At 39.4% G+C, this 104,252-nt stretch overlaps 1 protein-coding gene across 1 annotated transcript; it reads left to right on the forward strand.

Annotated features, from left to right (window-relative positions):
* Positions 1-35,481: 35,481 nt before the first annotated feature.
* Positions 35,482-103,249, forward strand: LOC127447528 (DNA repair protein REV1-like). The gene is made up of 22 exons (XM_051709469.1): positions 35,482-35,739; positions 47,598-47,664; positions 69,171-69,303; positions 70,098-70,266; positions 71,555-71,827; positions 76,289-76,980; positions 77,094-77,198; positions 77,710-77,826; positions 77,915-78,041; positions 78,171-78,299; positions 81,896-82,050; positions 84,574-84,693; positions 84,789-85,009; positions 85,138-85,310; positions 91,640-91,881; positions 92,032-92,225; positions 97,334-97,567; positions 101,243-101,342; positions 101,439-101,614; positions 101,725-101,875; positions 101,989-102,091; positions 102,228-103,249. The coding sequence occupies exons 2-22, from the start codon at positions 47,608-47,610 to the stop codon at positions 102,337-102,339; spliced, it is 3,783 nt and encodes a 1,260-aa protein (XP_051565429.1). The 5' UTR covers positions 35,482-35,739; positions 47,598-47,607; the 3' UTR covers positions 102,340-103,249.
* The last annotated feature ends 1,003 nt before the right edge of the window (positions 103,250-104,252 follow it).

A 104,252-nucleotide genomic window follows, 5' to 3' on the forward strand; every position in this document is an offset into this window, starting at 1 on the left:
TCATGACGTGGAGCTGTCGAGGACGGCCCCGGCTCCGCCTCCCCTGCCAGAGCATCGCACATCACACATCTCCCTATTTTCACACAGGACCCATCCGCGCAAATTCCCTTTAATAAAACTCTAAAATCAGGCCAATCAGTCCCCAAAATCAGTGGATGGGTGAGGCGGGAACTAACCGCAGCCTCCACTCTGTGCTTTTTCCCCCGGAATTTAATTGTCAGGGTCACCACCAGATACTTGTGAATATCCCCGTGTACACACTTAACCTTCACCGTTTTGGATGTGACCAATGCCTCAGGTTGAACCAGGCGTTGGTGGATAGTGGTTTGATTACACCCGGTATCCACCAACGCTTGGTGAGTACCCCCCTTGACACTTACCGGTATCCGGTACGCTCCGGCCCGGTCGGGGGCAGCCTGTGGGAGGTCAGAGACCCGCACCACCATCCCCAGCTCCATCAGAGGGCACTGATCTCGGAAGTGGCTCGGGTCTCCGCACCTCCAGCAGGCCGGCCCAGGCGCTACGCCCGCACTTGCGTTGGCGGGCGCCCCCCCCCCTGAGGGGGAGAGCGGCGGGGCATTGGAGTAGGGGAAGGTGTCGCCTCCCACACCCGGGGAACTGGTCTCAGGGGCTGAGTTCCTCCTCGTCTGCGTGGGGCAGGAACGGGACCTGGAGAGAGAGCAGATGAGAGAGAGAGAGGGGAGGGGGAAGAAACAGAGGGAGGAGAGAAAATGTAGGAGGGATCTTCCGCCCTCGGGATCGCCGCCATGTGGTCCTCCGTAAGTCGGATAGCTTCCTCCAACGACGCCGGGCAGTGGCACTGGACCCACTCCACCGTCCCTTTTGGCAGTCGAACTATGAACTGTTACAGTACCACCTGTTCGATAATTCCCTGGACGTCGCGATCCCCCGCTAGCAGCCATCTTCGGCAGGCGTCACGGAGCCGCTGGGCAAAGGCAAACGGGCGGTCAGAGCTTTCCAACTTCAAGCTCCGGAAGAGTTGACGACTTTCCTCCGGAGTGTGACCAACCCGTTGCAAGATGGCTTTTTTTAGATCTCCGTAGGCCAGGAGGCTCGACGCTGGCAGTTGTTGAGCCGCGAGCTGGGCTTCCCTGGACAATAGTGGGATCAGTCGGGCTGCCCATTGGCTGAGCGGCCAGCCCCAGATCTCGGCGGTCTGCTCAAACAAATCCAGGTAAGCCTCGGGGTCGTCTGCCGCCCCCATTTTCTGTAATGCTGGCGGGGGTAACGGCGTGGGTGTGTCCGGGGTCGCGGCTGAGGATGCCCCCTGGCTGAGGAGGCTCCGGATCACCTGCCGGTCCTCGGCTTGAGCATGCATGAGCTCGACAAACCAGCGGTCTTGATCTTGTCGGAGCTCAAGCAGCGTTTGTTGGTGGTTCCGATGTAGGCTGGCGAGGGCTTGGAGGATCTCCGCCAACTGGGAGGACTCTACGGGACGACCTCCATCCATCTTCGACCCAAACTTCAATCCCGGGTTTCGGCACCAGTGTAAAAGAGGACGCAAGAAGCAGTTTTCCTTCTTCAGGTGACGCTTTATTTCCCCTCTTCCTCGACACCACTTTACAGTTACCTTTATACACTCTCTAAACCCTAACACACACACTGTTTCTACAAATAAACTTTCACTACTCGGGAATCGTTGCTCTGGCTCGGCTCTGTCATATCCAGTCTCTCTCCACTGAGCGTTGTGTCGCTCCCTTTATGCCGCTCTCCCCGTGCTCACTGAAATTAGAGACAGGTGTTAGACAATTTAGCTCAGGTGTAAGCGCCCTTACCGCTTTCTCTCTCCGGAGAGATGCTTGACCACACCCCCGTTGCAGGTATGTACACACACACACACACAAGCAAAAACAGTAGAAGAATTAAAAAACAATTTATTTAAATTATGTATGGATCGTTTTTTCAAATGAGGACTTCCAAATATTTTCCCAAAAGGGAGGTTTTGTCTGAATTAACCCACGTTTGGGTGCAAATTTGTCCCCAGACTATAACTAAGCAAGCACACACACACACGCATCTAGAGGTGCACAACACATGCTAACACACATGAACTGTATGTCACAAGCTTTTCCTGTCCAGGTATTCCGACGGTGCAACTACTCTGTGAGCGGGCCAACCCTGTCATTCAGTAGCAAGTTTATTCAGTTGTGGGATAGAGAAACTATGGGGATAAAGGCAGCAGACCTATCCCATGACTAGGCTGGCGGAGGGGGGTGGAAAGCCTATTCCACAGCTGGGACAGGCCAGGTAAAGATCACTTACAAGCTGCAGGGTTAGGAGCATCATTGTGACACCAAACTGCCCACAGTATTTACAGCCCCCCATATGCACTTCAGCAGTCTCAGGTTCAGCTTGCTGTGATGGAGCAGATAATATGCCTCCAGAGGAACCATCTGGAAAACCGAGCCACCACTCTCCTGTTGCTACCTCAACATAAATTCTCATCCACCTGTCTGCGCGCCAGACGACGCCTCTCTTTCTCCCTCTCAGTGTTTTAATTTTTCAGTGTATTTTATTGGCATAGAAAAATAGTGACATTTGTATTGACAAAGCAGTAGTAGGATTAGATGGTAGTTAATAAATAGTGCAAAATAATCTGTCTCTCTGTCTGTCTTTACCACACACATGTCCACACAGGTGAAAATGCACAGACACTACAGGTGATGCACACACATAAAAATTTTTTAAAAAAAGCATGTGTGGTATTAGAATTTTCTGATTATACTTCAGAAGCACCGCTTTTTGGTCTGTGTAGAAATGTCAACCTCTTATCATCATGCACTATGGACACAGCAGGTCTCAGTGATGATAGATTCACTGTGACAGCTCTGTCTAAAGTGTCCAGAGCTTAGACATCATAATTATAGGTATGGGGACACACACAGAGTCGGCCTATACCTTTCAGACTAATGCCCCAATACAGACATTGCCTAATTATCTTGTTCTTGTATTGATGTGTGATTGTATTAATGAGTCAGATATATAGTCAAATATGCAGAGATAATAGAGCGCAACAGTGATGCCTACTCTTTCAATGGCCTTGGTTCTGGAATTATTTTTCTCAAGTATTTTCTCCTTTAGCATTTGAGAACATTACAACATTCCATTTGAAGCAAAAAAAAAAAAAAGAAAAAAAAAGGTAAACGTACATGAACGTGTATTAATGTCTGTTATGATGAAATGATCTAGTCTACATGAAGCAATGGGAATGCCGTAGTTTAATCAGCAGTGACAGTACACAATAAACCTTCGGACTATAAGTAATTTATGGTAAAGTATAAAATATCATTTATCGAAAAAAAGTAATACATTAAAACGTTTTTTGAGAGTGTAAGGATGTTTGATTATGTCACTGGCAAGGCTTTATTGGAGTGGGCGGACACTGTTTCTGAAGAATTTGCTCTTTTGTGACAATTCCCATCTTCAAAGTATCAGAGACTTCTCTTATTGGTGGATCCATCGTCACAATTATGGGGAGTGTAGATATTCACACAGAATTTAGCAATTAAATATGATTAAAAATACAAAAGTTTATATCCGACTGATTAAATCCTATATGGCAGCTACATTGATAACATAAAACTCTTTGGTTCTTGCATGTTTTGTGACCAAACATCATGCTGCTAGAAATTAGGCTGTGACCTGATGTTGTCATGTGTATTTTGTTGGTTCATGTTTTTCATGTCTTTTATTTTGAAATTTCTAGTTCCTGTTTCATGTCATGTGGTTCCCTTGTCATGTGAATTCATGTTTCCCTCCATGTTCATGTATCTTGTTTTCATTGGTTGATTGTCTTGTTATCTTGTTTAGAGTTCTTAGTGTTTATTGGTTATCTTTGTCATGTGTTCTCTCATGTCATGTATTTAACCCTTTAAAGCCTGAGCCCAAAATTCCGAAAATTCCATTCTGTGCCAGAATATGATATTCATATCCATATTGATATTACATACGTATTCATATAACATATCACACCTGAACTGTATATACCATATTGAAGATAAGTAGGGCTTTCAAATGATATAAAAATATTTATGATTATTTAAGGCTAATCATCCTTTATCAATAAGATTTCACACAGTGATTTTTACAAAAATCTTCTCCGGCCACCATACTTCATCAGACAACTGCATTTTCAACCATTTTATTTACAAGCTAGAGGGAAACTTAGAGAGTATGGAATATACGTAATTTTGTGGGCAATGTAGAATAGCAGACAGATTAGAAATATAATATATTGTTTAAAAGTTATGACCATTCTAGTGATTAGTGGGAAAACGGAATAAAAGAAACATTTAGAATGTTAAGATACATTTCACATGACCACTCCTCAAATACTCCTTTTGAGCACCTGTAATAATAAATTGAGATTGCATCTGAAATTTAAGGACACAAAAACTGAAATATACATTTTACATGTTCAATAAAACACACTTTATTTAATTTGAACATTAGAATTACACAAATTACACAGCAAAACATTCAAAATCAAACTATCGAAATGTCTACAGTAAATACATTTTTAATAAAGAGTGCAGGAACAGAATATATATAAATTCATAAATACTCAACAACTGCAATACCTGTTGAGATCAGAGAGGAAGAAAAGACGGAAGGGGGAGGACAACAACACCAGTAAACACAGCCCAACCTAGGACTCTTCACGAAACTGGTCACACTCAGCTGAGTGCCAAGACTGAAAACAGTTCCTATCGCGAACCAAGCAAAGTCTTTTGCCATTACATTCCGGCGCGCAACAAGCTACTTTAATTTTATTTTCAGTCCTACTTTTCTTATAGCATAACCAACATCTCTTAGAGGACTCTTCAAATTTAGGGACATGGGCTGTGTGGAGTGATGACGAGGGAGGGACTACAGGCTTTAGTGTATGCAAAGGGAAACTTGCGTGAATATCGATACCTCCCAGCTGACGAGCCAGGTTTTCTCTGAAATCTATCTGGGTTAAGTTCACCGGTCTACACTCATCCCCTGGTGCCACATGAATGTGTTGCCATTCCTTAAACAATATGAAACTATTGACGACGGCAATGTCTATGAAGTGGAAAAAAGTGTCTTCCACCACTTCTGAGTCATAATATTTTATCATTTGGTCTGACCTATCAACACCGCCCATGTTTTTGTTATAATCGCTGATGACAGTGGGCTGGAGGGCTACTTCTTCTGTCCAGTTGCCATCATTTTTTACAAACCTAGTAATTTCGGTTGAGCCATTCGCATTGTGGAAATTGGAGAGGCATGTAACTGCAAGCGTGTCCTTCCACTGAATTACAAGTATATTCCCCTCACTCCTACACCACCTCATATCCCCACAAGCTGTCTTGCTTTCCCATCTTTTGATGTCTTTAAATTCTGCAGGAAACATTTTACGATCCACCTTGCATGTCCCACAGGCATTAGTTCTCATTTCTGACAGCTTAACCATAAGAGCTGGGGACGTGTAAAAGTTGTCAAACCAAACATTGTGGCCCTGGTCTTTGAATGGCTGCAGTAACGATTCAACTACTTTGGTGGCCAAGTCAGTGACACACCCATCATGACTACCTGTGTAAACATTAAAGTCGAGAGTATACCCCGAGTCTGATGTTGCAATTACCCACTGTAAAAAAAACCCCACTGAGTAGGCTTGCCCTTCATGTATTGTTTAAATCCTAACCGAGCTTTAGACTTGACCATCCATTGCAAGATTTTGGTTAGGCTGAAAGAGCTGCTGGCATTTTTGTTTGAGGTGGTCCATAAGATAACGCAACTTCCTAAGGTGATCCTGATTATCCTCTGTGGTAGGGTCTACAAACATGTAGAGCTGCTAAAAGAGCCTTGTAGCGGTCACGCGGCATAAATCCCCTTACCCACGAGCCCTGAAATTACTTGGTTCCCCAGTGACGATGGGAATCAGGGAGAACTGAAAACCCCATGTAAATGAGCAACCCAAGAAATTTGTAAAATTAATCGGGGGCCACCTCCATCCAAGCTCCTTGGTAGCTGGAATATGACGGACAGTTTAGGACGAGCTCCCACCCCTGATGGTTTGTAAAGCTGCATATCTCAGCAACTACAGCCTGAGTAAAAAACAGCATGAAAATGTCAATTTCTTGCAACATCATATTGGAGGTTGACCGCACAGCCTGACACATGCTACCTAAGTCAATAATGAATGGACGGCTAGGCTTAAATGGGAGAGGTTTTGGTGCCTGTGAATCGATGTCAAGTACAAGGGATAAGAAACAGTGTCAGGGAAGCGTTTACGCTTTCTAGCTGACTTGGGACCTGTGCGAGAATGGCTAGCCATACCCAAAATAATAAGAGTAACAGTTTTAGTGTTACTGTGAGTATCAGTCATATGAGAAATAGAAACAAACAATACATACACATTCATACATACCCAGTTGATGGTCTTGGCTGGGGATCAGGTTCCATCTCATCCTCCATCTCCTCATGGTCTGGGTCTTCCTGCAGTAGTTCCTGGTCCAGCAGATCTTCCTCTTGTGTGCTCATGCCCTCATGAGCCATGTCCTCCTCTGCTATGAACCTAAGCTCATCAGCAGTCAGCTGCCTCCTCCTCTTGAAGGTGCTGAGCAGGGAGCCATAGTCTCTATCCATCTCTACAACAGAAAAAAAAGTACAATAATTGGTAGCCAGCAGTGTGTTCTTCACAAATCCATACACTGAATAGTCACCAAAGGCTTGCAGACTAAGCAGAATGTCCAACTGCAGACAGCCCTCTCACACTTTCCTTGTGAACAGGAAGCTACACACAATCTAAAATTATGTCTGTGTGATGGATGGGTAAGGCTATCTGCTAAATTATAGAAAGATATCTACCATTTTTTTTATTACATGGGAAAATCAACAAGCTAGATAACTTATCTAACTAGCAGGCTAGTTTACAGGCAGGTGTGAACAGCATAAAAAAAAAAAAAACAGTGTCTGCTCTCTACCTCACATTATTCAGGCGGATTTTTCACAAGTGACAAAATTGACAAAAAATGTTATTGATATTTAGTTAAAAATGTACATAGTATTGCTAGCTAATGTTTATTTAGCAAGTTTCATAGAAACTGCCAAACAAAGGTTGATATAAAAAGAGGCTCGCCAATGACGGTCATGTCAATTTTTCCAGAAAAAAACTAGCTAGCGCTACTCCTACAAATAAATGCTTCGTAACTAAAAAGGTTTGACTATCTTCCACAAGCAACAAAACTGGCCAAAAAAGTTCTTGATATTTAGCTAAAAATGTACATAGTATTGCTAGCTAATGTTTATTTAGCAAGTTTCACAGAAATGTGCTTAAAAATAGAGGCTAGCTGCCTGTCCGATGAACACCGACGGCCATGTAATTTTTTCCAGAAATAACTAGCATTACTCCTACAAATAAATGCTTCGTAACTAAAATGTTTGACTTTCAATAGACAATATTGACAACACATGTTAAATAACTTGTCTTACCTCGAAAGGTCACCTCAGTTTTCAATTTGAAGCAGTAAGTCCAACACTAGAGGTAATCTCCCGGCGTATCCTCTCTGGCTCCGCTCAGGCAAATGGAGGATGACGCTGATGACGATACATTTATTATTCACACCCAGTAACCCTTTAACCAATCATACGTGCTTTTAGCTTATATTGTCATGAGTATCTGGCAGTTTTCAGAAATAAAATCGGTGATTGGATGGCGAAGTTACTGAGACAGGAACCATGGGAATAATTGTTCCCAAATTTGAACGCTCCGGCTGGTAATGGTTAACCCTCATGTTTTCCATGGTCCAATGTCAGGTATTGTTGTTGTAACTTTGATTGTTAGTTCAAGTTTATGTCAAGTCAAGTTTATGTCAAGTCAAGTTTATGTCAAGCCAAGTTCATGTTTATGTTTTATTTACGTTTGTAGTTAGGGTTTATGGATTACGCTTTTGTTAATAAATTTGCACTTGGATTCTTTACTTCCTGGTCATCGTCTTTGTCATTGCCAGTGCCAGCAACATCGTTACAGATGTCATGATCATTGACTTTTAATGTTATCGACGTAGCCGTCATTTTGGATTTCAATGCTGTTTATGAACTTTATTACAGATTTGATTTTAAAAGAGAGTGAACAACGGCTTAAATCACGGTCTATTCGTCATTGGGTATCTTGGACCCTATGCCGTCAGAAGATTTGGAATATGACACATGAGTCATATGGACTACTTCTATGACACCTTTGAGGGCTTTATTCAGCATTAAAGTCCCTATGTACTACCATTATATTGAATTCAGCCAATAGGACATTTATTAAATTATTTCCTTTTGTGTATCAAAGATGAAAGAAAGCCATGCAGGCTTGGAATGACTTGAGGATAAGTAAATGATGACAATATTTTAATTTTTGGGTGAACTACCTTTAACAACTTCTGAACTCATGATAGGTCTGTCTTGTATTATGTTTTTTGGGTTCTTTTTTTAGGTTTATACATTATCTCTAAAATCTATTACTTTATGGAGAAAAGGACTCTATTTTTGATTCTTGTGGAATCAAAGTATCCATGGTATTTAATCTCTGTGTACTTAACTCCATGTGTGCATGTTTGTGTCCATCAGCATGTGTGAGACAGGGAGGGTATGTTTCTGAAAGTACACCATTGGAATGAGTGTGCGTGTGTCTTCCCTGCAATACCTTTGTGGGTGTAGGCCAGGCTGTTTGTAACTTAACCTCTTGCTCCTCCTAATCGCTAGCTGTCATTCACACCGGCCTGGAAGTGCTTCCCTTACTCGTGCTCATCAGAGACCTGGAACACACTTTCATCCCAGATCAGGTGTCCACAGAGGTTTATAGGGAGTGGAGCCAGCAGGATGGATGTGGATATCCAGGTATGGGACATGAATGTCCTAGTGACATCGACACACGTCTCACCTCTCCCCCCATGGTGATGACTGTCCTTCCTGCTACAGCCACAAGTAGATCATGACCCAAGCTTCCTCTTGTCCTGGTCTGAACCCATTCATTCACCATTTGTTCAGGGGCTACTTAACAGCACTTGTCGCCTCTGGGAAGCACAATGTTGTGCCAGTGTGTGAACGACAGTGAAAGAGAACATCAGTTACACGGTCTCTTACAGCGTCACCTGCTATGCACTAGAGATTTCCAATATCAACACACACACATGCTTAAAATGTAAAGTTTGCTCTGTGTTCAATAGCAATATACATCTGCTTTGAGATAGTAAAAGACTAACAATAGAGTGCAGCAGTGCCCACCCACTTTTTCAGCTGTCTTGGTTTCGGAACAATAGGAAAATATAAAACAGTTAATTTAAAGGTGAGAACAGACAAAAAAAAATCCTTTTTCACTACATCTGTGGTGGGATGCAATGAGGCACAGACATAGAATGCAGGTAAACGTCACCTCAAAGGGGCCAAAGGTCACCTGAAGAGTGCGTAGTAGTGAGGTGCTTGTGGTCATCGCTGTGGCTGGTCGTTTGAGGTGTGTTCCAATGCCAGAGTGGCTGTGAAGTTGTGAATGTTGCAGTTTTATAGCAGGCTGTCAGGCTACACATTAATCACTGGAGAAAACACAGAGAAAAAAACATTATCTCCTCCAATTATCCAATAAAGACATTTCTAAGGGCAATGTTGGTTTGTGATCGGGACACTCACCACATCCCAAGCGTCGTCCTGGGCCTGCGTAAGGATAGAGAAGAGGGAGGGGGAAGGAAAGGTAACAGACCTGACCATCAGCTGAACATGCGGGAGAGGCTATCTGCATTCCTGTTGGCTGCTCCGGCCTGATGTTCAACTGTAAAATGGTAGTCCTGGAGCTTAAGGAACCACCAGGTCACCCGAGCATTAGAGTCTTTTGCTCTGGACATCCACTGTAATGGAGCATGATCTACAGTATGACAAGAGTGAATTTTCTGCCAGTTAATTAATACCTTAACTCCAGGACTGCCCACTTTATGGCAAGAACCTCCTTCTCTACTGCCGCATATCGAGTTTCGGCCGGAGATAGCTTACGGTTGATATGTGTAATTGGATCCTCTTCTCCCTGGTGGAACTGGTACAGGACGACACCAACTCCCGTGTCTGAGGCATCTGTTTGAAGAATGAAGGGGCAGCTAAAATCTGGTGTGTGGAGGACGGGTGAGGATGTTAATGCCATCTTCAGCACCTGGAATGCCCTCTCAGCTTCTTTGGTCCAAAGTAACTTCTCCAGCTGCCCCTTCTTGGTAAGTTCTGTTAAGGAACAGGCTATAGAAGAGAAGTTATGGATAAAGCATCGATAGTAACTAACCGACCCCAAAAAAGGCATAAACCTGGGTCTTAGTTGTCGGTCTTGGAAAGTTTTTCATGGCTTCTACCTTCTTGGCTTGAGGCATGACCAGTCCATGCCCAATTTAATACCCCAGGTACCATTAAAATGAATTGTATTCCAAAATTCAACTACTTGCTACAATCTCTCCCTATAGATGTCCCCCTCTCTTATTTCAAGCAATTTGATAGCATAGCGAAGTCCTTCATTTGGAATGGTAAATGTCCCAGATTACATTTCATTAAGTTACATAGGCCGACTGACAAAGGTGGGTTAGGCCTACCCAAGATTTTGTTTTATTATTATGCATTCGGTCTCAGACATTTGGCTCATTGGTCGCTTCCACCTGAGAGAGCCCCTCCCTGGTTTTGTATCGAACAGAAAATTCTTGCCTCTATTTTGCCATTGCAAAGCCTATCTATTAAAATAACCAGAGAAGTTAAGTCACACCCCGTTATCTCGCATTTACACGCAGTATGGACAAAAGTGTCCAAAGTGTTTAATTCGGACATTTATTTAAATGTTGCCTTGAGCATATGGCGGAACCCAAAATTACATATTAATAAGTTCCCTTTCTGCTGGTCAGAGTGGATTGTGAGGGAGGTTAATACACTCGGTGACCTATATGAGAGTGGAGTGCTGAGATCTTTTGAAAACATGGTTCAACATTTTAGGATTCCCAGATATCAGTTCTTTAGGTATTTACAGCTGCACCACCTGCTCGGTACTATTTTTGGGAGTAGTATACAGCCCCCTAAAGCGGCAGATACTCTGGAAGTGGTGATTAATGCTTTTGGAAAAGGTCATGAGGCATCAGTGTATTACTCCCTGTTAATTCAGAGTCTGGATGATGGAGCTTTAACCTCTCTCAAGAGAGTATGGGAGAAAGATTTAAACTTGGTATTGGAGGAGGGAGTGTGGGCTAGGATTCTAAAAAACATCAAGTCTGCATCAAGAGATTTAAGGGTGCACCTTATGCAATTTAAGATTTTGCATCGATTCTATTGGACCCCCTCTAGATTATATAGGCTTGGTCCTAAAGACACAGCCACCTGCTGGCGATGCCAATCAGAAGACAGGGACACATCCCATGTTTTTTGGGGATGTGTTAAGATCCAAGAGTTGTGGTTGAGGGTTCAGAGCTTCGTATGTGAAGTGGTTGGCACTCAGTTTTGGTTTTGCCCCAGACTGTGTGTTTTGGGGGATGGGGAGGTCCTGAATGTGGGTGATAAATATATGGAGAGCTGGGTCCTGACCGGCATAATGATTGGCAGGTGGTTAATCCTCAGGGGATGGAGGTCATCTGGTGCGCCCTCATTTCTGGTGAGTCGAGTTGGGCGGGGTGGCGGCGTTTGAGGAGATGGTGTATAGAAGGCTGGGCAACGTGGATATTTACATCAGGAAGTGGGGCGGCTACCTGGCCTTTTTGGAGGGCTCTCAGGGAGGAGCAGTGGAGAGTTTTTGGAGGGCTCTCGGGGAGGAGCAGCGGAGAGGGACTAGTGGTTTTTTATTATTATTTATTTAATCTTTATTTTTATTTTATTTTTATGTCTCTAAATATTTTCTGTTTTATTGTCTATTTGTGTGTCTTTGTCAGTTGACTTTTGACCACTGGAGTGCTTGTTTGTGTCAGGTGGGGCTGGGGGGGTTAATGTTCGGGGAGGAAATGTTATGATTTCATGTGTTTTGATGTTACATTTTCTGTTATGTCTATGTGATTTGCTGCATGGAATCAATAAAAATTGTTAATAACAAAATATCTCAGGTACCGTGCCTCGGTTAATCCTAGGTGGCACTTCTTTGGGTCGGCTGTCAGTCCAGCCCTTCAGAGTTCCAACAGCACCCTCTGCTGATGGTCGAGGTGGTCTTCCCAATGCTCTGAGTGAATAACCACATTGTCCAGGTAGGCAGCTGCATATACCTGGTGTGGTCGCAGAAGGATGTCCATCAGGTTGCATCCAGCGGCTGGTGAGGTCGAGAGTGGAGATATACTGGGCCCTCCCTAGGCATGCGATGAGTTCATCTACTCTGGGCATTGGGTATCCGTCAAAGGCAGAAACTTTATTTAACTTTCTGAAGTCATTGCAGAAGCGAAAGGTGCCATCGGACTTTGTGACCATCAAGATGGGGCTGGACTAAGGGCTCTGTGACTCCACGATGATCCCCAACTGGAGCATGTGTTGCACTTCTTCTTCTATAGCAGGGATCGACAACCTATGGCACGCGTACCAGCATTGGCACGCAGAGGGGTAATCACTGGCACGCCAGCAATGGTGAGGGAGAAGTAGACTATTTTATTTATATGAAATTCCGCACCTGCATTTCAGTTTGCATCTTGATGTAATCCTTCCTCGTAACCATGCAGTGTGTTTTCATCAGCTGAATGGGAGGCTAAACAAAAAGTTAAAATGTGACGAGGCTGGGGGGTCACGTGACGCCATGCAAGGAGCAGATGTGTGAGTGACGAGCTCTGCGCACTTTGCTGAATTTTCGATTATTCTCATGTTATAATCTGGTGAAATTTGATACACCCAGTTACACATTTGCTCTTTGTGGCAAAACATGGCAAAGAAGTCAAAATCCTCGGGCTCTGGAGACATTAAAAGACACTTACGTGTTCAGGATGAAAGCCCCGACAGGCCTACAGTCCGGGGACTCGATTTGGATGGCGCGGCGGGAGAAGGAATCCAGTGTCAGTTGTCCAACATGTCGTTGATGTTGACGAAGATTCTTGCTGACTTGGAGGATCTCACTGTAATACGTCGATCGATTATGGCGATGGAAATAAAATTCTCTGAGTTAGGTACAAGAGTGACTGATGTTGAAAAACAAATTGATTTTTTGGAATCTTCAGAGAGGGAATTAACCGCTAATCCACCCACGACAAAAGTGGATTTGGAACATCTCCTTGAAAAACTTGAAGATCTTGAGAATAGAAGCCACAGGCCACAGGAATAACATTTGAATTGTTGGAATTCCTGAGCATGAGGAGGGCAGAGATATGGTGAAATTCCAAGATGAGTTTTTCCCGAGTCTGCTCGACATAACAGGCCATAAGATGGAAATCGAGCGAGCTCACAGAGTTCCAGCTCACAGATTTGCTGAGGGAGAAAGGCCCCGATTGATTCTGGCCAGATTTTTGAGATCATCCAATAAAGATCTTGTGTTGTGCCCAGTGAGGAGCAAAGTGAAGCTTTCTTGGAAGAACCATAATATTTTCTTGTTCCCGGACTTTGTGAGTTCGACAGAGAGAAACACGATCGGTTCAAGGAATGTAAGAAACTCTTACATCAGAAAAAGATCTCGTTTGCTCTGATGTTCCCGGCCAAACTGAGAATAGAAACAAAGGTCGGTCGCAAAGTATTTACCTGTCCAAATCTGGCAATGTCTTTTATAGAATCAATGTCTGAGTAAACCATTGGGTGTTTCTCATGTGAGTGGATCTGACTCGCTGTACTTACTCTTGAGGAAGCTGGGCGACATTTTAGGTTTTTTGCGTTGACTCCGCCGAACGGCCGGAGCTTGTTTTGTGAATAACACTTTTCCTTAAAGAAACTTTTGCATTGATGAAAGATTACTTTTGCATTGAAGTTCCCAGACAGATTGAGAGTGGACACTATGGATGACCGCAAAATATCTGCATGCTCACACAAATTATGTCTTTTATAAAGCTGACAGATTGTGTAAGTCATGGTATATACTTTTATGCGGCCTCCGAGTGAATCGACTCGATCATCCGGGGAACCGGGATGCCGGTTTTGTTTCTTTTTGTATTGGTTCCGCCTAGCAGCTGGAGCTTGTTCTATTGAATAACACTCCTTTGGAACAGCTGTGGATTAATCTGTTCGTTCTTCGTGCTTATTCCTCCTGCTGGCTGTGGTTTGTTTTGTTGAGTTTTTTTTACGAGACATTGGAATGATTACATCATCCGCTGAACTCATAACAGCTGGCTCACTGAACATTCGTTTGTCTGTCCGAGGAATCTGATCAGTTTTATATCAGCTGGAATTTGTTTTGTGGAGGAACATACCTTTGAGACAGTTCTGTGAATGAATCTACACATTCTTTGTGTTCATTCTTCCTATTGACTGGGTTTATTTTACAAAGTATTTTCTGTTATGTAATTTTGTGGCAAAATTGAGTAATCCGATGGCAAAGTTGTCGTGGGGGCTCATGGGTGTTCATGGACCTTTTGAGTTTAGAGGGATTGTCACCGGTTGGCACTTTCGTGCGTGGGGTTAATGAGCACGTTTTTCTTTTTTCTGTTTGTTTTGTTCGGGGGGATGTTCGGGGGTTGATTGTTTCACTAATGGGGAATGTGGTCTGTATAATTTTGCTTTTGACACACAGTTTATTTTTTTTAATTATATCAATATGTCAGTTGTTAATATGAGTGTACTATCTCTCTCCACATGGAATATAAATGGGTTGGGGCACCCCATAAAAAGAAGGAAGGTTATTACTTTTCTTAAACGTAAGAAATATGATATAGTGTTTCTTCTAGAAACACATCTCTCCCCACAGGAAGCTGAAAAGTTTGGGAAGATATGTGGTGGACATGTTTTTTTTAGTGCTGGCTCAAGTAAGAGCAAGGGAGTCATTATATTGGTAAATAAACATCTACAATTCAAATGTCTCAAACAGATTAAAGATAAATTAGGAAGAGTAATTATTGTGTTAGTTGAAATTCAAGGGCAAAGGTTGATTTTGGCTAATATTTACGCACATAACGTTGATGATCAAGGCTTTTTTATAGATCTTGAAGGGATGTTGCAAGCCGCTGGCACTCCTCGTGATATAATATTGGGAGGAGACTTTAATCTTTTGATGGACTCAGTCCTTGATCATAGTGAAACAAAAGTGTGTAAGCCCCCTAGAGCAACACTGACGCTTCACAGGATGTGTAAAAATCTTGGTCTTACAGATATTTGGAGACTTTTGGACCCATCTGGTAGGGACTATACATTTTTTTCATCAGTCCATAAGATTTATTCTAGAATAGATTTTTTTTATATCCAAATCCCTCATTTCATCTGTTGTTGATTGCTCAATTGGAAATATCTCAGTCTCAGATCATGCTCTGGTGAGTTTAAAGGTGTTGCCATATACAGAGAAAAAGAAATCATATAGTTGGCGCCTTAATGTGTCCCTTTTGCAAAATCCTGATTTCCAACAAATGCTAAAGACTGAAATCAGTGTTTATATGGAGACCAACTGGTCCTCAGTATCCTCTGTGGGCATGGCTTGGGAGGCACTTAAGGCGGTTCTAAGGGGTCGGCTCATACAGTATGCCTCATTCATTAAAAAATCCAAAGCACAAGAACTTGTGGAGTTGGAAGGAAATATTAAAAGTGCAGAGGCAGAGCTGAAGCACCATATGTTATCTGATGGCCTCAGAGAATTGTCCCGATTGAAATATAGATATAATACTATTTTGTCGCGGAAAGTGGAGTTTTGGTTATTCAGGGCAAGACAGTCATACTTTGAGTCGGGTGACAAAGCGGGAAAACTTTTGGCTAGATATATAAAGCAGAGAGAGTCTTTTTCTATCATTCCCTCAGTGAAATCTACTTGTGGTGAAATATTTACCTTGGCTATTGATATTAATAATGCCTTTAAAGAGTTCTATCTTGATCTCTATGGTTCCACGTCTTCATCCACTGATGAAGATATTAGGAACTTTGTGAAACCATTAGATCTCCCTAAACTGACGACTGTGCAAAAAGATTCTCTTGATTCTGAGATAACCTTGGAGGAGCTTTTCAAATCTAATGTTACAGAACTGGCTCCACTTTTGTTAGAAGTTTATACGGAATCATTAAAGAACGGAAAGCTTCCGCCAACCATGACACAATTCATTTATAATAATTATAAATATATTTATTTATCACACATTATATATTTGCACATATACAGTGAAATTCTTTTTTCACATCTTCCAAGCGAGTGTAAAAGTTACCGCCCAATTTCCCTAATCCAGTTAGATGTAAAAATTTTGTCCAAAATTCTGGCTAATTGATTAAGTAAAGTTATGACATCATTTATACATATAGATCAGGTGGGGTTTATTCGAGGCCGTAGCTCTTCTGATAATATTAGGCGTCTCATCAATATCATGTGGTCAGTAGCGAATGATCAATCTCCGGTTGCTGCCATCTCTCTTGACGTCGAAAAGGCGTTTGATATGGTAGAATGGGATAATCTTTTTAAGATTTTGGAAAGGTATGGGTTCGGGAGTACATTTATTGGTTGGAATAAGTTACTTCATAGACACCCTGTAGCAGTGGTGCAAACAAATGGGTTAATTTCAGATTATTTTACTCTGGATAGGGGCACCCGGCAGGGTTGCCCTCTTTCCCCATTATTGTTCTGTCTTGCCCTGGAACCATTAGCAGCCGCGATAAGAAAGGATGATGATTTTCCAGGGGTGATGGCGGGAGGTGTGGCGCATAAGCTTCTGCTTTACGCAGATGATATTTTATTATTCGTCTCCGACCCTACTATATCTATGCCTTGCCTCCACAGAATTATTAACTCCTTTTCCAAATTCTCAGGATACAAAGTCAGTTGGTCTAAATCCAAAGCTTTGGCTTTGACAGCATACTGTCCAGTAACGGTCTTCCAGCCGGGTGTCTTCCAGTGGCCCAAACAGGGAATTAAGTATTTGGGAATTTTATTCCCAGCAAATTTGTCTGATTTAGTCAGAGTTAATTCTGATCCCTTAATAAAAAGGTTTTCGAATGATGTGGACAGATGGGCTTCATTACACTTATCGATGATTGGGAAGGTTAATGTTATTAAAATGAATTGTATTCCAAAATTTAACTACCTGCTACAATCTCTCCCTCTAGATGTCCCCCTCTCTTATTTCAAGCAATTTGATAGCATAGCGAAGTCCTTCATTTGGAATGGTAAATGTCCTAGGTTAAATTTCAGTAAGTTACATAGGCCGATTGACAAAGGTGGGTTAGGCCTACCCAAGATTTTATTTTATTATTATGCATTCAGTATTAGACATTTGGTTCATTGGTCGCTTCCACCTGAGAGAGCTCCTCCCTGGTTTTGTATATAGAAAAGGAAGTTCTTGCCCCTATCTCGCCACTGCAAAGCCTTTCGATTAAACTAGCTGGAGAGGTTAAGTCACACCCCGTTATTTTGAATTTGCACTCGATATGGACAAAAGTGTCCAGAGTGTTTAATTCTGATATTTATTTAAATGTAGCCTCGAGCATATTAATAAGTTCCCTTTCTGTTGGTCAGATTGGATTGTGAGGGGGGTTAATACACTTGGTGACCTGTATGAGGGTGGAGTATTGAGATCTTTTGAAAATGTGATTCAACATTTTGGGATTCCCAGATATCAATTTTTTTTGGGAGTAGCATACACCCCCCTAGAATGGCAGATACTCTGGAAGTGGTGATTGCTGCTTTTGGGAAGGGTCATGAGGCATCAGTGTATTACTCCCTGTTAATTCAGAGTCTGGGGGACGGAGCTTTAAATTCTCTCAAAAGATTATGGGAGAAAGATTTAAACTTGGTATTGGAGGAGGGAGTGTGGGCAAGGATTCTAAAAAACATAAAGTCTGCATCTAGAGATGCAAGGGTTCGCCCTATGCAATTTAAGATTTTACATAGATTTTATTGGACCCCCTCTAGATTGTATAGGCTTGGTCTTAAGGACACACCCATCTGCTGGCGATGCCATACTGAAGATGGAGACAACATCCATGTTTTTTGGGGTCCCTTAAGATCCAAGAATTTTGGCTGAAGGTGCAAAGTTTTGTGTGTGATGTGTTGGGCACTCAGGTCTCGTTCTGCCCCAGACTCTGTATTTTGGGAGATAGGGAGGATTTGGTAGATAAGTACATGAAGGACTGGGTTTTGACCAGTGTGATGATTGGTAGGCAGGTTATTTTGATTATATGAAGTTGGATGGAGCACCCTCGTTCCTGGAGTGGTGCGTGGAGATGGGGAGGGTGGCTGCCTTCGAGGAGGGGTCGAGCATTAGGATGGGGATTAGGGAATCTTACAATAAGAAATGGGGCAATTATTTAGCATTTTTGAGGGGATCTCGAGGTGGGGCAGTGGAGGAAGTAATTTAGAGTTTTTTTTTTTTTTATACTTTATTATTGTATGTTATTTTATGTTGTTGTTTTAGTTCTTTGTGTGTGTGTCTATATTCTATTGACCACAGGGGTGTTCGTGGGGGGGTCAGGGTGGGTTGAGAGTTTGGAAGAGGGGGGATATAGTGGGGGTTTAAAGTGTTTGATTCATTATATAAATGTTTTTGTATTTTTTGTGTTAATTTATGAATCAATAAAAATGTTAATAACAAAAAATAAATAAATAAATAAAAAATGTGACGAGACTGCAGTATACCCAACAGACTCGTGCAGCACCTGCAAGCCATTTGCGCATCACAAGCCGGCAGTGCTTCACTTTCGGTTAATCGTGCAAGTTAAAACGCGCCCGCTTTCCTTCGGTCAGGCTGGGCAGATGACAGCCTACATTCCGTGTTTCATTTGTTTCCTTTTGCTTTCAGAACAACAAGTGATGTAATAAGGAAAACACCACTATTAATCCTTGAAATTTCCAACCCAGCATACAGATACACCCTCCTTAAAACATGGTCACACTCAAAATTACATTAAATGATTAAAAGAGAAAACATAAACATCTGAGTCAATTCAAAATATAAATTAAACCTGGAAATCCGATTCACCCAAAAGGGCTAATAAGTTGATCGGCTTGTGATGCGCGAATGGCTTGCTCACGCAGCGAGAGTCTCGTTACACTTTAATAGTGTTTAGGCTCCCATTCAGCTGATGAAAACACGATGCGTGAACATGAGGAAGGATTACATCAAGATGTAGATTAGAATGCAGGTGCAAAAAACTTCATATAAATAAAAGAGCCTGCTCCTCTCTCGCTATTGCTTGCATACTAGTGATTACCCCTCTGTGTGATTTTGAAAAATGTATATTATAATTTAAGAAATATTTAAGATTCCACAAAATTTTGTGATCAGTAATCAAATAAGCAAATATGTGACATTAACATGCACATATAAATACAGGACGTCAGCACAGCCATTAACCAGGAAAATAAAAAATGGCACTCCATGTCAAAAAGGTTGCCGACCCCTGTTCTATAGCCTGTCGGCGAGGCTCTGTGACCCGGTAGGGCCACTGCCGTGCAACGGTTCCAGGTGGTGTGCAAATGTCATGAGTCATGATGTTTGTCTGCCCCAGGACCTCCGAGAACACATCTGAGGATTGCCGTACCAGAGCCTCCAGATCTTTCCTCTGGACGGAAGATAGATGTTCTCCCAGATCAAATACCGGTATTCGATCTGGGAGAACAATATTCTTCATCCCTGGAGAAAGCGGTGAAACGTCGTGCTGGATCCACTCATCGCTTAAACAGGTTAATGTGGTAGATCTGTTCCACCTGTCACCATTCCGATAGACAAACTCCTTAGGTCATGGATCACACCCTCTCGGTCTTTGTGAATGGGCCCTGCCAAGAAGTGAGAAATTTAGAGCTGGTACATGGTATTAACAACAGGACCTGGTCTCCCAGGTGGAACTCACGTGCCTGAGCTGGGTGATCATACACATGCTGCTGGGCGTGCTGGGCCTCTGACAGATGTTCCCAGACCAAGGGTATCACTCTTTCCATCCACTCCCTCATTTTCCGTACATGTTTTTTTACTGAATGATGTGGAATGGTTGACATTCCCAGGCTTCTTTTGCGATATCCAGTAGTTTCCGGGGATGTCTACCGAACAACAGCTCAAAGGAAGTAAATCCTGTGGAGGCTTGGGTTACCTCTCCTTTTCCGAAGAGCACGTATGGGAGCATTAGGTCCCAGTCGTGCCCATCCATGGCTACCACCCTCTGTAACATCCTCTTCAATATCTGATTGAAACGTTCTACCAGTCCATCTATTTGGGGGTGATAGACCGAGGTGCGGAATTATTTTACCTGCAGCAGCTTACACAGGTCCCCCATCAACTGGGAAACAAAGGGAGTGCCCTGGTTGGTTAAAATCTCCCTTGGAATGCCCACCTGGCTGAACAGCAGAAACAGTTCTTTGGTGATATTACGAGATGTAGCCTTATGTAATGGTACTGCTTCCGAATACCGGGTGGCATAATCTACAATGATCAATATGTGCTCATGGCCCCGGGTAGATCTCGGCAGCCTCCCGATATGTTTGAAGTGTTGTGCTGTGTCCTCAGTGGCCATATGTCCCGCCATTGGGTGAGAGTGTGCCAGCGTGATGATCATTTCTGTTTTTGTTCGTGGGACCACCAAAAGTCGTTTTTCCTCTCCCCGCCTGACTGCCACGCAGTAAAGCGGACCGTTTTCCACAATGAAGTGCAGAGAGGGATGTGGAGCAGGCAGACGCACTTCCCCATCTACCACTCTGACCTGTTTCCAGCAGTGCTGTATACGATCATCCTCCCTTTGTTCACGTCCAAATGACCCTCCAGCCGTCACCTGTTGGAACAGATCAGAAAAAATGTTGAGTGATTGTGTGTCTGACTCACCCTCTCTCTCGCTGTTGGTCGTCAGCAACACCGGTTGCCTCTGTGCCTTTCAGGTTGGAACTCCTGTGCGCATGTGTTTTTGGTTGTTGGGCAACACAGCCCCCGTCAGCAGCTGATTGAAACTCAGCCAGTCTCTTCCCAGTAGCAGTGGCACTGACAGATCCTTAATGAGCCTTACATCCACCCTCCAGGATCCTGGGCCCTCTGTGATGGTTACTGATCAAGACGGAACATATTGTGTGTCACCATGCACATAAGTGACTGTGATGAGTGACTTCCCTGGCTTCTCCTGGTCCACGAGCTGTGACTGGATTAAACTCACCGCACTTCCAGAATCCATCAGCATTCGGATTCAATGTCCATTTAGCTGGACTTCCCTTTTGGGTTCTCTGGATGGCATGGTGTTTTGTAGAATGCAGCCCACAAGCCATGCTTGCACCTCAGATGGGTTGGGTGCTGTTGGCATTGACACGTCACTAAGCACCAAGTGAACCGGTCTACTTTCTGCCTTTGAGGTAAGGTAAACGTCACTCCAAAGGGGCCTTTATTTACACAATGAAAGAATAATGAAGAGTGTGGAGTAGTGAGGTGCTTGTGGTTGTCACTGTGGCTTGCCGTTTGAGGCGTGTTCCAATCCCAGAATGGTGCTTGTGTCTGTGCAATTTTATAGCAGGCTGTCAGGCTCTACATTAATCGCTGGTTTTTGGAGAAAACACAGAGAAAAAACATTAGCAAGCCAGCAAGGAGACTCCCCTCTCACCCTCTCCTTTGGTGTTTATATCTGGTCGATGATTAGTTTAAGGTGTGCCCAATCAGCCTGCTCCATTCTCCTCCAAATATCCAATGAAGATGTTTCTAAGGGCGACGCTGGTTTGTGATCGGGACACTGGCCACAACATCTTAGCAGTTGTCTCCTTGGCGATCATGATTTAAAGCTCGATTACACTTCCTATAGTGCCATCTAGTGCTCTGCACATTTGTCAAGCACTAGGAAGTGTAATCAGGCTTGATATCATGATTGTGCCTAGAGACTACAATGGCAAGATGTACAGTGAAAAAGGAGTTATATTTTGGTCTGTTCTCACTCTAAACCAACTGTATCACTTAGAAGACATTGATAAAACCACTTGAGTCATATGGATTACTTTTATGCTAACTTTATCTCCTTTTTGGAGCTTTAAAGTGCTGGCCACTATTCACTTGCATTGTATGGACCTAGAGAGCTGAAATATTCTTCTAAAATTCTTCATTTGTGTTCTGCAGAAGAAAGTCATGCACATCTAGGATGGCATGAGGGTGAGTAAATTATGAGAGAATTTTCCTTTTTGAGTTAACTAACCCTTTAAAGTGGTTAATTATAAGTAAAGAAACAATATATTTTAAGTTTATTGCAATATATTAAGACATATACAAAAATAAATGTAGTTCGAGAGTGTAAGGAGACTGACTCAATTACGTCATCTGCAGTGCATCGTTATTCCTCTGCCGCGATTCTCTGATTGGTGAATTTTTTGGGTCATGCATAGTGGAGTTCTTCACCACAAACTTTTATGATTAAATTTTTTTATTTTTTTTTTTTTTTTTTTTATAAAATTGAAATAATGCAGACTGATGGCTTCGACAGAAGCATATACATACTTTTGATTAACAACCTCAGAGTTCAAAGTAGGTCTGTCTTTAAAGGTTTATACATTTTTGTTTAAAATCATTTCCCCTATGGAAAAAAGAATGGGATTTTTACTTTTGGAATGAGACTGTTGCTCTCTATTTCATGGCTTTAGAAATGTACATTTTAGATACAAGATAGGTTCTGTCACAAAATGCAAAAGGCCTCATGCAAACTCCTTTTAGAGGACGAAATCAATATAAAAAAATCTTTGTTTTTCTCATTAGAAGCTGATGGTGGAGTTAATTGATTTTGAAGCTCCAAAAAGATGCTGGTGCAACAGTCTTCCTCGTTGATCTTGATAACAGTGTGGTCAGAGACCTAAAGAGGTGCTGCATTAATTGTCACCCTCTGTTGACAGCGTTCATTTAGTGTTTAACTGGCAGATTGATGTATTGATTGAATGAGCATAGCAGCCTGGGAATGAAGCTGAGCTTGTGTTCTCAGTCTCGGCTCTGATGGACTTCAACTATGAGAGAGTCTCCAGTGCTGACACAGAGGCTGCTGGGACTGTCAGCTTGCACGAGGGAGGTCTGTTCCAAATCTGACTGCTAATAAAGCACTCTCATTCAAGAAGTCATCGGCTGTCGTTGGAGTTCTTGGCTGCTTTTCTTATGAGGAAGGCTGTGCTCCTCTTTTCTGCCAGGGCTGGGAGGGAGGCGTTGGACAAGGTGGGGGAGAGTTGTAAACCGTGAGCAATAGGGGGTCGATCTCCCCAATAGATGTCACGGATTTTAACGAGCAGTTTCAGCCTATCTCAAAAGACACGGAGCACAGCAGGGTGAACAAAGATGGTCTTTGTCTGGGTGTATGGATGGTTGGTTGGTTGGGTGGGTGAGATGTGTGTGTGTGTGTGTGTGTGTGTGTATGTGCACACTTAAGGGAAAGTGGAGGGGTGTGTGTTCCACTACATTTGCCTTCCAGGGTTTCTTAACAGTTGTTTGATATCTAAAAGTTATCTGCTATGAAACAGGTATCTTGGATTTTAGAAACAAAAAAGGTCACATCAACATAAAGTTTCAAGATTTGTGCTGAATTTGTCACTTACTATTACATTTACATTGTCATTTAGCAGACATTTTTTATAGATACATAGCAAGCAATTTTTCATACAAAAGTCCACAACATCTGCAGTATTGCAACACCAAGTTCCAAGAGTAGCTGGACGAGTTTAGAAGCCAGAGCAGAAGAAAGAGACAGACAAGAAAAGTTTTGAAAGTAGTAAGTGCCATTAGTGTGGACTGGTTGAGTGCTTGCAGAATATATGTGTTTTCAGATGTTTCTTGAATGTTGAGATGGTTTCAGCAGATCGGATGGAGGTTTGAAGCTTATTCGACCACAGAGGAACACAGAAAATGAATGATAGTGAAATTAACTTTGTGCCCCGTTGCAAAAGGAATGACCAGGCGCCGTTCGTTCAGTGACCGCAGTAAGCAAGTGGGGACACACACCTGGAGAAGTAAGTTAAAGTAACTGGGTGCGGTTCCATAGGCCAAAGTCAGGACAGGGTACTACTGTATGCACCCTGTCCTTTTATTTAGCCTTATCTGAATCCCTTCAACCAAATGCCTTTTTTAAAGAAGTGGAAGTTACTGTAGGTTGGCAGAGAGCATGTGTTCCACTTCATGCTGTGTCTGTTCCATGTGCATTACTTACCCACTACCTGGGTTTTACTAAAAAATTATGCAGTACTTAAAAGGTCAGAATGACTTAAATGAAGACAAGCAAGCAAACAAACAAATGAATGCATACAATATAAATAAATGTTGTTTTAATTGTTTGTGCACTGTCATGATGTTTGTATCCATGCTGAAAGAGTCCAATTAATGAATACAAGAACTTCATTCTGATAGCACTAAGGTTCTGGTCCTCACACCTTTAGCTTTTTAAAAGTAATATTTGATGTTCAAAATATCCCTTAAGTCATTTTTAACAGTAAAGTTATAAGGTTTGACTGTGCCCATGTCACCTGAGTTCAAGAATGAACAAGTTTTTCTTCTTGTAGCTGTCCTTGAATCCCACTATTTCAGCCTTTGGGTAATGTATGTTGGCAAGGCTTTTTCTTTTATAGCTATACTTTTTGTGCTTTAAAGTACAAAAAGAGCTCTATAGAAGCTGGAATAATGTGGACCTCTGTTCATACTGTAGATGAATTGGGTGGTTAATGCTGAGGCTGAACAGAAGCATATGGTTATTTCATTTATTCAAGAGCCCTATCAGACCAAAGACCTGAACCTCATGATCAATAAGAGGATACTGAACATACAGCCCAAGGTTTTGCCCATCAATGGCCCTGGTTTGTCTCCACTAGAGGCAGGAGGACAGTCAGAGAGTGAGGAAGGCTGACAAGTATGTGTGTGTCTTTGAGACTTACAGCCAAATAAATGCTTTACGGCCACAGGCTGACAGTGTGAATGTGTCCACTTTTGTTTTTGGATAATGCAGAGGCTGGATTCAGTGCCCTCTTTTATCTAATGGCCCAGGCTGGGATAAAATGGCCTTGACGTTAAACAAAGGGTCCCCTGATACAAGTCCACACATCTAAGGGAGACAAGCAAAGGACAAGCAAAAGGACTTAACACATGTTTGGTTAAAACTCAAAAGGGGGGGGGGCTGGGTAGCTCAGCAAGTAAAGACGCTGACTACCACCCCTGAAGTCACGAGTTCGAATCCAGGGCGTGCTGAGAGACTCCAGCCAGGTCTCCTAAGCAACCAAATTGGCCCGGTTGCTAGGGAGGGTAGAGTCACATGGGGTAACCTCCTCGTGGTCACTATAATGTGGATCTCGCTCTCGGTGGGGCGTGTGGTGAGTTGTGCGTGGATGCCGCGGAGAATAGCGTGAAGCCTTCACAAGCGCTATGTCTCCGCGGTAACGTGCTCAACGAGCCACATGATAAGATGCGCGGGTTGATGGTCTCAGATGTAGAGGCAACTGAGATTCATCCTCCACCACCCAGATTGACGCCCTCCTCCCTGTCACACTCCTCCGCTGCCCGATTCAGGCTGGGGAGACCTCTGGCATGACGTACTCCCCTCCCCTCCCTTCCTGGAGGGGAAATGTTGCCCTTCCGGTTTTCCTTCTGCCGACAGGTCTTCCCTGCCTCTCTGGAGCCCTGGGAGAGATGAGGGGAGAGGGAAGAAGGAAAGAGCGAGGGGAAAAGACAGAGAGAGAGAGAGAGGAGAGAGAGAAAAACTCGCTCGCCAGTCCCCAGGCACGCCGTCGCCTGGTCCTCCTACCCTGGCGGACAACAGCGGCGAGGACTCCATGACAGCGCATACCTCCTCCTTCCCAGGTTTCGGCACCAGTGTAATGGGTAGGGGATGGGCAAGGTGGAGGCGGGAACCGGCAGAACAGTCAACGTAAACTTTAATGACATAAACTCAACTTAAAACAACATAAAACACATAGACGCACACTCACAAAGCAGCCGCGTGTGTGTCTCTCTCTCTCGCTCTCGAACTGGCACTCCCGGCTCGTCTTTATCCCCCTCCCAGCTGATTACGACAATTCAGCGCCGGGCGCGCATCGTCACGGCCTGGCGACGCCCTCCTCCTCGTCACAGACCCTTTAAGCGAATTTAGAGGCAAGTACTCACTTGCCATTTTTATCGCAAGAAAATAATCATGATGGCCCCACTTTCCCAACAGTCATATGTTTTGGTTAGCAAATGCAGTATTCATTGCTCACGTTTGGGCACTGAGTCTAGTGTGTTTATGTTTGTGTATGTGGGTGTGTGTGCAGGGCCATAACAATAAACTTTAATTGTCAAGTTTCATCTCTTCTGTCAAAAGGCTTATCTTGCTGTAATATATTGTGGTGCATAGTACATACAGTATGTGGATGTGGCCTAATCTTATGTTGAATATTGCAATGGTCATATTGCCGTAGATATGCAGAAACTGTGAATGCAAATGAACCCCCCTGCACCTGTACCTTTCATTTACCTCCTGAGAATTGCATTAAGCCTCTGGATCCAAGGCTCACTGGAATAACAGAATAACAGATGAGATGGCAAAATTACTAACGTGCCCGGCAGGAAATTGGAAAATGGGAAATCTGTCTGGTGAAAGTATTCAATTACTGCGCTCCTTTTCCACACGTTCAGCCATGTTTCTAAAGCATGGTAATTTCCGCTTTTCTTACCACCTCTTGTGCTGAGAACAGAGCCTACACCAATCACAGATTATTATTACACAGATATGAATACAACGCACTCAAGTTCATGGCTGCACTCTTCAAGATTTGCCCTCATCTTTTTCCTGGCTCTGCTGTTATGCTTTAAAATGACGATGAGTTTAAAATAAAGAAGGAAAGAATTTGGCAGAGTAAAGGACAACATCAGGCTTGCCCATACCTTTAAAGTCATATAAGACATCTTTTATCCAATCACACACTAAGGCTCAGCACAGACGCACATAAACAGACACCCTCCATTTCTCTTTCCAAGGCAGCTTTGCTGTTCCTTATCCCCAGTTTCTCTCTTTTCGGCTGGGAGATTCTATGTGTCTAATTCTACGGTGTTATTGATGCTGGCTGCTCCCCTCGATAAGAGCAGGCGGAAAAATCAATCACTCCCATTAGACGCTGAGAGAGTGACAAGAGGGCAAACCCTGGCAAGGGCCCACACACCCCCTCATTGCATTTGTCTCTGTGTGCTTGTCTTTGCTCTTTTACTGTATGTTTCATTTAAGTTTTCTTTTCCATACCTGCATCTACCTCTTCCTGACTCGAAATATATTTCCTCTTTTCCTCTTTTGGAGACAATTTTGTACCTAAAAGTGAGCCAAATTGGATAAAACCTCCCTTTTGGGGACATTTTTTGGACACCCTCATTTGGAAAAACGATCTATACACAAATTAAATAATGATTTTTAAAATTCTGATAATGCAAAACATTTTCTGTTAGGGTTAGTTTATAGTAAATATAGTTAGCTTTATACAAAAACAACAGAAGTCTATGGTATGTCCCCATTTAGATAGCTGAGAAAACGTGTGTGTTTGTGTTCTCTTTAATTGTATATTTGTGTCCTGTTTCATAAAGTGTCAGAGTTCATGAAACCTATATATTTTCACTTCAATAAGAAACCCAGATGTAATTACACTTTACAATAAATCATGAATGACATGACAGACACCCCCAACTGATGGAATTTCTGCACAATTTGCTCATTCAAAATGAAGGTTAATAATGTTAAAGTTCTCCATTCACCCAAATCTCTGGCTTCTGTTGGTGAGACAGGGTTATGATCTGTCATAATGGGAAAGATCACGCCACAGCTGAAATGCGATGAAAATAAAGGGCAGTTCAATTGTTGCCGCCAGTGAGCAGTAGATTTAAAGTAGATGGCTACTCCCCAATAAATAAGACTTCGAATCTAAAATTTCATGATGATACATTTAAATAACATGAAACAATTTATTTTGAACAATTTAGTTTAAACATCTATCAGCTATTCCTTTGTTGCATGACAAACTAAAAAAGTTTACTGCTGGTTTACTACCTTAACTTTTTATTAATATAACCTAAAAATTTACTACCTGAAGTCCAAAGAGCAGAATTTCTCCACTGAGCAAGTAATGACATTTTAAAACCTCTAAGAAAATCGTGAACTGATCCGTAAAGACACACCTGAAGTCAATAATGAGCGAGGGAAATAGGACAAAAGAATAAAAGAATGAAACTGTGATTCATCAAAACAATTTTAGCAAATAAATAACGGAGCAATCTTCGAGCTAATGGAGCCCTTTCACAGAAGAATAACTCAGCACACACACTCCATTAACTAAACTCAATACCAAGATCTTTATTATCTGATAGACATACAAAAGAAGCACCCCATAGTCAGCCCTTTCAGTCCACATGGCGATTAATTACTTTAATTCAGCCTAATGGTAAATAACAATATATGTGAGTGTATGTCCTGGAGAGCCTGTCTCATAACAAAGCAGCATCTCTAAATTGTCTCCATGGTCATGCTCAGATTGATTATCTTATCTGCATTCGCTGGCTGTACAACTTAAATTATTTTTCTTTTAGTCACAGTCTGCTTTTAAATTCTGTGAAGGGTACCATCTACAGTAATGTGTTTTTTTTGTTTGTTTTTTTTTTTGAGAAACAAAGACACAAATGTGTGTCTGATTTGCTTGAAAGCCCTCTTAGGCCTATGGGTCCCCCTAAAGTAAGTAAGTAAGTGTGTGTGTGTGTGTGTGTAAGTGCATTTTGGGTCAGCATCAGTTCTTGTCCTCATAATTTCAGCACTAACCACGACTGAGAAACTCAGTTGAAGGAGTTTAACTTCTTGGCAACATTTTCTTTCTTTCTTTCTTTCTTTTTTTCTTATTCTCTTTCCATCTTCGATTTTAAGCTTGGGGGTAAATCATGCAGTGCCAGTCAGTGACTCCTCATGATCTTGTCTGTGCTTTTCTATCCAGCATATGAAATCCCTTTATTGGCTCTCCACTCTCTTAAGGGTGAATATATATATATATATATATATATATATATATATATATATATATATATATATATATATATATATATATAAAAAGCGCTTAGGTAGGCCTGGCCTATTGCTTGCCTCTCCCTTGACAGCACACGTACATCACCAAGACGTCTATATGATGTGTGTATTTTCATCTGGAAGATGTATTTATTAGAATGTTTGATCATCTGCAATACGTTTTTAAGACGTTTGCTCTTGGATGTCAAAATATACATTCAGCAAATGTGTTTGAGACATCTTTGATTTAGAATGTATCTAAATCTGCTGTTTTTAAGATGTTTATCTGATATTAATTCGAATGAGATGCTTTCCAGATTTAACGCTCTTAAACAGACATCTCGGAGATGTACATGTGCTATCTGGATCCTCTCATTTATATATATGTTGTCATTAAAACTCTAAAACCATGCCTTTATTTTAATCACAGGTGTACCTTTGAAATTCCAAAATAAATAAAAGTATTAAGATAAAATTATTAATATTTGTTTAAGGTGTTCAGATTGACCACAATTATTGGATGTCTTTATGATGAGTGTGTGTGTGTGTGTGTGTGTGTTTATATTTCAGTGTATTAGACATGCAAAATGCTACAATGTTTATTTATTCTTTATTTAATGTAGGCTTAAACTTTTATTTTCACGTATATAGCTGCTGTATATATAATTTCAAGAATAAAATGTAATAAAGAATCAAAACAATAAAAATAGAAGAACGTTTGATTGTTTCCCCCCAATCACATCAGTCAGTTGCGAAGCGTCCAGTATCTATGTAACGCTTATCAAGTAACAGAACAATACTGCCATCTATTGGGAAACACACTGAATAGTTTTACTAACGTAGCCACTTCAGTAGGTGCACATGTAATTTTATACTGACACATGTTGCTAAACGAATACATGCCTTACAGCTCTGGAAAAAAAAAAAAGATTAAGAGACCACTGCAAAAGTATAGTTTCCTCTGGATTTACTATTTATAGGTATGTGCTTGAGTAAAATGAACATTTTTGTTTTATTCTATAAAGTACTGACAACATTTCTCCCAAATTCCAAATAAAAACATTGTAATTTAGAGTATTTATTTGCAGAAAATGACAACTGGTCAAAATAAAACAGATGCTGTGTTTTCAGACCTCAAATAATGCAAAGAAAACAAGTTCATATTCATTTTTAAATAACACAATACTAATGTTTTAACTTGGGAAGAGTTCAGAAATCAATATTTGGTGGAATAACCCTGATTTTCAATCACAGCATTCATGCGTCTTGGCACGCTCTCTACCAGTTTTTCCACATTGCTGTTGGGTGACATTATGCCACATCAGTGATGATCTGGGGGTGCTTCAGCAAGGCTGGAATTGGGCAGATTCGTCTTTGTGAGGGACGCATGAATCAAGCCACATACAAGCTTATCCTGGAAGAAAACTCACTTCCTTCTGCTTTGACAATGTTACCCAACTCTAAGGATTGTTCTTTTTTTTCAGCAGGACAATGCTTCATGCCACACAGGCAGGTCAATCAAGGTGTGGATGGAGGACCACCAGATCAAGACCCTGTCAAGGCCAGCCCAATCTCCAGACCTGAACCTCACTGAAAACTTCTGGAATGTGATCAAGAGGAAGATGGATGGCCACAAGTCATCAAACAAAGTCGAGCTGCTAGAATTTTTGTGCCAGGAGTGGCATAAAGTCACCCAACAGCAATGTGAAAGACTGGTAGAGAGCGTGCCAAGACGCATGAATGCTGTGATTGAAAATCAGGGTTATTACACCAAATATTGATTTCTGAAGTCTTCCCAAGTTAAAACATTAGTATTGTGTTATTTAAAAATGAATATGAACTTGTTTTCTTTGCATTATTCGAGGTCTGAAAACACAGCATCTTTTTTTGTTATTTTGACCAGTTGTCATTTTCTGCAAATAAATACTCTAAATTACAATGTTTTTATTTGGAATTTGGGAGAAATGTTGTCAGTACTTTATAGAATAAAACAAAAATGTTCATTTTACTCAGACACATACCTATAAATAGTAAATCCAGAGAAACTGATAATTTTGCAGTGTTTTCTTAATTTTCTCCAGAGCTATATATATATAATTGGAGGTCTTTAAAAGCCTTTTACTGTGAAGCAATACATTTATGATCGAAATTTGATTCTTTCTGTCCCAATTAGGCCTACTCCTACATCAAGTCCGTATAGTTGTCCATGAAAGAATTATTGTTTCATTGAACTTGACTAACAACTCTCACATTTGCTCTAACTGTGACAAGCAAAAATTATGAAAAAATAATTCAAAAGTTTAAAAGTATAGCTCAAATATATATAACCTCAAACTTTTTGAAATTTACATGGTACACTGTATATTATTTTTAAGCTTCAAACTTTTTGAGTAGATATACAAGTAGTAGACAGTGCTAGAACAGCATGAGTTAAGAAAGAATGTTTAAATGTTAAAATAAAGTTCATGTTTGCTCGATCCTACTCCGTATATTTAAATTTGGACCATTGGAGGAAGACATGACAAGAAAACAAATAATAAATCTCTAATGAAGAGAAGGTAAATGATAACAAGTTAAAATGTATTTAAATGGCAAAAATTTAAGACATTTAACAGATTATTTTATTGTTGTTGCTTAAAGGTGCACTTAGTAACTTTTGTCTTTGTGTCATCTTGGACTTACACTGACACCTAGTGTCTTGGATGCAGCATAATTTAAAATCAATAGTTTTCAGTTTCAGATGCCATTGTAGAAATGTAGTATTCATAGTCAGCCATGATTACTTTAATCCATGAGGGAAAGTGTCAAATTACAGGACTGTTACTGAGATTAAGCGAGTAGTATTCGGCTGGTCATGTGATTCTAACATGGCAACCCCCATGTGCGGTCCCTCTCCATGTAGAATAAAACAGCTTTTATAAGGTTACTAATCTGACTGGAGTCTTCATTTTATTGTGAGTGGTCATGATTTCCTACATATATTGCAAATTACAATTCATGTCTTTAGGAGTTAAACTTTTTTAATGAGGAAAAAAATTACTGAGTGCACCTTTAAAACAATGGTTCTGTCACTTGCTGAAAAAGTGAAGGAAAAGCAAAATCTTAAAATTCATGAAGGGAAGAGGATAACAGTATGGGGGTTTGGAGACTGAGTTTAATGGGTATGTACAATGTACATTACATATGACACATCAATTTAATTTTTTGTCTTCATAAAACAAACATAGGACAAGTGTAGCCTGTAGGTTAGACCTAGTACAATGTAACGGTGTACAGTTGAAACACTGAATATTTCCCTTCTAGTGCAAGTTTAACCATTCATTTTCAGTATGCATATTCACATTAGCATCCTCTCTCTGTGAAGAACATAGTCCACATTGCTGAGAAATTATTAGAGAACATCTGTTTTGGGGGGTAATTTTGTAATTTTCATTGTGAAAAAAAAATCATAATTTCTGAATGACCATGAAAGGAAACTTTGCTTGTTGTAATTATTAATTTGTCTACCTTCAATTCATGTATTTTGGGACATCCTAGGATGTAAGGTGATGGAGAAAATCAGGCAAACATGCAGCGGGGGATAGATGAAGCACTAAGTTACAAATGTACCTGCTAAGAAGCATGGTTGCCAATGCTCCTAGAGTTTTGTTAGCTTTTATTCAGTCAGAAAACTTAGATAAGTAAGCAAAACATATTAATGAATTAAGATCATTAATAAAACTAAGAGAGTATTTCCAGCTGATGTGTTAGAAATGGTACATATGCAAGCATTAGAAATATTTGAAAATTATCATAGAGTATACAATGTGTCAGTATATTTCACTTAAGTTAGACATAATGCACATAACAAATGAGTGTTTCGGCTGTCCTGGGGTAGTGTTACAACTGTACCTTGTATGGGGATGGTTGTAACAAAAGCGCTCCTTGTCTTTAAACACTAATTGTAGAAAATAGGAACAATGTATGCAGGTTTTAGACATTTATTTTGTAAGTAGACAAATAAAGATTTCTAATGTGAAAAATGGCATGTTTATTCTGCTCTCTATTTGTGCAGTACAGCAAAAAGTATTACAACTGTACTCGGTCTAACCTAATAGTACATAAAACCAGCATTCTTTTTTTTTTTTTTTTTTTTTAATAAAAGCATATATTTGGAAAATGATTAAAAGATAAAGACCAAGTTTCTTTGTGCACTCTATGTATTCAGACAAACTGGATAGACCTCATATTCCGACATAAAACGCTAGAATTCCAGAGTTGAGACCATATACGTAAGTATACATGTAAACTCAGCAAAAAAAGAACGTCTTCTCACTTTCAACTCCTTTTATTTTCAGCAAACTTAACATGTGTAAATATTTGTATGACCATAAAAAGATTCAACAACTAAGACATAAACTGAACAAGTTTCACAGACATGTGACTAACAGAAATTGAATAATGTGTCCCTGAACAAAGGGGAGGTCAAAATCAAAAGTAACAGTCAGTATCTGGTGTGGCCACCAGCTGCATTAAGTACTGCAGTGCATCTCCTCCTCATGGACTGCACCAGATTTGCCAGTTCTTGCTGTGAGATTTGTATTTAGATTTGCACTACGTATGTGTATGTGTGTATGTGTGTATATATGTATGTGTGTGTCTGTGTGTGAATATGTGTATATAGTATGTATGTGTGTATGTATGTATATATGTATGTATGTGAAAGTGTATATGTATGTATGTATATATATATATATATATATATATATATATATATATATATATATATATATATATATATATATATATATATGTGTGTGTGTGTGTGTGTGTGTGTGTGTGTGTGTATTATAAATATAAATATAAATATATATATATATATATATATATATATATATATATATATATATATATATATATATATATATATAGTCTTATTGTGTATTCTATATATACTTTATTTTTATTAATTTTTTATTTATTTATTTTTTATTCAATTTTGTATTATTATCTCTGTCTTGTTGCTGTTTTTTATTGTTGTGAACTGGAAGCTCCTGCCACCAAGACAAATTCCTTGTATGTGTAAGCATACTTGGCAATAAAGCTGATTCTGATTCTGCTTCTGAGATGTTACCTCACTCTTTCACCAAGGCACTTGCAAGTTCCCGGACATTCCTGGGGGAAATGGCCCTAGCCCTCACCCTCTGATCCAACAGGTCCCAGACGTGCTCAATGGGATTGAGATCCGGGCTCTTCGCTGGCCATGGCAGAACACTGACATTCCTGTCTTGCAGGAAATCACGCACAGAACGAGCAGTATGGCTGATGGCATTGTCATGCTGGAGGGTCATGTCAGTATGAGCCTGCAGGAAGGGTACCACATGAGGGAGGAGGATGTCTTCCATGTAATGCACAGCATTGAGATTCCATGCAATGACAACAAGCTCAGTCCGATGATGCTGTGACACACCGCCCCAGACCATGACGGACCCTCCACCTCCAAATCGATCCCGCTCCAGAGTACAGGTCTCGGTGTAACGCTCATTCCTTTAACGATAAACGCGAGTCCGACCATCACCCCTGGTGAGACAAAACCGCAACTCGTCAGTGAAGAGCACTTTTAGCCAGTCCTGTCTGGTCCAGTGAAGGTGGGTTTGTGTCCATTTGCTGAGTTTATGTATGTCTATGGCTGAGACAGCCTCTGTGCGTCAGACTGTCTACTCACCACAGGTTAACTGGGGACACCCAGCACTACCTGACAGAGTATATAAAACAACTGCAGTTTTCAGTGTAGCATTAACAAAAATTGGTTATTAGGGCTGGAAAAAGGCGAGCTCATGTCCTCTCTGAAAACGTATCATTACGACTCCTCATATCAGAACAACTGATTTATTTTCAGCAGTACATTAGAGTTTACAAATCCTACTAAGGTGAAAGTATCTTAATATTCATGAGACAGGTCTTTTGCCATTGGAGAATGACCAACAACATTCCACACCTAATTAATATACACAAAACAAGGCCTTCGCCATTGGGAAATCACAACGCAACATCTGATTAATATGCTTAATATTCATAAGTTAAACTCTGCGAGCTGCGTTAAGTGTAAGGGGCCGTTCACCCCGCACATGTTTTCGCGTAGTTTTTCTACGTAAACATGCGCAAGACGGACGTTTGCCGTTGCGCCGCGACCTGCTGTTTTTTTTTTTTTTTTTTTTTTTTTTTTTTAGCATCTCGCGCAGGAGCGCCGCGTTTTTGAGGCGCCGTGTTATAGAAAAAAATATATATAACTTAAGCAGTTAAAAACGTGTTTCGACACACCTGTCTTTGTGGCGCTGCGCCGATTTTTTTTAAGCGCGAGTTCGGTGTAAACGGCCCCTAACGTGATTTTCCGCTAGATGCCGCTGTGAGATACAGGCGGAGGTAACGCTGTCACTGTGACCCCGGCCGAGAGGAGGAGGATCTTCCGCGGAAAACAAGCAGAAAATCTGGTAGAGACGAGACAGTGAGCATGCGGTTAGCTGTGGAGGTATATGGATGAAGGGTAAAAGGAGTAAATCGTGCATTCACTGGAGCATGTTGATATGGAAAGGGCCCAGTATGCACGAAGTCTCTGTTAGTAATCTTTCAAAATTGACGCAAAAGGGGAGAACGCAACCCAAGAGCGGAAACAAAGGCGCTTTAGATTGAACAAAATACATCTGTAAAGAAGGGGGATAATTGGTGAGTAACAATGTCAGTTTTCAAATGTTTCATTAAAAAATAAAGATACCACAGATCTCGCGCAGGTTGACACTACTATTTTGTTCTGTATTGAACTAATCAATCTGACTGGTGCTGCTGCACTTCTGCAACACTGTTGCAAAGGTTGATTAGAATTCAGTTTATTATGCCCGAAATGTCACTTTTCCTCCGTGTCTTATCACTTCTTCTATCGGTTGCACTTTTACTAATTATCTGATCTGGATTTCCATTTCCCAGTGTTTTTGCACATTATTATCTCGCGTGCTGTCTTAAGACAGTCCAGAGCGTGAACACTCATTCACATGGGACATGGTCAGACATGTCCCAGCTTATACACTCCTAGCGGCCGATGTGTTAAACTTATTTTGTTAAATAAACATGTATGACTTTAAGGTTGAGTATTATAGTTCGTGTTAAAAGGTCTATTCCGTGTGGTCTTGACTGAGCTGTAGTGATCGATCGATATGGGTTTTTTAATGGCCGATGCTGATATCCAGAGAGCAGGGAGGCCAATACAATGCCGATATATCACACAATTAAATATAGTATGTAACATAAACATAAAATTGCTAAAAAAAAAAACAACAACTAATAAACCCTTATTTAGCACTATATTTACTCAATTTCACATAAAACTTTAACTTTGTAAAAAAAGAATCTTAAAAAATAATTTTATATTTTAAATGGTAGATAGCAGTTTATTTAGATTTCTGTTTAGTCATCAAATTTTAGTAATTTATTTGCACATGAAGAAATTGTTAATATATTAGGAAGAAGGAAATAACAGGACACACCATGGATGGCATGTCCACGTTAGCAATCTCAGTTTCTCCAAAAATACAGAATCAAACCAATTGCACATACAGTGCATCATGAACATGGCATTTACTTCTAGCACACGTGAAGCGCTTTTACCTTGAAGTTGCACTCACATGCTCATGCGGATCCAGCGCCAGCAGCAATCTCCTGACAATTTAAATGGCCTGGATCGCCTGCTTGGATTGTCATGGAGTGACCGTCATAATTTGTGAAATAGATAGGGCTGGGCGTTATGGCCAAAAATATTGTAACGATATTCTTTTTCATATCATTCAATATTGATATTTATCACGATATACATTCACATTTGAACATTGCGCTTTTTATTTTATTTTTTATTTTTTATTTCCAAGTTGGCAGAAGAAAAGAAGGGGAAAAAAAACCCTAAACAGTCAAAATAGTCTACAAAACTGCATTGGGGACCCAGAGATTGCCAAAGCAGTGGCGTCTGAGTGGTGTCTCTTCTACCAAAATATTGAAATATTTTATAGAGATTATCAATCGAGTGCAGTTGGACATGAATGTTAAAAGATCATCTGTTCATTTTGAAGCATAATGACAGCATATCATTTTTACATTCAAATTATTTTTATATTTCATTACATTCAGATAGCAAGCATGGGGGCATAGAAGCCCTTGTGACTGAGGAATGATACTGTATGGGGGTTCAGGTGTATCCCATGAGAGAAAATTTAGACAATTTTAAAGTCTGAATGGACCATTTTTATATTTTCATTAAAGTGAGAAAGACTTGGCTACAAACTAGTAATTTCATTGTCTTTCCTTGTCATCCATGCCAGAGATGATGGCATCTGATTAATTTCACAAAATTAGAACAGAGATCTGTTTATTATTAAAGGCTCTTTACATGCTGATTATATAAAGCAAAATTTAGAAGGAAAAAACGTAATGGTCTAAAGGCGCTCTGGAACCGCGTTAACTTATGAGGCGCCTCATGTCTACTCGCATGCCTGGGAAAAGAGGCAATGCATGCAGAGTGGGATAGGGCATAAATGAAGCATGTTCTGTGCTAAAGAAAAATATTCAAGAATACAGTGCAGAAAGATCAGATCTGGTGTACACAGCACTGTTGTTTTGTCATGCTGCACAGTAGAGACGATGAGAGGGTGCAACCATCGTGATGATGTCTTGCAGTCCAGACCCGGACCGAGCTGACTGGGTAGCCTAATCATTAGCAAATCAGCTAACGTTAACAACTTCATACAGTCTGAGAAAGCCGAACTGCTTGCACTTTTAGAGAGACACGCATGATTGTCTAGATGTAGAACATAGGCTGAATATCGAAAATTACTCAAAAGCTTGTTTTGATTCTGGCTGATAGAATAATCGCTTCAGGGGAAGATATTAGATGAGCGCTCGATGGGAAAAAAACGCTGGATTTTCATGAGGTTCGTGAATCACATCTGTTTAAACAAGATATCTGCATATTTGCAAATGGTATATAATAGTTGTACTGATATTTGACTTTTATCATTAGAAACGAAAGTTTAAAGTGACAGGGAACTGTTGAGGAGAGACCGTTAGAATATGTGCTTAAGAGGAAGATAAATGAGTGTTCCACAGGATGCTGGATCTCCTGAAGTTGTGTGAGGTTGGTTTATAACATCTGTTTAAATGAGATAAGTGTATATTTGCAGATGGTATATGATATTAATTTTATTGATATTTGCCTTTTATCATTAGACAAGACAGTTAAAAGTTACAGGGAACTGTTGAGGAGAAAGAAGGAGAATGAAACAGGCAAGCACTTTAACATTATGAGCTCAAACACATCTGCCGCAGCTTTGATATACGGACCGTTTAAATGACACTGTGTTGCACACCGGTCTATTATTGTAGTAGTACAATGGCACGTAACAGCAAAACGAACCGTGACTGGTCGTTTACATGTCTCAGTCACTTCACATGCAAGCAGTCGATTTTCGTTGCCCTCAAGAAACAAATCGGCCAAACAGGAAAATTGATCAGCCGATAATTAAAAAAGTCAGAATATCGGATGATTTATCGGCCTCTGCGACATATTGGTTGACCACTATTCTGCACTACTCATGCCAACATTTATTTTTTCAGCTTTTAATGAGACTGATTTTTTTTTCTACTGTCTCCGAATGGTTACACCACATGACAGTTTTTTTTCTTTAAAGGAATAGTTCAACCAAAAATGAAAATTCTCTCATGATTGACTCACCTTTAAGCCATTACAGATGTGTCTTTCCTTCTTCAGCAGAACCGAAATGAAGATTTTTATAAGCACATTTCAGCTCTGTATGTCCATACAATGGAAGTGAATGGGTGCCAGCTATTTGATGGCCCAAAAGTCATAATTAGGCAGCATAAAAGTAATCCACACGACTCCAGTCGATCAATTAATGTCTTCTGAAACAAATCGATAGGTTTGTGTAAAAAATAAATCAATAATTAAAACTTCAGTAACTTTTAAAAAACACTTCCTTCTAGCAGTTGGCACACAATGGTGCTGTCGCGTGACTTAAGCGTGATGGCGCATTCACATGAGAAGTCGGAAGTGTGCACTTTGTTTACAACAAAGGAACGAAAGTCACGTGAGAGTTGAGTTATTCGAAACGGCATCCCAGCGCTGGCCAGAAGTATTGATTTAAAGTTAAAAACGTTTTAATTATCTGTTTGTTTCTTACATAAACCTATTGATTTGCTTTAGAAGACATTAATTGATCGACTGGAGTTGTGTGGAGTACTTTTATGCTGCCTAAATATGACTTTTGGTCCGTCAAACAGCTGGCACCCATTCATTTTCATTGTATGTATATACAGAGCTGAAATGTGCTTATAAAAATCTTCATTTCGGTTTTGCTGAAGAAGGAAAGACATACACATCTGTGATGGCTTAAAGGTGAGTCAATCATGAGAGAATTTTCATTTTTGGGTGGACTATTCCTTTAAATCAAAATTACTGTGAACACAGTAATTGAAAACATGTTCATCAATTCATTGTTTTGTGTGAATTGCATTTGTAATGTATTTTTAAATAATTTAATAGATCTGGACTAGGTTTGCAGAATTTAAGAAGTTTTCGTAATCGACTATCGTTAACATTGATGAATGAAAATTGATTAATCATTAACAATAACAATAACAATAATAAACTGTAAGTGGTGAACAACTTGAAACTAAAAAAAACACAAGACGCATATTTTTCTTCAAGCAAAGCTTTATTTATACAAAGTTTGATTTTTGAGTGACCAACGCTCTAATGCAATCTTCAAACGTCAATATCGGAAAATAATTTCTTACTGTAGATGGAACAGTGTGACGAGGAGGTGGGCGCGGCTGGGCTGTGATGGTGCACTGCCGGCGCTGAATCAGCTGATCAGTGGGAGAGTGAGATAATGGGGAGCCAGAGTCACCAGTTCGAGAAAGAGAGAGAGACGCACGCGGCCGCGTTGTGTGTGTCTCTGTTTTATGTTGTTTTAAGTTCATTTATGTCATTGAAGTTTATGTTGACTGTTCAGCCGTTACAAACGTGAAAACATGAAACAGCCACCAAAGTATGTGCATGCAGCCAACTGTTTTAATATTTTTATAGAAAAACGTTAGAAATGCAAATATTTGTATTTTCCTCTAAATATATTTTCAGTTCTGTGTATCTTTAATTAGAGCCCGACCGATATGGGATTTTTGAGACCGATACTGATTTTAGAGGGGGAAATTCACCGATTACCGATATGGTGGCCGATATAGCTAATTTTTGAAATGGAATGAAAACAGACCTTTTCTATGTGGATTGTGCACCGATTTTGCGCTGATATGACTATGCAAAGGTACTTAAATATTTTTATCAAAGAATATTTGACATTATTATTATACATTGTCAACCAATTCTAGAAAAGAACACTGAGAAAATAAAGAATAAATAAAAAATACAATAAATAGCTAAATAAACATCAGTACTGTATGTTCAGTCAAATGCTGACCATTAAAATAAAGAATAAATAAAATAAACAGCTAAATAAACATCAGTAGTACTGTTTGGTATCAGTCAGTTGCTGACCATTAAAATTAAGGCTAAATAAACATCAGTATTACTGTTTAATATCAGTCAAATGCTGACTATTTTAATACTACCAGTCAATTAGGGGCAGGTTGTAAAACAAGAAGCATTTACACAGAGTCAAGAGATAAACAGTGGCAGCGGTGTTACACCATGTTCTGCTATACAAGTTCAGGGGGAACTTTTAAATAGTATATTTTGTAAATGCAATGACTGGAATTGTTCGGTTGAAGGGGGTACCAAACTGCGAAAACAGTTTGGTGAATACATGTTTACACATTGGCTTCCACTCAGCTGACAAGCAATGAAAGTAGCTACTTGTTTAGCTAGTTAGCTATAAGCTCGTTGTCACGGAGAGTAAAAGATGGATCTTGTTTATTTACTTTCCAGCATTGCATCTCACCAACTAGGTAACAACATAGCGTGAAATCAACACTCAACAGACACAATTCACCACCGCACCGTTGTCTGCTGAGCTGCAAAAAGATGCTCTGATGTTTACCTTTCAATCTGCTACATTACTGACTGCACTGACAAACTACAGCTGGCTAACACAGCAAACAGATGTGATAAACATGAGTGACATGGTTGTCAGGGACAGGGTTAACGTTATATTAGTTATATTGAAAAGGGAAAATTATGGAAATATTGTTTCTTAACTTTCCAGTATGTATTTCACAAACTAGTTAACAACTTACCGAGAAGACTCCGCTTAACTCCGCCCTGTCTGCAGAGCCACCGTCAGCTCATCTCTGTAAACAATGGAGTCGGAGCGTGCTCTGCTGGACAAACTATGTTATGACACCAATTCAAGCATTGTTTTCTGCATTATATGTTCTGAAAAAAGTTTTCATATCTGCGTATATTGGTAAACATATACGCTGATACCAATATATCAGTGAAAGGCTAATATCGGCCAATAATATCAGCCGACCGATAAATCGGTAAATTGATACCGATAAATCGGTCAGCCACTAGTGGTTACCTTCGCATGTGGTTTTCCTTTAGCATGGGTTGCTCTGTCATAAATCATTGGTATACACTGTAAACCCTTAAGTTGTCATTACTGGAAATATCAAGTTATTTTAAATGTCAGGTTTTGGGTTCATAACTCATATATTTAAGTTAATTTAACTTATCTTAAAAATCTGTAGACTTTTTTATTTTTATTTTTTTCCCCTTTTTCTCCCAATTTGGAATGCCCAATTCCCAATGTGCTTTTAAGTCCTCATGGTCGTGTAGTGATTTGCCTCAATCCGGGTGGCGGAGGACGAATCCCAGCTGCCTCCGCGTCTGAGACCATCAACCCACGCATCTTATCACGTGGCTTGTTGAGCGCGTCGCCATGGAGACATAGCGCATGTGGAGGCTTCACCCCATCCACCGCGGCATCCACGCTCAACTCACCATGCGCCCCACCGAGAACTAACCACATTATAGCGACCACGAGGAGGTTACCCCATGTGACTCTACCCTCCCTAGCAACTGGGCCCTCAGCACACCCTGAGATTCGAACTAGCGAACTCCAGGGGTGGTAGCCAGCGTCTTTTACCACTGAGATACCCAGCCCCCAAGGTTTAAGTTTTTAACTCAAACGTTTGAGTACAAAATTGAGGCTATGGGAAATACCCTTAATGCTTTGCACTTGAATTATTTAATTATGTATCCTTGGCCAAAGGGAAGTTATGTGGGCATTTAAAGCTACACTGTATAACTTTTTTTTTTTTTTTTTGTTAAAAAATAACAAAATGTTATTAATGAGAGAGTGCAACAAAAATCCATCTTCCAAACAATGTCTTTACCCAAATACACTTTGATAAAATTCTAATAATGATTTATATTTTAGAGCTGTCAGGACGGATTTCGCTGGAAATTGCATACGTACATCATTCGCCCATGCATGTTCATGCCATATCCATATACAGAGAAAATAAGCTCCGGCTACTGTAGCGCGTGTATGATGTGGAAGTAGCATGAAGCTGAAATTTTGTCGTGACAATGAACGAGAAAAATTTACCATGGATCATTCAAAACCAGTGGCAATTTCTCAGGGCCAGCAAAGCCTTCTCTGCTGGGGTAACATGCCTAATAAATAAATATTTTTTTCATCCTTTCATTCTCATTGACCTTTTTGCCTTTGTATTTTAAATCGCTTTCCACTCCTAATTAATCTACAAACGAATAGCAAAAAACAATCAGATCCAATCAGAATTTATTCCTGGATGCTTACAAGCAAAGTGTGACAACTATTTCACAAATCGCATGCCCGAAGCCATGCTCCTTAGCCAAAACAGCACGTGAGTCTGAGCTCCACCCCGTCAGGCCTTCAGAATTTCTGCAGAATCCCTCATCAGTGTAAGCGAATAGGCATCTAAAGGCAGATTGTCAGATTCATCAGCCAGTCAGATTGATTTATTTATTCTTGTGGGTGTGGTCATGCTTTAAGTGATGTACGTAATTTGAAAGCGAAGAGCGCGAGATCTTGCTGACGTGTCGGCTGTCATCACTGCTGTTATTGCTGTTGAGAAAGAGATCCTTATGGATTTTCACTTTAAGCAAATTGGTAAGTGCTTTTTGCATTGTTATAGCAACATCAAGAGTTTTCTAAGTATAAATTAGGCTGCTTGAGCATTCAGTGTCAGATCAAGTTTTGAATAGTAACCGTGTACCCTGACGAAACAAAATTTATTGCAAGCAAAATTAAAATCGCAAATATTATTAGAGCGCTTTTTCTTGGTATTAGACCACCTTGCTTCTGGCTTTCGTGCGTGGACTTTTTTTATTTTTTTATTTCAATTGGTATTATATATTAGTTAACTGCCACGTAATGTATGATGCATACAGCATCTTATTCATTGTGAAACTGTGTTTTCTTAATGGCATGAATCACACTGAAGTCCTAGACTTAAAATGCACGGGCCGCAGCTGTTCAAAACGGCAAACCTCTGGGGAATAAAACAAAGAAACCCTGAACAGAGCAGAGTCTACAAGCAAAAAGGGACAGCGACAGAGTCCGTAATAAAACCCAAACCAACATCGGCATGGCTTTTTAGAGGTGGCAACATCTCTGAGATCTGAAAGGATTTAAAGAGCACCTATTATGCTTTTTCAAATATTACCTTTCATATAGTGTGTTATATAGCTGTTTATGAATGTAAAAAAGTCTGCAAAGTTTCAAAAATCAAAGAGCACGACAAATGGAGTTATTGACTCCCAAGAGAAAGAACTGATTCTGAACATCAGAAACGATTCGATAGTAATTCCGGACTTACTTCCTGTACTAACCTACGTAATTGCTGCAATTTAAATTATGAGCAAATTAAAGTGTTTTTTTGACCTTGGATGCATGTAAATCTATTGACCTTTAAAACAAAATTAGGCACGTTTAAAAACCATAATAGGTGCTCTTTAAAAGCGACCCAGTAATGGCTTTTTTCTTACTCAACAGGTAAGGTATTTTATTGATATGGTTTATGTATAATGTAACGTGTAAGCATGTCTGTGTGTAGTGAAATACTATAATTATACTGTAATTGGTGCAGAACTTTTCACTTGCTAGCACACGTGTGTATTTTTCTTTATAACGGCAATAATTTAAATAAATAAATCATTTAATCCCAGGCTTGCCAAGGACATGCAAGTCTTGAAATGACGTTGACCACTGATTGGTAACAATGACAATCTATAAATTAGTTACTACCGTGGTCTATTTGGCAAGAATATCCTGCAGTTATAAAAATTTACAACGTTTGACCTTATCAGACTAAATGGTTTTGTCTAATGTTAACGAACGTTGCCTAACTTTTGTAACGTCATTTATTTCAAAACATCAATGTTTCCAATAAGTCAAAACAACAGCATAAGATATGGCACTTATTTGCTCAGATATTATGTTTTCAGATAGCCATCTTTTCCTTTCTTTTGTTATTTATTTGTCCATTCGTTCTGATAAAATGTCCAGTATCCATGTGTACACTGGTGCCTCGAACCACATTCATCCGCGCAGAGGAGTAGAGCCGAACCACAACTTGTGTCATTACCAAAACAATGTTCTTCTGCAAGGCACATGCAGTTTTATTTTTTAACTGCTAGAGGGCCAAAAGTTACATAGTGTAGCTTTAAATAGTTGTAATTAAGAATTTATAGAAGTTTTAGCTCTTTTTTGGTATTATTTATGTTGTTTTGTTGCTGATAGTTGTTTTGTGTGATGTCACCATTAGGGTGATCAGTGTCCCATTTGGTCAAGTTGGACCCTGTTGACTCTCTTTATGCATGTGCAGTGAAACTGCAGGTATAATGCATTTCTTGGTGAATTAAGTTTTCTTAATTACTAACCTAAAATCAGTTATGATCTTTATTTGAGCTGTGCTATTGTTTTACTTAAAATTGAATCAGTTCAATTAAACTGATTAACAACAGTAGAAACAACAATATTTAAATAGCAAATCTGACTTAAGTCTACTTCCATCTGGTTAACTTAGCCTAAATAGTTAAGTTCATTCTATATGAACACCAGGTTAATTGAACTTAATTACATAAGTTTTGGAGATGCCATTACTCGATTCAGTTCCCTCAATTGAATTGAGTAATGGCGTCTCCAAACATATGTAATTAAAGGAATGTTCCGGGTTCAATACAAGCTAAGCTAAATTGACAGCATTTGTGGCATAATGTTGATTACCTCAAAAATAAATTTTTGACTCGTTCCTCTTTTCTTTAAAAATAAAATAAAAATCTGGGTTACATTGAGGCACTTACAATGGAAGCGAATGAGGCCAATTTTTGGAGGGTTAAACACAGACATCTGAAGCCTATAATTTTATAAAAGCACTTGCATTAATTCTTCTGTTAAAACTCATTTATTATTTGAGCTGTAAAGTTGTTTAAATCGTCATTTTTACAGTTGTTTTAGGGTTTATTGAAATTACATCATCATGGTAATGAAGTTGTAAAATTTGCTATAACTTTACACAGAAAAGGTTTGTATGTGATTTTATCACACTAAAATCATGTGTATACTGTAAAAAAAATAAAAGGGTGAGTAAACTTAAGTAAAGCAACCAGCTGCAGAGCATGTTTAAGTTTACTCAACTTCATGCAAATTAGTTAGTACCAACTTAACAATTCAGGATGACGTAAGTTCCATGAACTCGATACAATACATTCAGCAACCTTAAAAATATTAATATTAAGTTCGGTAAACTTGTACTTTTAAGTACACCTGACCATCATTTTCAGTATTCTTGGTATAAAAATATATTATTAAGTAGATCTACATTTCTACATAAGATCATATATCAGCCTCACCAAAGTACCAAGTAGTTGGTCCAAATTAAAAAGTTTAATTCAACTTAATAACTGACCTTATTCTTAATATAGTATAAGAATTTGACCTCCTGACTGGGCATCAGTGATCAAACTGAGCATGCTCAAAATCCTGTAAGTTTTACCTACTCCACAGAACTTGACATTGTATATGCTCACTGTTTAAAAAAGTAATTTGCTCTGACTTGAATGGCATAAAAGTTGACTTTATTGATTGTTTTAAGTAATCTGACTTCTGAATGTAACTTATTGTACATTAGATATTTCAATAAACTTTTAAAATTTAGTTCATCTGACAAAACTGAAGTTGAATGTTTTACAATGCACTAGGGATGCACCGATCTTGATTTTTCATGGCCGATTCCGATTGCCGATTATTTTTATTTTTATTTTTTTTTATTTTTTTTTTAACAAGCAAATGGGCCGATTCTGATACCGATTGCCAATTTTTTTGTTTTTTTGTTTAAGCAACAGACAAGAAAGAATGAAAGAGTAATAATTACATTAATTGTGAATTGCTAAGTAGTGGACTAAAGCACTGAACTGGTAAGCAAAAGGTTGTTGGTTCGATCCCCACAGCCACCACCATTGTGTCCTTGAGCAAGGCACTTAACACCAGGTTGCTCCAGGGGGATTGTCCCTGTAATAAGGGCACTGTAAGTTGCTTTGGATAAAAGCATCTGCCAAATGCATAAATGTAAATCTCAATATCAAAAGGTCATTGTGACATACTGGCAACCAGTAAAAACCATGAGAGCATCACACACAGCAGAGATACTTCTAAAAATAAGAAAAATATATCCATTACAAGCTCTAAAACTGCTCCAGTGAGAAATCATTAATATCTATGATTTGTTTACTGTCTTTGGCGTCTTGTAACACAAATCACTAATTATTAAGCAAATGCGTGAAGACGTGGTGCCGTTATTGAAGGTTAAACAGTTACATCTGTTATGAGTGGTATTGTGACTAATATTAATCTGATTTAAATTGGGATCCTCGCAGAATAGCGCTGAGATGAGAGACTGATGAGATATTGAGAGCAGCTGGAGAGCCGCATGTTTGATTGACACCAAGAGAACTCATGTTAAAGAGAGTTAAGCTAAAAGTGCTCATGATCGCTCAAACAGTCTCTGTCGCTTCACACAGCGTCTGATTGTCACGATTCACGTCATGTATTTGCATGTTTACTTATTTAATTCGTTTTATACCCGTTAGCAGCCTCTTTATCCTCTTCGTCTCTGGCGCTCCCACAGATATCTTAACTGGTATAGTGCATGGGATCAGACTGAGATGATAAATTTAAACAAGTGCTTTATGTAGAGCTTACAGCAGCCTTAGTGTCCTGCTGTAGTGCTTTGTGTTTTTGTATTACAGAAAGTATCAGAGAAGTAGAGCAAGGAACCAAGAAACAGAATATTAAAACAGACATTTTGATGTTCCATTTCAGTGGGAAGGCAATGCGTGTTTGGTATAGACCGTTTAGAAACATTGTGTTTGCACTTTATGCATGCTTGTGTTAGAGTGCCAGGAAGAAATGTGAAGACAAACATGATCAAGGAGACTGTGACATTTATATGTGTCCTGTTTTCAGTTATTTGCACATATGCATTTGTGACCCATTTCAACAAATATTGTCTTTCAGGTCCTTCAGTATGAGTCGAGGTGGATGGAGAAAGAAAGCCAGTGATGATGATGGATGGGGAGGAATGGTAAGAAGCTGTTATTCTTTAGTGTTACACAGTTCTCAGGAATGTGTAATTCTTATTGGTCAATCACAGCATTCCATGGTCAAATATTTTTGAATAATGACCGCTTTATAATTGTATAATTAACTGTTGTCTAAAACAACCAATTTCCAACCGATTGGACACCTTGTCTTTGGACTTAATCACAATGGCATCTTAAATTCAACACATTTTTATTTGCAGCAGTGTTTTGGAGGTGAATTTACCAAATCTATTACAGTGAAGGCTGGGCTCTTAATATTCATGAGCTGAGCCATAACCATTGGAGTGTTACCAAACAACATCAGTAATCACCTAATTAATGTACAAATGCCTTTTCGCTCTCTTTATTTCAAATCAAATATAAATGTCATGTCCATTTAGTTATTTATTTGGTTAGTAGCTGTGTAATAAGCAGGATCATTTTGCATCAGCCAGTCTTTAATAATAATAATAATAATAAGTTAAATTTATATAGCACTTTTGCCAAGCTCAAAGCGCTTTACAAGCAACAACAGACATAACTGTATCAAAACAAAACTTAAACAATACAGTATACACAAACACAATGGTAACACTTTACAATAAGGTTCCATTTGTTAATGCATTAGGTTTTAATGAATAAAGAATTAACAATATGTTGTTTATAGCATTTATAAATCTTTGTTAATGTTGTTAAATGTTAGTTCAAAGTGCATTAATGTTAACAAATACAACTTTTGATTTTTAAAATGTATTGGTGTCAATTGAAATTAACATATACTACAGTTAATAAATGCTGTAAAAGTATTGTTCCATGTTAGTTCATGTTAAAGGGATATGTCACCCAAAAATGAAAACTTTCTCATCATTTACTCCCCCTCATTCCATCCCAGATGTGTATGACTTTCTTTATTCTGCTGAACACAAAGACTATTAGAAGAATATCTCAGCTCTGTAGGTCCATGCAATTCAAGTGAATGGTGATCAGGCCTTTGATGTTCCAAAAAACAGATAAAATCAGCATACTCAAAAATCAGAAATACTCCAACCAGCCCATCTGGCACCAACAATCATGCCACAATCGAAATCACTGAGATCACATTTTTCCCCATTCTGATGGTTGATGTGAATATTAACTGAAGCTCCTGACCCGTATCTGCATGATTTTATGCACTGTACTTCTGCCACACGATTGGCTGATTAGATAATCGCATGTTTGAGTGTTAGTGCCAGATTGGCTGGTTTGAGTATTTCTGTAACTGCTGATCTCCTGGGATTTTCACACACAACAGTCTTTAGAATTTACTCAGAATGGTGCCAAAAGCAAAAAACATCCAGTGAGTGGCAGTTCTGCGGATGAAATGTCTTGTTGATGATAGAGGGCAACAGAGAATGGCCAGACTGGTTTGACTGAACTGACAAAGTCTAAGGTAACTTGGATAACCACTCTGTACAAATGTGGTGAGAAGAATGGCATCTCCCCCCACCCCCACCCCCATCCAGTCCAGGCCCAGGGGCGGGTTTATGATTTCTGAGGCCCCAAGCTTTTAACTCTATAACTGCAATGGTTCTTGACAATAAAACAATTTATTGCTCCATAACATTCAACACGGCAGATCCTATTCCCATAGGATGCCAGACTCAATCAGCTCCCAGAAAAACGCGCTAACCCAAAAAAGGTGCTCTTCGCACATGCGCAGTAAACAAAACATAACTTAACAATCTCCCTTTTTTTCTTTTAAGAAGAAAACTGTTCAAGTTTAGAACATAAGCTAATCATTGTCAAATCCATTCAGCCCTTTAGATGGCAAACACCTGTGCTGAGAGCTTTCAGAAGGCCAAGTCCAGATGCCCCCTTTTTTGTCAAGCAGTTAGCTAGCTGCTCTTTGGTGGTTGACCACAAGATCTGCTGAATGGTTCCAGAGTGTATAAGCTCCTTCATACTGCTGATTTCTAGGCGCAGTCTCTTTTCGGTGACAGATTTTGTAGATTTGAGAGCATCGAGAAGGGAATGATTGTCTGTTACACACAATAGGCACATTGATGCATGAGCAGTCACCAGTGGTAATCTCAGAGTATAGTGTTGCGAGGAAAACTGCACTGTCAACTTCATCTGCAAGTGCCAAAGTCTCTCCTGCTAAGGTACTCCATACAACTCTCCTGATTCGTTTTGACTGCCAAAATATAGGTGAAAATTTTCCATTTTCTCCCATAAACATGATGAAATGTCCACCCTGTGTGCCACTGTCCGGAAGATTTCCCATTGAGGAATCACTGTACACCACCAATTTAACAGAACTGTTTTTTCCTAAGTACTGGAACCTCAAGATGACCTCTTCTGATTTCAGTTTTCTGATAAGTTTATTTGCACAATGCAGGGTCTGAACAGTAGCATGCTTTGTGTTAGATGCCAAGATGGATATGTCATATATTATGTCAGGTCTGCTTTGCCTGGCAACCCACAATATTTGTCCAATCTTTGATTTTAGCATGTCCATCTCAACGTCTGTCAATGAAGCTTCACGCTGTGTTACTCAGGTGGAGTCCACTGGGATAGGTTGCAGATTTTTTTATGTACGTTCCTTGTTGTACTTGTATTTCATCCTCCTTAGAATGTACTACTATTCCAACGTAGCTGAAACTGTCATGTTCTTCCCGTCCAACTTGAAAGGCAGCTTTCAACTGAGGAATGATGTTTATGGTGAATGCATCTGTACCACCCCAAATAAAGTCATCCACATGTGATGCAAGAATTCCCATCACCTTGCAGGAATCATCCAGCCAGTAAAATACTGCTGGATCTACCTTTGACACTGTAGCTCCCAATTGTTGCATGGTGTCTTTCACCCTATTATACCAGAATAAAGAAGCATCTGTTAGGCCATAAACACATTTTTTTCAACTTCCATATGGTTCCTTTTTTCTGCACTTCTTGTGGTGGGCGAATGTAAATATCTCTGTTTAACTCTTCACCTTGTAAAAAGGCTGCTTTAATGTCCATGGAGTTTAGCTGCCATTTATTTTGACATATGACTGCCTTGATCATTTTTAGAGACTCTGAGGCACATGTAGGTGAGTCTTTGGGAAGGTCTTGAGTGTTTATTTCAAAGCCTCTCGCAACTAGTCTAGCCTTATGTACAACTCCAGCAGCTGTTTCTTTAAGTGTGCACACCCACCTCGTGGAGATGCACTTCTGGCCTTCATCTTTCACTTCTTCATAGACGTTATTTCTCTTCCAGGTGCTGAGTTCTGTATTTTTTGCCGGCATAGAGAGATCATCATGTACTATCAATATATCATCTTCATTGGAGTCAGTGCTCAACTTAGCATGTTTGGATGGAATCACCTGAACATTGTCCATTTGTCCTAGATTGACTGATGTAGTTGTGCCAGCATTTTCCTCAGGCTCACTGTACTGCAAATTGTACCAGTTTTTGTGTTTACTGGTTGCCTTTCCTGCTTGGCTGAGGATTTTCCCAGTATGGATTTGTCCACTTTGATTATCTGTGTATTTAACTATTTGGCCTGTTTTCAGTCTTAGACCTTCACAGCTCATGGATGAGCGGGTTTTTGGCGTGTGGGATTGATCAAGATTATCCCCTTCAGGTAGCACTGATGTAGAATGTTAACTGTCATCTTCAGCATTAAGACGTTCATCATTAGCTGGTGTTATTTCCTCATTTTCACTTTCAGTGTCACTGAGATCTGCTGCTGGCGTTACTGTGGGATATTCATTTGTTTTCATTTGTTCCCTTTCTGTCTCCTCCAGTTTTGTTTGTGGGTCATCCACCTTTCTTAGTCTAGACTGATGCACTCGAACATAGGTTCCACCATGCCTGACAAATACAACCACATTATCTTGGCCTATGACTACACCTGGACCTTTCCACTCATTACAATCTACTCGCTTATAATACACTTTGTCCCCCGTTTATATCTGTCATGAACGGGCCGCAATTGCTTACGAAGGGCTCTTCTAATTCTCTCCGAGCATTCGGCTTCTGTGAATGCTTTTCTCATTGCATGTAGTGTGGTGATTTGTTTAGCTATCCAAGTACTCATACTTGTTTCCAGAGCTGGAGGCTTATTAGTGAGGACTGAGGGCAGATTTGGGTTCTGCCCAAACACTAACTGGTAGGGACTATAACCATGCACATTGTGCATAGAGTTCTTTGCCATCAGTGCCCAATCTAGAGCTGTCTTCCAGTCACAGTTGTTGTCCTTCTTCAGCTTCAGCAAAATTTCAGTTAGGGTCAGATTGAGCCTTTCTACAAGGCCATTACTCCATGGACTGTATGCTGCAGTTGTTTTAACTTCAATATTAAACTTTTCAGCCATGTCCCTCATTTCATCATTATTAAATTCACCTCCATTATCACTAAACAGTCTGCATGGAGGACCATGAACACTTATCCAACAGTGAATAAAGTGCTTCACTGTCTCTTTTGGGTTCTTTGTGGTGATGATACTCCCTGCACTGAAGCGTGTGAAGTGGTCAATAGCATGCAAATACCATACTCTCGGCTCAAGCTCATGTAAGTCCACAGCCACAGTCTCATTATAGGCTGATGCCATAGGCAAACCCACTACAGGCTTATGTTTTGGCTTGCTGTATCTGATACATGTTTCACAGTTTTTAACAATGTTCTTGAGAATTGTGTTGCTTTCATCATCGTGATTACCTGAGCAGGCCAGTAATTTTTGCAGTCTATCAGCTGAAGCATGTCCAAATTGTCTGTGTAGTTTCAATAGGACTGTCTCCTTTTCTTTTGTTGTCATGTTTTCTGTCACAGCAAGAATTTCATTTTCATTTTGTGTCTTGTTCACACTTGTCTCGTTTTCATCTAGATGACTGTCATCTCTCAAGTTCACACAATAATGTCCTGAAGATGTTAGTTCAAGTTTAACAGGTTGTTTAAACATCGTTGCTTTGTCATGTGCAATGTCCAGAACTGCACTTGCTCTTTTCAATGAAGTCTTGCTTAAAAGCATTGGTATTTCTGCAGGAACAACTTCTGTCTCTATTTTGCATCTGGTATGTCCTATCCTTGCTGGAATGGTAACTTTCCTTGTGGAATAAACAACTTTGCCATCACCAAATCTGAACGGTGTTGCACTTTGTTTGTCATCTATTTTCAGTAATTCACTCTGTGGTAGCCCACTTGTGTAATCCTCAAGCCATTTTTCTCCACACACAGTTCTTGTACAGGCTGTGTCAATCACAGCTGACCCTGAAGCCTCCACCATGAAAATTTCTGTGTTAGACAAAGATTCATTTGAAAACAAAGTGATGTTACATTCTTCAACGTCATCTTTTAGTTCTTCATCTTTTGTCATTCTTACATGTTCCTTTTTATTTGGACAGTCCTTTACCCAGTGATACGTGCTTTGGCAAATTGCACATTTCATTCTTCCATATTTATCAAGGGGGTTTGTGCCTTGAGCTATGGTTTGAGTGTTTGACTTATGTCCCCGTTTGCCTGAGTATCTCCTGTAATAGGCAGTGTCACTATCTGTGTTCTGCAGTGCACTGCCGCCCTCTCGTGGTGAAGTAACGTTATCTCCAAAAATTCTTTTCAATGCTGATTTCATATCAGTGAAAGAAACGCTAGAGCAAGCTGTAAGTGCTAACTGTTTATCTTTAACAGTGAGTCCAGCAGTATCGAGTAGCTTAAAGGCTAGTACGGCATCAGGGAGCTCCATTTTGAACTTACGTAGCCTGTTGTATCGGCGTTCAAACTCGATGATGTATTCCACCATAGAAACACCGTTCTCTCTAGTGATCCGGTCAAACTCCATGTACGCCTCGTACTGTCGATATTTTCTTCTTTTAAAAACACAGAGTCCAATTTCGCTATAAGTGTTTGCATTCCAGTGTCAGCATTCAAATCTTCAGCGGAAATTTCCAGAGCACTGTCCTTGCTCTGCCCATTAGTGACAAAGTAACCGCCAAGGCTTGTTTTTTCTTTTCCAGGTCAGTAACACGTCTCCAACTTTCAATCTCATTTTTCCAACTTTCGTAAGCCGTCTTCTCGTCAAACGGTGGGGGATTTTTGTAATTCCCAGCAGCAGCCATTCTCTGCTACCAATGTTAACTCTATAACTGCAATGGTTCTTGACAATAAAACTCTTTATTGCTCCATAACATTCAACACGGCAGATCCTCTTTCCATAGGATGCCAGACTCAATCAGCTCCCAGAAAAACACGCTAACCCAAAAAAGGTGCACTTCGCACATGCGCAGTAAACAAAACATAACTTAACAAAGCAACCGACTAAACCGGGGCCCCATTTAGATAAAAAAATAAAATAAATAAAAAAACAATTTATTTTAAGTTCATCCTATCAGCCAAGTACATTCAAAATGTTTAATGAAATCTAATCAAAGATAATTAATGCTTTTTTCCAGTTTTTCCACAGTACAGTGATAAAAAAGCAATAATTAGCTACATATATTTTTACAAAACATTCCTTTATTAATATTATAACCCAACAATTATTTATTGATGTCCAGTTTGTTCATTACAATATGATACATTATTACTATTATTACTTAGGATTTGTTGTATGCAATAGTAATATTCCTGTCTTATTTACCTTACTTTCACCTGGATCTTGTATTCTGACACTGCAGTGTATTTTTCACCAGGTTTCAAAAGACTGTATTTTTTGGAAGCATAGTAGACAACATTCGTAACAACAACAGTAAACATACAAGGCACGTCAGCCCCTCAGCACACAGTAGAAGGAAAAAGAAAACATTGCTGTTTATCAAGCACTGAAACTTTGCTTGGTGCAGATTAATCTGTAATAATGTTAAACATTGTATTATATATATATTTATTATTATTTTTTTTTTTTCACATTTTAGAATAATAGTAAAGTCATCAAAACTTTGGAATAACATAAATGGAACTACGGGAATTATGTTGTGACTAAACAAAATCCAAAATAAATCAAAACTATGTTATATTTTAGCATCTTCAAAGTAGTCACCTTTTGCCTAGAATTTGCAGACATGTACTCTTGACATTTTCTCAACCAACTTCTTGAGGTATCACAATGGGATGCTTTTAAAACAGTATTGAAGGAGTTTCCATCTATGTTGGGCACTTATTGGCTGCTTTTCTTTATTATTTGGTCCAAGTCATCAATTTCAATTTCAATTTCAATTTTTTTTATTACATTTTAGTTTTATCATGAAATAAATTAATATGGTGGCACAATTATATTTTTGTCTACAAAACTAATTTAAAACATTTAAGCATACGCCTTCAGATCAAAAGAAACATTTCAGTCAAGTGTTTCAAAAGTTTTGACCGGTAGTGTATATCAGTGGAGAATTCTCAGGGCCAGCAAAGCCTTCTCTGCTGGTCTAACATGCCAGATAAATAAATATTTTTCATCCTTTCATTCTCAATCACCTTCTTGCCTATGTATTTTGAATCGCTTTCCACTCTTAATTAATCTACAAACAAATAGAGAAAAACAAGAAGTTTATCCAGTCAGAATTTATTCCTTGATGCTTACAAGCCAAGTGTGACAACTGTTTCACAAAGTGCATGCCCGAATCAGTGCGTGAGTCTAAGCTCCACCCCGTTAGGCCTTCAGAATTTCTTCAGAATCCCTCAACGGTGCAAATGAATTGGCAACTAAAGTCAGATTGTCAGATTCATCAGCCGATCAGATTGATTTATTTGTTCTTGGTGGGTGTGATCTTTAGGATATATCCTGGTCGAGGCCTTCTAGCTGGCCTTGAGTGACGCATCACGTTTTAAGTGACGTAATTTGAAAGCGAGCACGAGATCTTGCTGACGAGTCGACTGTCATCGCATATCGCCATTGAGAAAGAGATCCTTATGGATTTAAAAACAAGAGATGTTCTGCATGACCGTGTGATTGCTTCATTTATTAATCAGGAAAGGAGGACTGATTTTCACTTCAAGCAAATTGGTAAGTGCTTTTTGCATTGTTATAGCAACATCAGGAGTTTTCTAAGTGTAAATTAGGCTGCTTGAGCATTCAGTGTTGGATCAAGTTTTGAAAAGTAGTGCTGCATTCCATTCAACTCGGAAAGTTGGATTTTACAACTTCCTACTAGGTAAAGTGCAATGGAATGCATCTTGAAGGCAGAATTACAACTTGTAGGCTTGTGCAGAAATTCTCAACTCCGATTTCGCTGAGATGCAGGAGCATGATATGTCGCACAAACATGTCGACACTCAGGGAGATATACAAAGTAAGTGATAAACATTCACTTTAGTAATATCGATAAATGAGTTTGTTTCCACATTACATGATATTAAAGCTTGTTTAACAAATGCCTGCAGAAACAGGTGTATAAAACATTATAATCTCTTTTGATAATCGTACACCTGAAGCACAAATGCTAGCGCTGCAGCATTGTTTATCAGTTGGGTTGCTAGGAGACATCTCTAATGTGAGTCAAACCCCTGCTAAGCTAACGGGAGCAGTTTTGTTTCCTTATACGTCATCTTCTGAATATCTGAATATATATATATATATATATATATATATATATATATATATATATATATATATATATATATATATATATATATATATATATATATATATAATGTTTAACATTTTTTATTTGAACACAGAAAAGCAAAACATAAATACACAAAATCAACATTTAACTCCTACTACCTCCCCGACCCTTCCCCAACCCCACCCTGACCCTCAACAAACACCCCTGTGGTCACACATGAGCACTTACAAAAAAAACAAAAAACGTATAAATATATATATATATATATATATATATATATATCACACACATCAGTAAATACCCCTCTCTCCACTGTTCCACCCCAAGAACCCTCGAAGAATGCCAAGTATCTGCCCCATTTCCCAACAAAAAAATCCAAATTCCCTATTCTTCTATATGACCCTTTTTCGAGAGCTGCCACCCTCCCCATCTCCGAGCACCACTCCTGAAATGGGGGCACTCCAGCCGACTTCCAACCCCTCAAAATCACCTGTCTGGCGACCATAACACTGGTTAGGACCCAATCCTCCACGTTTATTCCCCACACTGATGACTGCCCCATCTCCAGAATACAGAGTCTGAGGCAAAACGATACTCGAGTGCCCAAGACGTCACATACAAAACTCTGAACCCTCAACCAAAACCCCTGGATCTTAACGCACCCCCAAAAAACATGGGTTGTGTCTCCATCCTCTGATTGGCATCACCAGCAGGTGGGTGTGTCTTTAAGACCAAGCCTATACAATTTAGAGGGGGTCCAATAGAATCTATGTAAAATCTTGAATTGCATGAGGCGAACCCTTGCATCTCAAGATACAGACTTGACATTTTTAGAATCCTAGCCCACACTCCCTCCAATACCAAGTTTAAATCTATCTCCCATAATCTCTTGATAGAATTTAGAGCTCTGTCCCCCAGACTCTGAATTAACAGGGAGTAATACACTGATGCCTCATGACCTTTTCCAAAAGCAGTAATCACCACTCCTAGAGTATCTGCCACTTTAGGGGGGTATATGCTACTCCCAAAAACAATACAGAGCAGGTGGCACAGCTGTAAATAACTATAGAACTGAGATCTGGGAATCTCAAAATGTTGAACCAAATTTTCAAAAGATCTCTCCACTCTCATATAGGTCACCGAGTGTAGAGACCCCCCTTCACAATCCACTCCGTCCAGCAGAAAGGGGACTTATCAATACATCATTTTGGGTTCAGCCATATGCTTGAGGCAACATTTAAATAAATGTCCGAATTAAACACTCTGGACACTTTTGTCCATACCGAGTGCAAATGCGAGAATAACGGGGTGTAACTTAACTTCTTCGATTAGTTTGATAAAAAGGCTTTGCAGTGGCGAAATAGGGGCAAAAACTTCCTGTTCAATTGAAAACCAGGGAGGGGCTCTCTCAGGTTCAAGTGACCAATGAGCCAAATGTCTTGAGACCAAATGCATAATAATAAAACAAAATCTTGGGTAGGCCTAGCCCACCTTTATCATTCGGCCTATGTAACTTATTAAAATGTAATCTAGGAATAAAATTCATTTTAATAACAGTAACCGGTTGTTACTGTTACTGGGCAATATGCTGTCAGAGCCAAAGCTTTGGATTTGACCAATTGACTCTGTATCCTGAGAACATAGATATAATGTAATGAAGCCCACCTGCCCACATCGCTCGAAAAACTTTTTATTAAGGGATCAGAATTAACTTTAACTAAATCAGACAAATTTGCTGGGAATAAAATGCTCAAATACTTAATGCCCTGTTTGGGCCACTGGAAGGCGCCCAGTTGTCACTGTTACTGGGCAATACGCTGTCAGACACAAAGCTTTGGATTTGACCAATTGACTCTGTATCCTCAGAATTTAGAAAAGGAATGAATAATTCTGTGGAGTCAAGGCATAGATCTAGTGAGGTTGGAGATGAATAATAAAATATAATCTGCGTAAAAGAAAGGTTTATGCACCACACCTCCCGCCACCACCCCTGGAAAATCCTCTTCCCTTCTTATCGTGGCTGCTAATGTTTCCAGGGCAAGACAGAACAATAATGGGGAAAAAGGGCAACCCTGCCGGGTGCCCCTATCCAGAGTAAAATAATCTGAAGTTAATCCATTTGTATGTACCGCCGCTACCGGGTGTCTATAAAGTAACTTAATCCATCCAATAAAAGTATTCACGAACCCATATATTTCCAAAATCTTAAAAAGATAATCCCATTCTACCATATCAAACTCCTTTTTGGCATCAAGTGAGATGGCCACGACCGAAGTCTGATCATTCGCCACTGACCACATAATATTGATGAGACGCCTGTAGGCAAGGCCTTAATTACCTCGCCAAGCTCCTCCAAGGTTATCTCAGAATCAAGAGCATTTTTTTGCTCAATCGTCAGTTTAGGGAGTTCTAATGGTTCCACAAAATTCCTAATGTCTTCATCCGTAGATGAAGATGTGGAACTATAGAGATCAAGATAGAATTCTTTAAAAGCATTATTAATATCAATGACCGAATGGTAGGGAATGGTAGAAAAAGACTCTCTCTGCTTTATATATCTAACCAAAAAGCTTCTTGCCCTAAATAACTAAAACTCCACCTTCTGCAACAAAAGAGTATTATATCTGTATTTCAATCGGGTCAATTCTCTGAGGCCATCAGATGACATTCGGCGCTTCAGCTCTGTCTCTGTACTTTTAATATTCCCTTCCAACTCCATGAGTTTTCGTGCTTTGGATTTTTTGATGAATGAGGCATACTGTATGATCCAACCCCTAAGAACTGCCTTAAGTGCCTCTCAAGCCATGCCCACAGAGGATATTAAGGACCAGTTGGCCTCAAGATTTTGCAAAAGGGATACTGTGGAGAGCAGGGCGGGCCAAACGGCGACTGTGCGGAACGAGGTCGGGTTGGATACCTGCAGTGGATTATCTTGCCCAGCTGTGGCTGATTACAGCATTAACGGGTGAGAGATAAAGCCATAGCAAGAGCTGCAGTTGCGGAGAGACACAGGGAGAGAGACTCAACGAAGCTGTTTATGTGTAATGTTGAGCTGAAAAGCCAACTGAGTTTGTGTAGTGAAGCTGAAAAACAATCCTTTTGTGTACTGCTGGAAAGCGGCCTTTTTGTGTGCGACTGAAAAGTGCAACAATAAATGTCTACATGTCTGTCAAGCCGGCCCCAGCATCCTCCTTTCCACGAATCCTTACAGATACATTAAAGCACCAACTATATGAGTTCTTTTTCTCCATATGTGGCAACACCTCTAAACTAGCCAGGGCGTGATCTGAGACTAAGATGTTTCCAATTGAGCAATCAACAACAGATGAAATGAGGGATTTATATATATATATATATATATATATATATATATATAAATCTATTCTAGAATAAATCTTATGGTCTGATGAAAAAAATTTATAGTCCCTACCAGATGGGTTTAAAAGTCTCCAAATATCTATAAGACCAAGATATTTACACATCCTGTAAAGCATCAATGTTGCTCTAGGGGGCTTACACACTTTTTCTTCACTATAATCATGGACTGAATCCATCAATAGATTAAACTCTCCTCCCAATATTATACCATGAGTGGTGCCAGCGGCTTGCAACATCCCTTCAAGATCTATAAAAAAGCCCTAATCATCAGCATTAGGTGCGTAAATATTAGCCAAAATCAACCTTTGCCCCTGAATTTCTGCTAAAACAATAATGACTCTTCCTAATTTATCTTCAATCTGTTTGAGACATTTGAATTGTAGATGTTTACTTATCAGTGTAATGACTCCCCTGCTCTTGCTTGAGCCAGCACTAAAGAAAACATGACCACCCCATATCTTCCCATATTTTTCAGCTTCCTGCGGGGAAAGATGCGTTTCTTAAAGAAACACTATATCATATTTCCTTCGTTTCAGAAAAGAAATAACCTTCCTTCTTTTATGGGGTGCCCCAGCCATTCACATTTCACGTGGAGAGAAATAATCCACTCATATTAACAATTTACATTTTGACATATAAAAAAAAATATCTTGTCAAAAATAAAATTATAAAGACCACATTCCAACATTAGTGCAACAGTCAAAACCGATCCTTCCCCCAAACCAAAATAACTGAAAAAAGAAAGATGTGTGCATTAACCCCATGCACGACAGCGCCAACCAACGTCCATCCCTCTAAACCCAAACAAGAGTCCCCGTGACAACTTTGCCATCGGATTGCTCAAGTCCGGTGTTTCTATACAAATTTTGTGAGACAGAATTACATAACAGAAGAAAATCTATAATACAAACTCCAGCCAATAGGCAGAATAAACACAAAGAACGTGTAGATTCCTTAGCATAACTGTCCCGAAGGTGTGATCCTTCACAAAACAAACTCCAGCCCGTAGCGGAACCAGAACAAAAAAAAATAAATGGCCGTTCAGTTTCCTCGGACAGTCAAACGAACATTCAGTGAGCCGGCTGTTCATGAGTCCAGTAGATGACCTAATCCGTCCAAAGTCCTGCAAAAAATACTGCACAAAACAAACTCCAGCCAATAAGAGGCATAAACATAAAGAACATGCAGATTCACCCGCACACTGTCCCGAAGGAGTGCCACCCCACAAAACAAACTCCAGCCGCCAGGCGGAACCAGCACAAAAAGAAACAAAACAGGCGCCCAGTTTCCTTGTACGGTCAAGTAAATGTTCAGTGAGTCAGGTCCACTAGACTGCAAAGTGTGCGCCACACAATGACTTACTCATTCCATAGGCTTTATGAAGGATATCGCATGTTGGGGACAAGTAAATACTTTGCGGCCATCCTTAGCATCAGTTCTCAACCTGGCCGGGAACTTCAGTGCAAAGCGACCCTCCGTCGATGCAAAAGTTTCTTGAAGGAGTGTTATTCCACAAACAAACTCCAGCCGCTAGGCAGAACCAACACAAAAAGAAACAAAAAGGCGCCCAGCTTCCTCAGACAGTCAAGTGAATGTTCAGTGAGTCAGGCCCATTAGGCAGCAACATGAAAATCACCAAATGGCTTACTTACCCCATTGTCTCTATGAAGCACAATGCTTGCTGTGGGCATGTAAATATTTTGTGGCCATCCTTAGTATCTATTCTCAATTTGTCCAGAAACATCAGTGCAAAAGCGACCTTCCGTTAATGTAAGAGTTTCTTGCATTCCTTGAATCAATCACGTTTCTCTCTTGTTGAATTTGCTAAGTCTGGGAACAAGAAAATGTTGTGGTTCTTCCAAGAAATCCTTCCTTTACTCCTCGCCTCGCGTAACACAAGATCTTTATCGGATGATCTCAGAAATTTGGCCAGAATTGATCAGGGCCTGTCTCTTTCCGCGGATCTCTAAGCTGGAACTCTGTGAGCTCGCTCGATTTCCAGCTTATGGCCTGTTATGTTGAGCAGACTCAGCTCGTCTAGGAATTTTACCATATCTCGGCCTTCCTCATGCTCACGAATTCCAACAATTCGGACGTTGTTTCACCGATTATGATTCTCCAAGTCTTACAACATTTCCCAAACGCGTTCCAAATCTACTTTGGTCGCTAGCGGGTTAGCAGCTAATTCCCTCTCCGATGACTCCAGAAAATCAATCCGTTTCTCGACGTCCCCGATTCTTGTAACCAACTCAGAGAATTTCATCTCCATCACAGTGATTGATCGACGTATTACAGCAAGATCCTCCAAGTCTGCCATGAACTTCGCCAGCATTAAAGACATGCTCGACAGTTGACGTTGAATTTCTCCCACCGCACCATCCAAATTGAGTCCCTGGTCTGCGGCCCTGTCTGGGGTATCAGCTTGAGCATGTAAGTGTCTTTTAATATTTCCAGAGCCCAAGGATTTTTTATTCTTTGACATGTTGACTTCATAGAACAGTTATGTAGCAGGGGGTATTGAATCTCACCGATTTAAGACACAAAAATTATTAAAAACTAGCAAAGTGCGCAGAGCTCACCGTTCACACGTCCGATCCCCGCATGGCGCCACTCGACTCCCACCTGGCCTATATATTTTTTTTCATATATTACAAACAAGAATCCAAAGTCCTACTTGGAAAAACTCACCCGAACCCGGTGGCTTCTAACGTGAAATGCTCTGAGAGCACTGACAGCAGCGTATTTGCACGTGTACCAAGAACAACGTCACTCAAGTGGTTTTTGCTGAGCTTTCCTACCGGGGTGGGGGCAATTGCATGGTGATTAAAACCGCTACTGTCTGGGCCCCCTCAAGTCCGGGCCCGGGACAAAAGGTCCAGTTGTCCCCCCTTATCTGCGGCCCTGTCTGGTGTCAGGTAGACTGGGTGAGACAACAAAGCAGCCTGCTGCCGTGCACCAGAGGGAACAACAAAAACAGGCGAAAGTCTGTTAGAATGAAATCCAAGAATGTCCATTTTATGGGTGTGTGAAATGTACACTCACTGAGCACTTTATTAGGAAAAGCTGTACACTTATTAATGCGATTATCTAATCAGCCAATCGTAAGGCAGCAGTGCAGTGCATAAAATCAGGCAGATACGGCTCAGGAGCTTCAGTTAATATTCACATCAACCATCAGAATGGAGAAAAATGTGATCTCAGTGATTTCGACCATGGCATGATTGTTGGTGCCAGACGGGCTGGTTTGAGCATTTCTGTAACTGCTGATCTCCTGGGATTTTCACGCACAACAGTCTCCAGAAAAAAATCTGGACCGAAACACCTGGTTGATGAGAGAGGTCAACGGAGAATGGCCAGACTGGTTCGAGCTGAAATAAAGGCTACGGTAATTCAGATAACTGCTCTGTACAATTGTAGTAAGTAGAATAGCATCTCAGAATGCACAACACGTCGAATCTTGAGGCGGATGGGCTACAACAGCAGAAGACCACATCAGGCACTTTATTAGGACCATAGTGTTCCTAATAAAAAGCTCAGTGAGTGTACATTTAAACAACTAAAACAACAAGACGGAACAAAACAAAAGACAAACAAACAAATCCGATGTGAAACGGCAGCCAAACACGCCCAGTGTACTCAGCATACTTTATTGCAAAATAAACCACGACAGCCTGATTAGGAGGGGAAGCAGAGGGGCCTTGTATCATCCCTGTAGGGGTTTATTTTTGTGATAATGACTGGCTGACTGTACATTTTCCCTTATTTTCAGATGATGTCTCTTTTTGGTGCTACAAAATGTATGTCATTGAAAATGTATGTCATAAAATGTGTCTTTTGTGATGCCATGTGTTTTAAAGGATGAAAAAATTTCAAAAAAGGAATTCTTGAAATTTAATCAAGGATTTGGAGTAAGATGTGTTAAAGGGGAGGCTATGCAGCAGCTACTGTTGAGGCTTCCTCTGATTTACCATGTTGTCTTTAAAAGCAGCAACTGCAAACACTGTAAATGTTGTTTTACTGGTAGTGTAACTCACTGCACTGGAATGTTTGTTACTACTGAAGTCTAGATGGGTTTTCATTTGTATTACACCAGTGAGTAATTCCAGTTTTCCTCACTGGTGGCTAGCATCTCTGCTCTGCCACCACAGTCTAAACGCAGAGAGCCTTGTGAGAGACTTGATTGGCTCCAATGTCCTCGTGTTCCTCAGGCATTAACTAAACCGCATAAAGGACTCCACATTTACAAATACATTACAATCACAATATTTTCCTTAGTAGGTGGCTTCTGAGCATTTTGATGCCAAATAACAGGAAACAGGAGAGGGTGGAGTATTTGTAATTTATTGTTTTTTATTGTTTAGTGATTTGTGATTGTTAATCGTAATGACAGACCCCAGATCCCATGTGTGCTTGTGAATGTGAATGTTGCCAGAGCATGTTTGGTATTAAGATGATTTTGTGCCGAATATTAAGTTTAATGAAACATAGCAGTCTTTGCCTTCATGTCTTTGTGTGCTCAGTCTCCGGTTGTGTTGGGCCTCATGTATTCAGATAAAAGACAAAGGCAGGCCTAATACAGTCGTAAAAACCTAACTCAAGCCCCCACCTTCCAAGTCGTAAATCTTACTGATAAAAATCGTGCCAAAATCAAACAATGGGAGTCCAAAACAGACTACAAATCCATGAAGCCTTGCTCACTAAAGGATCGAACTCTCAACTCCTATTGGATGAGGCACACAACACAACGTCCCTCAAACATGACATCATCAGGAGTTGAAATACCTCTGAAATGCTTCCAGAGTTACTTCCAGCGACTTTGTTCACCGAATATAGACATAGCTCTTTGGACGAGTTGAGATTACTCTGTGTTCAACCGAACACTCTAACGGATCCGAAGGAGACCGCCGAGCAATTCACATCTTCATCCGTTTGCCTACAGAAGTGAAGAGATTAAAGATTTCTCTTCCATCTTCAATCAAGTCGACATTTCTGAGTTCTCCGCCGGCCCGCCAAGAATCAACAGCCGTGCCCGCCGACAGAGCGAGGAAACGGCCTCCCGTCATCACCCGAGCCTCAAGGAACCGGGTCAGAGTTAAAGGACGGAGGAAAACACATTCTACCTGTGTCCTCATGCGATTCAAGTAAGAGGTTTACGTCTGGGCAGAGATAGAATATTGTAGTGTGTTATTCTTGTGTTTCAAGGTTTTTGCTTGTACAGTTTACGGACCGCCATGTCCGCTCATTATTAATACTCAGGGTATTAATTATCACAAATTTGTTTTGCTGTATTGTGGTCCAACCAAATTGGATTGTTGTGCAATTTCGCCATCGCAGGTGAGACAGCAACTGAGTTCATCCATTAAAGAGTCAAATAACACGGGACTTTACGAGCCCCGCTCGTAAAACCGCGTCTCTGAGTGATAAACTGAGAGCTGCTTTCTCTCCCACTATCGCAAAATCGGCTTTAGGGCTGTCACTTCTCTCTCTCTCTCACACTAACCACACTGACACACACACACACTGTCACACACACACCTTATGTGTTATAGGATTATTTTTATTTCCATATCTAATCATATCACTGTTTACTTTGTAGTTGTAAGTTGTAAGTTTATTGACTGCATTGTATTAATTATTAATTGATATTACTGCATAAATAAACTTTGTTTATATTACAAAGAGAAGTGTTTTGGTTTGTTTTGCATATGCCTGTGTCATGCTGACGGGATGTCAGTGCTTGGATTCAAACCTTCATTCATTGTTTTTTTTCCCGAAAATCGATATTCTTCGGATGTCGATTTTCCTAAGAAAACAATCTAATATTGAGACTGTTTTACTATTTGGTTATTAGTCCCTAATTCCAGGGTGGTGCCCCGTCAATCCTTATTAATATTCTGTTGATTTTTGATAATTGATAATTATTTTTGATGATTGAATTTGAATGATCAATAAGCTAGTGTTAATTTTAATTAATGTTTCATCGATGTTAACAATTAACGATTATCTTTGATAATTGTTGATTTAAAGGATTAAAAAAAGCTAACATTGATTCTCATCAATGTTCTATTGATTTTAATAATTAATAACTATCTTTGATAATTATTAAGTATTGCTAATAACCAAGCTTGCTCCTAAACGTAGCACACTACATTTACTGGAGCCCCATATGAGGTTTTAATGAGTTAGATCCAATTAATTAATGTAAATATTAATTAATAACTACAGAAATAATTATTAATTATTTCTGATAGTAACACTGATCTAAACAACCAGTAAAGCCCTACAGTTGTATTAGGTTCAGGAGTATTTCCTCCTAGTACAGGCAGGGCTCGAGTTGAGGGGGGATACGAGGGGACAGCATCCCCTTTGTTGCAAGAAATACCAAAAAGCATCCTCTTGTAAAACCACCATCCCCCCTTACCATCCTCAAAAGATTAATTGTGTCATGTATTACTTAGAACTATCATGCAAGTAAAATATTTAATTTTCTACATTTGATAAATAATAGACTTTAAATAATGGCGATTTGCTGAATTCAATTTCAACATTTGTAAGTTTGCCAGATTTCTATAGGTAAAATTCCCCAATAAAATCTTGACACTTGTAAAGTTTGGAAATATTCTGACAGGGTGACGCTTTAGTCACTCAATCTGGCAACCTAGAATGTGCTAGCTCTCTCTCCACGGCGAAAAGACGGCAGTTTTCTGAAAACACTGAAAGCACTGAGGTATGTCAAGAGTTTAGCAGTGGGTTGATTTTTCCTTCCTAGTGTTCACATGAAAGTTACATCACTGAAGGTAATGAAAGTTTTCAGAAGTTTTGTACACTTTCAGAAATGGCAAAGAGAACACTACAAGGAAATATTTTGTCTTTCTTTAAAAAAAAAAAAAGAGAACAGAACGTAAGAATACTATGGCAAGTGTACAGTTACAACATGTACATGTTTTTAAGTCAAACAGTTTTCAGGATTTCTCTCATAAAACGCTTTTGTGTGTAGAACAACTTTTTTACACAACTGTTTTAGCATCCTTCATAGAAAACGCCCAAACTTTCTTTACTATTTCAGTTCTTGGAGAAGAAAAAATGCATGTCTGTGACAGTGTGCAAACAATCTAGAAAAATACATTTATCATGATCATAACATGGATTCTTTTCACAGAATTCATCATAAAATACAATAACAGAGGGTAACAGGTGCATATTATGGCCATGTGTCCTTCAAGTGATGCGTGTTTTTGTCCAGATCTATTAATTTAAAAATACATTTAAAAAAAAAAAGGAATTCACGCAAACCATTTACTTGAACAAGCCTCTTCTATGATGAGCATATTTTTATATTTTCAAGTCATATTTTTATTTTTTTTCTGGGGCTTATAGTAAAAAATGTCCAGAGACAGTAAAAAGTGAAATTCCTGAAAAAATAAATGTTGGCATGACTAGTGCAGAATAATCTTTTATTGTGATTTCTTAAAAAAAATAAGCCGTGAAACAATTGTTTTAAAATATGATTCATATTTAAAAATGCTTTTGTTCACCAAATCAAAGTCGTGGTGTAACCAACATGTAGGTAGTCATTTTGTTGTTTATGTTGACCAGAAAAACCATAAAGCAGAGTGGACACCTTTAGACCCTCAAAACTGAGCGTGAAGTTTAAAAAAAAAATCTGATATTCATTTTGACATTTTTATGAAAAGGAACATTTTGTTCAAGTCATGTGATGTAACCTTGAGTAAACTTGATATTTTTTTAATCAAAAATTCATAATATATATATATATATATATATAAAATACCTTGAAAAATGTATTTGAAAACATTTTGGAAATGAATGATGAAGTTGTTTATACTCATGTATTCAAGGTGCAAAGAAAGTATTATTATTATACATTTTGCTTGATGGTTAGACCACATGACAATTTAAAAGTTTTAAAATTTTGGGGAAAAAAAAAGCTATAAAGGTTTTTTCAAAAATGTATGAAACCAAATTGGACACAAAGATTACATTTCTGAGAACTTGACACAAGTGTTTTAAACTAGATTTTCCAAAGATTTCTCATTTTAACACCTTGGACATCCTTATTTGTCAATGACCCATAATTATTAGGATGAACCCCCCCTCCCCCCCCCACCATCGCTCTTACAAATTGACCACTGAGTACAGGTGGAGCAAGTGAGTATTGTGGAGTATTTTGTTTGTGGTTGTGTGTCTGTTTATTGGTTCAGGCTGAACTCCTGGGGCCAGATTCACGAAAATGTTCTTAAGAAAAAAATTAAGAAAGTTCTTTGGATAAATTATAAGAAGTTCGCAAGAACATTCCTAAGTGCAGTTCTTGAAAAATTCTTAAGTTCTCAAATGTTTTCTTAAGAACGCCTTAATTTTTTTTCTTAAGAATAAAAAGACAGTCTTTGACATTGTCTGATCAGCCTGTTAATGGAATTGCCTCGTCTAATAGCCTACAACAAATTCAATACTTCAGCACTGGTAGATTGTAATGATGAATTTATCTATTAACCATTTTTTTTTTCTTTTCTTTTTTTTTTTTTTTTAAGTAGCAAGCACCGCAGTAATTTTTTTGAATATAAAGTCCATGAGATGTGTTAATGACAAAGGAGAATTGACTTGTTGGTAACCATTTGATAACTTTTAATTTGACATGGAGGAAAAGAAAAGAGAGAAAAACTTCAGTAGACAAGAGGGTCTTATTGAGGAAATTACTGCAAGGAAAAAGTTCTCCTTGGGAATCTTGATAATTACATCACATCGGGTGGCGGAGGCTGTCTTCGCTGTGGCCAACTCCGATAGGGATGTGGATGGAGGGGTAAAAAAGAAAGTCTCAGATTTCTAATGATATAATTATTATGTTTCTATGAACTCTAAAGATTGCGGAGAGAGAGTGCAATATGCAGCACATCCATTAGCATTTGAATTTGTTGATAACATTTACATGTTTTGAAAGCTGAAAATAAAAATATAATTAAACACAAAACAGTCAAAAATGTTTTTTTGTTTTTTTTGGTGTAAAATAACATTTCTTGTAAATGGCCCACTGCGATTTGAGACTCAACATGAAAAATCCAGTAAATTCATTAACATCTTACCTTTTAGGATTTAAGATAAGATGTTATTTACAATGATTTTTACGAACATTTTGTTTTTGAGAATTTGAATGCTTAAGAAAAAAGATAAGAACGTCCTTAAGAAGTTTTTCGTGAATTCAAAATATTCGTACCTTTTTTCTTAAGTTAGAAATTAAGAAGAAAATGGTAGTTAAGAAGAAAGAATGTTTCGTGAATCTGGCCCCTGAATCCCAGCGTTCTGTCCGTTGCCATGGATACAGAGAGTCGTGGTGTCCGCAGGGCAGACTTGCACCTCCAATCTCATTGAATGTCTGAGGCATAATCAAACGCTTGTCAGCCAGACACTGCACATTTTTCTTTGTGTGTGTGGGTCTGTATTCTTGTCTGCTCATTTTGTTTCTGAGGGATTTTCTGTTAGAATTATATTCTGCTGTATACAGTAAGTGTGTGTCCCGTCTGATGCTCTCTTTCTTTGTGTACATGAGAATGGAGCATTTCCTCTATAAACATTGCTTGTGTTTTGTTAAATGTGTGTTTAGGGTGGTTACATGGCTGCAAAAATATCTAAGCTTGAGGAGCAGTTTCAGAAGGACGCCCCGAGAGAAAAGCAGAAAGATGGAACATCGTCCTGTATCTTCAGCGGTGTGGCCATCTACGTCAACGGATACACAAGTCAGACTTCTCTCCCCTTACTGCTGCTATTACCTACATATCCTTAAATTACAAATGTGAAGATGCAGACAATCATTCTTCGCTAAATGAGTATTAGTGTTAAAGGGATAGAAAAATCCTTTTTTTTTTTCTCTCTCTCTTTTCCTTTTCACTTTCTTTTTTTTCTCTTTCTGTTCCTTTTTCTTTCTTTTTACTTTTTCTTTCTTTCTTTTTCTATTTTCTTATTCATTCTTTTACTTTTTCTTTCTCTTTTTTATTTTCTTTTTCCTTTTTCTTTCTTTTTTCGCTTTTCTTTCTTCTCTTTCTCTTTCTTTCTCATTCATTCTTTTTCTTTCTTCTGTCTCCTTTTTTCTTCATCTTTTTATCTTTCTCTTTATTTCTGTTTTTTCTTTTTCTTTCTCTCTTTATTTTTTATTTTTCTTTCTTTTCCTTTTTCTTTTTTCTTGTTCTTTCTCTTTCTGTCTTTCTTTTTCTTTCTTTTTTCTTCCTTGCTTCCTTGAAACACAAAAGATGTAAGGCAGAATGTTAGGATCTGATAGCCTCAGTCACCTTACACATTTGTTATTTTTTTCCCACACAATGAAAGTGAATGGTGCCTGGGGCTGTCATTCATGTAAGTAAATGAAGTGAATGATCCCTTTAATGTTTATGTAGTTAATGTTCCTTTGGTGATTCTGCCTTTGTTTATTAAACAGCTATATTAGAAAGTGGCTGGACTTTATCAATATGTTGTGTGTGACCAATTTGCCACTGATGTTTTGAGAATCTTGTATGTGTGTGTTCTACATATACAGATCCCAGTGCAGATGAGCTGCGCAGGCTGATGATGCTGCACGGTGGGCAGTTCCATCTCTATTACTCGCGCTCCAAAACCACACATATCATCACCACCAACCTGCCCAACAGCAAAATACAGGAACTCAGAGGAGAGAAAGTAGTGCGACCAGAGTGGATTACAGACAGGTGTGGGCATGTTGTATGTATGGTGTTTATTATAGTATTTTATTTTTGGTTATTTTATTATAGAGACAGTAGAGATGATACAGGAAATTATGGGGGAGACAGATGGGGAATGCAATCAGGACATGATGCAGGCCGAATTCAAACCTGCATCTTTCTCATGAGCATATTTGAAGCACATGCGCTACCCACTAGATCAGGGGTCGGCAACCTTTTTGACATGGCGTGCCATTTTCTTTTTTTTCCTGGTCAATGGCTGTGCCAACAGTGTGTTAATTTTTTCAGAGCATCTTCTGAAAGTGCTTTAATAATAGAAAACCTGTCCTTTTGTACAAAATTAGTTAACACAGTTAATGTCACAAATTTGCTTATTTGATTACTGATCACAAAATTGTGTGGAATTTTAAATAATTCTTATATTATGTCATTGGAATCATGTGATCACTAGCACGCAAGCGACAGCGAGGGAGGAGCAGGCTATTTTATTTATAAGAAGTTTTTCGCACCTGCCTTCCAATCTATATCTTGATGTAATCCTTCCCTACGATCACGCAACGTGTTTTCATCAGCTGAATGGGAGGCTAAACACTATTAAAGTGTGACGAGACTTGCGCTGCTCATGCAAGCCCATTCACGCATCATGAGCCAATCCTAAAATTTTATTTACAGGTTTAATTTATATTTTGAGTAGACTCAGATTTTTGAACACCATGATGTGGGTTTATGTTTTCTCTTTTAATCGTTTAATGTAATTTTGAGTGTGACCATGGTTTAAGGAGGGTGTACCTGTATGCTGGGTTGGAAATCTCAAGGATTAATAGGGGTCTTTTCCTTATTATGTGTTGTTCTGAAAACAAAAAGAAACAAATGAAACACGGAATGTAGCCTGTCATCCACGCAGCCTGACCGAAGCAAAGTGAGTGTGTTTACTCACGCGATTAACTGAAAGTGTAGTGCTGCCAGCTTGCGATGCGTGAATGGCTTGCATACGCTGCACGAGTCTGTTGGGCATACTGCAGTCTCGTCACTTTTTAACTTTTTGTTTAGCCTCCCATTCAGCAGATGAAAACATGCTGTGTGATCATGAGGAAGGATTACATCAAGATGTGGATTGTAATGCAGGTGCAGAATTTCTATAAATAAAATAGCCTGCTCCTCTCTCGATGTTGCTGGCGTGCAAATGATTACCCTTCCGCATGCCAATGCTGGCACGCGTGCCATAGGTTGCCGACCCCTGCACTAGATTATGGCACCAACATGCTAATATGCTTGCCTTTTTTGTTTATTGCAGTATAAAGGCAGGCCACCAGCTTTCATATGTGCAGTATCAGCTGTATGCAAAGCAGAAAGGCCTGAGCTTTACCACTCTGTGTGAAAGAGAAGTACAGGATCCATCGTCCAGCAGTGTCCCACCCAAACCCAGTCCAAGTCACCCCCAATCAGACAGCATCCAGCCTCATCCCAGCCACACTGAAACCCACTCTAAAGAAGTCCTCAAATCCACTCACAGTAACCACCCTAATAAATTAATTGAGCAAACCAAACAACTGCTGGATGTCAGACTGTGAGTATGCTTTATAATAGTGGATCTTGACTGGTGTCTTGTAACCCAAACAGGTTCTGTTAGGATGAAAAACATACTAAATGCAAATCCTCCATAGTTAGGAGTAGGGCTGGGCGATAGCAAGATGTAATTGGATATCAACGATATCTTACAAATATCCTGATGCCGATTGTGACACTCATTGGCAGACAGATCGACAATATCAGCAGTCGCCAAATATATTAAACAGAAGCCCAGGGTGTGAAATTTGCACCCGCCAAATGTGACGAGGCTGAATACAGCTCCTTATTCACAAGTTGCTTGTCCAAATATGGGAATTTCATGTGTGGGTAATTTTGCCCATCTCCCCACAACAGTGGTGGGTGTCCTGTAAGATGTCTCAGAGTAACACACAACAAGAAATGCTGTTAGACACAAAAACACACTTTATTATATTTTTAAGAAAAAGCCCATGTCTGATTCACTGTTTATTCAGAGGCGTGCAATGCGAGCCTGTCTCGTGGAAAAAGTTATCACTCTTTTCTGTTTCAGTCTTCTGAAAACTGTTTGCAAGAATAATGTCATCTATGAGAATGCTGCAAATGATCTCCGACCATCTCAGGAGGTGCTCGAAGTTTAGTTCGCTTTATTTCCACGGAGCAGTTTGCGCTTGCGCATTGTGAACGCAACTCTGCAGGTTCACTTAAATATATCTTTGTATTAAAGAAACAAAGACAAAAGAGATTAAATCAAAATAATACAAGACCACATTCACCTTGAACCGAAAATTGTATTTTCTTTAGGCAGAATTAGCTGTATTAACGAAAAGCAATACAAACAAATTCTATAAGAACACGCATTAGTATTATTATTATCTTTACATTTTTAATTGCCTTTAGTTCTTAATTTATAGGCTATTAGTAATTTTCCACCTGTTGTCATTATGGCTACAACTAATGATTATTTTGAAAATCGACTAATCTAACGATTATTAGAATTATTATTTGACTATTCGGCAATTTATTGCAACTATTAATCATTAGCTCTTGACCGACTATTAAGCTTGTGCTCCGACTTAAAAGGTTGTATTAAATGTGCTTGCTAACAATACAGAGGACAAAATCATCTTTTAAAAATACCCCTAAATGACATTCACTGAATTAAAGGAGAAAAAAAAAAAACTTTTTATTAAAGGTGCAATATGTATCAATTTCCATGTAATATTCGCCATTTTTTGCCAATGTGTGAACGGCTTATAACGCAACTTAAAAAATGAGCCCTTCCCGGACTTCCTAGGTTGCCTATAAAGCCTGTAGACTGATTTTCATGCGAAGGGAGCGGGTCGCTTTTGCCGGGAAAATCCAAAGGATGTGACGTTTATGCACGCTCCCAAGAGACTTGCCTCAGACAGTAATAGCTTCTCCTCCGCTATTCAACAGCGACAACTGTCTACAACACTAGGTAACATTATCTTAGAGATGGAATCCAGCAAACGGCCGACTCCCAGCACAACACCGACTCCTACATAAACTCTGAGTAAGCCCCAAAAAACATTTATCTACTGAATCCCGTCTAAGTGGGAACGTGATCGTGGTCGAGCGAAAACTAGTGTGAACATCGGCAGGCCATTTGATTCCTGGAGGGACCTTCGTTTGGTTTTGGGGATCAAAAACGACTCTAAATTGGCATTCTTCTTATCTTACATAACTGCAAAGCATGTGAAATATAGTGCCATAAGGATTGATCTGTGTAATTTTAGCTAAACTACAATAACACATTAAATGAATGCTACACAATATTCAAGATAATGCAAAAAGCTCCATTCATTAGTGTAATGTAACTTGGTTATACAGAAAATATATACATTCTATTATTATAAAACAATAGCACATTGATATATCAAAATGACAGTTGTGATGGAGTCACATCAATACTGAATTGTGTCAACATATTTATAATGTACAGTCTATTTTATAAACAGCTACTGTCCTCATCCACCAAATTTAGCTAACAGCTATTGATAAAGCTGGCTAGCTAGCTAACGCCAACATAGGCTATCATATAAATGCAGTCAATGTATCATGCAAAGAAAAGTGATTACTTCAAACTACAGTCTCACATAGTCAGACCTATATCCACACTTTGTTTTAGCCCTGTTCCAGCACTGGAGAATCAAATATAATATACAGTCTCAAAGTTTATAGTAAAACAACCATAACTGTGTCATTTTAATTATGCTACCTCATCTGTCAGCATGATGCCGGTGAATCACGTTGTCTCTTTGTACGTTACGTCATTGTTTTGGCCGATGCTCGCTCACGTCCCTATGGAGTGTGTGCACGAGCACGAGCAACAGGTAGCTGGCTGCAGTTCACTTAACGGCCACAGGTATCATTAATAACAAGGGTTTCTGAATCTTACATACTGCACCTTTAAATTTAATTCAGTTAAAAAAATGACTGCAAAAAATCCTATTGTTATCAAGAGTTTTTGTCTTGTTTTCCATTTTAAACTTGTGTAAAAATCCTTAAAACAAGATACATTTACTTGAGAAGCAACATATAAGATATTTAGACTTGCTTTAAGAGAATGTGTAAGTGTATTTTGTATATTTTTCTATTCAAGATCTATTCTCTAAAAGCAAGTCTAAATATCTTATATGCTGCTTCTCAGGTGAATGCATCTTTTTTTAAAGGGTTTTTAGATATTTTAAAATATTTGTATTTTTAATATTCAGCATTGTCAGATAATAATTATTTCTTCTGCAGTATAGCTGCTAAAGATAATGTACGTTTTTTTTAAAGGAGTTTTATATTTTTATATTGGAAAACAAGCCAAAACAAATCAAAAACATATTTTGTTGCAGTGTATAATGGGGCGAAGACTGCCCTCTCTCACCTTTCTGTTCACTTCAATCCATCTTTAACTCACAAAAAAACAAACTCTCTCTTATTAATAAAGCTGCATATTGCCAATTTTCTTCACGATAAGAAATGCACAGTGACATATTATGATTCAATAAGTCGCAAGCCATCACGTTATAATCTACAGTAGCTGCAGCAAGCGCATGCTCGAGGAATGAGCATCCCCGCCACAGAGTGTGCATCAGCCGAATGCAGTTTCAATCTCTCCCCGTAGATCGGGACACTTCGCTTAACTCATAGAAGAGGCGCTGACCGCACAGAAAAATGCCAGTTTTGGAGTTTGTAGTTATTTATATGACCTGCTTCCATATTATTTAAACTTTATTAAAGCTAAAACGCATTAAACATAGCTTCATTAAAGATGTAACGCCGGGGTGTTTCCTTTTAAAGACATTCGACACACAAGTTTTGCTTCAGCGGAGCAGCAGCTCCAGCTCCACTTATTCCACAATGAAGAGTGCTTCTCTATTTACTTATTTTGATTATTCCCTCATACTGTGCGATCTACATCACCTGAAGCTGTTTGGAAAGTTTAGAGTGCATCTGGACTGTGAGCTGTATAATTCTTCCTCTCCTCAGTCTGGCACGAACTGCAGTGCTGCTCTCATGCGTCATCAGAGTTTCATGTGATCTTATGTTACGTTAAATGAGATCAAACGATTATTCGACAACAAACATTTTTGCAGACAATTTTTTTTTTTATTGTTGACGTTGTCGATAAAGTCGACTAATCGTTTCAGCCCTAGTTGTCATACACGGATACTTGCATGATGGCAAATAGGGCCATTGAAGATGGTAACATTTTTGGATTTGTGGAAGTGGTTATATAAGATTTTTGGATCACTTCGTTAATGTCATTGCTTTTTTCATTTAGTTTAAAGTGCAATTTGAATTTAGAAATGTGTTTTGTTTTAGTTTGTCGTGTCTCAAATTAATTTTTAAAGTAAAATCAATACAACAAAAATATTCACCGACCCTCGGCAGGGGGTTGATGATGTAATCGGGTATTGCGATTATTTGTTCTTTAAAATATAGTGAAAATATTTTTTGCATATCGTCCAGCTCTAGTTAAGATAGCAAAATAAATAAGCCTAACAATTTTTAAACTGGAGAAATTACTTTCCATGTCTTTTTGTTGTTGATAAGCGGAGCAAATACAAAATATGCAACACATGTTGCCGCCTCATTAAGGGTTGCACCGCATCATCCCAAAGGATGTCAAAGGCTGTATTTTGCTGCATTTTCACCTTGGTAATATAGTTATACTAATACATTGTTTGGCCCAGTATTTATTCCATGGCTTAGGCTTCTGCTGTTGTTTATGCATTTACAAAATTGTCAATTTTCTTTTTTTTTATCGTACAAAAGTACTATGTTGGGTCTTTACTTGATGTCCCATTTAAAATCCAGTTAAGAACCACTGCTTTATAGTATGTCATATTTTATACATGCGTGTGGTATCAGTTCCTATTTGTTTATCAGTATGTATAGCTGTAAAAAACATTTTGCAAATTCATTAATGTTGTTACTTCCTGTACTCTCTCCTTTTGTCTAGCAGAAATGGCTCGTATAGAGTTATCTCTGAGGAAGCCGCAGGGAACTCTGGAGTTATTAGGATTCATGATGGAGATAATGATGACAATATGTATGCCCTTTTGACAAAAAGCTTGAAAGACCCTTTGTTAACCAATGGTTATGTACACCCTGTAAATGGTGCCTTAAAGCCTCAGGTCTCGGTTCTTCTGTCAGAACATCCTTCTCAAGTTGTTGACACAGGGTCTCATCAGTCTAACCTCCCACAGGCAGGATACAAGGACAAAGATCAGCCGAACTGCTGCTCTGCTGGTTCAAAAGCAGATCAGAGGCCCATGATCTCCACAGCCAGTCCCATAAAGAAGCCTGTTACTCACAATATGCAAAAGGACATTCAACCAAATCCAACATTCCATCCAGGAACTTCTGCTGTGCCTGAGAAGGCTAATCGTCTGCTGGATCAGACTGGCAGAGGTCGAGTAAATGGGAGTTACCATATTAACCCTAACTCCACCCTTGCAGACTCTAGTAACCAATCAGCAGAGGCTGGATTAATATCTGAGTTCTTTTCTCATTCGAGGCTGCATCATATCGCCACATGGCGGAATGAGTTCACGGAGTATGTGAATACCCTGCAGAGCAGGCGACGAGCAGCAGGGGGAGATGTTTTCTCTGGAAAAGAGAAACTAAAGAAGCTCAGAGATAATTGCAGTGCAGGTAGCATGTTGATATATATATATATATATGAATAATAGGATAACCTATATATAATGTGTTTGATACACTGATTTTGGTCAGCATGTTGCATAAAATATCTTTCTTCGGTCCAGGTTCCTCAATGCCTGCTCCTCGGGTGCGTCAGTCTTGTATTCTACATGTGGATATGGACTGCTTTTTTGTGTCAGTGGGAATCAGACACCGACCAGATCTCACAGGTACCTTTTAAGACCCCATGAAATGTCTTGACTAGCAAAGTTATCTTTCCTGTGTTGAAACAGGAAACAGGCGGGATGAATCGAAAGGCTCAATCCTTTCTTTTTATATAGCTAATAGGCTTTAAACATGTCACAGCAATGACTCATGATTTGGCATGTGGGATTTGGGGGAATGACATTCTTAATTCTAGAGAGCAACTGATTGGACTAAAGTCTGTGTAGTGCAAGATGAGTCATCAATATGTTTGGTCCATTTTCCAGGAAGAGAAAGATTGTAATTTTATCTGTATATATCTGCTAAAGGTTAATTTTATCAACTTTACACTAGCATGTGGATGGCCTTAAAGGCAACAGACAAAAAATAAAATCTGCAAAACTATTAATTTTTAAATCATTGGGTCTTTCAGTCCCTGAAATACTCCCTCACATACCTGCAGCTTGTTGACTTTGAGAGCAAACTCAGGCACTTGTTGGATACCTGAGCTTTATTGATGGTCAACTTGTACTCTAGGGAAACCGGTTGCGGTAACAAGTAACCGTGGTCCAGGCCGTGTTGCACTGCGACCTGGCGCCAATCCTCAACTTGAGTTTCAGTACTATCAGAGGAAACAGAAACAGTACAGAATAGGTGAGCCCTGAACTTTGCTACAGACTTCTACAAGATCACAAAAAGTGCAGTGTAAATGTTGAGACCATTATGCTTTCTGCTCACTTAGAGAAGACAGATGGTGATCTTGAAATGACCCCATCTCCACAGTGTGAGGAGGCTCTCAATAATGCAGTGGATCAGGACCAGACTGCCCTGTCTATGGCAGAGATTGCCTCCTGTAGTTATGAAGCTAGGTATTTATTATAACCCTGCCCTACCTGTTTAGTTCTGTTCATTAACATGCACACAGCGACCTTTACTGCCTTTTAGTATTGTTTGATATCTTGCAACAATGGTTAAACTGATGTTTCTCTCTCTTACAGGCAGGCTGGTGTGCGAAATGGCATGTTTTTTGGCCAGGCTAAGCAGCTTTGTCCTGATTTACAGTCAGTGCCATACGACTTTCAGGCATATAAAGAGGTGGCACTGGCCATGTATGAGACTGTGGCCAGGTACAGTTATGCAGAGTTATAATGTTAAAACTTTTACAGGGCCTGAAATTTAGCACAGGATTGTGCACAATTGTTATAATTGCAACAGTTTCTGCATTCATAATGCACACATTTATTCTCTTTAACATGAACATGAATTTGTAGACCAGAGCATGTGAGCGAAGCGGAGCGATGTGACACTCCGCTCAATAACCCACTCCATGTGTGTGCGCTCCGCTCAGTTACTGGTCAAGCTCACCGTTAAAAAAGCGTTCGCTCAAATCCCGCTCCGACATTAAATTTATCTGTAGTATACTTGGTTCCAAGCACGTACACGGCGGGTGGCTACAGTGGCCCAAGTAACTTTTGCCCACATGGGCTGAGGAGCCCCTCTGGGTGAAATATAGACTAAAGGCCGACATTTATTAAATTATCTAATGATTAGTAATGTACACATCTGAAATGATGTGATTATATTGTTGTGTTTTTGTATATAAAATCTCGCTGTTTATTTTGGACTGGTTTACAACTGCTGTTAAATAATCGGGTCTACCAGACCTTCATTATCATTTGTAATCGGTCAAATATTTCTTTGTTAGCACATATGTCATCAACATCTTCAAATAATACCTAAAAAAAAAAAATCAGTTCTAAATTGCCTTTATTTACTCTAAACAAGTAAACAAACATGCCTCTACAAGTGATAAAACATATCTGTGTTGGCGTGGAAACTCGCATACACGCAAATTTGCACTTTTCAGTTTAAACTGGACCCGAGTGATACAACCGACCCAGAAAAACACAATTTTTTCGACTTTAAAGTTTGTTCGAGTCGTTTATGGCAATAATGAAAACGTGGACTGGTACCAGGAAAAATATTGCAGGTAAAAGTGAAATTCATAATTGTTCTTCAGTTGTCTCCACAGAATGATTATACTGTAGATTTGATACATTAATAGGTTTTTGATTTAATGCTATCAGACTTTGGGTCTGTCAATTAAAATGAGCAATTTTTCATCCTAATTTTGTGTTCAGCTGTAAAGGGCATATTCATTTATCCAGAAAAGAGCAGCAAATGTTTTTCTCTTTTTCAGTGTTGTTGCTTTATTAATATTCCCTACAATTTTATATGTACAAATCATATGTAATCTAAAGGACTGTGGTTAATTACATAATAATTATTATATTAGTAGATACCATGTGCCCCCTTTGTTTTTCCTTGATATTTTTAAAGCAGCATAAAATGAATCTGGACTTTATATGCATCAAACGATCATGTCTTGTGCATGCGCTCTTTGTATGTACAGCAAAGCTTAACCATGGATTTAACAAATAACAAATATTTGTCATGCATAAAGTGAGATTTTTTGCAATATATTAGATGAAATCATGTTTAATGATCCTAAAACAAATTTAAAAAAAATGTTTTTCAAATGTACAATCATTAAAAGATTTTTTTTCTCTGCACATGAATGCAGCAAGCGATGTCGAAGATGTTATCTGCAACAACTAATCTAGAGTCATTTTTTAAGTTTCACGTATCGTTAAGGTGGATTTGGCTTTGGGAAACTGACCAGCAGTTATGTGCCACTTTATCCCGAAGCAGACATCTAAAGCAACAGGCGGTCGATTAGGCTAAGTGAGATAATTCCGCTATGAAATTCTCTATGCGAGAGCGGAAATCTTTTCCAATCAAATGCTCAATTGTACAATTAGAGGTATGAAAGCAGAATGCTCCGCCTGGAAATTAGGACACACTGATCTGCAAGATCATGCATGTTTATTGGATTTGATTCAGGGATTTTTTTGTGTGTGTTCGCCAGGATTCAAGGAAATATGCTTTGCCAATATACAGTATTATTAAGCTTACATATTCAATTGAGGGTGCTCAAATATTCGCAACCCTGCAGAACCAGGCCTGTATCTAGCTGGCAGCTGCACTGACATGATGGCAAAACAACAAGATACATTACTTATCTATTAATTTATTATCGAATAGTAGTGTAGCCTACTTGCTCACCTTGTGACAGGTACGACTCCCAAAGTAATATTTGCTAATTCTCACGGTCTCTCCACAGTCCACACTCCCTTTCGATTTCCTCGTTCTTAGCTTTGATTTATACTTTGCATTTATTTAGGTTACAAGTTTTGCAACTTCACTAAAACAATGTTAGAGCTCCATAACATCAGGCCTATAGCTTATTTAGCAGATTCCCAAACCAAGCATACCACGAAATGCATTCTTGGTTGAGCGAGAGGCGCTGAGCGGCCTGAGCGAGCGGAGCGGAATCTTCAAAAAGGCGCTCTCCACTCAGGTGAAATTATCACCGTTCCGCTTACATGCTCTGTCGTAGACTAATCCATACAGATAAACAATTCATATCAATAAATCTGCCTTTCTATCAGACCATAATTCTAGAATCAGCACAAGTAAATCTGTGCTACTGCATGCTTCTCTCTCTCTCTCTCGTGCATCAGATTGAGCTGCTCTTGAAACGCTTGTTGAGTTTAGTGTGGGTGCGCTGTGAGCTGAGTCTCACAATTCACACTGTAAAGAAAGAGCGTTCTTGTATACTTACTGAACTTCTGTTAAAGATGGACCTCTAGGTGAAACCAATATAAACGTGTTCCTTTGACACGCAAATGGTGACGCGGTAAATCTTTCGGTGCTGTATATAATCTACAAAGCAGTCTACAGTCTAAGTGCATGATGTTGAAACGATCTAGTTTTGCTGCATCACATTGCACCACTTGCTCAGGATCCACTTGCTCATAAGAGAGTTCAGTCTGACATACCTGTATTAGGGTTATGTAGTTGACAACATCAGTCTGAAGTTGACTAGTCGCTCATTATGTGATTTATAACATGTTTGTTTATTCTTGATAACATGTCAACAAACATGAAAGAACGGCTCTCACCTGTTTTTGCACATATTTGCAAAGAGAAAAAAAGAAAAACAACTGAAAATAAGAAAGACAGCGGGTAGGGAGATGTGGATGAAGTTTTATTTTATTTTCTAATTATTTTTTGTTTTCTGCCTCCTAATATATTGCCCTCCTCTTGTGCTCTCTCTATCTATTTCATTGGGTGTGGCTCAGTGTTGTTCTCTCGCTCGTCAGGACAGTGTACACACCTGACAACAAGACATCTAGATATCAAACTGTTTTGAAAATTGTCATAGTGTCTGGGACTAGTCTTGGCATGTCGCAGCAGTGTGCACACAACAAGACCATTTGTCGCAAGATCTGGGACTTCTTGTCGTAGACCAGTCACAGACTCAAAAAATCAAAAGAGAAGAGCTTGAGTTGTGTAGTGTACACTTGGCTTAAGAAATCTTTCTATCTGAATAAAACTAGAGGTAAGAACTGAGAAAAACAATCCCCATGAAATTTAGGTGAGATTGTTGTAAATTTGGGATGTTTAGTATTACAAGTTTTATTCCTCTGCAAAGGGCATGAATCCCCCATTATGAGGCATCTAAGGAACCAACCCCCCCACCCAATTTTAGAAATGAATTTCAGGCCCTGTTTTGTTATACTTTTTCTTGATTGCTAACTAACTGTATTTGCAAACCGAGTGATTTAGCATTCTCTGCCTTTCATTTCTTGTTTTAAAGTTATACTCATAACATCGAGGCACTGAGTTGTGATGAGGCATTGGTGGATGCCACTGCTCTTTTGGCTGAGCTGGGGGTCACTCCTGATGACCTGGCAGGGGCCATCCGGGCAGATGTGAAGGAGAAAACTGGTTGCTCTGCCTCAGTTGGAATGGGTGAGTGACATCTGTCATTTTGAATCAGCGTTAAAGCTGTTGATCTGCTGTTGATCGAACAAAAAGATAGTCCCACCTCATGTCATTGGTTGAGTCAGTGTTGTTGTGTGGGGCTGGATGGAAACTCAAAACAAACAGAGGAATTTTTATAGCACCACAGAGAGACATGCTGTGTCAGAATATTCATACTTACCTACTATATAGTATGCCAGAAACAGAATGGCAATGGTGTAGTATGTCCGAATGTATTCATAAAACAGTACGCGTGAAAAATCCGGAAGACCTGCTACATCTGGCGAGATTCTGAAATGCAGATCGACTGGACACTTCACTATCTCATAATCCCTCGGGATCTGAGGAGTCATGTTCAAAACGCTAGATTTAAAAGAATGCCGGTGAACAGCAAGTCGGATGGCTTTTTTCAACTGTAATTATACAGTAGAAGTCAGAATATACCTTAGCCATATACTTTTAAACTCAGTCTTTCACAATTCCTGACATTTAATCAGAGAAAACATTCCCTGTCTTCGGTCAGTAAGGATCACTACTTTATTTTAAGAAAGTGAAATGTCAGAATAACGTTATAATGATTTATTTCAGCTTTTATTTCTTTCATCACATTCCCAGTGGGTCAGAAGTTTACATACACTTTGTTAGTGTTTGGTAGCATTGCCTTTAAATTGTTTAACTTGGGTCAAACATTTTGGGTAGCCTTCCACAAGTTTTTCACAATAAGTTGCTGGAATTTTGGCCCATTCCTCCAGACAGAACTGGTGTAACTGAGTCAGGTTTGTCGGCCTCCTTGCTCGCACATGCTTTTTCAGTTCTGCCCACAAATTTGCTATCCGACTGAGATCAGGGCTTTGTGATTGCCACTCCAATACCATGACTTTGTTGTCCTTAAGCCATTTTGCCACAACTTTGGAGGTATGCTTGTGGTCATTGTCCATTTAGAAGACCCATTTGCAACCAAGCTTTAACTTCCTGGCTAATGTCTTGAGATGTTGCTTCAATATATCCACATAATTTTCCTTTCTCATGATGCCATTTATTTTGTGAAGTTCACCAGTCTCTCCTGCAGCAAAGCACCCCCACAACATGATGCTGCCACCCCCATGCTTCACGGTTGGGATGGTGTTCTTCGGCTTGCAAGTCTCATCCTTTTTCCTCCCAACATAATGATGGTCATTATAGCCAGACAGTTCAATTTTTGTTTCATCAGACCAGAGGAAATTTCTCAAAAGTACGATCTTTGTCCCCATGTGCACTTGCAAACTGTAGTCTGGCTTTTTTTATGGTGGTTTTGGAGCATTGGCTTCTTCCTTGCTGAGCAGCCTTTCAGGTTATGTCGATATAGGACTTGTTTTACTGTGGATATAGATACTTTTCTACCTGTTTCCTCCAGCATCTTCACAAGGTCCTTTGCTGTTGTTCTGGGATTGATCTGCACTTTTTGCACCAAAATACGTTCATCTCTAGAAGACAGATTGTGTCTCCTTCCTAAGGCTGCGTGGTCTCATGGTGTTTATACTTGCGTACTATTGTTTGAACAGATGAGCGTTGTACCTTAAGTCGTTTGTAAATTGCTCCCAAGAATGAACCGACTTGTGGAGGTCTACAAAAAATTCGACAAAAAATATTGTGATATAGTCAATTAAAAGTGAAACAATCAGTCTGTAAACAGTTGTTTGAAAATTGTTTGTGTCATGCACAAAGTAGATGTCCTAAATGACATACCAAAACTATAGTTTGCCAATATGAAATCTGTGGAGTGGTTAAAAAATGAGTTTTAATGACTTCAACCTAAGTGTATGTAAACTTCTGACTTCAACTGTACCAAGAAAGTTGTTCCTTGTGCTTAAACGGTGTTTAACAAATTTGGAGTAGATTATTTTCACGGTTGTTGTTATTACGTCATATATTCGGGTTACAGTTCAATACCCACTTCCCCGGATGAAGTATGTCCAGAACCCATTCATACTTATCGCATGCATACCCAGAGAACTTACTGTTTTACAATCCAAGAAGTGCATCTTTAATCAAATACAGTACATGATTTTGGAGGCAGGAACTGTGTTTACAGTTTTCATTAAAATTAACTTAAGATAGGCTTACTTGTAGTTGTCTCTGCATATTAAGCTTGGATAGGAAAAAGTAGTTTAACATAAAATAATTAACACATTCCACATGTTTTTGTAGTCATCCTTTTTTTATTGTAAAGGAGATGCTGTTATGGAAAACCTGGAAATATCAGGGAATTTTAAAATTGTGGTTTCCAGGCTTGGAAAAAGTCATGGGAAGTATTAAAATGTTAAAGAAATGGAAATTCCTACAATGAACATAATTGTTTGTAGTTATGCTCAGCACTAAAATACTTAGACTAAACTTTGCAGTTCATGAGTACAGTCTATATAAAATTTGAATGACTGGAAAAGTTAAGGAAATTTATTAGTCAAAAGTAATGGGAAATCTATGTTATTATAATGCCTCCTTTTTTCTACGTTGTCTAATGCTGGTCACCAGGTTCCAACATTGTTCTAGCCCGAATGGCAACCCGGAAGGCCAAGCCAAATGGGCAGTACTTCCTCAAATCAGAGGAGGTGGATGATTTCATCAGGGATCAACCTGTCTCCAGTTTGCCTGGTGAGAACAGCACATTTTGCATATTTATATCCTTTGTATGGAGAGTTGTACACTTGAGTGAAATGTTGTGTTTGTGTGCATGTGGGCCTATGGAGGTGTGGGTCGCTCAATGAGCTCCAAGCTGGCCTCCCTGGGAGTAAGCACTTGTGGACACTTGCAGCAGTTGTCCATGTCTCGACTGCAGAAGGAGTTTGGACCACGGACAGGGCAGACACTCTTCCGCTTTTGTAGGGGGCTGGATGACAGGCCTGTGCGCAGTAAGAAGGAGAGGAAGTCTGTGTCTGCTGAGATGAACTACAACATTCGTTTCACACAGGTTTTGTGTACAAGTTAAAACAAAGTTTTACAAGTAACAAAAGTACTTCAAATCACCCACTACTTGTTATTGTCCTCAGTCTGTTGACATATCTCTTTAGCTGGCCATGTCTTCTAATGCTTTTCTAGGTTGAAGAGGCAGAGTCTTTTCTTACTAACCTATCTAAGGAGGTGCAGAAGAGGTTGGAGGGGGCGGGGCTAAAGGGCCGCCGGATTATACTGAAGGTCATGATGCGGAAAGCAGGGGCTCCTGCAGAGCCAGCCAAATATGGTGGTCATGGTATCTGTGACAACCTGGCCAGGTGACAGATATCAGGATAAATTGCAACCAGAATTTCTCTGTGGTATTTTGAAACTTTTGGACACCGAAGCCTACCCTAAAAATGTCAGAATGTCATTAGCTATGTTTCTATGTTTCTATATTTAATTTATGTGAAAAACCATAATATAGATGTATGACTAAAGCATGTGTTCAAAAAAAAAAAAAAAAAGAAATTATAGCCACTGTGACTCTTTTAATAATAAAATACCCGTGATTTAAAGCACACAGACAAAACGCTCTAGAAGAACATTGTCTCTTATCTGGGAGCGACAGCGTGTCACACAGTTCTGGGAGTGCTCTGTGTGTGCGTTCCTCCTTATGTCTTTGCCATTCGAATCTATAATATGTTTTTCAATAGTGTCAATCAAACCTGCTTCTGCACATTTGTATTTGACTTATTTGCTCTGCAAACTCTATGCAGGCTTTGGATTTTCTAGACCGTTATTTCAGGATGACCAGAGCAACATTTCAGATGCGATGATTGGTCCTCTGGTTAGTCCAGTTATGAACGAGTTATTCAGTCACATGACTTTTTTGATGCACATTTTGTATTGCTAATAAATTCAATAGGAATTTATTCTGTAAATTTGTTTCCATCATAGTTTATGCACGTTTCTTATAAAAATAAATAATAAAAGATGTATCCACCTCAAGCAAGTGTATTGCATCTTGGTGTTTCCATCCAGCAGCTTTTATGCGATATCCCAAAATGCATAAAAATACGTAGATGGAAACCCAGCTATTGTTCTATATAGATTAATTTAAGACTATTAGTTGGTTTAAGGAAGTGACATCTTTATTCCTTGAACATTTCTGGTTAGTTGTCAAAATCATTTAAAACTACAGCGAGAGGCATTTCATTCATAGTTACTTTATTGCGAATAACATTAGTAACGTTAACACGATTTCCATAAATGTCATAATTAAAATTTGGACCATGTTGTTCGGTGGCTGGATGCTCCCTGGATGCCTTGATCTAACAGAAATTAAAGTTTTTAGATTTACAATAAAGCAACCACAAATGGACGCATGAACCGCAGCAGTAAAGCGAGACAGCTGGATACGTAGCACTGTAGTACACGTCTTATGTCTGGTAGGAATTTTTCCCAGCTAATTGTAAGTTTGATGGGTAGAGTCTAGCAGGCTAGTTAATTCAGAGAATTTCTTTATGGGCTCTAAAATAACCTAATAGATCACCCCCATTAAAATTAATGAAGCTGCACAAGTCATGCGCTTGCAGCGTTACCAGCTTCATTGATTATAACAGGAGTGATCCAGTATTCCCAACGTTGCCGCTGAGGAAATTATAGTGAGCATCAAATTAACGATACACTTTCATCACCTCTCTTGCATAGATGCACTTAGTATCAACAACATGGATAAGTCACTTCAGGTAAATATAAAAACTCAGTAAAAATAGAAACGTCCTCTCATTTTCAACTGCTTTTATTTTCAGCAAGCTTAACGTGGGTAAATATTTGTATGACCATAAAAAGATTCAACAACTAAGGGGGGGTGGTCAAAATCTAAAGTAACGGTCAGTATCTGGTGTGGCCACTAGCTGCATTAAGTACTGCAGTGCATCTCCTCCTCATGGACTGCACCAGATTTGCCAGTTCTTGCTGTGAGATGTTACCTCACTCTTCCACCAAGGCATTTGCAAGTTCCCGGACATTTCTGGGGGGAATGGCTCTAGCCCTCACCCTCCGATCCAACAGGTCCCAGACATGTGCAATAGGATTGAGATCCGGGCTCTTCGCTGGCCATGGCAAAACACTGACTTTCCTGTTTTGCAGGAAATCACGCACAGAACGAGCAGTATGGCTGATGGCATTGTCATGCTGGAGGGTCCTGTTAGGATGAGCCTGCAGGAAGGGTACCACATGAGGGAGGAGGATGTCTTCCCTGTAACGCACAATGTTGAGATTACCTGCAATGACAACAAGCTCAGTCCGATTATGCTGTGACACACCATCCCAGACCATGACGGACCCTCCACCTCCAAATCGTTCCCGTCCCAGAGTACAGGCCTCGGTGTAACGCTCATTCCTTCGATGATAAACGCAAGTCCGACCATCACCCCTGGTGAGACAAAACCGCGACTCGTCAGTGTAGAGCACTTTTTGCCAGTCCTGTCTGGTCCAGCGAAGGTGGGTTTGTGCCCATAGGCAACGTTGTTGCTGGTGATGTCTGGTAAGGACCTGCCTTACAACAGGCCTACAAGCCCTCAGTCCAGCCTCTCTCAGCCTATTGCGGACAGTCTGAGCACTATTGGAGGGAGTGTGCGTTCTTGGTGTAACTCAGGCAGTTGTTGTTTCCATCCTGTACCTGTCCCGCAGGTGTGATATTCAGATGTACCGATCCTGTGCAGGTGTTGTTACACGTGGTCTGCCACTGCGAGGATGATCAGCTGTCCTTCCTGTCTCCCTGTAGCGCTGTCTTAGGCGTCTCACAGTACAGACAATGCAATTTATTGCCCTGGCCACATCTGCAGTTTCATGCCTCCATGCAGCATGCCTAAGACACGTTCACGCAGATGATCAGGGACCCTGGGCATCTTTCTTTTGGTGTTTTTCAGAGTCAGTAGAAAGGTCTCTTAAGTGTCCTAAGTTTTTATAACTGTGACCTTAATTGCCTACCGTCTGTAAGCTGTTAGTGTCTTAATGACTGTTCCACAGGTGCATGTTCATTAATTGTTTATGGTTCATTGAACAAGCATGGAAAACTTTGTTTAAACCCTTTACAATAAAGATCTGTAAAGTTATTTGGATTATTACAAAATTATCTTCAAAATACAGTGTCCTGAAAAAGAGATGTTTTTTTTTTTTTTTTTGCTGAGTGTGTGTGTGTGTGTATATATATATATATATATATATATATATATATATATATATATATATATATATATATATATATATATATATATATATATATGTATATGTGTGTGTATATATATATATATATATATATATATATATATATACACATACATACACACACACAAACACACACACACACACACACACACACACACACACACACACACTACCGGTCAAAAGTTTTGAAACACTTACTCATTCTTTATTATATATATTTTTTTTTTTTACATTTTAGAATAATAAAGTCATCAAAACTCTGGAATAACATGGGGCAGTGGTGGCTCAGCAGTTAAGGGTTACTGATCAAAAGGTTGGGGGTTCAAGCCCCAGCACTGCCAAGATGCCACTGTTGGGCCCTTGAGCAAGGCCCTTGACCCTATCTGCTCCAGGGGCACCATATCATGGTTGACCCTGCACTCTGACCCCAGCTTAGCTGGGATATGTGAAAAAAAAGAATTTCACTGTATATGTATAACGTGATAAATAAATACAATTATTAAAATTATTAATTATAACATAAATTAAACTATGGGAATTATGTTGTGACTAAAAATCCAAAATAAATAAAACTGTGTTATATTTTAGCATCTTCAAAGTAGTTACCCTTTGCCTAGAATTTGCAGACATGTACTCTTGACATTTTCTCAACCAACTTCTTGAGGTATCACCCTGGGATGCTTTTTAAACAGTATTGAAGGAGTTCCCATCTATGTTGGGCACTTATTGGCTGCTTTTCTTTATTATTTGGTCCAAGTCATCAATTTCAAAAACTTTTTTTATAAAATTTTAGTTTTATAATGAAATAAATTAATATGGTGGCACAATTATATTTTTGTCTACAAAACTAATTTCAAACATTTAAATGTACGATCATGAGAAATATTTCAGTCAAGTGTTTCAAAACTTTTGACCGGTTGTGTGTGTGTGTGTGTGTGTGTGTGTGTGTGTGTGTGTGTGTATATGTATATATATATTATACACAGTGGCATGCAAAAGTTTGGGCACCCCTGGTCACCCTGTTGCTGTGAATATTTAAGTGCGTAGAAGATGAACTGATCTCCAAAAGGCATAAAGTTAAAGATGAAACATTCTTTTCAACATTCTAAGCAATATTAGTGTATTATTTTTATTTTGTACAATTTTAGAGTGAAAAAAGGGAAAGGAGCACCATGCACAAGTTTGGGCACCCTAAGAGATTTAAGCTCTCAGATAACTTTTACCAAGGTCTCAGACCTTAATTAGCTTGTTAGGGCTATGGCTTGTTCACAATCATTGTTTGGAAAGGCCAGGTGATGCAAATTTCAAAGCTTTATACATACTCTTGACTCCTCAAATCTTGTCCCAACAATCAGCAACCATGTTCTCCTCTAAGCAGCTGCCTAGCACTCTGAAAATTAAAATAACTGATGCCCACAAAGCAGGAGAAGGCTTTAAGAAGATAGCAAAGCGTTTTCAGGTAGCCGTATCCTCAGTTCATAATGTAATAAAGAAATGGCAGTTAACGGGAACGGTGGAGTTCAAGTTGAGGTCTGGAAGACCAAGAAAACTTTGCTAGAAAGGCAAATAAAAACCCCTGTTTGACTGCAAAAGACCTTAAGGAAGATTTAGCATATTCTGGAGTAGTGGTGCACTGTTCTACTGTGCAGCGACACCTGCACAAATATGACCTTCATGGAAGAGTCATGAGAAGAAAACCATTCCTGCATCCTCACCACAAATTTCAGCGTCAGAAGTTTGCAAATGAACATTTAAACAAGCCTGATGCATTTTGGAAACAAGTCCAGCAGACTGATGAAATTAAAATATAACTTTTTGGCCGCAATGAGCAAAGGTGTGTTTGGAGAAAAAAGGGTGCAGAATTTCATGAAAAGAACACCTCTCCAACTGTTAAGCACGGGGGTGGATCGATCATGCTTTGGGCTTGTGTTGATGCCAGTGGCACAGGGACACATTTCACTGGTAGAGGAAAGAATGGATTAAATTAAATACCAGCGAATTCTGGAAGCAAACATCAAACCATCTGTAAAAAAGCTGAAGATGAAAAGAGGATTGCTTCTACAACATGATAATGATCCTAAACACACCTCAATATCCACAATGGACTACCTCAAAAGGCGCAAGCTGAAGGTTTTGCCATAGCCCTCACAGTCTCCCGACCTAAACAACATCGAAAATCTGTGGATAGACCTCAAAAGGGCAGTGCATGCAAGACGGCCCAAGAATCTCACAGAACTAGAAGCCTTTTGCAAGGAAGAATGGGCGAAAATCCCCCAAACAAAAATTGAAAGACACTTAGCTGGCAACAAAAAGCTTTTACAAGCTGTGATACTTGCCAGGGGGTGTTACTAAGTACTGACCATGCAGGGTGCCCAAACCTTTGCTTCAGGCCCTTTTCCTTTTTTGTTATTTTAAAACTGTAAAAGATTCATATAAAAAAGTAAAATTGCTTAAAATATTAAAGAAATGTGTCATCTTTAACTTGAAGCCTTTTGGAAATCAGGCCATCTCTTGCTCGCTTAGCTATTCACAGCAACAGAAATTTTGATCAGGGGTGCCCACACTTTTGCATGCCACTGATATATATATAATATTATATACACACACACACACTCATACATACATACATACATACATACATACATATATATATATATATATATATATATATATATATATATATATATATACACACACACACTATATATATACACACACACACACACACATACTGTACTATATATAGCACTACCGGTCAAAAGTTTTGAAACACTTGACTGAAATGTTTCACATGATCTTAAAAATCTTTTGATTTGAAGCCGTATGCTTAAATGTTTGAAATTAGTTTTGTAGACAAAAATATAATTGTGCCACCATATTAATTTATATCATTATAAAACTAAAATTTTATTTAAAAAAAAAAAGTTTTTGAAATTGATGACTTGGACCAAATAATAAAGAAAAATAGCCAATAAGTGCCCAACAAAGATGGGAACTCCTTCAATACTGTTTAAAAAGCATCCCAGGGTGATACCTCAAGAAGTTGGGTGAGAAAATGTCAAGAGTACATGTCTGCAAATTCTAGGCAAAAGGTGACTACTTTGAAGATGCTAAAATATAACACAGTTTTGATTTATTTTGGATTTTGTTTAGTCACAACATAATTCCCATAGTTCCATTTATGTTATTCCATAGTTTTGATGACTTTGCTATTATTCTAAAATGTGAAAAAAATTATAATAAAGAATGAGTGTTTCAAAACTTTTATATATTTATACACACACACACACTCACACACACACACACACACACACACACACATATTGTTATACAGTGCAATGACTTTCATACATTTTTAAGTGTGGCTTAAGTGTCCAAATTCTTTTTGGAGACACTGTATGTTTGAGAATTTCCTATTACTGTCGCTCTGCAGGTCTGCTTTGCTAGCTCAGGCCACAGACAGTGGTCAGGTGATTGCAGCAGAGGCCATTAAGCTTTTCCATGCCATGAAGCTGGATGTGAAGGACATGAGAGGGGTGGGGCTTCAGGTACAGCAGCTGGATGGAACATACACAGATCCATCAGGACAAGGGCCCTCTCGTGGCCGCTCCATCAAAGACCTGCTGCTGGCCAAAAAGCCACCCAACAGTAATAGTAAAGACTATCTAGCACAAGGTCAGAGCAATGTACATGTGATGTATGAAAGTTAAAATCAAAATCATATCATATGCTCAGTGTTACAAAAACAAATCCATGCAGGTCCTTGCAGTAAATGTGTTGGTATCCAACTCTTAACAGACTTTCCTTGTTGTTGTTTTTTTGTAGATGGCTTAACCAGCACTTCATCATCTAGAGCTGTGTCCTCCAATCAGGAGAGAGTTTCCCCTCCCTCATCACCACCCTCCACCATGTCCAATACAATACCTGGGACAAGTAAAGGAGTACTTCCCGATCCACTCACACTCAACCATGTCAGGACATGCCTAAACCTCAGCATTGAGGTGCCATCTCCCTCTCAGGTTTGAGATTTAGCTTGAATTCAGTATCTTATTTAAAGATTGTGCTTTGCATGGATGTCCCGATCTCTGAAAGCACGGAAACGTATCAAAACGTTCAAAGATGTCCATCTAGTGCATGCTTACATAGACCAACAATTAAAAATAGGCTAACCAGAACGCGTTTATAGTTAAAACAGCAAGACGCAGAATGGGAGTCTTGTTTTAAGATTTATAAATTGACATGTCTTGATATGTCTTGCTGTAGAGGCAGTTGTGTGCTTATGTATTCATCTGTGTGATGTCACAAAGTAGGGAATATCCAAACAAGACGTTTTTGTTAGGGCTGTCAATTGATTAAAAAATGCATAAATAAGCACCTCAGATAAAAACAATTAAATATGTAATGATTGGAGCCTGGATAGCTCAGTGGTAAAAGACGCTGGCTACCACCCCAGGAGTTCACTAATTTGAATCCCAGGGCGTGCTGAGTGACTCCAGCCAGGTCTCCTAAGCAACCAAATTGGCCCGGTTGCTAGGGGGGGTAGAGTCACATGGGGATAACCTCCTCGTGGTCACTATAATGTGGTTCGTTCTCGGTGGGGCACGTGGTGAGTTGAGCGTGGATGCCGCGGTGGATGGCGTGAAGCCTCCACACGCGCTGTGTCTCCGTGGCAACGCGCTCAACAAGCCACATGATAAGATGCGCAGGTTGACGGTCTCAGACGCGGAGGCAAATGGGATTCGTCCTCCGCCACCCGGATTGAGTCGAATCACTACGCGACCAAGAGGACTTAAAAGCACACTGGGAATTGGGCATTCCAAATTGGGAGAAAAATAAAATAAATAAATAAAAATATGTAATGATTAAATAATTGGTTCCGGACCATCTCTGTTGCGTCACGTCATAAACATACCGTTTTTAGGTCGCTGTGTCAAGTCAAACGAAGTTTGAAACTTATAAAAACACTTCTTGAGATCCCTGCATTTACACTCAATCAAGCTCTGTTTTGAACGCAAAAATGTATTCTCAACTTGTGTCGTCTGCCCTCGAGTGTGGTTTGTTCTCCGTCTGTAATAAGCTGCGCGTTGCCTATACAGCGAGTTTTGCTTACTGTCCCCTGTAGAATTCAGGTGGTGCTCCAAGCTTGAATTGCTAAGGTATAAGGAATATTCCTTATTACGGTCCTGGGACATGATTAATTGCATAAATGTTTTTAATCGCATTGAATTAACATGTTAAATCGACAGCCCTATGTTTTTTTTTTAATAATTCTCCCCAATTTAGAATGCCCAATTCCCAATGCGCTCTAAGTCCTCATGGTGGCGTAGTGACTCTCCTCAATCTGGGTGGCGGAGGATGAATCCCAGTTGCCTCCACGTCTGAGACTGTCAATCCATGCATCTTATCACGTGGCTTGTTGAGCACGTTACCGTGGAGATGTAGTGTGTGTGGAGGCCCACGCTATTCTCCGAAGCATCCATGCACAACTCACCACGTGCCCCACCGAGAGCGAGAATCACACATTATAGTGACCACGAGGAGGTTACTTCATGTGACTCTACCCTCCCTAGCAACTGGGCCAATTTGGTTGCTTAGGAGACCTGGCTGGAGTCACTCAGCACGCCCTGGATTCGAACTCGCATCTCCAGGGGTGGTAGTCATAGTATAACAAACTCTTACATGTCAAAAGATCAAGGACATTTTATTCCTCATGTCGTGACCCCTTTAGAAACTTTAGAAAGACAGCCTTTCCATTATATACTATACAGCAGGGGTCGGCAACCTATGGCACGCAGAGGGGTAATCACTGACACGCCAGCAACAGCGAGAGAGGATTGGACTAGATGAAATTCCGCACCTGCATTCCAGTCTACATCTTGATGTAATCCTTCCTCGTGAACACACAAAATGTTTTCATGAGCTGAATGGGAGACTAAAAAAAAGAAGTTAAAATGTAATGAGACTGCAGTATACCCAACAGATTCATGCAGCGTGTGCAAGCCATTCGCACATCACGAGCCGGCAGCACTTCACATTTGCTTAATCACGCGAGTAAACCGCCCGCTAAGCTTCGGTCAGGCTGAGCGGATGACAGCCTACATTCCGTGTTTCATTTGTTTCTTAATGTTTTAAGAACAACACGTGATGTAATAACAGGGTTTCCGCGGGTCCTTAAAAGTCTTAAATTTACTTTTTAAAATTTAAGGCCATAGAATATCTTAAATATATTACAAGAAGTCTTAAATTTCATTTGCTGAGGTCTTAAATTTTGCGGCGTGAATAGAGGAGATGCTTAAAACAGCAGAATCTGCGTGAGTCAAAATAATCTCTCTCTCTCTCGTGCATCCATCATTTAGAGTTTAGTGTGAGCGCGCGCAGGGAAGCACATTTTTACTGAACTTACGATGTTACACATTTATAAACCTTAATAAACCCATTAATCAGAAATGCAGATGGCGTTATTTTGCATCTCTGTAAGCGAGCGATGCGCTAATGATTGACAAAGCTGTCAACGTGACAATTTGCAAGCATGCGAGGTTGGAGCGTCTTTTGACGCCTTTCAAATCTTGGCGCTTCCTTATTTTACATTACCTTTGACAATAATTGTAAACACTCAGCTGCAGATTTACACCTGTTATATCTCTCATCTCCACCTCTCTAGAGCTCCATCTGACATATACAGGTATTTTCTCTGCCTTCTCAGTCAATTTAAAAAAAATTATATACAAAACAATAATAATATAATTACATAAAATTATAATATTAATAATATTTATAATATACACGATATGAGAATATATTATCTATATTTAGTATACAATCTGTTACATCATAACTAATTATGCAGCACAGTTCTCTTTCATAATTTAATCTGTTAACATTTTCAATACATACTGTCAACTTTAAACAGCCATTTTTAAGGTAACTGACGAGTTTTTACTTTTACTAGAGATATTTCACACATAAATTAAAATTGTTATCACTTACCTTCATGCTGTTGCAAACCTGTATGACTTTATTATTTCAGTTGATATCAGGAGATATTAGGGAGTTTCAGTCACCATTCACTTACATTGAATGAAAAACAAGATGCAGTGACAGTGAATGAGACTAAACGTTTTGCTTAACATATCTTTTTTTGTTCCACGGCAAAGAAAAATTCATTCAGATTCAAGGGTGACCAGTGATGACAAATGTCATTTTTTAAATGAACTGCCCTTTAACTACCTGTTAAAGTATTTGGTAAAGGTATCTGCCAAGAAAAAAATATATAAATGTTATTCAGCACATGCTAGACTTTATTCACAGCAGCGGCATATTACATTTTTGATGAGAATGACAACGAGGCTGTGAGGGATAGATGTACAGTCTCTTCAATAGGCTGTACTGCAGTTTAAAGTGTTTTTGGATCATTCCGCAGACAAAACTTTGGAAAAATATCTTTTCAAGGACACTCAGTAGGCAAAAAAACTCCAGACGACATGAGTTGTGGAAAATCAGATGGGATATTGTAGCTTTTTACAGATTTATACTATGCATGCCATTGAAGAGGTGGTAAGTCTGTCCTTCACAGCTTCATTTCCATTCCCATTAAAAATCAAACATAGCACTACTGTGAACAGGACCAATCCTCTTGTTTACAAAAATGTCAGCGCATGCGCAGTAAGTGGTGGCAGAAAGCCTACTGACTGTTGTGTTAGATTTGACAGATTAGATGATTAAACGAAAGTATGACACAAAACCATCATAAATACAAACATATTCTTAGCGATAAAAGTACTATAATAAAATGAGTTAATAAATAACTTGTAATCATATTTGCTATAAATTTTTGCTGCAAAGTTGTGAGTTGAAATGATCTCCTCAGTTCAGTCAGCTCTGTTGATGGCTTGAAGCCACAGCAGTCGGTGAGAGCCCTCTGAATCATTTTTCAACAACGTAATCCGATAAAAGTTGACTTTTTACGCATGGTTTTTGCCACCACTTCCGTGTTTGACATAAGCGGTGACATTGCCAAAGCACTGGTCTATTGCGTTACATCTTGCTGGAATGCAAATGACTAAAGAGAAGGGTCACAATATAGGTTACATACTTTAGGCAACGTGCATTCTTACGAGTTTTAATGTTGTATTAATTTATTTTAAAAAAGAAAACACAAATGCACAATAAAATATAAAAAACATGTCCAGAGACATCCAAGTAGTCTCAGTGGTTTTGTATTTACCAGCTAAAGAATTATTTTATTATTTTATTATTATTATTATTATTATTATTGCAAAAGTGGTCTTACATTTGTCTTTTATTCGGCCTTAAAAAGTCTTAAATTTAATTCCTTCAAACCTGCAGAAACCCTGAATAAGGAAAACACCACTATGAATCCTTGAGATTTCCAACCCAGCAACAGGTACACCCTCCTTTTCCAGTCACACTCAATATTACATTAAAAGATTAAAAGAGAAAAATAAAAATCTGAGTCTAATCCAAATATAAATTAAACCTGGAAATAAAGTTTTAAGGATTTTGTAGGTGTGATTCACCAAAAATGGCTAAATAGTTGATCGGCTGGTGATGTGCGAATGGCTTGCACACAGTGCAAGTCTCCTCGCACTTTAATAGTGGTCTCCGATTCAGCTGATGAAAACGCTGCGTGATCATGAGGAAGGATTACATCAAGATGTATATTGGAATGCAGGTGCGAAAAACTTCATACAAGTAAAATAGCCTGCTCCACTCTTGCTGTTGATTGCGTGCTAGTAATTACCCCTCTGTGTGATTTTGAAAATGTAGTATGACATAATATAAGAAATATTTAAGATTGCACAAAATTTCATAAGTAATCAAATAAGCAAATTTGTGACATAAACTGCTGGGGTGGATGTCGGCACAGCCATTAACTAGGAAAATAAAAAATGGCACTCCATGTCAAAAAGGTTGCTGACCCTTGCTATACAGTATAATTATGTTGTGTATTGTATCTATTCATTCATCAACTGTAGGTGGCTCTGGCTTTAACCATTTTCATGAGACTGTCATCTTGCCATCGGCCTGGAGAATCACTATCCATTCTTATACTTATTATCCAACATATCAAACAAAATGTTAGTTCCTGTTTCTCCTCTCATTTCAGGTGGATCATTCTGTGTTAGAAGCTTTACCTGTAGAGCTTAGGAAACAGGTGGAGCAATCCTGGACCCACAAAGAGGAGCATCCCAGCACTTCATCTCATCTCTCAACCCCACCACGAACCTCCTCTTTTCCACCTCCAGGCCTACCACCTGGCACTCTTGTACTGCAATTTCCAAACCAGCCAGGACAACCATGTGCAACTGGCATTGTACTGGAGCTCCCAGACTTCTCCCAGGTATGTTCTGTTAAAATCTCCACATAACCAGGAAAACTTGGTGAAATGGTGAAACATGATGTTCCTGTGCTCAACTGGTAGAGCATAGCACTAGTAATGCCAAGATCATGAGTTTGATTCCCAGGGAACGCACAAACTGATACAGTGTACAATGAATGCACTGCAAGTCGCTTTGGATAAAAACGTCTGCCAAATGCATAAATGTACACTGGTGGACAAAAGTTTGAAATAATGTACAGATTTTGCTGTTTTGGAAGGAAATTGGTACTTTAATTCACCAAAGCGGCATTCAACTGATCACAAAATATAGTCAGGATTTATAGCCAAAACAACACCATCACTATTTGAAAAAAGTCATTTTTGATAAAATCTAGACAGGCACCATTTCCAGCAGCCATCACTCCAAAACCTTATCCTTGAGTAATCTTGCTAAATTTCTAATTTCAAATCAAATCCCTTTATTGTCACTCAACCATATACACAAGTGCAACGGTGGGTGAAAGTCTTGGGTGCAGTTCCAAGCAACAGAGCAGTATGACAGTTACAATAAACAACACAGTTTACACATCTTGTTACACAACACAATATACAATATACAGTATACACAAAATAAGAAGACTGTATACAATAAAAATACACTGTACTCCCCTTCCCCCATGTAATCAGTGGAAAGAAATAAGAAGTGTTGTGTTGACATTCAGCTGTCTGTTGATAGTCAGTTGCCAATGTGTTATTAAGAGAAGTATAATATGTGAGTCCAGTCTGAGGCTAATAATGTGCAGTACTGATATATGTATCGTGAGCGATCAAGAATTCAAAGTCTTGCTTGGGGGAAGAAGCAGCATGAAGTCGACTGGTGTGGGTCCTGATGCTGCGATTATCGCCTGCCTGATGGTAGCAGTGAGAGCAGCCCATGGCTCGGGTGGCTGGAGTCTCAGATGATCCTCCAAGCTTTTTACACACACCGCCTGGTGTAGATGTCCTGGAAGGAGGGAAGCTCGCCTCCGATGAGGTGGCATTTCGCACCACCCTTTGCAGGGCTTTGCGGTTGAGGGCGGTGCTGTTGGCGTACCAGGCAGTGATGCAGCCAGTCAGGATGATCTCTATAGTGCTGGTGTAGAACCATATGAGGATGTGGTTGTTCATTCCAAACTTCCTCAACCATCTCAGGAAGAAGAGGTGCTGGTGAGCCTTCTTCACAATGGCCTCAGTATGGACGGACCATGTGAGTTCCTCAGTGATTTGGACACCGAGGAACTTGAAGCTGCTGACTCTCTCCACTGGTGCTCCATTGATGGTGATGGGGCTTTGTTCTCTGTCTTTTCTCCTGAAGTCCACCACAAGCTCCTTGGTTTTACTGACACTGAGGGAGAGGTTGTGCTCCTGACACCAGTGTGTCGGAGTGTGCACCTCCTCTCTGTAGGCTGTTTCATCATTGTCAATGATCAGACCTACCACCGTCGTATCATCAGCGAACTTAATGATGGCATTGGAGCTATGTGTTGCCACACAGTCATGTGTGTACAAGGAATACAGGAGTGGGCTGAGTACACAGCCCTGTGGGGCTCCAGTGTTGAGGGTCAGTGATGAGATGTTGCTGCCCATTCTTACCACCTGGCGTCTGCTTGACAGGAAGTCCAGGATCCAGCTGCACAGTGAGCTGTTTAAGCCCAGAGCCTGGAGTTTCACATCAAGCTTGGAGGGCACTATGGTGTTGAATGCTGAGCTGTTGAATGTTGATTCAATGGTATTAAAAGTATTAAGCTCATCCAGGAGAGAGGCAGCAGTGTTCACAGCGGAGTTTTTATTCCCTTTGAAGTCTGTGATGATATTAATTCCACGCCACATGCTTCTAGAGTCGGTGTTGAACTGTCCTTCAATCTTGTCCCTGTACTGGCATTTGGCTGCTCTGATAATTTTGCAGAGGGCATAACAGCTGTGATGATTCCCTCAGTAGCCAGAATGGTCGACACAGAAGCATGAGAATTTCCAGATCAGGAGAGCAGAAAGACTTGATAAAATGTATGTTCCTCTGATCACACCAGGATTTGTTGATCATAAAACATACACCACTTCCTCTGCTTTTACCTGAGAGGTCTTTCACTCTGTCCGCTCGGTGCACTTATAACCCCACGGGTTCGATGGCTGAGTCTGGAATCTCTGCAGACATCCAAGTTTCTGTAAGGCAGATAATGCAGCAGTCCCTCTTCTCTTGTTGGAAAGAGATCCGTGCTCTCAGCTCACAGAGCTTGTCCAAAGACTGAACATTTGCCAGTAGAATGCTGGGTAGCGGGGGTCGATTTGCACAATGTCTTAGTCTGACGAGAACGCCGGCTCTCCTTCCCCTTTTCCGTCTACATTTCAGCAGCCGGGCAGCCCAGACAAAGGGCTCCGCTGTCATGTTTGAAAACAGCGGGTCGGCATTGAGGAATTTAAAGTCCGGTTTTCGTTGTGTTTTTGAAGAACCAATGTCCAAAAGTTTGTCTATCGTAGACAATAAGGCAAACGACATCCAAGATGAAAAACACAATATTTGTTGACAAAACAGACAAAAAACTGCAATATTGGGGCGGAGCTCGCAGCGCAGCAGCCATACTCAGCGCCATCTTGAAGCATCAATTTGGTACTAGAAAATCACTTGCCATTATATCAAACACAGCTGAAAGCTATTTGGTTTGTTAAATGAAGCTTAACATTGTCTTTGTGTTTGTTTTTGATTTGCCACAGTATGCAATAGACTGGCATGTCTTAAGGTCAATATAAGGTCAAAAATGGCAAAAATGAAACAACTTTCTCTAGAAACTCATCAGTCAATCATTGTTTTGAGGAATGAAGGCTATACAATGCTTGAAATTGCCAAAAAAAACTGAAGATTTCATACAAAGGTGTACACTACAGTCTTCAAAGACAAAGGACAACTGGCTCTAACAAGGACAGAAAGAGATGTGGAAGGCCCAGATGTACAACTAAACAAGAGGGTAAGTACATCAAAGTCTCTAGTTTGACAAATAGACGCCTCACATGTCCTCAGCTGACAGCTTCATTGAATTCTACCCGCTCAACGCCAGTTTCATGTACAACAGTAAAGAGAAGACTCAGGAGTACAAGCCTTATGGGAAGAATTGCAAAGAAAAAGCCATTTTTGAAACAGAAAAACAAAAAGAAAAGGTTAGAGTGGGCAAAGCAACACAGACATTGGACAACAGATAATTGGAAAAGAGTGTTATGGATCTTAACCTCATTGAGATTTTGTGGGATCAGCTAGACTGTAAGGTGCGTGAGAAGTGCCCGACAAGACACCACATCTATGGCAAGTGCTACAGGAAGTGTGGGGTGAAATGTCAGCTGAGTATCTGAACAAACTGACAGCTAGAATGCCAAGGATCTGCAAAGCTGTCATTGCTGCATGTGGAGGATTTTTTTGATGAGAACTCTTTGAAGTAGTTTTAGAAGTTCTGAAAAAAACAAATTCAAATTGTAATAGTAATTTTGCACGTTATTGATGTCCTGACTATACATTGTGATCAGTTGAATGCCACCTTGGTGAATAAAAGTACAAATTTGTTTCCATAAGAGCAAAATCTGTACATTATTCCAAACTTTTGGCCTCCAGTGTAAATGTAAATGATGTGATGAGTTCAGACATCCATACATTTTTGTGTGAACATTGAGCAGGTTGATCCAGATGTGTTTGCAGCGCTTCCCAAAGAGCTACAGGAAGAGCTATGTTCAGCTTACAGACATAAGGGAAATGCTCAAGTTCATGGTGTTTTAGGTCAGTAAAAATTAGTAATCAACTGCAACCACCATATTGGATGTAGTCAGAAAATAAAACAGTGTCTCCAAACCCTTTTTCCCTCACATTCTGTAGGGGACCAAAAAAAAACATTTCCTCAACTAAAGCAGCCTGCCGTGGGGAAAATAAAGCGGCGCTACAAGAGAAATGCTAGTCCTGCCAAAAAGGGCCCAAGTCCACTAAAAAAACGATCTCCTGGAAACAGCCCTGCCAAGTCTGGCCCATCCAGAATTCTCTCTCTTCCACTCAAAGTAAGCCACTTGATTTCATATTGATTTTATTTTCAAAGTTTGGTATTTTATCAACAAAAACAAACAAACAAAAAAAAATAATAATAATAATTGTCTCCTCTCATGGGCAGACTGAAAATGTACGGCTCCCATCCTCTCCAAGCACAGATGTCCCAGAGACAATTTCCAAATTTAATCCCCGTCCAGTCCCGACCCTAGCTGGAGCTTTTGAATTCAGTGACCTCAGAACTCTGCTTCGTGAATGGGTCACCACCATCTCAGGTAGGCCAGAACCACAGCGTGCATACCATATGAGGCTTGAGAGGTAGCCTGCCTTCTTAAACAGAAGTATGTACTTGTACCTGGTTTAACTGTGTGGTGCTGCACCCTCTCAGATCCAATGGAAGAGGACATTCTACAGGTGGTGAAGTACTGTACAGAACTTGTGGAAGATAAAGACTTGGAGAAACTCTACCTTGTCATCAAATACATGAAGAGGTATTGTTTGGTCTTTGCCCCTTTATCAAAAATTTTCCTAGCTACTATCATTTAAAAAATCTTACTTGTAAGAAGTCAGTTGGGTGTATGTGATTAAACCATATAAGTCTTTCATTACTTGATCTGTTCATCTTAGACTTATGCAGCAGGCCACGGAGTCTGTATGGAGCATGGCCTTTGACTTCATCCTTGACAATGTGCAGGTAGTGGTACAGCAAACCTATGGCAGCACTCTGAAGATCACATAGGACGTCCGTCCAAACCTCAGTCGCTGTGACATTAACCTAGTCCTGCCACCTCATCCTGGTGTGTGTGTGTGTGTGTGTGTGTGTGTGTGTGAGTGAGAGAGAGAGCGAGAGAGACAGAGAGAACAAAACAGCTTGACTCTGCCAATCACTGTAGCATTGCTGCTTGTCCTCCTGTGATGTCACTGATTCACGCTTCTCAGAGAACACAGGGGACATCTGAGGACAAAAAGATCAATACAATGAGTCTGTATGATTAGGAACAGATGAGCATACAAGTGTTGTTCAGAAGCAATGAACTCTGAATTTATCTCTCATCATGATGTCAGCATTCTAGACTAATATCTAGAGCTTTTTTGAATGTCCCAAACCAAGATTTTGAAAGATTTGTGAACGCCAACCTGTATTCTTCCATGTCTTTTCGGCTTTCTTCCTCTTGTTCTCCAGAACCTGTGTTTATCTTTAAAGTCTGGTCTCAGAAATGTTTAACAGACTTGGCAGCATAGCGGAATGGAGTGGCATGTTATTTGCCCTTTGTAGGTCAGTCTGAGATGTTGATCTGTTATTTAAGTCCTATGGCAGATTTTAGCATTTGGATACTAACATTTATGTAAAATTTTTATTCATTTACATGTTTTCCTAGATTAAAAAAATATATATATTATTCATTTATTGTTTCTTTAAGTACGTCTGTATCTGTGAAAGAGGTGAAAAAATGTTAATATTTATTAAGAAAAAGATCAAAACATTGGCCTGGTTAATTTTACTACATTACAGAGAGGAAGCATATTTGGTCAAAAGTCTGTTGTGACAGAATGACCCGTGCCTGAAGACCTGAAGCTGTGACATCATTTGTATGTTTTCTAAATTTGCAAATAAATTTGGATAAGTGATATTCTAATATCTTGGATTGTTTTACTTTAATGAATGTATAATTTGTGGATCAGACTACTATTAATGTTACAAGTCTCTGAATCACTTGCATAAAACATCACCATTAAAGGAATATTCTGGGTTCAATACAAGTTAAGCTCAATCGACAGCATTTGTTGCATAATATTGATTAACTCCAAAAAAAAAAAAAAATCTGTGTTACAGTGAGGCACTTGCAATGGAAGTGAATGGGGGCCAATCTGTAAACATTAAAATACTCACTGCTTCAAAAGTATAGCCACAAGAAATAAACAGTATGTGAGTTAACATGATTTTAGTGTGATAAAATCACTTACTAACCTTTTCTGTGTAAAGTTATAGCCAGTTTTACAACTTCGTTGCCATAATGATGTATTGTCAACAAACCCTAAAATGGTTGTAAAAAGGATGAATTAAACAACTTAACAGTTCAAATAACACAAGTTTCAACAGAAGAAATAATGTAAGTGCGTTTATAAAATTATAAGATTCACATTCCTGTCTTTAAACCCTCCAAAAATGTGCCCCATTCACTTCCATAGTAAGTGCCTCCCGGTAACCTCCATTTTTGCTTTTATTATTATTACTAATAAATGAATTATTAGTCTAAATACTTTTTTGTGGTAATCAACATTATGCCACGAATGCTGTCAATTGTGCTTAACTTATATTGAACCCGAAATATTCCTTTAAAAGCTACCATAAAAAATAAGGGAGATTGAAAGTTCAGTGATATTTGATTCATTATATGATAGAACTAACATTTTAATTGGTGCAAATTAACAGGAATAATCCAAACAGAAGATAAATAATTATTAGATTTATTTTCAGAGTTTTATTTTTATATATGTGGTCATAGTCATATTTGATAAGTATTTTAAATGAAAACAGACTAAGCAAAAGTAAATGAAGATACATTTAGATTTTTCTTTTAAAAACAATTTAAGAAAATTAAATGATTACACACATTAGACTAGAGCACTTTGTTATCCTGTGTAAATCCT

The sequence above is a fragment of the Myxocyprinus asiaticus genome, chromosome 10 (genome assembly GCF_019703515.2).
Source record: "Myxocyprinus asiaticus isolate MX2 ecotype Aquarium Trade chromosome 10, UBuf_Myxa_2, whole genome shotgun sequence".
Classification (NCBI taxonomy): Eukaryota; Metazoa; Chordata; class Actinopteri; order Cypriniformes; family Catostomidae; genus Myxocyprinus; species Myxocyprinus asiaticus.

Bases quoted from the DNA above. Each gene is read 5' to 3' on its own strand.
- LOC127447528 (XM_051709469.1), top strand. From the start codon at position 47,608: ATGAGTCGAGGTGGATGGAGAAAGAAAGCCAGTGATGATGATGGATGG. The intron at 76,981-77,093 runs GTAGCATGTTGA...TCTTCGGTCCAG, and splicing joins CAGAGATAATTGCAGTGCAG to GTTCCTCAATGCCTGCTCCT. The intron at 77,199-77,709 runs GTACCTTTTAAG...CTTGTACTCTAG, and splicing joins ACACCGACCAGATCTCACAG to GGAAACCGGTTGCGGTAACA.